General features: G+C 37.1%; 2 protein-coding genes and 1 non-coding gene across 7 annotated transcripts; 1 reads left to right on the top strand and 2 right to left on the bottom strand.

The window, feature by feature from the left end:
- Positions 1-23,363: 23,363 nt before the first annotated feature.
- On the top strand, positions 23,364-49,119 carry LOC114321676 (casein kinase 1-like protein HD16). Of its 2 annotated transcripts, none has more exons than XM_028268882.2 (16): positions 23,364-23,955; positions 24,673-24,810; positions 24,964-25,037; positions 25,129-25,198; positions 25,280-25,335; positions 28,599-28,670; positions 32,402-32,496; positions 32,595-32,658; positions 32,748-32,877; positions 32,999-33,217; positions 33,308-33,450; positions 34,980-35,154; positions 35,254-35,344; positions 37,134-37,291; positions 39,050-39,238; positions 48,752-49,119. In XM_028268882.2, the coding sequence occupies exons 1-16, from the start codon at positions 23,593-23,595 to the stop codon at positions 48,809-48,811; spliced, it is 2,097 nt and encodes a 698-aa protein (XP_028124683.2). In that variant the 5' UTR covers positions 23,364-23,592; the 3' UTR covers positions 48,812-49,119. The 2 variants fall into 2 exon arrangements, with proteins under 2 accessions (XP_028124683.2, XP_028124682.2); XM_028268881.2 differs by lacking the exon at positions 48,752-49,119 and adding an exon at positions 48,038-48,309 and having other exon boundaries at positions 23,370-23,955.
- Positions 49,120-50,921: 1,802 nt separating this feature from the next.
- On the bottom strand, positions 50,922-51,728 carry LOC114321722 (uncharacterized). Its single transcript, XR_014350774.1, has 2 exons — positions 51,504-51,728; positions 50,922-51,408 (listed from the first exon to the last, which is right to left on the bottom strand). It is a non-coding gene; the product is annotated as an uncharacterized LOC114321722 (transcript).
- Positions 51,729-56,154: 4,426 nt separating this feature from the next.
- LOC114321675 (metal tolerance protein 4-like) lies at positions 56,155-91,883 on the bottom strand. Of its 4 annotated transcripts, none has more exons than XR_014350944.1 (8): positions 91,458-91,872; positions 84,388-84,557; positions 83,264-83,462; positions 81,437-81,615; positions 81,203-81,353; positions 71,989-72,091; positions 56,767-56,897; positions 56,155-56,622 (listed from the first exon to the last, which is right to left on the bottom strand). XR_014350944.1 is itself a non-coding variant. In XM_082906262.1 (8 exons), the coding sequence occupies exons 1-8, from the start codon at positions 91,684-91,686 to the stop codon at positions 56,443-56,445; spliced, it is 1,290 nt and encodes a 429-aa protein (XP_082762388.1). In that variant the 5' UTR covers positions 91,687-91,872; the 3' UTR covers positions 56,155-56,442. The 4 variants fall into 4 exon arrangements, 3 of the variants coding, with proteins under 3 accessions (XP_082762388.1, XP_082762389.1, XP_082762387.1); XM_082906262.1 differs by having other exon boundaries at positions 72,041-72,091; XM_082906263.1 differs by lacking the exon at positions 71,989-72,091 and having other exon boundaries at positions 91,458-91,883.
- Positions 91,884-137,266: the final 45,383 nt, after the last annotated feature.

The raw sequence follows: 137,266 nt of genomic DNA on the forward strand, positions 1-137,266 counted from the left end.
GAATTACCAGAGCTGCCCCCAAAGTGAGAAGTAGACTTTACCATCGAACTACAACCTATACATCACCGATCTCAATAGCACTACATCATATGGCACCAGCTGAATTGAGAGAGCTAAAGACACAGTTGTAAGAATTATTGGACAAGGAATTTATAAGGCCAAGCATGTCCCCGTGGAGAACACCAACCTTATTCGCTAAGAAGAAAGATGGGACACTTAGGTTATGCAATGATTACCAACAACTTAATAGAGTCACCATTAAGAATCGGTATTTATTACCTAGGATTGATGACCTCGTCGATTAGCTTAGAGAGGCAAAGTGTTTCTCAAAGATAGACCTTAGGTCTGGGTATCACTAGTTGCGTATTCGGGAATAAGATATTACTAAGACTGCGTTTCGAACCCGTTACAGCCACTATGAGTTCGTAGTGATGCCATTCGGCCTAACCAATGCACCATGCTGGTTTATGAGCTTAATGAACAAAATATCAACACCTTAGATCAATTTGTGGTAGTTTTCATTGATAATATTTTGATGTATTCCAAGTCTGAAGGAAACCACGAACAACACTTGAGAATAGTACTTCAAACCTTGAAAGAGGACCAACTATATGCTAAGGCTAGTAAATGTTAGTTCTGGATGGATGAAGTAAAATTTTTAGGCCACGTGGTGTCTAAAAAGGGAATATCAGTGGACCTAACTAAAGTAGAAGCAATGACATAATAGAAGCAACCTAAGAACACATTCGAGATTCGTAGTTTCTTAGGATTGGCTTGTTACTATCAAAGATTCATTCAAGACTTCTCAAAATTGGCCAAACCAATGACACATTTGACTCAAAAAGGAGTTAAGTTTGAATGGAACGAGTCTTATGAAAATTCAATCCAAGAACTCAAGAAAAGATTGATGAGTGCCCCTATTCTCATAGTACCAGAACGTGACGTTGGATACAATGTGTATTGTGATGCTTCCAAAGAAGGTCTGGGGTGTGTATTGATGCAAAATGGCAAGGTGGTGGCATATGGATCAAGGCAATTAAAGAACCATGAGAAGAATTATCTCTCTCATGACTTGGAGTTAGCAGCCATAGTTCACGCACTCAATATTTAGAGACACTACCTGCATGGTGAAATGTTTGATATATTTACCGATCACAAAAGCTTGAAGTACTTGTTCACTCAAAAAGGCCTGAACATGCGTCAGAGACGTTGGATGGAGTATCTTGAGGATTACCAATTTACCCTTTCCTATCATCCCGGCAAGGCTAATGTGGTGGCAGATGTGCTAAGTCGCAAGAATAGAGGGATTGTTGCTAGTTTAGCACTTAGAGAATGGAATATAGTTGGAACACTCAATGAATTTGGGGTATAGATAGAGGTTCAAGATGAAAAGGCTTACCTTGGTACTCAGATTGCTATGCCTAAAATTTTGAGCGAGATATTAGAGTCACAAAAGTACAATCAGAAGGTAACATTCATCAAGGCACGAATGAAATCTAGTGAAACCCTGCCTGGTTAGGAAATTCACACAGATGGGAGTTTGAAATATCAAGTCGAATGTTCATGCCAAGTAACGACTCACTAAAAGAAAAGGTACTTAAGGAATTCCAGCATTCAGTATTCGCAATACATCCAGGAGTTACTAAGATGTACCAAGACTTAAAACGCCAATATTGGTGGGGCAGAATGAAAATGGATGTAGTGAAATTTGTGTCTCAGTGCTTGACATGTCAACAAGTAAAAGCTGAACACCAAAGACCGGCAATAACACTTCAACCCTTACTAATCTCGGAGTGGAAATGGGAACACATAACCATGGATTTCTTGACGGGTTTGCCTTGATTACCACAGGGACATGGCGATATGTGGGTAGTGTTAGATCGACTAACTAAGATAGCCTGATTCTTACCTGTCGGGCCATCAGATACATTAGATTCACTCAGCAGATTGTTCATCAAAGAAGTGATCAGATTACATGGAATACCAGTTAGCATCGTGTCTGATCGTGATCTGCGATTCACTTCTCAATTTTGGCAAAGCTTGCAGAAGGCAATGGGAACGAACCTATGCTTTAGTATGACATTTCATCCACAAATAGATGGATAATCTGAAATGACGATACAAATCTTGGAGGATATGCTTCGAGCTTGCATTTTGAATTTTAAAGTAAGTTGAGAGAAACACCTACCTTTAATTGAGTTTGCTTACAACAATAGTTTCCAGACCAATATTGGAATAGCACCATACGAAACACTTTATGGGTGACCTTGTTGATCACCGGTCTATTAGACTGAAGTAGGGGAAGCAACCTTGTTAGGACCAGACTTGGTTCAGGAGACCACTGAGAAGATAAAACTATTCAGACAGCGACTAATCACAGCTCATAGTCAACAAAAGAGCTATGCGGATCAAAGGAGATGACCCTTAACGTTTGAGATAGGGGATCATGTTTTCCTCAAAGTTCGACCTCGTCGAGGTACTACATGATTGGGGAAGAAAGGAAAACTTGTATCTTGTTTTGTGGGACCCTTTGAAATTCTAAGCAATGTAGGAGAGGTGGCATACCATTTTGCATTACCACCACAGCTCGCATCAGTGCACAATGTTTTTCACAATCTAATGTTATGGAAGTATGAGCCATACCCTTCCCATGTTATCTACTGGGGAGAGATTGATCTCAATGAAGATGCAAGCTTTAAGGAAAGGCCTATAAATATTATGAATCGATGAGAAAAGAACTTGAGAGGCAAAGTCATCCATTTGGTGTGAGTGTTGTGGCAGCATCGAGGAGTGGAGGAGTCTGCTTGGAAAAGAGAGGATGCAATACAAGCCAACTACGCTCAGTTATTTGAAGATAAAGGTACGCGTTAAAATTTTGAGGATGAAATTATTTAAGGGGGATAGGTTGTAAGAACCTAAATTTTTAGACAACTAATTAATTTGCTAATAAAATTAAGTCAGTTAATAGCAATTATTAAATTATAATGTTAATAGCATCATGATTAATACCAATATTAAAGTCCTTTAAATAAATTTAATTATCTTTTTGTGATTAAATTTCTATATCTAAGTACAATTGTGGAAACTAAATGAGTTAAAGAAATAACAACTAAGTTAGTCAGAGGATAGAAGGGAGCAAAACATCTAGTAACTAGGTTATATATACATTGATTTTATATTGTACACATACCAAAAAAAAAAATTTTTGAAATCAGATTTTGGCAAAGGATTTCAGCCACCTTCCTTCCCAAGGAGGCTGTAGTCTGCAAAGAGGCATGCTAAGGCATGCATCCAAACCCACTTACACACTCAAGGCCTATGCCTTATAGATAATGTTTCCCAAGTCAAAAAATAAAAATAAAATAAAAAAATCTGCCAAAAACAAAATAAATAAATAAAAATATGTTGCCTCCAAACTCTTACAAATAGAGCACTATTTCAACCCCTCTATTCCTACACACACGACTGAGTAAGGGAAAAAGAAAGAGGAGAAAGGAAAAAAAAAAAGAGGAAGAGAGGAGAGGGTTCTTGCTTGGTGGTCACTATTTTTAAGCTAATCTTGAGCATAGTTTGTAAAAGCTCTTGAGGTAGGAATACTTTACCTCTATCCTCCCTTAGATATTCTTAACTGAATTTATATTATATATATGCAAGAGCATGCATTATTAATACATATATAGCAAGTGCGATTAGAATAGCTCAATGCATGTTCACATTTCGATAGAATGAGAATTTCATGCCTATATGATTTCTATTCCATCTTTGCATGCATAGATTAGATGATTTAGCTACTTATTTATCTTCTTATGTGTTCAAATATTCTCTATTGTTTTGAAATAATATTGCATGAGGGTGAAATGAGATAAGGTTAGTTCACTTTTACTTAAAACTTATATTTTCTTCACTGTTTCAAATTTTATTGGTTGAAAAATGCTCTGATAAATTGAAAATAACTTTTAAAATATGTTTGTACTGGGAGTAGATATAGGCGTTCTATACACGTATAAATTTTTTTGGACTGTTCGGGAATTTTCAAAATTTATAGTTTAGTTTTTGGGTGTTTTCAAAACATTCCTTGTTTTTCTTTAGAAAACTTGAAAAACTTGGGGACTTTGTCCCACATTGGAAAAATAGGAAAACATGGAGCACGTGTTAAAGTGCTACGTGGAATATTCCTTTGAATATAGAATTGTGAAATTGATGCTAGTGTGCATGCCCTTACACCGTAAGCACCATCCGGACATGCAAATGCACGCGCACGTGGCGTGGGCAGTGGGCTGTGTGGCGTTTGATGGCGCACTTTGCACTTAGCACAGACGCATCAGCGCCATGAGGACGCTTTCCTATTTGCATCGGACAAGTTGGAGTGATAACGTGGAATACAGTCAGCTCCGTGTGGCAGTGATATGGCGTTCGTTAGTGATAAGTCAACCAACCGATCGAACGGTTGCGTGTCCGATCTGGAGCGGCTTGGTCATAGCCATTGATTGGAAATGCGTACGATCGTACGGATGAGATAGCACCTGACCGTGATTAGTTTGATCAGTCAAGTCATCTATTCAGTGTGAGAATGATCTACACCATAGATCATCGATCCAACGGTCAGATCTAATAAGGGCGCTTTCCTGTTTACATCAGACCGGTTAGAACGATGATGTGGAATATAATCTGCTCCGCGTGGCAGTGATGTGGCGTCCGCTGGCGATGGGTCAACCAATCGATCAAACAGTTGCGTGTTCGATCTGGAGCGGTTTGGTCATAGCTGTTGATTGGAAATGCACGCGATTGTACTGATGAGATGGCACCCGATTGTGATCAGGTATGATCAGTCAAGACATCTATTCAATGTGAGAATGATCTGCACCATAGATCGTCGATCTAACGGTCAGATCTGATCGAATGCGATAAAGGGACATATCCATTCGATCAAACATATCAAGGCCTATAAATAGGTGTAGCTCGACTTTTCGTGCTCCTTTCGGATATGACTAGCCCTATAGTTCGAACTCCCGCAGTTTTGAATCTGATCTCACAAGTGCAATGTGAAATAGATAAACACCAAAGAGTCCAAATTTGACAAATCTTTTGGAAAATTGATTTTGAATCAAAATGCCAAAAATGGACTACTTTGTCAGATACAGAGTCGCCACCTAAATATTTTTGAGAAATTTAGGAAACTCATGACTCGTGCTAAAGGCCACGTGTCCGTCATCACCAAGATTATCTCGGCTCGAGAACTTAGGTACGAGAAGGGAAGGTCATGAATTGAGCACCCCCGCTTGCCCGATCAAAGATCGGCCTCTAGTAATCATGATGTGATTCTTATTTACATTATATGCTCTCGTTCCGATTTATTAGGCTAGCATTACTATGTAATGCACCCAAATATAGACTAATTTGAACATTTGATTTCATGTTTATTTTTTTAAAAGAGTTTATGAATGTGCCACTTGAAAAAGTGAGCTCAAATTTACATTAATCAAACTATCCCAATTCAAGTAACTTGCCTTCATTCACAGGTATTCAAACAATTTATCACTTAATCACTTAGCCTCATGGTGAACATGCTTTGACATGGTAACATCCATACTCATGTGATATGCTAAAACAAATAAAAGCTCACCTAGTACTCAAAGCCAAAAAAGATTACAAAGTTAGAAAAATGTGTCATCCTAACTATGCAATGTACCTAATGCAACACATACGATATGCAATTACTAGGCTCAGCTACTAATATGGCATATGAATCAATCTGATAGCATGCGGTCTAAGCACGTATTCAAAGAAGTGTTTAACTAACAATGCGAGTTAGAATGAAGTGTCGAGCTCAATGCATGCAAGACAATGGATGTAAGGCATGAGAGATGCTAAACGAAACATGATGCCCTAAACTAATGTAACAACCCACATTTATGTCTTAGTCATGTTCATGAGCATTTGTATGCTTATGACCCATTAAGCTTGCATTTGTATGTTTATAACTTGTTTTGCCTAAGTAAGGTCCATGTCTTGTTTTGTGTTTATGTGATTTGCCTAAGTGTTGTGTGCATGCTTTGTCCCTTCCTTGGTGTCTCGAGCCTAAGTTATGTTAAGCCTAGATCATTCCAAGCCGAGGTCATCTTCAGTCTAGAAGTGTCTTGAAACCACTTTGTTTGACCTCCACATTCGCCTTGACATATTGGCCGAGATGTCACTATCTAGGTCGAGGTGTTCATCACCAAGGCCGAGATGTGTATTATCTAGGCCAAGATGTTACCTTTGCACCTAAGTGATTTTGTCCTGAAGTGGTATGACCTACACCGAGGTGTGGCACATCTAGGCCAAGGTGTGGCACAGCTTAGTCAAGTGTTGTCCTTCCTAGCCGAGGTCGTTGTCACCTTAGTTGTCGAAGCTTTACCCTTAGCCGAGATCATCACTTGCCGGAGTGCTCTTGCCGTCTAGCTTGTTAGATACACTTTGTCATAGTCTTGTCTTGTCAATCTATCACCTTTTTGAGGAGAACCAACCAGCCGTTGCCACGTGTCCAAACTGAGTGTTAAGTCAGCCGGCAGAGGGAGAAACCTATCATTTGTTATATCCTTGTTTTTGAAGAGGAGAGAGAAGCTCTAGGAGAGGAAGAGGAGTTCTTGAGGAAGAGTATATTTCCAAGCTTGATCCCTAGAGATCGAACCGTTAGATCCGTGTTCTAAGGTTAGATTCTTGATCCGCTCATGTTGTTCTTTATGTTCATGTTATTGCATTGCATGATTGAATATGATTGTAAGCCATGCATTGCTTTGAAGTTCGGTTTTAGAAAGAGAAAATAGCATTCATATGTTCTTCAAGAAAAGTCATGTTTTGATCTGAAAGCTCATGCCAAGATCCATGTTTTTGTGTTTGTTTCTATATGATTTCCAAGGATGGGTACCCAGGTCCATGTTTTCGAACTCATAGCATGAAATCCCAGATTTTGTAATAAAGAAGTTATGATTTTAGCATGCATGTTCTTCGTGATCTTCATGTTCATGTTCTTCCTACTCTTCACGGGTAGAAACCCAGATCTCCAGACCTCATTTCCCTAAGTGTAGTCGCCGAGATCACTCTTACCTAGACCTCACACTTAGGCCAAGCATCGTATCTCACCTTGGCCTACCTTACATGATCACTTACACATTTAGTTATCTTGTGCGCACCTCGGCATGCAGTCGCACGCCGAAGCTTAGGTAGCCGCACCTCGGCCAGGAGGTGTGGGACCTCGGCTTAGACCTGGTTGGTACCCAGCATGTCTTCCTGACATGTAAAACAGTGTTTTGACTTCCAGCATGTTTTCCGAGATCATTTGCATGCATGTAAGACTTGTTTTGAGAAGTGCATTCAGTAGACTTTGCCATGTGTTTGTAGGACTTGGACCTTTGCCTTGACCCCGACGTCCGAAGAGCTATGCGAGTGGTATTTTTAATAAAACTATGTTATAAAGTTTTGATAAAGCTTTGCCTTGTTTTGATAAAATTATTTGTTAAGCATGAATGATATCCCTATTTTATGTATCAAGTATAAGCTTTGTTTTGGATGACATTCTTGGAACCGTCCTTTCGTGTTAGGGGATGTTAAGCTTATGTAACACCGTCCTTTCGTGTTAGGGGACGTTAAGCCTATGTAACACCGTCCTTTCGTGTTAGGGGACGTTAAGCCTATGTAACATAGTCCTTTCGTGCTAGGGGACTTTAAGCCTATGTAGCATAGTCCTTTCGTGTTAGGGGACGTTAAGCCTATGTAACACCGTCCTTTCGTGTTAGGGGACGTTATACCTATGTAACACTGTCTTTTCGTGTTAGGGGACGTTAAGCCTATGTAACATAGTCCTTCCGTGCTAGGGGACTTTAAGCCTATGTAGCATAGTCCTTCCGTGCTAGGGGACTTTAAGCCTAGGTAGCACCGTCCTTTCATGCTAGGGGACGTTAAGCCTAAGTAGCACCCTTGTTAAGATATCGGCCACCGACGGACTATGAACGGGTGTGCTCGATGCCGAGGTTATGCTTTTGTTTTTGCCCGGAATGTCATCACCCCATGTTTTAAGTGACGTATGTTAAGTAAGTAAGTAAGTTTTGAAAGACCAAGATTCGATTGTTGTTTTATTTCAAGCCAAGCTAAGCTATGTATGTATGGTTTTGATAAAGATATACTATGTATGTTTTGCAAAGATCTCGGATATCATTCATTTAACCCCTTTATTACTTGTACCATTCACTGAATATCCAAGCTCACCCTCTCTATGTATATATGTAGGTAACAAGCAAGAAGTCGGCTACGCCGAGATGTGTGTTTTGTATGTATGTTGTGTCGGCGGCGAGGATGTCGGCAATCTTGTAGATTATGTTTCTTGACTTGTAGTTCATGTATTTTGTATATGTCGGCTTGAGAGGCCTTTGAACAAGATGTAATATGTATTTTGCTTACGTTGTATTCAAGGTGTAAGACCATGTTAAAGATATATGTCATTTCATTTGATCTATGCACTGCTCTTATGGACCACTTGTATTGTAAATTATTGCTTCCGTACTTGTTAGCCCCATATGTAATACTCTGATTGTGTGTGAATTTTGAAAGTTGGCCTTCGGTAATCTCGGATTACTGGCCATCACGGCACCATCCTACTAGGGGCGGTTTGGGGTTGTGACAACTAACCATCATAAGTAGATAAATAAAAAGGAGAAAGACGCGGGATTGAGAGACATACACATTATTACAATTGTGCCCTCGCACAGGAGGGTCCGAATAAATTAACTAGTTAAGCTAATTAACTAGCTATTACAAAACGAATTAACTAATTATTACAACAACAAATAAACTAACTATGCTAGCTAGTTATTACAAAACCAATTAATTAATTAACTAGTCTACGGAACTAACTAATTAATTACACTAATTAATTAATTACAAATTAGAATTAGCTAATTAATTACAACATAAATACAACATGAAATAAAGAACTAAGCTAACTAATCAGCCCTGGGAAGCGAGGAATGCTCATGCATGCATGGATTGCCACCTGAAAAGCCCACTATTCTGCTGCCAGAATGCCTCTATTGCACAGTAGAACATCTTTTCACCTCAGCCTCTACTTTATTCTGTTCCAAAAAGTTACTGTTCAATTTGACAAAAGTGGTCGGCAGGCCAGAAGTAGTGGCCTGCCGGCCACAAAAGGTAGCCTGTCGTCCAGAAGTAGTGACCTCCCGGCCACAAAAAGTGGGTTGCCGTCCAGAAGAAGTAGTCTATCGGCTACTAATGTTGATATTTTTCTGCAGTAATATAGGACAAACAGAGCACAAACCAGAGCATTCTTAGGGGATATCTGTCCACCTTACCTCTCCTTATCAGCAAACAGGTCAAAGGAGGGGGAGGTTTGATTCACAAATCATAAATCGGCGTAATTTCATTGCGTGCTGACTTAGGAATCAAGGGACACAGTTCAATAAATGCACAATTTAAAGACTCTCAAAACCCCCTCCCTATCATGGATTGATCAAGGGAAGTGGTTGACATTGACTCTTGAACCATTTACATCACTAACAAGTATAAAACGACTCAAGACTCAATAGGTTCAATTAACATCCGATTGAACCCAAGTTGATGTTATCTTGTATCACTTTTAATTCAATTTTATTACTTCATTTTAATTACCATTTATTCCTTAATAAATTAAGTCCAATAATGAGCTTTAAGTCCTCTAATGGAAAGGAGTACCAAACCAAGTGTTGTTTTAGGCATGAGAAAAGTGTCATGCCGTTGGTAATGAACCTCCAAAAGGATTAAACCATTAAGCAGAATAACTCTATCTGAAGATTAAACAAACAACTAGTTTAAAACAACTTTCAAAGAAAAGAAAAAGCCAAGAAAGGAAGGAGGTTACAGGTGATTAGAGATGAAAACAAGTATGGTAAGTAAGAAATAAACACTATCAACTCAAATAGGTTGATGGCTAAGGCCTAAACCACCAAACCTATGAGAACCATTACACTACAAGCATGCTATACAAAGCTCAAATGCAATGAATAATTAAAAAATGTCCTAAAACAGTGCAAAAATGTGCTGGAATGAAAAGAAAAATAGCTAAAACAATAAGCTAAAATATTGAAGAATTAATACTAGCACACAAGCACAAGGAGGGGAGGGGAGGCTAACCCCTCCACTTTTGGGACTTCAAAACATGATTTTTAGCCTCTGAAAACCTCTAAAAATCAGTGGTAAAAAGCTCAAAAAAAGATGATGAGAAGGTGGGAAACACAAGGGCAAAAGGTTCAAAGAAGGGCTATCAACCCCTCTACCTTTAATGGCCTTAAACCACAAGTTTCAGCCCAAAAATACAGATAATAAATAGCTTAAAAATAGCAAGAAATAATAGCAAACAAGTAGTGTAAAGATGGTACAAAAGGACTAGAAGGTATACCCCTTGAAGATGAATGCTTCTTTGAGTTACAAACCACTAATTTCACACTTTCAAGTGCCTTAAGAGTTCAAATTCAAGCTCAAATCACCTTAAAAAGAAGCTCTCTAGGTTTGGTTTAGAGTGTTTAGGCAAAGACTATGTAAGTTGCAAGAGAGGGAGATAATTGTAGAGAGAGAGAATTTTGCTCTTCCAAAAATGTTTCCTCACTCCTAAATTTTTCCAATCTTGAAGCAAGAGGGGAGGTCCTCTATATATAGAAAACATATGTCTCAGTCGAAAATTTCTATGTCCAAACAACTGGCGTAGTGGGGAAACAACTTGCAAAAAATATTTGCAAAAAAAACTGCTTTCGGCCACTTTTTTTTGGTCGGCAGGCCACTTTCCACTAAAAGTGGCTGGCCACAAAAAACTGTTTCCAGGCCTGATTTCAAATGAGTATATCTCCCTCATTCAGACCCGGTTTTAGGTCATTCTTGAGTCTAAATTAAAGCCCGGAAAGTCTAATTTCCAATGGCGGAAGCCTCACATGTAAATTCTAAGTGTGCATAGAGATATTCCTATTTTATTAAAGGCTGCTCAGTTTCTTTCCTAACGGATTGATGCCTAACTTTCTCCCCAACTAGTTTTCTTCCCTTCCCTCATATTTCCTTTAACTCCAAACCTATAAATAAGATATTTTTAAAGATTTTTCAAAGAGTTCACCTCTCTTCCATTTATGTCCACTTTGTCCTTGCTCGATTTATCGAAAAATGTAATATTTTCAACGAAATGCGAGCCTCGGAACATCGTAGAAACATTTTCAAAAATATTTTGAAAGAGAGGGTTTTAGCGTCTAAAATAATTTTTGTCAAAAATAGAGTGTAAGGTTGGGATTTAGAAGCTCTTCTTACTGAAGAAATCGAACATTTGTACAGCACATCATCGAGTGATCAACCTGAGGTGCCCAAGTCTTAAAGGCGGTAAAAAAATGGGGTGTTTACAATAGGCTATGAAATCAGCCATTTCAATCCATCCAAAAATCCAGAAAGCATTCCTGCAATTCTCTCTCTCTCTCTCTCTCTCTCTCTCTCTCTCTCTCTTTTTCTCTCTCTCTCTCCTGATTTAGAGTTTTCGATCAAAAGTTTCTTAAACAAGTTTATTTTTTTCTTACTGGTAATCAAATTTTGCAGACTTGATTATTAGTGTCTTGGTTTTCTTGATTATATCAAGAGTATTTTGATCTACTGTCATCAATGCAGAGGCCGGTAAACTTGATTTTTAGATTAGGCTTCATTGTATCTTGGAGGCGAATTTGCTGTAACCCCCTGCACACCTTTTGGTGGGTGCAAAATTGTCACAAGTGGTGGTGGTAGTGGTGGTAGCGGTGGTAGCGGTTGTGGTAGTGGTAGTGGTAATGATAATGGTGATGGTGGTAGTGGTGGTGGTAGTGGTAGTAGTCGTAGCATTTGTGACACCCCAAATTTGAGGACATCTTTAAAATCACTATTCTTAATTAAGAGCTTCTAATCATTGTTGCCACCATGTTTGCCATCATCTATTAATTAACAAAACAGAAATTAAAAGTTCTTAAATTATAACTCCAAATCAAACTTAAAGCTTGGTCTTAGTGTATTCATGACAGAAAAACACCAATATAAAAAAAAAACTAGAGAACTCAGGAAAGGGGTTCATGGAACTTGGGCACACTTCAAGCTAATCAAGGTTGGACGTCGCCTTTCAAGACCTTGGTGTTTCCTTTGATTTCTTCGGTACCTAGCATAAAATGCTAGGGCAACGGGAATGCCAATAAGCGACGAGCTCAATAAGATACTACAACCCGAAAATACCCACCCCAAAAATAATACTTACAAATAATAAATACTGTGCAGTAACAAAGTAATAAGCATAACATGAATGCTAGCAGTTGAAATAATAACAATAGATAATAAGAATAGTGGCAAGCGAAAGCAATGATTCATCATAAGGAAAATGTCAAACTTTTCTTTTGAATTCTCATGTGTTTAGTTTACCAGGTAAGTCTAAGTAACTCCTCGCAGAGCACCTGTGACAACCACCTCCTTAATTAATTAAGCTAATTATATGATTAGCCTTGATTATGTGATTAATGTTGATCATGTGATTGTGTGTTAAATATGGTGCCATGTGTTATAACCATGTGTTATATGCATTGTAATGTTATTGTGAACAAATATGTATAGATATGAATGAACCTGTCTGATTCAGTAATTTTCACAAGTTAGAAGTAATTACTTAGAGCCTAATTCGTATTAGTAAAAATTAAGTTTAGTCTAATTTAGTTATTTTATATTGAGACTTAATTTAATTTGAGTGAAATCATTATAGTTTAAATTAACTTAATAAATAATTCAAGAATAATTAGACCATTTATTATAATTCTAATTTTCACTCATCAAGTTGAACACAAACAAAAGAAACCTAGGAGAGAGACTAAGTGTGTATTATAGAGACAGTTGAGAAGAGTCCTGGAGAGGGAGAGAAAGAGCTCAAGAAGAAGAGAATTAGAGAACTAGGCAAATCTTAACAATTCAAGCAATCAAGGTAGGAGTTCTTCTCTAATTTCATGAATTTGAGACATTACACTCATAATCCTTTAGACCTTGAGTTGAATTAATAAGAGATCATGCATAATAATGAGTTTAGTGGTGTAAATTTATGTTAGGATCTCATATGAGCAAATAAAGAAGAATTGTAGGAATTTAGCTCAAAGATCAACATGCATAGCATGAATTCATGACATTTTGTTTATTTCTTGCATGATCTTTATGAATTCTACAAGTTTTAAAGAGCTTTCCTCATAAATTTTGGAATTGGACATTTGAAACACTTGGTTTATGGTTTTATAATGTATTTGAAGTCTTTGACCAACTAATTGGAAGAATTAGCTTAAATCATGGACATGCACGGTTTTATTCTTGTTCATACACATCATTTCTTAAAGGATTTTTCAAAATTGTAGAGGAAACTTCAAAGATCTTGGATTGGAACCCATGAATATATATGTTTTGGTGATGTTATGCCTTAATTCAAGATTTTGTTGTTTCATTGGAAAATTTGGTTTTTGATTTAAGATTTAATTCATGTTTGATGCTGGAAAATCTAAATTCAAGGTTATTATGATGGAATTTAGAGTTGAAATATATGAGATTGAATTTTTAATTTCAAAACCTTGAGTTCCAAAACTTGGAAAAGATTTTGGACTGCTTCAACCTAGACTGCTCGAGTGGCTAGCTCTCTTTTGCAACATGTATACTGTACGCTCAAGTGGCTTGGACCACCGCTCGGGCGGCTAGCCCTCTGTTCTAGCATGCATTTTGCTCGCTCGTGCAACCTAGGCCACTGCACGTGCGGTCAATAGGGCAGGCTCGATTTTATTTACACTTCATTTTTCCTACCTTCCAGGCCTCTGTTTACATGGTGTTTACATGTTTTCATGTGCATTTGCATTTCATGGAAAAAGAAAATATAAGAACAGAAAGTTATAACCGAGCGAATAAGCAATGAATATAAACTGAATAAGTATAAGTACCGAATCAAATAGAACCAACTGAATGAATTGAATGTAATTGAGTTGTTGTGCTTGAATTTGTTTATTTAAGTCGAACACTGCATCTTAAGCATGTATTTTGAGGAGCCCACTGTGAGTAACAATGTTGTAAAACTATGTTTAATTGGGATTATTTTCTGATCGATGAAATGCATTATTTTCTAGAATGTGTTTACTGAATGAATGATTGTCCTATTTTATGAACTGTACTTGTGGCATCTGTAGACACCCCATTTTTGACTGTCCTCAAGACTTGGACGTCACCATTGAAACACTTGGTGATTACCCTTGTTTGTGTTGGTCTTGAGTTCCCGGAGGTCTCGGTTGCGCGCCTTACCTCAGGATCTCTCGACTCGACTGTGTTGTGTCTGGTTTTGCACCAAACACTTGTGTTTTGCCTTGGAGGGGCAGAGAATGCCTTGAGAGGCATCCCCACACATCACCGGCCATGGCTTGAGGCCACCAGCCAGTGATTTTATGCCATCGGCAATGTATATTGCCGATCGGCACTCTTTGTTGCCGGTTGGCCATTTATTTTGCCAAAATGGCAATTTTGAATGGCCGATCACTGTTCATCTACTTTTAGTACATATTTTGTGCCAGCTGTGATAGCTGGCACCCACTCTGTCCCCCTCCATACACGTGTATGGAGGGATTTCCCTCTTGGATGGCTTGTTTTGGAAGCCTTACAAGAGGGAGTTGCCTATAAGAAGAGGGATCCTCTCTTGGCATTAGGGTTACAAAAAATTTCAAAGGGAGCTCTGGATTAGGGTTAGGGTTGATACATATTTCCTATCTCTGTATCTCTCTCTTGTGTGTGTCTAGTGTGTGTTTGTCCATACTATTGCACACAAACACATAGTGTTACACCTTCTCTTGGTTGTTGAGGGACCAGAGGGTTGTTGTTGGTGTTCTTGACTGGATTTGAGCTCAAGGAGGCAACAAGATCATCATTTGTGAAGGAGGACTTCAAGGGTAAGAAACTAGTCCTTTTTTACCCCATTTTTGCACACTACTTTTACCTATCTTGCAACTGTTTTTTGGCTTTGCATATAATACATAAAAGTTCTGTTTTTAAGGCCTCTAAATAGTTTGTTAAGAGTGTTTTAAGCTTTGGGGTTGTTTGACCCCTCTTAAGCCTTGTTTGGCCCTTGTTTTGTGCTATTTTGTGTGAGCTCTAGGACTTTGGTGTTTGGGCCTCCTCACCACTGAAATCTTGAGAGATTTCAGTGGTAAGGATGGTGCCTTGAGGTCCCAAGAAGGAGAGGGCCACCCCCTATCCTTGTTGTCCTTGAAAAGGACCATTTTTGCCTCTTGAGAGAGCACCTAGCTTAGGCTCTTGTTGACCATGCCTTAGCTTTTATTTATGCTTATTTTGCCACGAAATAGCATTGTTTTAAGTTGGTTTTGGTACACCATGCTTGCTTAGCATACATGCCTTGTAATGTCACTTTGTTGCCTTAACATGCCTTAGGTTGTAAACCATTGTTCTAGCATGTTTTAGGCTTGGCTTTGTGAAGCTTTCATGTTTATTTTGCCATGATTAAGGTCTGTCCTTAGTTGTTTGGGTCGACTTTGGCATGCATTGTATAGCCCCTTTGCATTTTGGCTTGTTGGCCTTAAGGATGTGAGTGTATAGAATGCATTACTTGCTTTGATTTAGTGGGTTGGGACCATTTTCCATGTCATTTCAGTCCACTTAGTATGCTTGTATGCTTGCATTTCATGGCCCCTTTGATGTGTCAAAGGCTTGTGTTGCATGCTCTATGTTTTGGTCATTGTGCATGCTTTTGAATTCAAGTTATTTAGATGCCATCTAAGTAATCTTTTGGGCTTTGTTTTAGGTGCTAAAACTCTGTTTTGGGTCATTGGATTCATGCCATGTTTGGTCTTATTAAGTGTGGTTCAATACCCCTTTAACTTCCTTTGAATCTTGGACTTTGCTTGCATACCTTGATTGCATTGTTTGGGTTGGTTTGGCACAATGTTCTTGCATGATTTTCAAGGCTTAATTTGCATGTTATATGTCCATGTTTGCATCCTCTTGAGTGTGCTTGAGAATTGCTCTTTAATGCTTGAAGTGTTGGATATCATTTGCATACATGTTTATGTGCCTATTAGTCCTTCATTTTTGAGCACCTTGGCCACTGTTTTAGGCCTAATGAGGGCTGCCTAAACCATGCTTAAGTCCATCATTTGCTTGTTTGCATGCTTGCCTTGCATATTTGCTTGCATACTTGCATAAATGCATTGCATTGCCATGTTGCATCCTTAGCTCGCATGCCTAGGTTGCATTGCATTGTGCATGCATTGCCTCACCTCTTGAAGTGAGTCATGATAGAGGTAGAAGCCCCTTGGTTTGACTATGTGCATTGCATTACATTTGAAATCAACATGCATAACTTGGTCTCTTGGTTCATCACGCATTGAAATGCGCGATTGATGGTCCGAGAACCAAGGACCATGTCCCTTTGAGTCATAAACATGATAAGGGATATGGTTGGTGCATACATTGCTTGAATTGCATTGCCATGCAAAGCTCTGTCCTCTGCTGCTGTCAAACAGATTCTGCAGGAACTTTTTGCCGATCGACTGCACATAGTGCCGACCGGCAATCCATCCGTGGCCGATAGCTTCATCAACAGCCGATGATCACATCTTACTGCCGGTGGCCATTCTCCTCAGCCGGTGGTGTCTCCCAATGTCCAGGGAAGCAATTCTCAGACTTTGGAAGTTTTCAGAGGGGCAAAGCAGGGAAAACAGAGGCAGCTTGCGCATGGCAGTGGACTTCCGAGCAAGACCCGAGCACGCGTGCATTGAGCCCTTTTCCCGAGGCCCTTTTTCTTGCTTTCTTAAGTTGATTAATTTTTTTAATTAATTTAGTTGGTCTGTAATAATTAATTAGCTAGGTTAGTTAATTCATTATTCGAATTGTATCATTCTTTTGGTCCCTCCGAGCGAGGGCGAATTTGTAACAAGTGTGGGTGAGTGTGTGCATGTCTTCCAACCCCCACTTCTTTCTCCCTTTTACTTACCTGCTTTGATGGTTAGTAATAGGACATGTTTAATTTAGCATACCTTATGCTATGCATGCGTGCATCATTCATCAGTATTGCATGCACCAGGCTCGGCGCATCATGCTAACTGCATTAGTATTTCAAATCTAACTTGAATACATGCTACTTGTGCATTTTCACATGTCATTCATAGAATAGCCGAGCCTACTCTAGTGACATTCCGTATGCGTTGCATTAGACATTTAAACATGGACTTGGATCATGCATTGATTGCTAATGAGTTCTTTGTTTTGGCACAGAGTACGATGTAAGTATTTATGCTTTAGCATCCTTGCATGCGTGTGAGTGTTGCCATGATAGCATGATTACCATGAGGCTAGCTGCTTATGTGATATAACTGCTTAAATGTCTGTGGGTGAAGGTTGGATTGTCTGAGTTGGAATAGCTCATTGAAATCCGTGTTTTAGCCTACTTGCGAGTAGCAAATTCCAAAACATTTTTTTTCAAAACAAACGGATAGGCAATGCTTATTTCCAAATTAGGCGATCTAGTCTATACTTTTGTGCTGTGCGCATAACATAGTAATTCTAGACTAATAATCGGGATAAGAACACATAACGTTTTCAAAAACGGATATCATGGTTAGTAGAGGCCGATCTTCGGATCGGGCGAGAGGGGGTGCTCATAGCTGACCTTCCCCAATCGTACCCAAGTTCCCGAGCTGAGGCAACTTTGGTGATGACGGACACGTGGCCTTTGGCACCGAGTCAGGGTTTCCTAAATTCCCCCAAAAATAAAATATTTAGGTGGCGACTCTGTATCTGGCAAAGCAGTCCATGTTTGGCACTTCTTTTCAAAAATCTGTTTCTCAAAACGATTTGCCGGATTTGGACTCTTTGGTTCAGATTAAGAACCGTGACACAAATTGAGTCTGAACTGTAGTGAGGCCCACGGGCGCGTCTACAGCATCCATAACAACTATTACTGTTACTATTACTACTACTGTTACAGAGATCTCTATCAGTTTCAACTTTTAGAACTACTATTTACTGTATTGATGGCCATCAAATGACTATTCGGTCTTTAAGACCTACTGTACTATTTTTCTATTAGTATGGCTGCTATGATTTCATATGACTTTGAAATGCATGAAATACTACTGTGTAAACTGATTCACTACTGAAATTGACTGTTTTGAATCGCTATAAGGACATCATTCATAAACCCCTTTACACATTTGTTATTCACTAGGCTCTAACTCACTATTTATTATATGTATGTAGGTGATCAAGCACCGAAACGAACTTAACGGCGTCAACCCGAATCCCATTTTGTCAAGCTAACTACTGTGCCTCACCATGAAGTTCTGAACCGTTAAGTGTCAAGGGTTTTTGGGTGGTTCTAAGTTCACCCTTTTGAACTTGTGTATAAGTGACATGAATGTTCTTTGACATTTGTTGCTACTGTTTTTGATAATGGGATTTAATTCCCTAACTTATGTTTTCATTTTGTACATAAGTGTATTATGGACTTAAGTGTTTATGTATATATACATCAAAGTTGTTTGTTCATTTAAGTCCTCACAGCTCATTGGACGAAAATACTTTATTATTTACAAGCTTCCGCCGGCCCCTATTATTGTATTACTGTTATGCAGGCCTTTGGTAATCACGGATTACTAGCCAGTTATGACGCTAAACCTATAGGGACGGGTTTGGGTCGTGATAGCACAATTTCCACTCAACCGCTAAGCAATGACCACGGGCAATTTTGACTCCCCCTTGGTCAAATATTTAAATTTTATTTGATGTAACTACCAATGATGTCCACGCATCAGGGTTACGTACCCAAGTCGTGACATCACGGTCTGTCCCAAGTGAACGGTCTATGTTATGATGCTCGCACCAGCAACCTTATATCACCTATACCGATAAGAGCCAAAATACCTTCCTGTGCCATGTTAGGGTGTATAACTCATTCGCACAGGATTCTAAACCGGGCTCACCCCATCACTTTTAACTTTTAATGCATCGGTTCAAATTCGTATTTCTTTACTTCGTCAAATTCTCATTTTGATACATGCACAAATTTTAGTTTGAAAACCACAGTGACATAAGGTTTATATAGCACGACACAACCACAATAGGAGTCATCACAAAATTTCTTAGAATTTTCCACACTTCTTGTTTTTAGCACTGAATTATTAAACTAAAAATAATGAAACCCATACCAAACGAAGTTCAATTATTACAATATTTTAACTAGTACTAGTTCATTGAGTTAGGAAAATATTTCAAGCAGAATGCCAGGGCTAAAAATGATTTTAAAATGGAGAAATAAAATTTGAAAGAAAATTGGTTTCTGGGACAGTGAACTACAACAACTTTCAGCACAGGTAATCTATGTTTGAAAAATAAAAAGCGGCCCCAAACGATGTCAAAAAGAGGTAAGGTTAGAATGTTATGCTAGATATTTGAGTTAAGAACACATTTGCAGAGAGCTCGAAAACTGAAAACTAATGGAAGATAGTCAATTAATTTTGCTAAGAAAATTGGACAGATTTTGTCGCATTTTATTAAAACTGCAATTTCTCCTCTTAGACTTATCCATTTTTTGTGAAATCGGTGAAAAATGAAAGATAACTCATATATCTAACTATTCCAAGTGGTCGTGCAGAAATATACCATTTGTAGAGAAAATGGAACCTGTTTGAATTCGCTGTATCTACTGTGTTGTAAGCAACACTTGGGACAAATGTTTTTTTAGGTAAAAAAATGGTGTCCAATGATCTTATAAAATTTTTACATATGTATAGAACACCTATATCTACTCCCAATACAAACAGATTTGAAACAAAAGTTATTTTCAATTTATTAGAGCATTTTTCAATACATAAAATATGAAATAGTGAAGAAAATATAAGTTTCAAGTAAAAGTGAACCAACCTTATCTTATTTCACCCTCATGCAAGATTATTTCAAAATAATGGAGAATATTTGAATACATAAGAAGATAAAATCAGTAGCTAAATCATCTAATCTATGCATGCAAATAAGGAATAGAAATCATATAGTCATAAAATTCTCATTCTATCAAAATGTGAACATGCATTGAGCTATTCTAATCACACTTGCTATGTATATATTAATATTGCATGCTCTTGCACATATATAATATATAAATTCAGTGAAGAATATCTAAGAGAGGATAGAGGTAATGTATTCTTACCTCAAGAACTTTTACAAACTATGCTCAAGACTAGCTTAAAAATAGCGACCACCAAGCAAACACCCTCTCATTTCTCCCTCTTTTTTTCTTTTCTTTTTTCCTCTTTCTTTTTCCCTTACTCAGCCGTGTGTATAGGAATAGAGGGGTTGAAATAGTGCTCTATTTGTAGGGGTTTGGTGGCAACATATTTTTATTTATTTATTTATTTTTGGCATTTTATTTTATTTTATTTTATTTTATTTGTTTTTGACTTGGGAAACATTATCTATAAGGCATAGGCCTTGAGTGTGTAAGTGGGTTTGGATGCGTGCCTTAGCATGCCTCTCTGCAGCCTCCTTGGGAAGGAAGGTGGCCGAAATCCTTTGCCGAAATTTGATTTCATTTTTTTTTTTTTTTTTGGTGTACAAAATAAAAGCAATGTTTTTTGTTAGACTTATTTATTTTGATGATTTATTTAATTATGTTTTAATTTATTTGAAAGAGAAAAATAGAATCCAAAATATATTTTGATGATTTATTTAATTATATTTTAATAGAATCAAAATTTATTTTGATGATTTATTTGAAAGAGAAAAATAGAATCAAAATTTATTTTGATGATTTATTTGAAAGTGAAAAATAGATTCAAAATTTATTTTGTCCCATTATTTCTTACCTAAACCTTTATCCTAAATGTTATTAGAATGTATTTAATATTTGATTAAATCAGGAGTTCAAACAACCCAAAACAGAGGTTCAAACAACCCAGCACAGCAGCAGTTGGAAAGGTTCAAAAGGTTCAAGTTAAAGTTATTCAAATTTGTAATGATGGAGTGGAAGATATTCAAATTAGTAATGATGGAGTACGACGGCTATAAATTCAAATGAATACAACGACTATAAACGGCTATAAATTCAAATGAATATAACGGCTATAAGTTTCATTATATATACCAAAGCCTCTAATGTAAACAAGTTACAAAAAATCAGAAAATATTCTTTGATCTATAATCACTCACATCTATTCTCTGAAAAATTCTCTAAGAAGTGTTCTTCAATTTTTGTTTACATCGTCTCTCGGAAATTATACACTGAGCTTTATAGCATTAAGCTCATCTTTCCTGTGTGAGATTTATAGAAAAATCAAAGCTTCATTTTATATATCTATCTTTGAAAGATATTTATTGTGAACTTTCTTTTAAAGCAAAAATACCATTTCATCTTGTAAAAGTGTTGCAAACACTGTGTTCTTAAAATTTTGAGAGTGATTGTGAATCACTTAAGATTTGCAAGGGTTTTGGCTTGTGAAGTCTATGTAAAATCCGTAGATGATTACTCCATTTGTAAAGAGGTTACTAGCACCCCTGTGAAGCTAGAAGATAGTGAAAAATCTCAAGTGAAGCTTGAGGAGTGGATGTAGGCTTGGTTAAAGCTGAACCACTATAAATCTGTTTCTCACCTTTTCCCTAATCTCTTTACTTTGCTACTACTGCTATAGCTATCTAATATTCATGTGTTAATCATTTGATTTACCCTGTATGTTAGTTATACTTCATTATTATTTTGCTTGATCATTTACTGCTAAGTTCATCATTGTGCTAGTTAATAATTTGTTGTACTAGTAGTTAATTTTATTGGGATATTATTAATTTTAATTTGTAGAAACATAATTCACCCCCCTCTTAGGTTGCTTTTTGGGTAACATTTTTATAACCTATCCGTAGATGTTTTGCTCCTTACTATTCCTTGACTAAGTCAGTTATTATTTATTTAACTCATTTAGTTTTCATAACTGTATTTAGATACAAAAATTTAATCACATAAATATAATTAAATTTATTTAAATGAGTTTAATATTAGTATTAATCATGATACTATTAACATTATAATTTAATAATTTAATAATCGCTATTAATTGACTTAATTTAATTATTAACAAATTAATTAGTTATCTAAAAATTCAGATTCTTATACCGCTACCACCATCATTACTATTACCACTATCATAACCACTACCACCGCCCCATACCCTCACCACCACAACAACCACCACCATTACAATATAAAAATCAAAATATCAAATTTCAAAATAATAAATTTTAAATTTGATTTCATATATATCAAACAACTTATTTTTAATTCAGTACTTAAATTTTTTTCAAACAGTTTTTCGGCTTAAAAAATTTAGCATTCAATTTTCAATACTTAATTTCAGACTTCAGTTTTCAGCTTTTTCAAATGCTACCTTACTTTCCATAGGAATAGATTAAAGTACCTCTTGTATTTCCAGAATACAACTTTCGAAGTTCCATAACATTGCTCAATTAATCAATTACATTTTTCTGTCTAGTTTCTTCATCCCATTTTGCTTCGAATTCTAGTTCTATTGCATTGGTTCTTACCAAAACACAACCAGTAAAGTCTTCTTCATTGAGGCTAAAAAAAAGCTAATCACATAATCTCTTGATAAGTGAATTGACTTATAAAATTCTGTAAGAACTTTTCAGATGCTTACTAGCACGCAATAAATTATATTTTTCACTTTCAAAGTGTCAATATAGCCCACAGACGCATAAGAGTAGAGGTAGTGATGATGGGTGAGATCATAATCACCTTGTTTGGTCTACATTAAATTGGTGAAAATTGAATTTTTTATTTTTCGTATTTTGTTATATTTAGTGAATTTTTTTTGATAATTTAAGTAATTTTTTTACTTTTTGGAAACACTTAAGCCTCGTTTGGCAAGTGGCAGTCACTAAAAAAACTAAAAAGCCAACAACTCATATTAAAAAGTCAAAAATTTTATTTTCTCTCTATTTTTTGTACATCTTTTCGTAAAAAGTTAAAAAATCATCCTAAACATATTACTTTTTCTTACATCACATTTTAGCTAAAAAATTAAAAAGTTACTAAAAAAGCCAATTTCAAAACGAGACCTTAATTTAGATTACCTTAAAAAGTATAATATTGAATTAACAAAAAAAAAAATCAATTTTTTAATCTAGATACAAAAATAATTTTAATTTTCAGAAAATCAATAAAAAAAAATTCAATTGAAAAAGTTCGTCGGACCGTCTAGTTTTGGCGGGAATCTGACCGGGTCAGGCCGGGCCGGACCGTTTATATTCTACGTGTAAGGTAGAGCAATATACATATACAGATAGACAAATATGTGTATTCATTTTTAAAAACCCTAGACCCGATCTCATGCAAAAATTGCTTTCCAATCGCACCCACTTTCCACAAATACATACGTAACAATTGGTTAGGGTTTGAGAGCGAATCGAATCGAATTGATTAGAGTGATGTTTAGGGTTTCATAGGAGGACGATAATGGTCAATTCAGTTGTGGTTTGTTTGTGTTGTATGGGCGAAGAATGCCGGATTTGCGGAGAGGAGTAGGTGTAGCCCCCCGCACACAGAAGAAATCGGAGGTAGTAGTTGGGAATTACATCAAGACTCGGGCAGCGGTAGCAAAAGCCAAGGCCAAGGCCAAGGCCAGGGCGGCACTAGCAGCAGGAGCAGCAGCAGCGGCAAAGAAGCGGAAGGAGGTGCAGTTGGCTCTGATTTCGGAGGAGGATAACAAGGTTGCTGAAGAGGGTGGGTCTTTTCCTAGGAGTGGAGGCAGAGTAAGAGGAGGTGGTGGTGCTGAGACCATGGGGGATGAAAGTGGTGGTTTAAGTGCTAATAAAGTTACTGGCCAGGAAGAAGAGGGTAGCACAGCTCCTTTCCCCGAGACGGTATGTAATGCGTATATATATGGATTGTGTTTATATATATATATATATATATATATTAGATTTGATTCGTATAAGATGTTACAATGAAACCCAATAAATTATAATCATAAAAAAACTCCCAAACTCCCAAAGTGGGAAAGAAATTTCCAATTAATATACGGGGAATACGACCCATATGCAGGTAGGGATATTCGAACTATTGTACTGACCTTCTAGTGTGTTTATATATATATATATATATTTTAGATTTGATTCATATAAGATATTACAATGAAGCCCAATGAATTATAATCATAAAAAAAACTCCCAATCTCCCAAAGTGGGAAAGAAATTCCTAATTAATATATGGGGAATAAGACCCCCATGCAGGTAGGGATATTCGAACTACTGTACTGACCTTCTAGTGAGTTGCAGAAGTTTTGGTCTATCAGACTAACCCCGTTGGTTGTGTTTGTTTATATATGGGAGTTTATTTATGTAGGAGGAGTACATGTTTACGAATGAATGACTGCTTGTTTTGTTTATATATGGGAATATACAGTTTGTGTATTTTGTTGTTTTATCTCAGGTATTGTCATTGTTGACTAAAAAATTTGGTTTGGATATTTGTTGCTTTTAATATTGCTTGAAAATGAATGTCTTCCCAGTTATATAACGTTTCAAATATCCAATGATGCATTTACGAGAATTTTGTTTATGTATTTTTGCTTTTTGTAGGTTCAAGTGGGCGGGTCACCATTATACAAGATTGAGAGGAAGTTGGGTAAAGGTGGGTTTGGTCAGGTATTTGTTGGTCGCCGTCTTTCAGTCATTTCGGGTGGAAATGACCGCACTACGGGTCCTGGGGCTACGGAGGTAAGGTTATTTAAAGTTCTCATTATGTGAGCAATTAAATTTTATGGTTTTTTCTCCCTTGTTTATTTTATTATTTTTTTTTGGGAGGGGTAATTGTTGTCTTTTTGTGTAATGAGGCTATGAATTTCTTTTGGTGTGTTGTTCTTATATTAGGTAGCTCTGAAATTTGAGCATAGAAATAGCAAAGGCTGTAACTATGGTCCTCCATATGAGTGGCAAGTGTACAAGTAAGGATAACTATTTATTTTGTATAGATGTATGCGATATTAGGATTCTATTTCTGTTGTTTTGAAACTTGTTCTTTTTGTGGATGAACAGCACTCTTGGTGGTAGTCATGGAGTGCCTAGAGTACACTATAAAGGAAAACAAGGAGACTATTATGTAATGGTATGTTAAACAACTTCATGCCCCTTTATACATTGGTTACCATGTAAAAGGTATAAATTTAACTTGTGCATATATTTGTAGGTTATGGACATGCTAGGGCCTAGCTTATGGGATGTATGGAATTCTTCAGGACAGTCGTGAGTATCCCATACTTGATAATTTTCAATAGGCTTTGTTTTTTTGACCTATGCATATTCAATAGGTTTTGAATCTTTATCTCTTATGGTGGATAGAATGTTTCGCATTTTGGTAAATTATTATTTTTTTTAATCTGTCATAGACTGCTGGTTAGAGGGAATAATATTGCAATCAGTAGATCTATCCCTTCCTTTGACATGGTAGGATGGAAAAATACGATTGATGTAGCAGACCCAAAGAATTGGGATAAGACTTTATAAAGTTGAGGATTACTCCTGTGCTTGCAGGAGATTAAAACTCAAAAACTGACTTAAGGGGCAATTACAAGTTAAGGTTGAACAAAACAAACATAGTTGATGCCCCAAAATTCACCAGTGGGACAGGGAAGAAGGCTGATATGGTGTATATATTGCCTGTGTATTATGAGGCTGTGGCCCAATTCTCACAATTCCACTTTATGTCTAAAATGTGCACCTTAAAAACATGGGTAAACTACCAATAGATCCTAATAGTTGGACTTAATTCCTATAAATTCTTATTGAAAATAAGTCTTGGTAAAATTGTCGCTAAAAATAATTTTTTTGTGACAATTTTTTATATATGTCGCTAAAAATTGACAATTAGTGATTTTTTTTTGTCATGATTTTTATAAATTGTCGCTAAAATTTACAATTGGTGACTTTTTTTATGACAAATTTTTTCCATAGGACCTATTAGACAATAAGTCCACTTATTAGGACCTACTAGACAATAAGTCCACTTATTAGGACCTACACGTGAGTACCCCTAAAAACTTGTATGAGATCCTTACAGAGAATTGAAAGTTATGAGTATGGAATTTCCCCTTTCATGTTTATGAAAATGGTTTCACTTTGGGTTATAGCAACTCATTTTAATAATTTTATACATCAAAAAGGGTTATAGTATGTGAATCAACATTCATAACTCCAAGTGTTTACTGCCCTAGCTTCGGCAGTGCAGTGCCCTCTAGTTACAGAGCTGGTTTTGTTTATTCACAATGCAAGCTGCTATGTTTTTATGTATTTTACAGGATGGGTTTGATTTCATTATCTTCTTAATATAAATTTTCACTAAAAATTATCTTCTCGCTATCTTAACATGTTTAATTAGTTGTTTACGTTTGTATATTTTTCTTTTTCCTTGGGGTAGGATTTGGTGGGATAAGTCATGTATCTTGTGTTCACTAGTAAAGGAAGCATGTGTGTTGCATGTGAGAGATGGAAAAAAATGTATGCCAAAAATGAAATATATGTTTGAAATAGAAAGTAAGAAACAAAATATGTTTGAAATATAAAGTAAGAAATGGAAATGTACATAAAGAAAATGTTAGAAATACAACGAAATTATTACTGTAAAGTAACTACAAATTGGAATTTTTAAGATGGCATATAAATTAATTAATTACGACATAATCCTTACATGTTGCCTTCTCAACTTAATTATTATATTGAGGCAATTCTTATGCTAATATATTAGATATTTTAGGAAATGCTTCTAAAATATTTCATGTGTGCATTATAATGGAACAATTTTAAGAAAAACAAATAAAGAACGAAAACTTAATCATTTAAGTACTCTTTCTTTCAGTAGAATGATTGGTGAAACTATCTATAACCATATCAAAGGGCATTGCCTCATTTATGTATTTTAATTATGGTGAAATGATAAGTGCCTAAATCATTGCAGTTTGAATGATGTTATTAAGCATCTCAACCAAAGGTTAGTTTAATAAAATAAAATAAAAAATGAAAACAACACGGATACAAAAGATAACTTGAATATTATGTGAATATAAAATTGTTGGAGAATTTTAGTTATAAAGATAGAAAAATAGTTAAAAATGGGAAAAAATCAACGAAACATTTTATAAGGATAATGATTTGACCCAAATATTTGTTTTAAAAGGTACAATTTACAATAATTTGTGTATGGTTTTTAAATTTATAGAAAAAAAGTGTAAAAAAATTGATTAAATATAAGTTAAATTTTTCACCACCACCACCACTGCTTACCACACCACAAATATTGCTCTCTCCAAACAGTAAATTAAAAACCCATTAAATCTCGCCCAAAAAAAAAAAAAAATGGCAATAATACCACACATATTTATACAAAATGACATTTATTAAAGGTTGTTTGGTAGCGTTGAAGCATTACTCCATGCTTAGACTTGTCAGATTGTCTTTCCAAAAAGAGAGACAAAAGTGGTGGGTTACGTTATTTTAGCGAATATAATTCTAGTGTTGGCACCACATAAATTTACCATTAAAGCAAAATATAATTTTTCCATATTTATCAGTTAGAGAAAAATGTTTAGATTTGCAAAAATTCCTCCCACCTTTCATTGGTATATTCATTTCACCCTTCAGTAGTCACTATGATTCATGATCTCTGTTTTACATTCTCTCATCCTCTCTCTCTACTATTCTCTTTCTTGAATCTTTCTCTCTTTATAGACCACCACTCTCGTATATATTTTTCTTCTACTTTCTCTACTCTTCTTTCCTTGCACACTCTCTTTACGGACCATCACTCATCTCTCTGTTTTTCTTCTACTCTCTACTCTCTCTTCCACACATCTCTAAAATTCACCATTCATATGAATTAACCCCTAGAGTCAAAATTATTGTAAGGCAATGCAACCCCCCCCCCCCCCAACACACACACACACACACAAAAAAAAAAAAAAAAAAAAAGACCAAGAGAGAAAAAGAATTACAGTGAAAGGAAGGGAGAAGAAGGTGGTGCGGGTTGGACTGGCCATTATTTTCAAAGATGGCCTCACCGTAGGAACTCAAAGTTTGACTAGGGTTAAAAGAAGTGATCTAGGTTTGTATTGAGAGAACGGGGGATTGTTTAAGATTGTTTGTAAATACTTGTATTGGTGTGGTGCAAGTTCACGGTTTTTAAAACCCATTTGGCAATGCCTTTATGCCTTCTTTTTGCTTTCACGTATCTGGCAGTGTATCTTATTGAATTCCAACCAATGTATCACTTGGAGTTGGGGTTGTTTTTGGAATTATAAAAATGTAGAAAACACTATTGGACTCTTCACTCTTTTTATAGTAGTAGAGATAGATACATAGTGGCATGCCTTTCTATGACTCAGACACACTACTGAATCTTTTGCTGCTCGCACCAGTGTATCGCATATAAGATGGCTTGTTATAATCATTTTGATAGAAAATAGACTTGTTGGCTGGGTATCTTAATCTTTTGCATTAACTTGTCATCTGCACAGGATGTCCTCTGAAATGGTAGCATGTATCGCAGTTGAGTCTTTATCGATCCTAGAGAAGATGCACTCAAGGGGGTATGATTCTATAATTTTGAAGTCTTTTTTTCACTGTATAATTTTACTAGTCAATATCCTAAATTTGTTCCATAAATTATTGTAAGATTTATGTATTATTGATTGATTGATTGATATTGTATTGTTGATATTCTGTCTATTACAAATGGTTCCTTATATAGATGTAGGTGTAGTGGATGGTGTGTAGTGGATGGTGATAGTGGTGTAGTTGGTTAGGTTTAGTGGAGTAGGTGAGGTGGTAGTGGTGGTAGGTGATGGTAAAGTAGTGGTGGTAGGTGATGGTAAATTCTAACAGCCCCCGCAAACTCAAGGAGGATAGAAACTAACCAACTTGAGTTTGAAGTGAGGAACAAAACAAGAAAATACATAAAAATAAAAAAGGATAGGAGACACTGTATGGTCGTGTCAGACCATTGGTGAAGACACTGTATGGGGGTGTCAGACCGATGTAGAAGACAGTTTATGGGGTCATGTCGGACCGTTGTAGAAGACAGTTTATGGGGTCATGTCGGACCGTTGTAGCAGACAATGTTGTGACAGTTGTTGTGACAGTTTACGAAGTCTTGCTGGACCCTTGTAGAAACTAACCGGAATCTATGTCGGGACAGTTTACAAAGTCTTGTCGGACCCTTGTAGAAACTAACCGGAATCAATGCCGGGACAGTTGACAGAGGCTTGTCGGACCCTTGTAGAAACTAACCGGAATCTATGTCGGGACAGTTTACAGAGTCTTGTCGGACCCATAAAGGAGCTAACCGGAATCAATGTCGGGACAGTTTACAGAGTCTTGTCGGACCCATGAAGGAGCTAACCGGAATCAATGTCGGGACAGTTTACAGAGTCTTGTCGGACCCATAAAGGAGCTAACCGGAATCAATGTCGGGACAGTTTACAGAGTCTTGTCGGACCCCTAAAAAGTCGCACCCTCAAAAGGTGTGCCCAATCTTTCAAAAGGCGTGCCATAAAAAGGCGTGCCCAATCCATAAAAAGGCGTGCCAGATATGATGGCGAGGCACGTGAGTGCCTTGGCTGGCGTGCCCGTTTGTCGTCAAGTGGCGCGCGATACGCGTGGCTGCCTTGGCTATTTAACCAAGGTTGATGCCGAGGCTGAGGCTGACAAAAAAACTTCTGAAAATCCTCTGAAAAAAAAAAACACTCTTCCTTTGCTGAGAGAGAAACTCTGTAATACGTTGTATTCTGAGAGAGATTTCTGAGAGAGACACTCTGTAACCAACCCTGCTCTGAAAAAACTCAGCAACCCATAACATGGCCTCATCTTCCCGTCCAGCTAACCAGAACATGGCCTCCTCTTCCCGTGGGCTGCTTACGCTCTTTCCAGAACTGAATGAGTCCACAAGAGAAATAACTGGTGTGGGGGCCAGTGAACCTCAACCAAACACCTCTGGTTTTGCTCCGTTGAACTTTCCGATGCGGTCGGTGGAGCAAAAAATGGCGGTGCAAACTGATATTGAGGCCAATCAGTATACTCTGAAGTCATGCGTGGAAACCATGACTGCGGTCACAAATTTGTCGCACCGGCTGCAGAGCAGGACAAATGAGGTGCAACAGTTAAACTCCCAGCTGGCTCTGCTCCAACGCATGTATAAGGATGCGCGAGCAGAGATAAGTGTGCTGAAGTCAGAAAATAAGGAGCTGAAGCGGAAGGCCACCGTGATGTTCCGATTTGGAGGGCCACCATATGCTGCAGTGGAGGAGCAGGGAGTAGTGATCGTGCCCAGTGGAGGGGGAAACACGGAGGCAGCACCGTCAAGGGCCGCCCAGGACGGAGGCAAAAAGAAAAGACCGGCGGCAGAGTAGAGAAGAAAAATCCCACTGTGGGTGTGGTGGTCTTATTTGTGTGTGTGTGTGTGTTTTTTTTTTTTTTTTTTTTTTTTTTTTTTTTTGATGTAAAATGGTGAACGGGGGAGCCCCGACATGAATAAAAGGAGTGTGGTGTGCAAGTTCGTCTTCTGCCTGGTTGTTTTTTTTTTTTTTTTTTTTTTTTGGTTGTGCAAAAATTAAAAAAGAAACAAAAAAAAAATAAAAATAATAATAATAATAAGAAGAATAATACTAATAAGAATGGTCTGTGCAATAGATGAAAAGAAACATAGATATATAGATATAGAGATAGATTAAAATAAGAGAAAGTGGAGTGAGGTTGATTAAATAAAAAAAGAAAAGGGGCTCTTTATGCAGTGCATGTCGGCTGAGAATGCATTACGGAATTCAAAGAGAATAAAAAAAAAAATAAAGGGTTTGAAAGTGGAAAATAAAGAAAAGAAAAGAAATGGAAAACATGTGGGTTGATTATTAGAGAGAGAGAATGGGTACATCATGATGATGTTGATAAAATGAATAAAAAAAAAAATTGAGTTGTGTAATGGTGTGGCTTTATTCAAAAAGTGAACTTTGTCCCTGAGTTTGAGGTTGTGCTAGGAGAATATTGTATTTCCTCATGCGCAACTGATGCAGAGCATTGGAGAAGTCTCGATCACCAGAAATTAACAAATAATTATCGGGCGCAGAATTGTCCACCGCCCAGAATAACATGTCCAACAGAATCTTCTTGTCGCTCGCATCTTTAACACCTGCAGGGATGTGATTTAAGGAGATGCCGGTGCTGTTGAGGGCTTGCTTGGACAGAGGAGGGAATACCAGTGGTGTCGCCGTAGGCGGAGATGGAGACGGGGCCACAGTAGTTCATCTTGACGAGTGCGGAGCTTATGTTCTGAGCGATCGCGTGTGGATCGCAGCCTTTCGGGACTTGGCAGTTCTCTATGTCCTACCACACCGATATCTTCGCCTTCTCGTACTGCGACTCCGCCATCTCCGCCGCCGCTATTCCACCGTTGCTGCCACCAGCGCCGCTCATTACAGAGAGAGAGAATATTTTCAACACTCAAAACAGCCGAGAGAGAAGAGGGTGAAGTCATTGCGCCCCTCTGCTGACCATCCACAAAAAGACCAGCATCACTGACGGAGGAGGTGATTAGGATACGCTGAATGCGAGAAGTGAAACAGGAGGCAGTTCTTCTTGCACTGTGCTCCAAGACTTTCACATCCAGAGTGATAATTTGCAGTGGAACAAAGCAGGCTGCACATAGGCCAAGCCCAGCGTCTTGATGCTTTGGAACTTTTCAGGAAGCAGCAAGTAGATTTTCTTATTGCAACTGATGTTGCTGCTCGTGGACTTGACATCATTGGTGAAGAGCCGGATTGTTGCAGAGCAATCAACAACTAAATGGTCTCAGATCATTGACCGAATGGAGGATCAAGTGGCTGCAATTCTCCAAGAAGAGAGGGAAGAGATGGAGTGAAGGCATGTATAGAGGTCCGGCGGGCGGCCAAGGCGAGGCTGCCGCCCGCCGGTGAAGCAAAATTATTAGCTTCTTAACCTTGCTCTGATACCATGTAAGATTTATGTATTATTGATTGATTGATTGATATTGTATTGTTGATATTCTGTCTATTACAAATGGTTCCTTATATAGATGTAGGTGTAGTGGATGGTGTGTAGTGGATGGTGATAGTGGTGTAGTTGGTTAGGTTTAGTGGAGTAGGTGAGGTGGTAGTGGTGGTAGGTGATGGTAAAGTAGTGGTGGTAGGTGATGGTAAATTCTAACAATTATTGATAGGCTTCTTGATGATTTTTTTCTCAAGTACTTCCTAGTTTTGTTTTGCTTTTTTGTTTGTCATATGTTTCCCAACGTAATTGTTGTTCGTATTAGCTATGTGCATGGAGACGTAAAGCCAGAAAACTTTTTACTTGGTCGGCCATCTTCACCGCAAGAGAAGAAGTTGTTTCTTGTTGATTTGGGATTAGGTGCGTGAATTTTTTTCACTATTTAATGTATCATTTTATTTATATACTTTTGTAGTGAGTAGTCTATTTTAACTTATTTTTCAACTAATGAATTGCAGCAACAAAGTGGAGAGATAGCTCCAATAAGCATGTTGACTATGATCAACGTCCTGATATGTTCAGGTATAGTATTACTTGTCATCGTGGGTTATTGCTTTGCAAATTTAAGTATTCATCTATCATCTTTATATCTTTATTGCGTGATTTTTCAGAGGAACTGTTCGATATGCTAGCGCTCATGCTCACTTGGGTAGAACTGCCAGTAGAAGAGATGATCTAGAATCTCTTGCGTATACACTCATTTTTCTTCACCGAGGCAGGCTTCCATGGCAAGGGTATCAGGTATGCTGGAGTCCCCATTAGCTACTTCATATCTTTCTGGGAGAGTTTAACCATTGCCAGACTTGCTGTATAGATGTAATATTTTTTCTCTCTTATGCCCACATTGCTTTTTCTCTGTTAGGGTGATAATAAATCATTCCTAGTTTGCAAGAAGAAGATGGCAACGTCTCCTGAAATGATGTGCTGCTTTTGCCCTGCACCACTAAAACAATTTCTTGAAATTGTGATTAACATGAAATTTGATGAAGAGCCTAACTATTCCAAGCTAATCTCCCTGTTTGAGGGACTGATTGGACCAAATCCTGCTATAAGGCCAATAAACACTGATGGTGCTCAAAAGGTGATTCTGGTGATCTTTGAATTTATGACTATGATTCCTTTTCTTGTGCACCTTGCTATTAACAAATCCTGTTTGTGTAATCATTGGTAGATTATATATCAAGTTGGTCAAAAACGAAGTAGATTGAATATTGAGGAGGATGAGGATGGGCTCCCTAAGAAGAAGGTTCGTCTAGGAGTTCCTGCCACACAGTGGATTTCAATTTACAATGCAAGGCAACCTATGAAACAGAGGTAGAATTGTGTTTTATTGTTTATTTTGTATTACTATCACTTACTAGGAAGTTGTTTAAATCTTATTTTTTATTTTCACAATATCAATTTAGTACACTAATGGATGCTATGGCTTGGATAGATTAGAACAAGTTGCTGCTATTCATGTTGCTGGACTAAAGTGGTGGCCTTCAAATTATATGGTTATTATATTGTGAATGTTTTCATGAGGTCCTTTTCTGTGAAATTATTTTTCTATTGCTGTGTTGTCAGTTGTCACTTACCAGAATTCAAATTTCTCTAAGTGGCTTGAATATATATCTCACTAATCCTAGTAGAATTAACATTACTTTATTTTGTGATTGATTATGAGGAGCTGTTGGGATGCTGTCTTTGGTTGAGAACTTGAGAGGCTTCACATGGAAGGATTTTCACCATTGATAATCTCATTAGGAGGAAAAAAGTCTGATCTTTTTGTATTACATTTGTAAAGAAGCAGGGGAGTCTGTTTCAACTTGGTATGTTTTTGTATTGCTAGCCATCTGTGGGCCTTGATTTTGGGGCTTTATGGGGGTTGTCCAGAATGTTAACAGAAGTTATTAGTGGGTGAAAAGGGGGTTTTTTGGTAAGCTAAGCAACAAGAATTGGAATGTTGCTCCTCTTTGATTGATGTGGTGCATTTGGGGACAGAAGCTGATCAAAAAAAAAAAAAATGTGGTGTATTTGGGGACAGAAAGGGCACTCTTTTGAAGGCATGGATTATGTGGTTGTGTTAAATAGTTATCATTAAAGATTTTGTTTGATTAGGTTAAAGAGAGGGAGGACCTTTATCTGGAGAGTTCATATATATATACACACACATTTAGTATATACAGGTGACACTTCCTTGATGCCTTTTTGTTTGGTTCATTTGGAAATTTCCTGGAAAGCTAATCTTAGGTTTTTTTTCTCCATTAGAACAATAGGGCCGTTACGCTCATCACTAAACTTGTTGGTGAGTTGAAATATAAGGTTGAATTGATCATCAAAAGAAGAATTAGGCCAAAAATTAGAATACACTCCGCTAAAATAAAACTTCCATGTTACTTATTAAAAATATATGTATTGAACCCAATTCTGGTTGGATTTTGCTTTGTCATGGAAGTCTGTGAAGTCATTGTAGCTTTTACGGTGGTTGTGAAGTTTGCAAGAAGCTGTTTGGCAGTTTTGATGGAATGAATGTCTATTTGAGAAAAGGTGTTTGCAATGCATAGAATTTAGTCCACCCGATAGTGTAGTTTCAGAACTGATATACTATGAATTTGTTAGTGAGGCTGTTTATTTTGTTGGGCCCGATTATTTTGGTGTGGGTTGCTAGCTTGAGTGCTTCTCTTTGGTTTCTTTGACTTTAGATGATAATTTCAATGATGTTTAATCAGTTGAATGCAGTAGGGGCTTGCTGTTGTTTGGATAAACTCAACAAGCACATTGGCCTTGCTAATTACTAGTTATTCGCTGTGATCTGTTTAAGTGTTACGTTACCTACTTACTGACTTTTGTTCTGTTATTAGGTACCACTATAATGTGGCAGATGGAAGACTGGCCCAACATGTGGAGAGAGGAAATGCAGATGGTCTACTCATCAGTTGTGTGGCATCCTGTTCCAATTTATGGGCACTTATTATGGATGCTCGAACTGGTTTCACAAGCCAAGTATATGAGTTATCACCTAACTTCTTACACAAGGTGAATTTTTGTGTTTCGTATTTGTTTTTTGTTTATTGTCTACATACATTGATATCAGAGCTCATTTAACAAGTAGCATATTTGATTTTCTAATTGTAGGAATGGATCATGGAACAATGGGAGAAGAATTATTACATTAGTTCCATTGCTGGCGCTAACAACGGAAGTTCTCTGGTGGTGATGTCCAAAGGTATGTTTGCTTTATATTGTGGTAGTAGTTCTTATTGATGGATGATTCAACTCCATTTTGATGGAAAGATGTGCAACTTGAGTTATGTTTGCCAAATTTTGTTGGGTTCATTTGCCCTTAGTGCTTTAGTGATAGTTGAATGTTGGGTTCTCCAATCGAAGGATAGCCTAGATAATGTTTTAAGTTTTTACACCCTATGCTTATCTATACTTGCATGCTTTAAATCTGTATGTCTCATCTTGTTTATCACTCCATAAAATGTCTTGGTACATGATGTAAGCAACAAATGCTTTCAAGAGAACTGTTGTACATGGAAATGAAGTTTGGGATGTTTCTTACGTGTGAGATGTAAATCAGCCCAACTTAGGTGGGTGGCTGTATGAGAGGTCGATTAGGTGGATTCTTGGTCATGTTTGTTTAGTTTTAGTAAGCCTCAAGCTTTGCCTGAACTTCAAAAAGTGAAGTTTAGATGCTGATGTGTTTGGTGTTCATTGTTTATTGAGAGATTGACTCTTTTGTCATTGTGATAATAAGGAGAGGGCATTAATGTTTTAAGGTTTTATGGTACCCAAATATTATATTCGTGATACATTGACCTGCCAAATCATTTTAAATACAGCAGCCATTGCACAAAGAGTACTGAAATAATGAGCTGAAGAAAATTTATATTGAGTGCAAAAGGTTCTCATGTTTTGATCTTGGATTTTATGCAGATTATGCCAGATACACAATATTTTGAGTATTGACATGTAAGACGTAGCTATATGTGATGCGGAACATGTGCGCTAGAAGTTTGGCATAGAGATTTTTATTTATTTTATAATTTTATGTTTTAATATTTACGTTTATTTATTTTTAATTGTAGTTTAGTTAGGAGGATCTTATTAATAGTTGGTTCTTATTTTTATTAGAGTGTAGTTTCAGATTTTAATTAGGGTTTTAGGGTTCAGGGCTACGGTGCAAAGGTTACTAGAAGAGGGATGAATGAAAAGCTGACGGAAAACTTGTCAGGAATATGGTCTCGTAACATAGGAAATTCATTTGGGACTTGCCGACGTAGTGGATAGATCAAAGAGAAATCTATATCAGTTAGGTCTTCATAAGAAGGGAGAGATTGAAACAAATGGCTGTCATATAAGAGACAAATATTAGTATGAGGATGATGATAATGGCTGTCAGTTGTGTTTGTGGTTTTTAGAAGGTTGAATTGAATGTTATGTTTATGGATTTTTCTCTACCTGAATGTTACTTTTGTGATCTTTGGAATTCTAGAAATATTTGTTTATGTTGAAAACTTTGCCTATATATTTATTTTATCTTATTTTTGCTTATCTTGTACAACTTGTGCCACAATTAGGCTCCAGGAGACATTAGCACCTCAATGCGCAGCTAGAGCTTTTTAAAACATTGTTTGTTCCTATTTTTAGTTGCAAAACTAGGTTTACAGTCAATATGTTGATATATCTATTTGCTGAAATGGTTCTTGTCCATTTAAGCACATGTGCATGTAAAACCCCTGTTTAGGTGGAGTTTCTTATGTTGATTGTTGTGCATTAATAAGATGCAGATATTTGATATTAACTGCTGGATGGAACCCTGGGTCTTCCCATAGTTTCTTTGCGTGTGTATGCATTTTTCTTGTGTTGTTCTTTTTGTCTTTGATTTCAAGCTAGTCTTTCAGTTCTGGTTGTTTCAATAATCACTTGCATACGCACTGGTTTCCATCTGTCTTGGCCAAATTTTTTTGGTTTCATTTACTAAGCTTTGAGGTTACGATCATATTTTGCAGGCATGCAATATACTCAACAGTCTTATAAAGTAAGTGACTCCTTTCCCTTCAAGTGGATAAACAAGAAGTGGAGAGAAGGGTTTCATGTGACCTCCATGGCAACTGCTGGTAGCCGATGGGCTGTTGTCATGTCTCGCAATACTGGCTTCAGTGATCAGGTTGAGTTCTTGCCTTCACTTATTCCCATCTTTGTTATCTCCTTGCAAAAAACTAGCCTGTTTGGTATTTTTTTTGAAACTTCTCTGTTTTTGAAAAATAAGAAAAATAATACAATGAGAAAACCACATTTAGCATTGTTGAAATCTATTTCTGAAAATATCCTGAAGACAGATTGTTTCTGGAAAACTCCATAAAATCAATTGTGTGGATGATATCAAGGGGTCCTAAGCTCTGTTAACACTTCCAATTCTGTCTTTAACTACAAGGGCCTCCTGCTAGTTTTGTATTTTCTGGGAAAAGAATGAGGCCTTTCACCTTTATTTATTTTTATTTTTATTTTGAGTGTGTTAGGTAGGTCTTTTAGTTTTGATTGGGAGTGCATATGTCCTTTTATTTCTTTTTAAGTTCACTTAATGTTTTTTTCCTTGGTTGTTCACTCTCAATTTGAATTATTTAACTGGCTGGGTATGTGGTGGTTCGAGGAGGTTTTTGTGGTCTGTTGAATGTTCAAATGGAGGTTGAAGTAGTAATTTTGAGAGGTTTCTTCAAATATTAGATGGAGGTAGAAGTAAAAAGATTGAAGGTCTTCCTTAAGTTCCTGGTTTATTGTCAATCCTTATGGGAGTTTGCAGAACCAATGACCTCTTGGCAAGTAGCATGGGGGTTTGGTTTAGAGACGCCTAATTTTCAGAGGTTGGAATTTCAAAGCTTATTGGGTCATCTCTAGCTCTTGTTTGGATGTTGCACATTCTCTGCAAGGAGTAGCACCTATTCTGTTGTGGTACTTTCATAGAAAATGAAATCAGGACTTGGTAATAGGTCTTAGTGTCTTGGTGAAGTACATATCTTTGTGGTTGAGTTCTGCTGTATCTGTTGTGGCCAACTTTAATCAATCTTCTATTGCCATAGGATTGACTGGGCCCTTGCTGTTAGTTCATCCACGTGATCTGTTAGAGACTTGCCCCATACCACTTTTCTAAGTCCTAAGCTTGGTCTATACGTGGCCCTCCACTTATTGCCAATTGGTTTTGGGTTGTATGCCAAAAACAATTCTAACATGGTATTGGAGTTAGGTTTTGGGGGTCCCTTGGGGGCAAAGTATTTGCTTGGGGTCTTCTCTTGTTTTCATCTCTCTATCCTACTATCACCTCCACATGCAGGCCACATGTGCAAGGTAAGTGTTAGAGACTTGTCCCACATTATTTTTGTAAGTCACCGAAGGTTGGTCTATGTAGTCTAGAAGCTCCTCCACCTATTGCCAATTGGTTTTGGGTTGAATGCATTGATAATTCAAACATTGTAATAGAGTTGGGTCTTGGGTGGTCTCTTGAGGCAAGTCTTCACTTCAGGTCTATTTCTCTCTCTCTCTCTCTCTCTCTCTCCGCATGAGACTGGGCTGCTTGTGCAGGGCGAGTGTTGAAGACTTGTACCACATTGAGTGAAACTTAATGTCAGTTGTTTTGTGTCAGTTGTTCAAACTCCACTGTCTGCTTGATGATTATAATATTTGCACATGTTTTACCCATGAAATTGAGTGTAGCCACACGTGACAGACCGTGTTGGGTAGAAATAATAAACTTGCCTCTCTAACAACTTCAGCCTTTAGATTAGTTGGTGCTCGACAAGTCAACATGATCAAATCTTAAACATTGGTTTCATGGTGCATTTTAATATTGGCTAGATTTTTTGTTATATTTAAGTTTCATTTGTATGTATTTTCTCGGTGACTCCCTATCTGATATATTACTGCCTCATAGGTTGTGGAGCTTGATTTTCTTTATCCGAGTGAGGGGATCCACAAACGTTGGGATAATGGTTATCGTATTACATCAACAGCTGCTACTTGTGATCAAGCTGCTCTTATCTTGAGTGTGCCCAGGCGCAAACCCACAGATGAAACTCAGGAGACTTTGCGTACATCTCAATTTCCAAGCACACATGTTAAGGTAAAAATGTTGTAGGCTTTATGACTTGTGGGAATTGTTGATCTCATGAAGTGTATTCATTTTAAAAAATTCGAAGGGAATTGATTTGTAGAGTAGTATGATCACAAAAAAGAAGTATCGAATTCCATGTCCATAGAAGAAATGGGAAAACACTCAGCTAGTCTTGGAGGCTTGAATCTTGTCACCCAATGAATAAAGTAAGAATGTAATGAAAGATTGTTGAGGACAAAAAATTTGACCCCAAAAAAAAAAGGAAGGATAAATATACTCATTTAACCTTGATAGCAACTTAGTCTTGTAGAACTTGAATATCATGTTGTGTAATTCTACGTTAGTATGCTGATTGTTTGTATTATGAACTTATATTTTTAATATTAAATATACTTCATTATTTGTTTTCTTAACAAATAGAAAGTTATCCATAAGTACGATCAGTAAAGTAAAGAAAATTAAATACATGCAACAAACTATAGACAGCGACTTAAAGCTAGTGTAAAAATTAGTACATATATTAGATCATATTTGCCTCAAATTTAAATCTTTATGAGAAAACCAGTACTTTAGGCTCTTATGATTTGTGAATATCTCATGTCTCTCAATATAGGTAATGCCTCTAGATTTTTAGTGCAAATGTCACTACAGCCAACTCTTAAGTCATGGATAGGTTAATTTTGCTTGTAAGGCTTGAGTTGCCATGAAGCATAAGCTATTACCTACACATGATGCATCAAAATACATCTCAGTCCCTTTCGAGGAACATCACTATACACAATAAATCCCCCATTGCCTGATGGAACAGTAAGAATTGGGGCAGTCACTAACCTATTTTCAATTCCTAAAAATTGTCAGTCATTAGGCCACTCGATTAACTTAACCTTCTTTTTTGTCAATCTAGTTACCAAAGTATTCTCTTTTGAGAATCATTTAATAAATGTCCTATAGTGTCCAATGAGGCCCAAAAAGCACTGGAGCTCCTCATGAAGACACACTAGGGCGAATAAAGCCCTTATCAAGCAATACTGGCAATTGAGTCTTTAACTCCTTTAGTTCAACTAACACTAATCGGGTTGGGTCGGGTGGCATCTCATCCCATATCCGTCCAAAATTGGGCAGATTAAAAAAAATCAATCCGCATCCATCTACCGGTTTGGCGGATGTAGATTGAGTGGGCCGTGCGAATTGGCGGATAGATGCGATCGGTTTAGCATTTTGGACTTTACAAAATTGAGTATTTTTTTGAATTATAATTCATAACTTTTACAATCTCCAATAACTAGTAATCTGAAAAAATATGTATTATTTGTCTATAATAGGCCATGGCACCACATATGTATATTTTTAAGGTATTGTTTTCCATTTTCATAAAAATATGTATTTTATTATTTCTACTTTATGTTGTTACTTGTTAGTAGTTTCTTTTCTTCTTTTTTTTAAACTTCATCTATGGGCGGATCGGGTTCATGCGGGTGCAAGATGGTTGATCCGCTCCAAAATCAATCAGGTTTGGTCGGGTTGGACGGATTGGATGGATCCATCTCTAAGTGACACCATTTGGTATGGAGTTTTAGAAATAGGGCCAACACAAGAGGTGAGATCAATGGAAAATTCGATATCCCTATCGGGCGAGGAAGTCCTCGAAGCTCTAACCAAACCAAATCAAACCAAACTAAACCAAACTAAGTCTTAAGTCTCATCAAATGAGGTCAGCTACATGAATCTTTCTTCTCTACTCAACTCTAGCAATGGCCATTTGGTTAGTCAAATTAAGGACATTCATGTCTCTATTTACTACACTAGCTCCGTCAATCTAGGTCTGTTGTCCCTTCCCCTAACACATTCATCTGTCGTCACTGTATCACATCTTTTCACTCGTCTCTATTGGCCTCCGTTGTATATAATCAAATCATCTCAATCTATTCTCTCTCTACCTCTGTTATCAGAATCTTACGATTTGCGATTCGATTCGTAATTTTTGCAAAATTGATACAAATCTATGGGTGAATCTATTTTGGAAGTGAATCTCTAGTGAATCACATGATTCAGAATCGATTCACGATTTGATTTACTTTTTATGATTCATGCAATTTTTAAAATTATTGCGTATTTTCGACTTTTTTTTCTCCTTAGTGAAAATGATATAATATAACTTCTAATAGCATTTAATATCAAGATAACCAATATATATACATGATTTATTGTTATTTTAGTGATCATGGAGTTTTTAATAGAATCCAATCAGATTCCGTCAAATCCAACATATTTTTAACTTTCTTATCATTTTTTGCCCCTAAAAAACATAATATATCGTCTAAAGATATTTAAGATTAAAGTTACACTATGAATTATCTGTTGCTATTTTATTAAATTGAATATAATTGAATATTACATGTGTGAAGTCAGTTATACCTTTTAAAATGTTTTAGGCTTTAAAATAAAAGATTCTAAATAATTATTTCTTATTATTTGCTCACTGTTACTTAGAAAAGTATGTATGTTTATTATCTAAATATCAATATCATTGTTAATTATTGTTACCTTGAAAATTCATAATTTGTCTATTTGGTTATTATCTTTATTAAGAATGGTTGATAAGAAATATCTTAAAAAGAAAAAAGGTAAAATAGTGATCTTACATAGTAACCTTTGTTAACTTCTTACCTATTAAACTACGTGATTATCATTCAAAATAACATTTTCATTGATTTAAGTCTAATTATTTCATATTCATTAGCTATATTTAACATCTAAATGTGTAGATATATGTTTTTAAGTAATTTTAAAAAAGTGATCGAATCTTTACGATTCACGATTCGATTTGGTTTGCGATTTGCTATGAAGCATGGACACGTCGCTGGAGGCAGCGTATGGGTGTCGGACACGGACACGCGTCGGACACGCGGTAGACACGTGTCCGACATTCGACCTAACATGTCCCTGTTTTTTTTTTTGAATTTTTGCAGGTGGACACTCTTTCGGACACGCTTGACACGTCGTGGACACGTTGTAAACAGAAACCCTAACCAGAGACCTAACCCATTGAAGATAGAGAGAAAGAGAAAGAGAGAGAGAGAAAGAACCTGTCGAGGCTAGATCGAGGAAGAACTTGTTCGTCTCTTATCGTCTTCATCTCCTCTCTCTCTGTCCATCTCTCTCTGGTGTCGCCTCTCCCTCTCTGATCGTGTCTACCTCTCGCTCTCGCTCTCTGATCGCCTCTCGCTCTCGCCTCACTCTCGCCTCTCACTTTCTTTCCCTCTTCCTTATACCGTGTTTGTCTCTTCCTCTTTATTCTTTTTTTGTCTTTTTTATGCCTTTCTTTTGTAAATAAATAATATAAATAAATACAAATAATATATTTATTTTTTAATTTTACATATAATAAATAAAATAAATAAATAAAATTAGTATATATTTTTTAATTTTACATATAATATATAAAAAAAAATTATATATATTGAACGTGTCCCCAACGTGTCGTGTCCCTTATTTTTTGAAAATTTGCGTTTTTGCGTATCCGTGTCGTGTCGCGTCGCGTGTCCGTGTCCGTGCTTCATAGGCGATTTGGTATGAGACCATTTCGATTCACGATACGAGTCTCGATTTGACAATTATGCTCTCAACTTATCTTCTATCGGTATTACTCCTACCCACTCACGAATATATACATTCCTATCTTTGTCTTTTTTAGTTTTGCCATATATCTACCTTAGCATCCTCATCTCAGCAACACATCTTATTTACATGTTGTTTCTTTGTTGCTCAACATTCCGTTCCATATAATATCGCTGGTCTAATAGTCGTTTTATAGAACTTTCCTTTTGATTTAGTGGGTACTCATTTATTGCACAGTATACCAGATGCACTCCTCCAATTAAGTCACTCCGCCTTAATTCTATGGACTACATTTGCTCCAATCTCCCCAATTGTTGTGATAGTCGATTATAAATAACGAAAATGTTCACTCTTAGGTAGTTCTTGGTTTCAAATCTTCACTTCTCCTTTGCTACAATTGTTACTGTTACTCAAATTACATTTCATACTATCTTAGTTTTGCTTATCCTAAATCTTTTAGAGTCAAGTGCTTCTCTCAAAGTCTCCAACTTAGTGTTAACTTTTTCTCTAGTCTCATCCACTAACATGATATCATCTGCAAAAAGTATACACCATGGCACATCATCCTAAATATTTTTTGTCAACTCATCTATAACTAAAGCAAAAAGATAAGGATTGTAACACCCCAATTTTTATACCCAAATGATAATACAATAATCATGGCTCTTCAAGGTAAATTTGAAAATAAATCTTCACACTTGCATTACATGATACAAATAGTCTTCATGCGATAACACATTCGCTTCAAATCAAATAATATAAACAAATAAATACCCTCATGGGTTCACAAGTTCCCAAGGCTTAGGCCCGGTTACACAAATCGGTTATTCAAACCATACAAATATAATCCTTGACTTACAAAACAGAGTCACGCAAAATGAGAGCATTGTGCTCCCAACACATACTTCCACGCCCTTAGTTGGGCGGAATCACCATGTCCTTTCTTGTACAAAAATCCCGTAGGGTGATCTTAAAGCCTAGTAGAAGATCCTTAGCAAAGTATATACATTTTATATAAGTCTCAAGATGATGAATGCACATGCCATGCTATGTTTTTTTAAAAGTAAGACGCATCTACATCTTTTGAAAATCATTATGTTCAATGATATCATGCAACTCCAACTGTTCAAAATTAACCAATTTAACTCAAGTGGCGGTAAATACGACTTTGGTAATCCCTAGGTCGGTGTCTGCAAGTAGACTATGCAAGTACTACCAATTGTCATTTTTACCGGTATTAATCGGAATGCTCGACACCTATCCGCGACTTTCTAGTTTTTCACCAAGGACACTCAGGCCAACTTAATCAATTTCATCTACACCACCTATCAAGACTTACTACCGTATTTACTCCAAAACCATTTCATGAAAACCCGTTTCTCAACATTCTTTTCTCAATGGAAAGTTTTCAAACCAACGTTCAAAGCTCAACATAATCAAATGAATTGGTATGCCCGTGAAATGAGTAAATGCAATACAACATTTCTTCCATTCTCAATATTTTTGCACAATAATTCCATTGTGAACAAATCTCCCATTTCTCTTTTCAAAACAATAATATCACAAGATGAATATAAACTTTGATTTCCAATTCCCCCAAGGAACAACACATTTCCCACATTTCGAGCATTCTTTACAAATTAGCCATTTCAAGACTAAAACAACATTTTGAATAACAATTTCCAAAATGAACAACAATTCTCATATTTTACAAATTTCATCATTTATATATATAAATAAACAATTTTCAAAACATCCATTTATTTTGACCCCCAAAATAAATATGTCAACATTATTCAAGTATTTTCAACATCTTTCAAAAATCCCTATTTCTAGGTTTTCTCACCAAAACCACTCATCTCCAAAATATTTAGAAGGATCTCACCAAAATCATCTTTCTACAATTAATATAATTCAAAGCCCGCAATTTTCATTTTAAAAGGAAAAGAAAGTAAATCCACTTTCAAAATTACTCTTCTTCTTGAATCAACAATTAATTTTCAAAACTAATCAAAGGATGATTTTGAAAATCATTTGGATCTTGCAAAAACATATATATAACTCAAAGGAAATCCCTACCTCAAGTTTGAAGAAGAATAGAGTTGAAACCCCAAAATCAACGATGCCTAAACTTGATCTCCACCGCACACAACGTAGCTTTCGCCTAGATAACCAACTTTGATGAAGAACTTGGATCTAAATCCCAATGGATTTGGAAGAATCAAAGATCTTGTGAGGTTTTTGGTAGGAAATGTAGAGAGAAGGAAGAAGAAATGTTTTTAGAGAGAGAGAGAGAGAGGTATACAAAAGTGATACAACTTCAGCCCAAATAGAGAGGAAAAAGAAAGAAAATTCGAATCTCACCTACTCTCGTACGTGCGGCGCATGCTCCCGCACGTGCGGCCCTTCTCTTCTGCACCTCACTCTCGCACCTGTCTTTTTAGCAGTGTGCTTCACCCCTCCCTTGTTTCCCGCACGTGTGGCCTTGGTCCTCAGCCCGAAATTCTCTCGGTTCAACTCCCGACACTCCAAATCGACCCGTCAACCCCGCTAGGGCACTGCCCTTGGACTCGACAAGGGGCGCTGCCCCCTGGACCCCCGCAAACTGACCGGGCAGCTCGACCCCCTACATACTCAAGCGAAGTGGCAAAACTGGGATCGCTACAAGGATTTAAAGTTGATTCTTGGTGTAATCCCACAACAATTAAAAATTCACCTGTCTCTCTAATAGGCAATCTAATAGTGGTCATCATACCTTCATATATGTCTCTAATCATATTAATGTAACCTTTTGTCATCCCTTTCTTCTTTAACACTTATCAGATTATATCCTGAGGCACTCTATCATATTCTTTCTTAAGATGATAAAAATCATATGAATGTCTCTTTTCTTTTCTCTGTACTTTTCTATTACTCTCTTCAAAAGATAGATCGCTTTCATTGTTGACCTACTTGGCATAAATTCAAATTGATTCTCTGACACCTCTGTTATATTACGCAATCGACGTTCAATCACTATCTCCCACAGTTTCATTATATGACACATCAGCTTGATTCCTCTATAGTTGTTGCAATTCTAGGCTTCTCCTTTATTCTTATAGATTGACACTAAAATACTCTTCCAACACTTCTATCCAAACATTTCCAAGCTTCAATAGGGATATCATCGAAGCTCTATTGGAAAAATATTAGAATAATCTTGAACAATGGGAATATCACACAAGTTTTGACTTCCTTTTTAATTGTCTAGGACAGAAGCAAGGTAACCCACACATCCCTCGCTAAGCGTTTCGCTAGTTCTCATGGCTAGAATAATACAAGGAAGAAAAACATCTCTAGACCCTTCCCAAATGAACTCTGGTTAGCAAAGAAATCAACTGTAGCATGATAGGCAGCTAGCCAATGCATATCCAAAATTATATGAAAATCATGAATGCCCAAAAGAATCAACTCAATAGACAACTCCTTGTGTCCTACTCGAATCCCACAAGACTTGAGAGGAATATAGAGTACCCAATAGGTGTGACAACAGATAAATCATGCACTTCAGGGTGCAGGTAAAATAGTCAAACTAGTAGGAAAACGATGACAAACAAACGAGTAGTGCCCGAGTCAATCAAAACTTGTGCGAATTGAGAATGAATGAACAAAGTGCGTTACACCACAGTATTGGATGCTTGTGCATCCTCCTTAGTCTAAGAAGCATGGACACTCGACACGACATTGACACTACAATTTTGAAAAAATGCCAAACACGAAACATCGGGGAAGCGCACATGATTGGTCTTGCTCCCAGTGCCAACCTAATTGGGATTTGGTGTTTTGACAATGATGCAATCTTTCCTTATGTTCCCTTGTTGAATGTATTGCTATTTTTCTAATCTTAATAATACTTTTTCTTTGTTTTGCTGATCAAAATATATACTCACTCCGTCCTAAAATACTAGTCCCTTTTGTGGAATTCAATTCTTTTGGGTAGTACAATTATTACACTTCAAAAATATTAACTTTCCAAAACTATCATTTTGGAAAATTTAACTTTTTTTTGGGTAGTACAATTGTCATCATTATACTTTTGTTTTTTTTGGTATGCTAATGTTAATAAATTTAAAAGAATGGCAAAATAGGAAATTCGAATATTTTAGTCATTGATTTTTGAAAAGACACTAATATTTTGGGACAATGGAAAATAGAATAAGGGACTAATATTTTGGGACGGATGGAGTGTATATATATATATATATGAATATATATTCGAAGATTTAAAAAAAAATTTGCAACATAACACTAATTATTATAAATTTATATTATTTTGTTTTATCATTGTATCATACCTTATTTTGATCAGACTTATAATTAGTTTCATGGGTGTCTAAACAATACACATGTCCTCCAAGTATTCGAAGAGTATCTGAGTCTAGAAATGTTTTTAAAAAATAGGGGCAGCTACGAGCTAGTCTTGTGAACTGGATCAATAACTAACTTTCAATGATAAATTTCATCACTGTAAAAATATTTTTAGAAAAATACAATTCACTTACGTACACATCTCACATCATATTTCAATTCAAGCTAACACAAATAAACTAAATATAAATCAAAACTCATAAACAAAAGTCAAATTGTCCTAGACATTTATCACTCTGATAAATTTCCCAGTATTATTACTAGTACCAAATGATAATTTGACGAGTACACAACACATCTAAAAAGTCTAAAAATTCTCTCATTATTAGAATGAAGGGAAAATACTTTAAAAAAAAAAAAATAAAAAAAAATTTAGGATTTATAAGTGAATAAATTCAATAGATAGGACCTGTTGGTAATTATTCCTAAGAGGAATAAGACACGCTTGGATGCGCATCAGACACGTGTTGGGAAGTGTCTGACATGGACACATCACTTTCTTAGAAGTGTTTGTGCTTCTAGAGCTTAGTAGCAAATACTCGCCCTGGAACCTTCTGCTTTTGACCATATATATTTTCTTTGTTCGCCTTGAATCCCTTTGGTTAAGGACAATCGTTGACCATATGACCCACCTTGCCACATCTAAAACATGCACCATTTTTTTTAAACAGGGCTTGGTATTGTTATTATTCCCACATTTCTGTAAGTAGTACCAGTCCTTCTGGGGTGCACTCTTACTCCCAAACTGAGTGGATTTTTTCTTCTCCTTGTTTGTATTTCCAGCCTTGTCTCCTGAGAACTATCCTATCTACACATTTTGTTCCTTTTCTCCTTGGGTTTCTGGTATTCCTCACTATTCCTCTCAGCGATAAGAGCTTGATCTACCATGCCTCGGTTGATAACTTGGTCTTGATGTGGAGCCCTCATGACTTTAAAATCCCTCTACACAACACTTGGCTTTGCATAGCCCTTTGCTCCTGCTCATTGGATTCAAGAGGTGGCTTATATAGATTTTAAAGGCGGCTCCCACCATGTATGATCCGCACAGGTGAAGGTACCCGCTCTGATAACAAATTGTAATGCATCCATGCCAATCCTTTACAATATTGTCGCTTTGGGCTAAAGCCCTCATTGCTTTAAAATGTGTTGTTACTAGGAAGGGATGTGAATTGACAATATATAGTCTAGAAATTTTTCCGACCAAGCTGATGTGGGCACGTCACAAATGCTAAAATTTCGTGAGGTTTGTCATAGTTTTTATATTTTTAAAAATTTATTTTAGTTCCAATTTGTCTGAATTAAAAATCGAGGTAACCCTCATGTTGAATTAATTGTTGTCTTCAAAAACTAAGCAGTGAACAATAGCATATTGTGAATCTACTGAACATATAATTGGGTCTGTTTATTTATTTGTTTATTATTATTCATAAAAATTGATTTGATGTATATTGTTATTTTGGAGGAATGTTTCCTTAAGTTACGAATTTTGATGTGCAGGAAAAATGGGCAAAAAATCTGTATCTAGCTTGTGTGTGCTATGGACGAACTGTATCTTGATTGCTGTTTACAATGGGGGTAGGAAGGAAGGAGATTGATTGATCTTTCTTTCTTTCTTTCTTTCCTTTTGGTTTTTTTTGTGTGGAAAGTAAAAAAATTCCATAAGTCAAGCCATCAATGTCATCAGTGTTTCTTCTATCTCCTTATTAGATTCCTTTTTTTTTTTTTTTTCCTTCTAATTTGGTCCCTATTTTGTAATTGTAAAAGTAGAGATGGTGTAGGAGTTTATGAGCTGGAACATTTATGAACATTTTGTGCATATTTATATCAGAGCTGTTGTATTCTTGGCTTGGCGCTATTCCTCACAACACACTTTCAGCATATTCCAATTCAATTTTGTGTAGTTGGAGAACATGTTTGCGGAGATATTTGCAAGGGATATTACTCGACTGGACCTCTTTGGCTTTCAAGCTTTGATGGGGCTTATGTTTGTTTAGAAGAAGACTATTAGCTAGCTACTTGTTGCTGTATTTTTATTTATATATATATATATATACTTGTGGGTGGGTGTGGACCTGATGAGTGTTCTGTTAAACCTATAAAATATAAATTTTGATTTTAAATTAAAAATATGTAGTGCATATTGTTCAAGTGGTAAAAGTGTTTACCAAATCAATGGTTGGAAGTTCGAGTCTCTTTCACCACTGTAATATTTTATTTTTTATTTTTGATAGAGAAATAAGTGGCACATGCCATAAGGAGAATATGTGGACACTAATAAATTTAGTGTTTATTTAATATAATAGTATAGATAAGGGTTAATTACAAATTTTTTTTTTCAAGGTTTTGCGTATTTTTCATTTTAAATTTTAGTATTTCAATTTTGGCAAATTAAATTTTGGAAGAGTTTTATCCGTGTTTTAATGTGCTCTTTTTGTCCATCTTTGTCTATGTAAGGTAATGAAGAATCTTTTTGGGGTTTAAATTGAAAAATGTATAAAACCTTTGGGTGTCTTTTTTTGGGTAATGAACCATTTTTTTTTTTTTTTAGAAGTTAAAAAAAAAAACCACTAAAAGAAAAACAACACCAAGTAGATAAAAAAAAACATTATAAACCCAAGGTTTAAATTATAAATAAGTCAGATAAGTTACAAAATAAAAAATAAAAAATTATAAATAAGTCAGATCAGTTATACCAAATAACATCAAAAAGTTTGTTTGTTTGTTTGTTTGTTTGTTTTTTTTTTTTTTGAAGTTATTTTTATCTCATAAATTGTTAACAAAAACTACATTAAACACTCTAATGCAGACTTAAATTAAGAGTGTTAATTACATTTCAAGTAGCTCTTCTTACATAGCCATTGAAATTAGAGATGAAATCAAAATTTTATCACTGGAAGAATCAAAATTTGAATAAAACAATTTCACTATATATACAAGCACACATGTATATATATAATAAAATATGTAAGTTTATATATACACAAAAAAAAAATAAAAAATTTAAATATTAGAATTAATTACAAAAAAAATCTCAAGATTTTACATGTTTTTCATTTTAAATCTCAGTATTTTTCACTTTAAATTTCAAAATAATTCTCCGTTACCTTACGCACACGAAGATGTATGGAAGGAGCACATTAAAATACAGATGGAACTCCAAGATTTAAGTTTTAGAAATTGAAAAATTGAAATTTTTTAAAGTAAAAAAATACATGAAGCCTTAATATATTTTTTGTAATTAATTCTATTTTTAATTCTTAGTTCGTCACTCATTCAAATTTATGATTTGGGTTTGATCCAGAGGCCTTGTGATCAATGTTTTTTTTTTTTTTTATTGTTTTTGGATTAGATATGATCTCTAAGCTGTTATACGATATCTCTTCAAAAAGTTCAAACTCACATCCTAACAACAAATTACTCAGCCTCATAATTTGTAAAATAAAAAGAAAAGCACAAAAACAAAGCAATTGAAGCAAAAAATAAAAATAATTAAGTAGAATTTAACTATGTTGCCAAAATAAGCCAAAATACTTGAAACCCCCAAAAATATTCTACCCCATATTTCCGTGGGGTGCATGCGATAGCAATAACCTAACAAAATGAATATTCGTGGATTGAACTTAATTAAGCAATTTTACTAAAACCAAGAAGAAAAGGACAAAACACATAAAGACCCAAAATACCAATAGAGGAACTTAAATTAATCACAATAATTATTCAGTAGTACAGGAGAGAGGTTACCTAAATCTACATAGAGCTCTTAAAGAAAACTTTATCATCCAATGTAGGGGAAACAAATGCTTGGAACACTTTATCAGGTTCAAGTTTTGCCAACTCATCCCTTCTCATACTCATCACTGCTTGCATGGCCTCCCCTGATACATTGGCCACAGGAATGGGCATTAGACCAACAACATTCCCAACAGTTTGTGCAGCCATTGTCACCCACACAGGTCTCCCCCACCCAAAATCAGCCTCATACATTAAATGCAATTCCTTTCCATCCCTCTATTTCTTTAGCCACCACATCAAAATCTCCTTTAAATTTCTTGACATAATCACCATCAATTTTCCTTGTTGCTTCACCAACCCATACCCATCTTCCTCACTTCTCTCCATTGATGGCACTGCTTTTGCAAATTGGCTCAAATTACCTATCAATGTAACAACCAAAAATATATAGATAATGGAGTTAAAATTAAATATTGGGTAAGAATCATCACCGTGAGAAGACAGTCACCAACATTACCAAAACTAAGTTTAGGCAAAGGCAGGTTTGCCCTCGGACTCAAATTCACAGCCTGAACAACTCTGTACCGCTTTCCAACCTCACTAGGAGGGAAGAGCATAGCAAGATTGAATTTGGGTGAGACTGTTTTGGTATGACTGTTTCGAGAATGAGCAGCCCAACTCTTGAAGGAGGTCCATCCATGAACTCGTGAGAAAAAGGATGCAGCGATAGCTATGCTGTTGCAGTCGAAGACGTTGACTTGGATAGCTAAGAGGATGTTGGCGTCTCTGTCGGGATACCATGTCAGTCTGGCAAAATAAGTACAAATTTTATGATAAAATTGATAGAACAAAAAAAATAAATAAATAAAAAATTAAGGGTAAATTACACTTTGCACCCCTGCACTTTACACAAAATCTTACTTTAGTTCCTACATATCAAATTGTGACGCTTAATCCCCTACACTTTTGGTCAAGTGTCACATTGGTCCTTTTGTTAATAGTGAGACTAACAAAAGTTATCCTTTAGGGAGCTAAGTGTCACAATTTTGATGTGTAGGGATTAAAGTGAGATTTTGTATAAAATGTAGGGGTGTAAAGTGTAATTTATCCTCACATGTTTTTCATGTGACTAACCTCTGTTAACAATAAGGCTAACAAAACGGCCAAAGTGACACTTGAACAAAAGTGCAGGGGGTTAAGTGCCACAATTTGATGTTTAGGGGCCAAAATGAGATTTGATATAAAGTAAAAAAGTGCAAAGTGTAATTTATCCAAAAATTAATTAACACACAATTTAAGAATTTGTAAAGTTAAATAGAATTTATAAAGGTAGCCTGTGAGCAGGGACGAATTAATAATATACTTTATTAATATTAAAGTGTAAGGTATAAAATTTTTCGTTAATTAGTCAATAATTTTTTGAAAAGACCACTGCAGGGTAGTTTCCCTCAATAAAACCAACAACATACTCCGTTTGGGAAGTGGGTTGGCTTTTTGGCTTTTTTGGCTATTTTAGCCTGGGCTAAAAAGCTTGGTTTGGGAATGGCTTTTTGGCTTTTTGGCTTTTTTTTGTGAGAGAAGAGTGTAATGATTATGGGTTGGATGTGATGTTTTGTTTGTTGTGACTAAAATAGCCTGTTTTGTCTTTTGTGGCTATTTTAGCCCCAACCCACTTGCCAAACACCATATAATATTAGGATTTTTAATTAGAAAGATTTTAAAATCAACTCATTTGATCAGAGATCATATTTATTTATTTTAAGTTTAGATCAAATAGGAAGACGCATGCCTTTCATATCACTTTTAGTCCTTTAAATTTTAATTTTATTTTATTTTTCCTTTAAATTACCAAATTAGTCTAATTTTAAACTACTGTTTAAATTGTTAGTAAAATAATTATAAATTTTAAATATGATCACTAAAGTATATATGTCATGTGTTAGTTTGGTCCTTAAGGTTCTAATATTGCTAATTTCATCTTTCAATATTATAAGTCATGTTTTATTTTTCTCATCAATGTTTCAAGAATAAATTAACAAAATTAAAAAACTTTACGAACCAAAGTCATATGTATATTTTATTATTATTCCATTAACTATTTAAGTTATGAGTTTAAATAAGACCAAATTAATATAAATTAAAATTTTAATTAACGAAATTGACAAAATTAAAATTCACAAAATGCATACTTAAAGACCATAAATATAATTTATCATGAGTGCTGCTATTAGCACCTCATCAATTATTTTGGATCCTCTAATTTTTAGCTTTTTTTATTACAATAATAATCTCAAATGAAATTACTACAAAGGACATCATTAATTTTGGGACATCTCATCTCACAATTAATCCTACACATCCATTACATCATGAATTAGGGTTTATGAGAGCACCACTTCCATTACCACTCATCCATCTTTCCCAAATCTCATCTTCAAAACCTTGAAAACCCTTTGGTGGCAATATTCCAACAATAACGGTGGCAACATTTGATTACCTATACTTCTTCGACAATGACAATGAGTAGAAGTTTTTCTGGCAACCACAAGTCCATAAGATGAGAGGAGTACAACAATAAAAGCTTAGAGGAGTTTCATAACTTTGATGTTGTTCTTAACTTAGAGGAGATTGGCCTTGTGAGGGTAAGTTTCTTGAAAAAAATAGCAAAAATAATAAAATCTATTCGTCATTTTTTTGGGGTTGAGCTTCCGAACATATGACTGAAATTCAGGAACATAGGCTTGAACATTGTTTATTTGTTCGGGAACCGGTAACTGAACATTTATTATTTGTTCGGAAATAGGTAACCGAACATTATTCATAGGTTCAGACCTGTTTTATTGAGAAAACTAAACCAATTATTATAATTTTTTTCTGCAAGAGAAGATATTATTATGAGTAAACTAAGAAATTATGCATATATATATATGGGGTGTAGAGAGAGAGAGAGAGAGAGAGAGAGTATACCAACTGTGACGATGGTGGATGAGACAGTAGAGACAGTAATTACATTGCCTCTTCTTCTTCTTCGTCGTGGGCTTTGTTAGGGTTTTTTTGGAAGTGGGGTTTTTTTTTTGGGTGTGGGGGTGGGGGGGGGGGTGTGCATTCAATGAGTGAAATGTTTTCACAAGGATAATTTTGATTTTATTTGGAGGGAGAAAAGAAATTTCAAGGGTTTCAAAATTTATAAGTGGGGGTCCAAAATAATAAATGGGGTGCTAATAATGAGTAGTGCTATTAGCACCATTTTTTTTATTATTTTGGACCCCCACTTATAAATTTTTAAACCCTTAAAGTTTCTTTTCCCCCCCCCAAATAATACCAAAATTATCCTTGTGAAAATATTCTATCCATTCAATTGAATGCACACCCCTCACACCCTAAAAAAACATCTTTTCCAAAAATCCTAACAAAACACACGAAGAAGAAGAAGAAGAAGAAGAAGAACCGAGTTTGATTACTGTCTTTGCTCTCTCTCTCTCTCTCTCTCTCTCTCTACCGCCTCATCTTTTTCTTCGATGATTATGTTCGATTACCGATTCCGAACAAATAATAAATGTTCGGTTACCGGTTCCTGAACAAATAAATAATGTTCGAGCCTGTGTTCTCGAATTTCGGTCATATATTCGGGAGTTCAGTCCTGAAAAAATGACGAATAAATTTTATTATTTTTGCTATTTTTTTAAAGAAACTTACTCTTACAAGATCAATCTCTTCTGAGTTAAGAACACCATCAAAACTATGAACTTCTTCTGAACTTTTATTGTTACTCCTCCCGTCTCATAGAATTGTGATTTTCGAAAAAACTTCCACTCATTATCATTGCTGGAGAAGTGTCAGTAATCAAATGGTTGCTGCCGTTATTGCCAGAATATTGCCACTAAAAGGTTTTCAAGATTTTGAAGATGGATAAGTTTTGAAAGTGAAATTTGGAGAAGATAGATGGGTAGTGATGGATGTGAGTAATCTCATAAACTCTAATTCATAATATAATGGTGTGTGGGTTTAATTTAATTGTGAGATGGGATGTTCCAAAATTAATGATGTCTTTTTTAGTAATTTTATTTGAGGTTGCTATTGTAATAAAAAAAAGCTAAAAATTAAGGGGTCCAAAATAATTCATTGGGTGTTAATAGCAGCACTCTTAATAATACAATTGCTATTCAAGATAAAAAAATTATACTCATTTTTTCAAATCTAATGATGTGTCAATCAATTAAGATATTAAAGGTAACACACACTCCCATATGTTCTTTAATTTTTAACGAATCACATCACTTACATATCACTAAGTTTAGAAAATGAATTTAGAAATTGAGCCTGTATATAATTTTCTTATTTTAAATATAAAAATAGAAAAATAATTTGTAGGGATAAAGTTATAATAACTAGTGTGAAGATAGACCTTAGATATAATGAACCTAAGCAATACCCAATGATTGATGTCACCGTCATGGGCTGTAGGCCAAAAGTCATCCTAATAGGCCGTGCTCTAAAATATAACATTAATTCAGTCTTAATTAATATATACATCAAAATATTACAAATTTAATTTTTTAATACATATTAAATAAATTATCAATCAAAATAGCTCTCGAGCACTCTTCATGTGAACTATCCATTTTTTTCTCTCTCTTTTTCTAAATTCTGAACATGGGACTAATTGAACATGACACAAATGTCACATGTGCACGAGATTTACTATTTTGTGTCTAGGAATAAAAGAAAGATATCAGAAATTAGATTGCTTATGGAACTTAACGGTCACGGGTCAAGTTTAGGGAGGGTTTACAAAAATATGTCCTCTCCTTGTATCATCTCGGGGGCGGGACAAATCGGAGGTTGACGAAAGGGAGGCGAGTTAATTTTGCAAGTTGAAAAATTAAAATATTAATAAAAATTATAGATGTTGATGAGTGGCAAATACGTGAAATTGAGCGAAAATACTCATTCATTACTGCTCAGTTAACAAGTCAAATGATACTCCCACCCTTGTCATTTCAACTCCAAGTAATGCATAATATCATTCAACAGCGATATTTAAAATTGTTTAACCACTGTTTGATAACAATTTTTTTTTTCTTTTCAAAAAATAAGATATAAAAAAGATAAAGAAGGGGAAAAAAACAAAAACAAAAACAAAACTAGTAGTACTTAAAAATAAGGTATCACTGAAAATTGCCTTTACTAATTTATTGAAGACTGAAAGCAGCCGAATAAATCGCCTCATTTGCTAGTATTTCAGAAGACTCATTATACAGTTTTCTCCATACAACAGGCACATGAAAGTGACTTATATATAACAATTAGATCCGAAATATGGAAGCAGATTCAAAGTCCACTCATGCTCAAACCAGAAAAGTCGTTTACTATCCCAAACATTCCTATCAAGTAAATTTCCAGAAGGCCAAATTTTGAAGCATGTAAGTAGTAACTGACATGAACTGAAAGAAAAATCAATCCTCTCTGTTGGGCAGCCTACTGAGAACAGAGTGCTCTGGTTTGTGTTGACACTCATAATCAAGATGAACAAATGCCCTTTCAACTTCAGGAAGTTTCTCTATCTTCATCTGCAGGGTCTCTCCTATGAGATGTGCTTCTTTCAACGGTAACTCTTCTGGAAGTTCAATGTCAACCTGTGTTTTCAACAAAGATATAAGAAATAACATGATCGTGACTATACTCTCTCACTAGCAAAGCATTCAAGAAAAAGGAGTGCTTGGAGCCAATTCTCCATTAATAAACCATTAACGGAAAACTCTACTATTTCAACTACTAACCTCTACAAAATACAGAACACCAAAAGTGTAAGCGCGGACTGTGTCAATATGCTTGACTTGGGGATGCCTTATGACGAGATAAGTCATCTTCTGCAAGACATCAGGGGGAGCTGATTGTCCCACAAGTGACACTGCATCAACAAGCCCATCTTCAATTTAAGTCTCCCAAGAAATGGATAGTTAGCGCAAGTAAACGGTACAAGCATTGTAAAATATGCCACCAAATATACTCCAAAAGTTTATAAAAGAAAATACGAGCTCTTTAACACAATTAAAGCTTTCTACCTTCATTTTCAAAATCAACATTTTTATCTACAACTTACCCCCAAGTTAAATCCTCACCAAAAGTGGATTAAACCAATTGTATCTTCTTAGACCCTACTTTTCTTAGATTTTGACACCAACTAGCATTCAAATTTTGCATCAGCTTAAACATTGGGTCTTCATATACAGAATATTTGGTCCACCCCATAGCTCACTAGGTGGAATGTGCATGTTCCCTACGTGAACACTGAGGCACTTAATGTCCTTCGTTGAATCAATCAGTTGGTTTAAGTTCATCCGTGATGATATGGGTGAAAACCTTCAGGAATTCATTTCAAAAATAAAAACAAAGCTCATAAAAATTGCTTTTGGGCTTTATTATTGAGAAGCTCTTTCTCATAGATGGGGTTATCCATCCAAGATGGTTGATAACTTTTCTCCATCATAATTGTCCCAAAGAACTATACTGTCAACTCATTTCAGCACCTTGTTTTTCTTTTCCTCGCCGCAGCTTGCTTTTGTTCACTCGTCTCGAGAATTTTGAATCATATTTTGAACTTCCAATTGAACTTGATGTCCAAAGAAGGATTAATCAAAACCCAAGACAAGAATTTTACATTCAGATTGTGACACCAACTAGCATTCAGATATTCAGCTTATGCATTAGGTCATAATATAGAATATCTGGTCCACTCCTGCAGCCAATGAGGCAGAAAGTGAACATCCCTTGGCTCAATTGCAAGTTCATTAGATATTCTTTCCTGAAGAAGATTAACCAACCTACAATTCTTCTTCTATTCTCAATTTTGAAGTACAATAGTTAGCAGACTAAGTATTCACCAATCTTCCACTTTATGGTAAATTCTGTTAGATAATTTTTAATAAAAAATAATTGTTCAATTCTTTGCTGTTATAATTTTTACTGTGGTTTAAACATTTTGGTTATAATATTTATACTCATTATTACATTTATTATACCAAAATTTAATGATTTAAATGTAATCATAAATTCTCTAACATTTTGCTTTTATTAGTATTTGGGTAAATTACACTTTGCCCCCCTAAACGTTCACCCATTTCCCACTTTGGCCCTTTAAGTTTGATTTTTTCCACTTTGGCCCTTCATGTTTGCAATCCTTCTCATTTTATTCCTAGACTAACTCCCATAACAGAATCTGCCACATCACCAACACATCAGCTCCATGTGTGATGTAAAAAATTCACTAAAGATGCAAAAAATAAAAAATATAAAATAAAAAAATTGAATTTATTTTTTTAGTCTTTAGTGAACCTTTTTTTTCAAAAATAATTGTTCAATTCTTTGTCCAACCCTTTAGTCCCAAAATGTAATTGTATCCTACAGGCTACAACCAAGAGGGCTAACATGAGAGGTCAACCTAACTGGAATCAACAAAGAGTGGCCTAACACTTTTAAGTGTGGTTAAGTGAGGAACAGAATGGAAGATTTCTAAAAGGATAGTGTTTATGGTAAAGGGTTTTTCGTGGACTGTGAAGTCTACATCGACAAGCAGTGGATGCTGAGCAAGACCCTCCGTTTGATTTGATACTGTCAATGACAGTCATAAGGAGTTCGTGCAAGGTAATGAGGTTCACTTACTGGTAGTTCGGAATAACATCCTTCAATCTACCTGCACTATTGTGGCAAGGTGTGGAGTTGCTATTGATTCAGGAAATTGCAATAATGTAGTTTCAGGGAAGTTGTCCCAAAATTGGGGTTGGCAATAGAAACGCATTTGAATCCTTACAAATTGTCTTGGATTTAAGAGGGAGTTGAAATGTAAAGTGCTAGAGATTAGGGTCAGGGTTAGAAAAGAGAAAGTGTAACATTCGTACTCTTTAAGTCATTTGAACTACATCTAACTCCTTTATTGTTAGAAATGAAACCCTTTTAATTGATCTTATAACTTTAATTAGCGTATCGTCTTAGTGTAGGACTACAACCTTTGGACTGCTTGTTGTTGGGGCTTCATTCTAGACCCTTGGTTTACTTTAAACAGGGTTCGGACGAGAGAGTTATGTCCGTTGGTGGCTTGGTCACCTAGACAACTTAGACTGTTCACTCGAGCGCAAGTTTCACCGCTCAAGCGGTCTTTTGACCCTTCCAGTATTGAATTTCGAAACCTCAGATATTGAGAGCATTCATTCTTCACTCGAGCGCATGATTGGTCGCTGAAGCGGTCTATTTCGCAGAAGTCTGAGATACTGCTGTAAGATTTCTTAATAAAGTCTACATATTCAATTGTTTGTAATATAGTAATACATCGGTTTATATAACAATCTAACCCTAAGACTGAAAAGGAAACTAGAATAATTACTCAATCCCTAAAATATACCAAAAATATATACTACTATATATACATAAAACCTAATATTCTCACACCTCCACTCAACCTCAAGGTGTTTTAGCAGAAAATACTGAGAGTTTGTTAAGAAGAAACTGAAATAGAGTAATAATGTTAGTCTCTTGGTAAAGAAGTCAGCAAATTGCAGAGCTGAAGAGATGAAAGGAAGGGAGATAGAGCTAGATTGTAGATGTTGACGGACAAGTGACAATCAATCTCAATGTGCTTCGTCCACTCATGGAAGACTGTGTTATAGGCAATCTGAATAGCACTGCGATTGTCACAATAGAGAGAGATCGGAGAAGACTAAGGGACACCCAAATCAGACAAGAGACAGCAAAGCCAAACAATCTCAGCAGAGCGAGTAACAACAGTTTGTTTCTTACTTTTCCAAGAGATCAAGGAATCGCTAAGAAATATACATAAACCAAATGTGGACTTTCGATCAATAACATCACCACCCAATCAGAATCAACATAAGGCACCAAGTCCAAAGAAAAAGTAGCAGACAACAGTAAGCCCTGAAATATAGTATTCCGGAGATAGCGAAGAATCTGAACCAAAGCAGCCCAATGTGTAGAATGAGGAGCAAAAACGAATTGGCTAATCACATGAATAGCATAGACAAGATCAGGGCAAGTAACTGTCAAATAGACTAAGCAACCCATAAACTCTCAATATAAAGTGGGATTATCCCGAGGGACACCATTAGTAGTATTAAGCTTTACATAAAGCTCAATTGGGATATCAAAAATCTTAGTGTCAATAAGACCGGCATGGTGAATAACCTCATTTGCATACTTGGCCTGAGACAGAAAATAACTCTTGGAAAAAGAAGCTACTTTAATACTAAGAAATACCGCAATGGGTCCAGATCCTTCATTTCAAAGGTGCGGAAGAAATGCTGCTTGACCTCAGAGATAGCTAAAGAGTCAGAGCCCGTGATCATCATATCACCTACATAATGTAACAGGGCAACGAAACTAGCAGTGGTGTGAAGGAGAAACAAAGTAAAATCCTGGGCACAAGGGTGAAAACAGTCATACCAAGCACGACGAAGACGAGATGGCAAGGGGGCGGACGCATGTAGACCTTCTGATGATCATAGAAAGAAGAAAAAGAACAAATCTAGAATTTCACATGAAGCAAATATAAGAACATCTCCAATGCACTAGGCATATGATACTTGTTAGTTAAAATGCCTAGTGTGATTCACTTTTTTCAATTCCAATGCACTAGGCATATGATTAGGCATTTTGGCTCAACTCATATTCACTAACTACATGTAGCTAGCCTTCAACGCTAGGCAAAATGTATTCAATCATTAGGATTATTTCCCTCCATCTTTGTTGTTGACGTGGTATTCTATAAAATTAATAGTATTTGGATAAATAGATAAAATAAAGAGCATGGTTGGAGTAAAAACATAAAACAGTTGATAGGCAAAATAAAATATATACTTTATAGTCATATTTAGCTAGGTAAAATGCCTACTACCGTTGGAGATGCTCTAAGGCATCAAAAATTAAAGATTTGGAATAATTTTGAGTCTTCATGTCATTATAGTAGGTTTTAGTCATTAAGGGTATAATGGTAATTCTAATAATTGTTGGACATGGGTTGTAAGGGTCGCCCACAGATTTTATTTTGGGTCAAGTTATTAAATGGGTCATTATATATGGATTTTTATTATGTCTAAAATAATTTTAGTGGTCAAAAGTCTAAGTTTCCTATTTTGATATTGAAGTAGAATTAGAAGTCATTAAAGTTTTCAATTATGATTGAAGTAGAATTGGAAGTTATAGTTGGTCTAGAATATTAGTAGTTGTTAAATATTTTTAGTTTCTAAATTTGAGTTATAGTCCTCATAGAATTAGGAGCCTTTAGCCTATAAATATGTGTAATCTCAATGATTAAGGTGAACAGTTATTATTATGAAAATTTGATATTGTATTTGTGTGATTAGCCTATCCCTTGTGAGGGTGAAGCATCTCTCTCTCTCTCTCTAGCAAGGTTACTGTTCACTTCACTATTTATAGTGCTTAGAACAGCCATCCAACATCCCCTAAACATTTGCGTTTTCATTTCCAAAATCCTACCCTTTTACAAACCTTTAAACTCTTTTTTTTTTTTTTTTTAAATACTTTTGCAGCCACAAAATCCTACCAAATCCAGCCTTATAAGTCTATTGTTGCTGCTGCCAATATACTTAAACCGGGCCCATAACTTGTAGGAAAGTAATCTCTACTTGTCCTACATCAGTTTGGTATCAGAGCTTCAAGATCATACCTTGTTCCTTACCAATCTTTTGATGAAATTGCTTTCTTTATTACAATGTTGACAAGCATTGAATTAAATTGAAAGTTTGAAACATTGTTAACAAATTATAGAGCTACTAGCAAAGATGTTGCAATGTTAAAGGAGGATTTTGCGATAATTAAGGAGGATGTTGCAACAATAAAGAGTGATGTGCATACTATCAAGGCAACTTTGAATGAATTGAAAGCTTCCATGGAAGGATTGTTGGTTGCTGTTTTACAAAAGACTAATATCCAGAAGCAAAAGGTTGATAGTGTAAAAGATTTTGAAGAAACTATGAACGAGCAAGATGAACAAGTTGCTAATATTGAGGATATTGAAGAAACGAAGGCAAAAATTAACTGCTTACTAAAGAAAGCATGAAAGATCGTCAAGATCAAGGTTCTAAAGCCAAGGAAGCCAAAGAAAATGATGTGAATGCAATTGAACCTTTTGCTCTTCACAAGAAAAATGAAGTTCACATTAAGTTTATGATTCCTAATAAGTTCGATGTGGACAACGGAGTGATGACAACATTGAACATTTTGATTTTCTAATCATTTATTCAAAACAATCAATTTGAATGGTTGCAAGTGCAAGATTTCATAATCCTTATACTCTAAGAAGCACGGACACGGACACGCGACACGACACGGACACGCAAAAACGCAAATTTTCAAAAAATAGGGGACGCGACACGCCGGGGACATGTTCAATATATATAATTAATTTTATTTATTATATGTCATAAAATTATTTAAAAAAATCAAATAAAGGTAATAAAATATACAAAATAACACTATTAAAATTATAAAAAATAAACATTTAATTGATTTAACATCATATATATCGTTCACAATTAATATAAAATAGCATTCCATCAATACATAACATGTCATTCGAAGCTACCAACCATCATTTGTTACAAAATGCATGAAAATCAAACCACAAAATATAAAATTATCCAATGTACCAACAACTATTACAAAATCTATAAATATCAACCTAAGTAGAGGAAACTATTACAACATCTTCACCACCACCTCCATCTTCTCCTTCATCTGTAAATAGGACCGCCTCCATAGCCGGTTCATCAAGTGAGAGGTTAGCTATCCCAAGCATTCCAATATCATCAAGTGAGTCAAAGTTATCTCCGGCAATATCCCACATTTTTGTCTCTCCTTGCAAGTATTGGGAGCTCCTCCTTGATAAAAGACGAAGATTGCTATGAATGAACACCAAATCCTCCGCGCGTTGAGGGACCATCTTGTTCCTTCTCACTGAGTGAATAAAGGAGTAAGTACTCCAATTTCTCTCACAACAAGATGAAGAGGCAGGTTGCACAAGCAATCTCAAAGCTAGTTTTTGAAGAGATGGTGCATATGCACCATATGCACACCACCAAGTATAAGGATCCATGTGCCACCTATTATGAATGGAATCATACTCTGAGAATGTTTCAACATAACCCGAAAATTTTCCAAACTCAGTTATCACCTTAGTTCGCTCCGTAATATCTTCAAAATACCTCTTAAAACACTTGCTCCTCTCACGTGTCACCTCTTCATCCCTATGTGGAGGAACTCTATTTTGATCCTCATGGAGCCACTCATCACTATAATACCTACAATCCAAAATAGGAAAAATAATTATTTCAAGAAAGACTAGATAAGTCCATTAAAATGAAATATGTAAAACAAATTTAAATGTGGTACTTACTTTGAATTCAATGAATGTGCCATACAATGGAGAGGAGTATTGTTTTTATTCCAACGATCCACGAGAATTTGATGCACCACATTGTAAAATGTAGATTCCTCATCTATTCTTTTCCCTTCATGCCTATAAATTGACATCTTCACTTTCTCTATCATTGAGTCCCACATATCATATACTAAGTGAAGGCAAGGTTTGTCCGTATCACAAGCCCTAAGCATGTCATATATAGGACCCATGAAGGAAAGAATATAATCAATGTAATCCCACCACACATCATCCAAAATCTTTTCTTTCACAAATTTTGCATTCCCAACATCATCCTCTCTATAGCAATTCCACTTGTCACTAATTACTATTGCTTGAAGACCACGTTTTATAAGCTTTAACCTCTTGAGCATAACAATTGTAGAGGCAAATCGTGTTTCGGCAACCGAAAGCAACTTCAATGACACAAATTCATTGTACATAGCCAATCGCGTTGAGTGATTAGAGATAAAATTCTTAATCATCAAACCATCTCCGGCAATATCAGTAATCCAACTACATTCTTCATATGTGACTTCATTCCTCTCAATATTCTTTGCAGCACAAATATTTTTCAAAGCTAGATTTAATGTGTGCACCACACAAGGAGTCCATAGAATATGAGGGAATTGAGCTTCAATGAGTTGTCCGGCTGCCTTACAATTAGGAGCATTAGCCGTGATGACTTGAACCACATTACTTGGCCCAACCTCATTAATCACTTCTTTCATCAAATTTGCAATGAAATATTTGTCTTTAGTTTCTCCAGAACAATCAACTGCTTTAATGAACATAGGCCCACTTTCACTCACTGCCATAAAATTAATCAAAGGCCTCCTTTGAGAATCACTCCAACAATCACTAACAATGCTCACCCCTTTTTCCTTCCATGTGCCCCTAATTGGTTGCAACAATTTATCAATGTTTGCCCTCTCTTTTTGAAGTAATGTGGTTCGTAACAAATTATAACCGGGAGGCAAATATCCAGGAATATTATGATTTGCAGCAAATGTGTAAGAGCTAACATAGTAAGGATTTCTTGCAAGATTAAAAGGTACCCCCCCCCCCCCCCCCGGCGAGTAGAACATCCTAGCAATTTCAAAATGCAATTGCTCTCTATCCTTCAAGTTGAATGCTTTCTCAATAGCACTCCCACTCCCACTCTCACATGTTCTCCCTCTTCTTTGATTCATAAGCATAACTACTACCCACTGATACAGTGGAAGGAGGCAATGGTACATTTTTGGGAGGAGCATTTTTAATTCTCAGCTCAGCAGCATCATTCTCATTTTGTAGTTGTGAAAGTTTTTGACTTGTCACTTTCTTACAAGCACCAATTCCCTTTCCTGGGAGTTTTAACAAGTGTGCCCTTACTCTTGTATATGAACCTTTGAAAGTATTATTACAAAATTTACATTGTAATTGGCAATTTCTTCCTCCTTCCCCAGGTTTTGCTAATTTAGTTATATACTTCCACAATGGTTTATTCTCATCAAAATCATCATCAGGTATATCATTAGAACTACCACCCGTAGCCATTGTTTCAGAATTAATAATTGGTCCCTATAATAAAATTAATAAACATACATTATTAACATTATATCCTCAAATAATAGAAAAGAAAAAATAAAATCAGAATATAAAAAAAATAAAAGAAAAGAAAAGAAAAAATAAAATAAAACAAAATCAGAATCAGAATCAGAATTAAAGAAAAAGAAAAGAAAAAATTAAATTAATAAAAGAAAAAAAATAAAATCAAAATCAAAATAAAAGGAAAAAAAAAATGAAATAAAAGAAAGAAAGAAGAGGCTGAGACAAAGAGAGAGAGAGAGAGAGAGAGAGAGAGAGCTATCGAAGAGAAAAATAAAAGAAAGAAGAGGCTGAGACAGAGAGAGAGAGCTATCGAAGAGAGAGGGAGCGATCGAAGAAGATCGAAGAGTCGTACCTTCCTTAACGAAGCAGCAAATCGACTGAAGATCGCACGAAGAAGGTCGCCGACTGATGACAGACGGCCGACGACAGACGACCGACGAGGAGCAACGATCGACGAGAGACGACGTACGACGAAGTCAGGTCCTCTCTCTTTCTCTCTTTCTCAACTGTTTATCTTCTATTCCATAGTCGATTCGAAGAGATTAGGGCGAATAGAGATTAGGGCAAATTTAATCTGTTTTTGGTTATTTTCAAATTGACCCCAAAAAATTTTAGTAAACTGTGAAATTGCCCTCGCGCGTGTCCCAAACGTGTCTATAACGTGTCCAAAACGTGTCCGGATGTAAAAAAATTAAAAAAAATTGGGACACTCTCCCATGCGTGTCGGACACGTGTCCACCGCGTATCCGACGCGTGTTCGTGTCCGACACGTGTCTGACATTGGTACGGAGCCCTCGGAGAGGTGTCCGTGCTTCATAGCTTATACTTCAACATTATAAAACTCGAGGTCGAGTTTTTTCAAATGCAAGGGAGAATGATGAAGATCATGGAAAGAAGAAAAAGAGCAAATTTAAAATTTTACATGAAGCAAATTTAGGACATCAAGAATTTGGAATGATTTTGAGTCTTCATGTCATTATAGTAGGTTTTAGTCATTAAGGGTATAATGGTAATTCTAATAATTGTTGGACATGAGTTGTGCGGATCGCCCATGGGTTTTATTTTGGGTCAAGTTATTAAATGAGTCATTATATATGGGTTTTATCATGTCTAAAATAATTTTAGTAGTCAAAAGTCTAAATTTCCTATTTTGATATTGAAGTAGAATTAGAAGGGATTAAAATTTCCTATTATGATTGAAGTAGAATTGGAAGTCATAGTTGGTCTAAAATATTAGTAGTTGCTAAATATTTTTAGTTTCTAAATTTGAGTTATAATCCTTATAGTAGGAGAGTCTTTAGCCTATAAATATGAGAGTTATTATTATGAAAATTTGAGTTTGTGTTTGTGTGATTGGCCTATCCCTTGTGATGAAGCATCTCTCTCTCTCTCTCTCTCTAGCCAGGTTAGTGTTCACTTCACTGTTCACAGTACTTAGAACAGCCACCCAACACCTCTAAACATTTGTGTTTTCATTTCTAAAATCCTACCCTTATACAAACCATTAAACTCTTATTTTTTTAAATACTTTTGTAGCCACAAAATCTCATAAAATCTAACCCTACAAGTCTATTCTTGCTGCTGCCAATATACTTAAAACGGGCTCACTACTTGTAGAAAAGTAATCCCTACTCGTCTTCATCACCTTCTCAACGAGATGGCCATTAAGAAAATCATTCTTAACATCCATTTGATAGAGAGGCCAATGACAAATAGCAGCAACAGAGATCAAATACAAACAGTAGTCATCTTGGCAACAAGGACAAGGGTCTCCTTGTAATCAATACCATACTCTTATGAGAAACCTTTGGCAACCAAGTGAGCTTTGTAGCGCTTGAGAGAACCATCAGAATGAATCTTGACTTTATAGACCCATTTGTAACCAATCAAATTCTTGCCAGCAGGAAAAAAAATAAGCTCCCAAGTAGCAGTCTTCTACAATGCAGACAACTCATCCTCCATAGCTCGAACCTAATTAAGATCCTGACAGGTCTCCTTGTAAGACTAGGGTTCTGAAAAAAGAGTGAATAGCAGACAAAAAGGTGCAGTATGAAGGAGAAAAACATGCTTTAGTAAAACCAAGTTTAACTACCTGTTTACGATTGCGAAGGGGATACTTACGGTTAGTAAGATCAGAATCATCAAAAGTAGGAGGATCAACAACAGTGGCAGAAAGGGAACAAACTGATGGGGGACAATAGAGAGGGACTCAGCAGGAGGGGTGGTAGGAGGAGAAGATGGAACAAGCTCACAGGAAACAGTAGAGATATACTCATCAAGAGAGACTTCAGAAGGAAATGGATCAATGTGAACTAAATCCTCTTTGAAAAACAGAGCAGTGATAGGAAAAAGCTGAAAGTAAGACAGGCGTTCGAGAAAAGAAACATGGCAGGAGACATAAAGGCAACAGAAAATAAGGTCGTGACAACGACAGCCTTTCTGAATAAGACTGTAACCTAAAAAGACACACAGGATGGACCGGACACTAAGTTTGGTCCAATCTTTATAGAGAAGAAGGACAAAACAAGCAGACTTAAAAACACGAAGGAGTAAGTAATTGGGAAGTTGAAAAAACAAAGCCTCATAAGGAGAACGATAAGAGAGAAGGGGAGTAGGTATACAGTTGAGAAGAAAAGCAGCAGTAAGAGCTACCTCTCCCCAAAACTGAGCCAGAATAGAGACAAAAAAAAAGACCTAGCTGTCTCAAGGAGATGACGGTATTTATACGTAGCTCGACCATTTTAGGTGGATGTATCAGTACATAAAGTTTGATGAATGGTACCCAAATTGGCCAAATACTCACAGAACTCAGTTTTAAAATATTCCCCACCCAAGTTTGACGGTAACAATTTAATAATAGACCCAAGCTGTGTAGAGATCATAGACTGAAAAGTGTGGTATATCTGGTAGAAGTCGGACTTATGAGTCATAAGATAAACCCAAGGGTAACGGGTGCTGTCATCAACAAATAACACATAGTATACAGAACCCTCTTTGGTGAGAATAGGAGAATGGCTCCAAACATCAGTATAAACTAAAGAAAACGGTGTATTAGAGATAAAAGTACTTTTATGAAAAGGAAAGGCTATCATTTTGGCAGGTTTACATCCCCGACACTCGATAAATTGACTAGGAGAAACTTTACCCAATATATCTGACTGAACTAAAGACCGTAAGCGGTCAACAGACAAATGACCTAATCTAGAATGCCACAAATAAAAATGCCTCGATAGAGAATCTAACTGAAAAGAGGAAAAAACAATCAGACAAGTAGCCATAGGCAAATGCAAGCTCTCCACTATATAGAGGTCTTCAACTCTACAGCTGGTCCTAATCTGTTGCTTGGACATCCGATCCTACACAAAACAGATAGAAGAAGAAAAGATAACATCAAAACCGGAGGCATCAAGCTGACTGATAGATAATAAACTGACAGATAACTAAGGAACATAAAGGACAGATGTAATAAAGACAACAGACATATCAGACGGTAAGACAGGCCCAACAGATATAACAGACATACCAGACCCATTAACAATATTAACAATAATAGGAAATGGAGAGACAGTACAATTTTGAAGTAAAGAGAGATGATGAGTCATATGATGAGAGACACCAAAGTCAAAAAGCTAGATAGACAGAGAGATACCTGAAGAAGACCCAAACAAACCTGATTGAAGAGAGGAAATAGTAGAGGCAGACAGGGATGTTTGGGAAGTAGACTGTATACTGAAGCTGACCAATCTGAGCACTCAAGGAAACCAAGTCAGGATCGGGAGACGGAACAGATGCAGTATAAATGGTTGGAGTCTAAAAAGTACTTTGAGGAGGAGCTCGGAAGTGTGGCTGAGACTGTAAAGCAAATAAACATCCCTCTTTGGGACAATGGTACTTCTAATGGCCCCTCTGATGGCAGAAGGCACACTCATCAAAAGCCAAAGACATTGTAATAACTAAAAAATTGAGGGTCAAACTGTAAATAACCAAAACTTGTTTGGTCTAAACAAGAATAAAAGAAAATTGTGGTCAGCTAAAGAGCAACACCCAGGCCACGTGACTCAGAACAAGAGAGATAACCAGAACCAAATCACGACTCAAAGAGATCAAGAGAGAGACAGAGATGTCGTAATCAGGTCGCGAACTGGCAAGGACCAAAGAGAAGCTTTCCGAAATCGATAGCACCGAGAGAGAGAGAGATTGAACCAGAAGTCGAAGTCAAGCGAGAGTCGTGTGAACCAGAGGTGGAGGGTGAGCTCATGATCGCCGCTATTCCAGAGAGAGAGGGAGACTTTGAACTCAACCAGAAGAAGACTTCTGATGATCATGAACCAAAGAAAGCCAAAGAAAGGTCACGTCAAACTTGACCTAGAGAGACAAGGCCAATGCGACACTTCTTCAACTAGTGAAGACGAAGCACGAAGTCCATCTCTCAAAGCAGATAAGGAACCAAATAAGTCAAGCTAGACACTCGTGCCCTTCAATTGAATCAAACGAACACAAAAGGAGTCACAACCTGGGACTCAGAGAGATAAAACCAAAGGACTATTTTCCAAGAGATAATCGCGTCCAAGGATGACCTATGATCACGACTCAGTGAGAATCTGATGAGGAAGACGATTCAGGGACAACATCTAAGGTTTGGGCTCAGAGATGGCTCTGATACCATGTAAGATTTCTGAATAAAGGCTATATATTCAATTGTTTGTAATACAAGAGTACATCGGTTTATATAACAATCCAACCCTAAGACTGAAAAGGAAACAAGAATAATTACTCAATCACTATAATATGCAAAAAATATATACTACCATATATATATAAAACCTAATATTCTCACAACTCCAAGCCTTCATTCACTGCTCAAGCACAGTTTTAACCACTCGAGTGGTCTGTTCGAAACTCAGCGCATGAAAGCTACTTTTTATCAGATTTGTGGAACCAAAAACCTCCTTTTTGTACTTACAATATAAATAGACTCACTCTTTCTCTCTCTCTCTCTCTCTCTCTCTCTCTCATTTTCTCATTACTCTATCTCTCTACTCTTTTTTCTCTCTCCCTTATCTCTAAAACTCTCCTAAGTCACACGAACCTCTCCATCCTACAAAATCTGTAGAGATTTAGGTACTAGTTCTTAAGACCAAAACGATGAGCGCATCGAGAGCTACGTTTTGACCGGAGTGGATCAAAATCTGACAACATTGAAAATTTGGGGTTTTGCTTCTCTTCTTTTCTAATTTTGAGTTAGGGATTTCCTTAACGTTCTGTATGTATTTTAACTCTATTATTTACAATTTTGATAGTTAGAGCTAATTGGAAGATTAGGGTTTTATCTAATGCAAAAAAGGAGGAAGTTCTTAAATATTGTCTAAGTTTTCAATTAGTTTACTCATAGTAATTGTGAAATACTTGAATTTGAGAAATTCGCTTTCAAAATGAGAAATCTCTCATTTTTCCTAAACCCTAGAGTGTTAAGATTGAGAAATTAATTGTGTATTATGAAATCTATGAAATTCTTGGAAGATTATAAGCATTGGATATATTGTGAATGAGGAGACTACGATTTTTGGACAATCACTTCTATTTTAGAATTGTTGAGGAAATGTTGAGTTATACTTTATATATTGCCTATATTGGAATATTGAATTAGAGATCTATGTTTTGGCAACCGATGGAGGGTTGTATTGACAAGTTGTAGAAATTACATGTAAACTAGGTAAATTGAAACATTTACAAAGTCATGCATATCATTGAATATTCCATGATTTCATGAATTTAACTTGTTCGCATGTTGAGAAACGCATTATGATTCAATGCATTGTGAACCTTTGAAATTGTTGAGAATGATGGAAATGTATTGAGAAAATGGGGTAAATACCTTGGTGAATCCAGTTAGGGGGTGTAGATTGTTGAGAATTAAGTTGGCTTTAGGTCCATGGTGAAAGTCCTAAAACATGCGTGGAGTAGGATTCAATTTCCTTTCAGTTAAGAGCTGGTAAAGTGGTTTTGGTAGTGCTCAATGAAACTACTTGTAGACACGTATCTACAGATTGCTAGAGTTGTATTTACCGTCCTTTGTTTTATCAAAATAGTGATTGCTTGGTTTTGGTTTTGAACAAGTGCATGGCATGAGGTTTTCGAAATGAAAACTTATATTTTGGCATAACATCTCATTTGCATTCACCTTATGATATTATTAACCTTCATGCACTTCATTAAGATTATCTCTGCTGGGCGTCAATGCTCATCCCTGTTGTGGAACCATTTCAGGTGCTAACGGTGTGCCTCTGCCGAGGTGAACGGTGTGGAGGATTTTTGGAAGCATCAAGCTCATACTTGTCTTCTTTTGTATAGCCAAGGGCTTTAGTTGTGCCGGGTTGAAACTCCTTTTGATGTAACTGGGTAAAACCTTGGGAATTTGCAACCTTTTTGGGAATGTATTTGGTGTTGTTTAGTTTTAAACGTTTGTAAATCACATGCTATAGATTCATATCTTACGGATGGTGAATGTATTACCACATGTGATCCTATTTTGTAAATTTCTAAACAAAATTCATGAATGAATTACAAGGATTTAGTATGAATCGATTCCATAAATTGTTGAGATTAACTATAGCTTCCGCATGTGTAATGGTATTGATGAGTGAATATGGATAATATCCGATGATTCGGGTTTCAATTATTTTGGGGGCATTAAAGAGAGAGAGAGAGAGAGAGGAGGGAAGAGAATAGATTAATAGGTCTTGGGTGTGTAACAAATCCTCCATCTTAGCGCATATTTATATTAGACAATAGAATGTGACAATGTAACAAATAATACCCTAAATAAAAAATTTAAAAAAACATAAAAAAAAAAAAACACCACTATTCTAACAAAGTGCAATGAGGTAATTGTGTCAAATCAATCCTTACTCTTCTACACTAGTCCTAAGCACAAGGATAGCATGTGGTGAGATGTGATTACCATAGATGCATTGTGTCATCTCTTATTGGGAAGATGCTGGCAGAAGATTTACCTCGTGCCCATATCCAATTTTCCAAATCACCCTGATGCAGAATATAAGAAGCTAAAGGAAGATTAAATTCAAACAAGTGGTGACATTTGAAAATTTGCATGATTTCAAAGAAAAATCCATAGAAACCATTCATAACCATGTTTCTAGTATTATTAGAGTCCTATGAAGCACGGACACCTCTCCGAGGGCTCCGTACCAGTGTCAGACACGTGTCGGACACGGACACGCGTCGGACACGCGGTGGACACGTGTCCGACACGCATGGGAGAGTGTCCCATTTTTTTTTAATTTTTTTACATCCGGACACGTTTTGGACACGTTATAGACATGCTTGGGACACGCGCGGGGGCAATTTCACAGTTTACTAAAATTTTTTGGGGTCAATTTGAAAATAACCAAAAACTGATCAAATTTGCCCTAATCTCTATTCGCCCTAATCTCTTCGAATCGACCATGGAATAGAAGATAAACAGCTGAGAAAGAGAGAAAGAGAGAGGACCTGACTTCGTCGTACGTCGTCTCTCGTCGATCGTTGCTCCTCGTCGGTCGTCGGTCGTCTGTCGTCAGTCGGCGATCTTCTTCATGCGATCTTCAGTCGATTTGCTGCTTCGTTAAGGAAGGTACGACTCTTCGATCTTCTTCGATCGCTCCCTCTCTCTTCGATAGCTCTCTCTCTCTCTGTCTCAGCCTCTTCTTCTTTTATTTCTCTCTCTTCGATAGCTCTCTCTCTCTCTCTCTGTCTCAGCCTCTTCTTTCTTTCTTTTATTTCATTTTTTTTTTCCTTTTATTTTGATTTTGATTTTGATTTTTTTTTCTTTTATTAATTTAATTTTTTCTTTTCTTTTTCTTTAATTCTGATTCTGATTTTGTTTTATTTTATTTTTTCTTTTCTTTTATTTTTTTTATATTCTGATTTTATTTTTTCTTTTCTATTATTTGAGGATATAATTTTAATAATGTATGTTTATTAATTTTATTATAGGGACCAATTATAATTCTGAAACAATGGCTACGGGTGGTAGTTCTAATGATATACCTGATGATGATTTTGATGAGAATAAACCATTGTGGAAGTATATAACTAAATTAGCAAAACCTGGGAAAGGAGGAGGAAATTGCCAATTACAATGTAAATTTTGTAATAATACTTTCAAAGGTTCATATACAAGAGTAAGGGCACACTTGTTAAAACTCCCAAGAAAGGGAATTGGTGCTTGTAAGAAAGTGACAAGTCAAAAACTTTCACAACTACAAAATGAGAATGATGCTGCTGAGCTGAGAATTAAAAATGCTCTTCTCAAAAATGTACCATTGCCTCCTTGCACTGTATCAGTGGGTAGTAGTTATCCTTATGAATCAAAGAAGAGGAGAACATGTGAGAGTGGGAGTGGAAGTGCACCTGGGAGTGGGAGTGGGAGTGGGAGTGGAAGTGCACCTGGGAGTGGGAGTGGGAGTGGGAGTGGAAGTGGAAGTGCTATTGAGAAAGCATTCAACTTGAAGGATAGAGAGCAATTGCATTTTGAAATTGCTAGGATGTTCTACTCGCCGGGGGGGGGGGGGGGGGTACCTTTTAATCTTGCAAGAAATCCTTACTATGTTAGCTCTTACACATTTGCTGCAAATCATAATATTCCTGGATATTTGCCTCCCGGTTATAATTTGTTACGAACCACATTACTTCAAAAAGAGAGGGCAAACATTGATAAATTGTTGCAACCAATTAGGGGCACATGGAAGGAAAAAGGGGTGAGCATTGTTAGTGATGGTCGGAGTGATTCTCAAAGGAGGCCTTTGATTAATTTTATGGCAGTGAGTGAAAGTGGGCCTATGTTCATTAAAGCAGTTGATTGTTCTGGAGAAACTAAAGACAAATATTTCATTGCAAATTTGATGAAAGAAGTGATTAATGAGGTTGGGCCAAGTAATGTGGTTCAAGTCATCACGGATAATGCTCCTAATTGTAAGGCAGCCGGACAACTCATCGAAGCTCAATTCCCTCATATTCTATGGACTCCTTGTGTGGTGCACACATTAAATCTAGCTTTGAAAAATATTTGTGCCGCAAAGAATATTGAGAGGAATGAAGTCACATATGAAGAATGTAGTTGGATTACTGATATTGCCGGAGATGGTTTGATGATTAAGAATTTTATCTCTAATCACTCAATGCGATTGGCTATGTACAATGAATTTGTGTCATTGAAGTTGCTTTCGGTTGCCGAAACACGATTTGCCTCCACAATTGTTATGCTCAAGAGGTTAAAGCTTATAAAACGTGGTCTTCAAGCAATGGTAATTAGTGACAAGTGGAATTGCTATAGAGAGGATGATGTTGGGAAGGCAAAATTTGTGAAAGAAAAGATTTTGGATGATGTGTGGTGGGATTACATTGATTATATTCTTTCCTTCACGGGTCCTATATATGACATGCTTAGGGCTTGTGATACGGACAAACCTTGCCTTCACTTAGTATATGATATGTGGGACTCAATGATAGAGAAAGTGAAGATGTCAATTTATAGGCATGAAGGGAAAAGAATAGATGAGGAATCTACATTTTACAATGTGGTGCATCAAATTCTCGTGGATCGTTGGAATAAAAACAATACTCCTCTCTATTGTATGGCACATTCATTGAATCCAAAGTAAGTACCACATTTAAATTTGTTTTACATATTTCATTTTAATGGACTTATCTAGTCTTTCTTGAAATAATTATTTTTCCTATTTTGGATTGTAGGTATTATAGTGATGAGTGGCTCCATGAGGATCAAAATAGAGTTCCTCCACATAGTGATGAAGAGGTGACATGTGAGAGGAACAAGTGTTTTAAGAGGTATTTTGAAGATATCACGGAGCGAACTAAGGTGATAACTGAGTTTGGAAAATTTTCGGGTTATGTTGAAGCATTCTCAGAGTATGATTCCATTCATAATAGGTGGCACATGGATCCTTATACTTGGTGGTGTGCATATGGTGCATATGCACCATCTCTTCAAAAACTGGCTTTGAGATTGCTTGTGCAACCTGCCTCTTCATCTTGTTGTGAGAGAAATTGGAGTACTTACTCCTTTATTCACTCAGTGAGAAGGAACAAGATGGTCCCTCAACGCGCGGAGGATTTGGTGTTCATTCATAGCAATCTTCGTCTTTTATCAAGGAGGAGCTCCCAATACTTGCAAGGAGAGACAAAAATGTGGGATATTGCCGGAGATAACTTTGACTCACTTGATGATATTGGAATGCTTGGGATAACTAACCTCTCACTTGATGAACCGGCTATGGAGGCGGTCCTATTTACAGATGAAGGAGAAGATGGAGGCGGTGGTGAAGATGTTGTAATAGTTTCCTCTACTTAGGTTGATATTTATGGATTTTGTAATAGTTGTTGGTACATTGGATAATTTTATATTTTGTGGTTTGATTTTCATGCATTTTGTAACAAATGATGGTTGGTAGCTTCGAATGACATGTTATGTATTGATGGAATGCTATTTTATGTTAATTGTGAACGATATATATAATGTTAAATCAATTAAATGTTTATTTTTTATAATTTTAATAGTGTTATTTTGTATATTTTATTACCTTTATTTGATTTTTTTAAATAATTTTATGACATATAATAAATAAAATTAATTATATATATTGAACGTGTCCCCGGCGTGTCGTGTCCCCTATTTTTTGAAAATTTGCGTTTTTGCGTGTCCATGTCGTGTCCGTGTCGTGTCGCGTGTCCGTGTCCGTGCTTCTTAGTTAGAGTCTTATTTTATGATTAATTTATATTTTTTAGGATTTTTAGGTCCAGGTTTTTTTTTGTAATTTTCATATTTGCTGACATGGGCTGTAGGGGTCACCCACGGGTCGTCTTGTGAATCAAGTTATTTAATTGGGTTTTATTTACGTTTCTTATTTGGTCTTAAATTGGTTTTGAAAGTCAAAAATATTGTTGTAATTTCCTTTTTTAGTTCCAATTGGTTTAAGAAATCTCCTAATTATATATAAAACCACGTAACACTTGTAATTCAATAGAATTAATATTTTAGAGAATTTCAAGGGTTTTTAAAGCTTCTTTATGGATTGTATGATGCAATCAAACCCTAGGTGTGATGCCTAAGGAATTCTAGTAGTGATTCCTAGATCTATTTTCTTCTTTCTTTTTCTTTTCCATTTCAATTTACTATTCTCGGATTACTATTCACAGCCCTCTAAAAGTGCACTTTTCAACCTCAAAACCCCATCCAATCACCCCCATATCAACCCTAATCCCTTCTCCTACCTATTAGCCTTCAATTTAACCCTTAAAACCCTAAATTGCTCACTGTTTAGGCCGTCAAATAACCTCTGTTTTCAAAATCTAGCGTTGCCCTGCATCACACCCGCACTATTGAATGAGTCCAAAGGAACATGAGGAGCTTAGGTGTCAAGTGGATGCATCACTATCCAAGGGCCATGTATGAGAAAGTCCCAGTCCATGTGTTGCACCTACTCTACTCACTCCCAATGGATCATGGTGAATGTGTTAATAACCTCACAATTAACAAAATAATAATACAAAACAGATTTCTTATTCCCCGGTTAGATGACTTGTTAGACCAGTTAAACAGTGCAACACTGTTTACAAAGCTTGATTTGAAAAGCGGCCGTGATCAGATCTGCAAGATTTCCTTCAATACCCACTAAGGGTGACATGAAAGGTTAAATCATGCCATTCAGGCTCTCCATTGCCCCAACTACATTCATGCAGATTATGAACAAGATTTTTTTGCCCCTTCATTGGCAGGTTTGTCTATTTTAACAATATATTAATTTAAAGTGCTAATGTTGATTTCCATCTTTAGCATCTTCAGGAGGCTCTCATAGTTTTGAGAAGAAAAAAATTCTTTGCCACGATGTCCAAATTTTCCTTCATGACTGACAGTGTCTTGTTTTGGATTATGTAGTATCAGAAGATGGGTTGTCAGTGGATGAATCTAATGTCAAAGTTATCAAACAGTGGCCATTACCAAAGACTGTTCATGAGGTTCGAAGTTTCCATGGTCTAGAACGTTTCTACTGATGATCTATTCCTAATTCCAACACTATCATGGTGCCAATAACAAACAGTATGAAGGCTGGGAAACTTTCTTGATAGATGCAGTGACAGGCTTTTCACTAGATTAAGAAGAAATTGATTTTGTTTGGCCTAGAAACAATCTATTATTGCTCGTTCTACTACTATTAAGGCTGGTTGAGTATCGTGTTAAGGCTGGTTGAGTATTGTGTTATGGCTCATGCCACCAAGACAGTTTGGCTTTGTTGGCTCCCTCTCTAATTTGGGTGTTTTATTGTCATCTCTTATTACTTTCTACTATTATCATAAGAGTTCTATTTGGATAGCTCACAACTTTGTCTTCCGTGAAGCACAGAGAAATTGACTGTCACTTTGTTCCATCAGTCTTCAGTTACTATTGAGCTTTCTTTTGTCTCTTCTTTTTTGCAGCTTATAGACTTCTTCACCAAGACTCAACTTCTGCTTATTTTCAGTTTTTACTTGGCGAATTCTCAATGACCAGTGGGCTCGCATCTTGAGAGAGAGAAGGGAGGTGAAATGCATTGTGTATTTTGGTTAGTTTATATTTGCTATATAGGAATTTTAGTCTTCATGGTTAATTATATTTTTCTCTTTATTCATTTTGTATAAACTATGTAAGAGGTTAATGAAATAATATACAATTTTCTCCATCCTATTTTGAATCAGATAACAAGAGAATCCAGCAAAAAACCTGACCAAGCCAGTGGCGATATTGTTGGTATTAGCTAAAATAATGGAAAGACCACTTACAACCTAAGAAGCATGGACATGGACATTCGCCACAACACCAACACCTAAATTTTCAAAAAATATAGGACAAAACATGTGAGGAAAAATATATAATTTTATAATATATATTATATGTCATATATAAGTATAAATAATTATTATTGTTCATGTATATCAATATTTAATTCAAAGATAATAATTTTTAAAGTCTAAATGAGAAAAATAGATATAGATTTACATTGTTTTTGTTTTTTCATTGTATTCCAAGTTATTTTATTCAAATTTGTACTATGTTTTTTGTATTCTTAGGCCTCGTTTGGCAAATGGCCTTTTTAGCCAAAAAGCCAAAAAGTCACTAAAAAAATCAAAAAGCCAACAATCCATACTAAAAAGTCAAAGATTCTCTTTTCTCTCTACTTTTTGCACAACTTTTCATAAAAAGTCAAAAAATCATCCCAAAGATACTAGTTTTTTTTAGCTCATATTTTAGCTAAATAGCCAAAAACTTACTAAATTAGCCTGTTCCCAAACGAGGCCTAAGTGTGAGGAAGAGACCGAGTCGTGTCGTGTTAGTGTCAAACACAGTGTCGGCAAGGTTGTTAAATCGGGATCCTACGTTGGATCGTTGGAGGTGTTTATAGAATCGGATCGTAGAATCGGATTGAGGATCGTAAGATCCTACCGAAAAAGACAAATTACATAATTATTTAATTTAAATAAATATTTCCTAAAAAGTATACACAAAATGAGCATATATTCTATTAAAAAAAAGCGAAGATATTGTGAAAAATATAAAACTCCATATAAAATGTACATATAATATTATATAATAGACAACTCGATGGTAAAAGTTTTGTATTTCATCAAAAAAGAAGGTGAAGAAGAAGAATTCTATAACAAAATACTTTACAATCTACAATAATGCATAAAAAGTGATGAAAAATATTTAACAAAGTTGGATATGAAAATAGATTAAGAATTAAAAAGAGCAACTTAACCGAATGATAAGGTTTATCGTTAGCATCCCTGGTAGAGCGGATTCGAATAACAAAAATAATCTCTCCAAAAATTAGGATAAAGTTGCAATCATCTTACCCTCCTTAAACTCAGCTAAAACTAAGTTCGTTTTTCTGACTAGTTAATTTTCTTAAATTACCACAATATTTGAATGTTTGTTTCCTAGTTTTTTTTTTTTTGTCTATTTGATTCAATACTACTTAATTTTTATTATTTATTTTGACCACATAAATGGGTATTTAGACAATAAACATAAAATTTATAATAAAATATGTCATACAATACAAAACAAGGCTTGTAAATAGGATCGGATTCGAATCGGGATTCCAAGATCCTATAAGATCCCATTACCAGGATCGAAAGATCCTACCTATAAGGATTTTTTTACACGATCCGGATCGATTATACTCAAATGGATCGTAGGATCGTAAGATCCGGATCGGGATTTTGATAACCATGAGTGTCGGACACAACACGTTACCTTCTTAGACGTGTCAAGTGTATCATTTATACTTATATATGACATATAACCTTCTTAGAGCCATCGGCACTTGGAATGACTTTATTGTTGTATTATCGCTATAATAATAAGTAAAATGCCTTTTTGACACTGCATATTATATAACACAATTTTATCTCACATAATAGATTGGAAATATGAGAATACAACCCATTTTATCCACCTTAAATTTCAAGTTTGATGGGTCTGACCTCTAAATATGCATCGACAACTGCCCCCAACACGCGTACCCAATCCCATGTAACATAATATAACAATGCTTAACCATGTTTTCAAGGAAACTAATTGATGTCACAGCCCTTCACTGGATGGAGCCCCAATATCTGCTTTGGAAGCCTAGAGTGAAGCTCATAGGTCCTTTGCGTGCGCTAAAAACTTTTTGGTCCAAGAAATGTAGTTGGTAGATTTTTATTTCTATTATTAATATTGTTTAAGTAATTATTAGTTAGATTATTTTTATGTGTCTCCAAATCAAATTAGGGTTTAGTTTCTTATTTTAAATAGGGTTTTTTGGCCTATAAATAATGGGTTTCGCTTTGTTTTACTCAAAGTTGCCTAAAAAAATATTGTGAGGATTAGGTTGTGGCCATTTTGAGTGTCCCTCTTTTTCTCCTACTATGTTCTACATCACTAATGCTTGTTTGCTAGCAAAAAAGCAACTCTAGAGACCAAGACGCTATGAAGCACTGACGCTTCAGAACAAATGTTGTAGCCGTGTCAGACATAGGGACACGATGTGGACACAAATGGGACACGCCACGTGGTATGTCTCTTTATTTAATTAATTCTTTTTCAAGGGTCACCTCAGGGACACCAATTAGTTTTTTTTTTCCCTATTCTTTAGTGTTTTTGATGGATGTTAAATGATTATTATTTTTTTATTAGATTTAAATTATGAATAGATCATTCATAAAAAAGACATAAACGATAAGAGTAAACTTAAGAGTGAGGTTATATATATTGAATTAGTGTTAAATTTTGTTAATTTTGATTATTTGTGAATGTTATATTAAACTACATAGCAAATAAATAAAGGGGTAATTACTCACAGGTCCTGTTATAAGGACCTATGCACTATGAAGTCCCACTTTGTATAGATCACAAAAGTCTACAAGTGTTAGCGACGTTTTTCTAAATTTGTTGCTAAAAACGGACAATTAGTGACATTTTTCTATGACGATTTTCTATATTTGTCACCAAAAAATGACAAATAGTGACGTTTTCAGTGACGAAATTTTCAACTGTCGCTAAAAACTAACAATTAGTGACATTTTCCTATAACGAATTTTTCAACTATCGTTAAAAACTAACAATTAGTGACACTTTTTTATGAAACGCCACTAAAAAAATAACAAAATAAGACTCTGGTAACAATTAAAAGTGAACATGACTTTTTGATGCACCAGAAAGTCATCAAAAAGTCGAGAGGACTTATTGGTGCATCCATCTTCCTAATATAATTTTTCAGTCAATTCCTATATATAATTTATTGACGTGTCCCCGCCATGTCCATGTCTCCATTTTTTTTTAAATCACCATGTCCATGCGTCTTAGCCATGTTTTCTTTCGATCTATTCTGCCATATTGTTGTTCAGTTCTATGATGATGCAGAGGGAATCAAAATCGCATACTTTCTAGCTCCATTTAGTCATTTCTGAATGGTCCTTTATTAAAAAAAAAATATAAATAAATAAAAAAAAAACATCTAGAGCCAAAACAAGCAATGTCTCAGATGTTTAATTCGGGACTCTTTTTGATCTATACGGAAATTTAAGCAACAAGCAGATCCAGAGAAAATTAAGATGAGGGCAGCAGGAGCTACCTGCATTTTCAAGAACAGTTCCAGACCAATTTGTGATTGTATAAATTGCAAGAGCAATAGCACCAACAGGGTCAATCCACCAGTAGAACTCATCACCAAGAACAGCTGCAACTAACCCGACTATATTGGTTACCACATCAAAATAGTGATCCTGGCAATCAACATAAAAAAGAAGTTATACAACTAAAAAATTGGGAACAGAAAGGTTGAGAGCAAGAGCAATGTGGGATATACCTTTGCGTAAGCACGGACAATTGTGCTTCCTGAGCTTCTGCAGTAAAACCACAGTGCAAGTTTTATCACCGTAGCAGATAACATGATTGCGTACAACCATACCAATTGATCAGTGGTCATCTTTTCAGAAGCTTTATCTTCAACTAGTTGTTCTACAGCCTGGACCAATACCTGAAAGCCTATAAAAATGCATGGATATAACAACCTTATTTATTTGTTTATTTTTTATGTATGTTGTATTCCAATAGGTTTGTTTTTTTCTCTTGTGGTGCTCAAAATGCTGTGCAGCATTAACTCATTCCTTGAGACTTGGACATTGTGAGAACTGGATGCACAGCTTTTTACATGTTACTTACAGCATAGACACCGACAACACCACTACAAAATGGAAGGAAAGAAAGGAAAGGAAAAGATAAAAGAGAAAGAAAGAGCATGCAAAAGCCAATGTGGTGAAGAAACACATATAAGCTTTTTGATGACAACTCACTCTACCATATCAGAAGATCAGATGGTTGCTATTACACCCAAAATAGAGAAAAATAATAATAATGTTTGAAGCATATTACATAAGAGTGCTTTAATTTTTAACAAATAATGTAATAAGTAACCACCTGACAGGTAAACAAATGAATGCATTATTACTTCTTATTTCTCAAATGGTCAGTAGTTAAACATTTCTTGCTAAGCTGCTATGCATAGTGGAATAATTAGACTTCATGTTAAGAAATTACTATGATAAAATCAATCCAAAGTGAAAACACAACAAATAAGAAAAGATGCCTTGATTTTTAAATCAAGCACAAAGTAAATCCAAAAAAATTATAATATTTGTCCAACCAAGAATGACAGTTCAGCAGTAGGGAGAGTTAAAAGCACTAAAAACTCAACTTCACAATAGCCTAGAACAACTGAGGAAGATCATGGAAAGACAAAAAAGAGCAAATCTGGAATTTCACACGAACCACATTTAGGGCATCAAGAATTAAAAATTTGGAATTATTTTGAGTTTTCATGTCATTATAGTAGGTTTTAGTAATTAAGGGTGCAATGGTAATTCCAATAATTGTGGGACATGGGTTGTAGGGGTTGCCCATGGGTTTAATTTTGGGTCAAGTTATTAAATGGGTCATTATATATGGACCTTGTTATGTCTAAAATAATCTCAGTGGTCAAAAGTCCAAATTTCCTATTTTGATATTGAAGTAGAATTAGAAGTCATTAAAGTTTCCTACTATGATTGAAGAAGAATTGGAAGTCATAGTTGATCTAAAATATTAGTAGTTGCTAAATATTTTAAGTTTCTAAATTTGAGTTATAGTCCATATAGAATTAGAAAAGTTAATATTATGAGAATTTGAGATTGTGTGTGTGATTGGCCTATCCCTTCTCAGGGTGAAGCACCTCTTTCTCTCTCTCTACTTCTATCCAACAAGATTACTGTTCACGTCACTGTTTACGGTGCTCAAAACAGCCACCCGACAGCCCCTGAACACTCGTGTTTTCATTCCCAAAACCCTACCCTTTTACAAACCCCCTTAAACTCCTATTTTTTGAATACTTATGCAGCTACAAAATCCCAAAAAATCCTGCCCTATAAGTCTATTATTGCTGCTGCCAGTACACTTAAACCGGGCTCACTACTTGTAGGAAAGTAATCCCTACTCATCCTACATCAACAACTATAACCAGCAACAACAACAAATATTTTAATGTTAATGTTAACCAACATGCACGATGCATTAGTTCATTTTGAAAAGATGATGTACTATTTAAATGAATAACCACCCTTCCGGGAAACTAATGGCAGGTTAAAACACAATTACATACCGAGTGTGGCCATGATAGCAGCAAAGATAATTATGCCTATTGGTTGCACCCTCAATTTCCCAATAGGATACTTATAGATGTTAATGTTTTTCATTGACAAGTGAGTGAACCAAAGTATGCCACCAGCCATGAGATCAAGTAAGGAATCCAGTGTTGATGCAGCAATGGCTATTGATCCAGTCTCTATTGTAGCATAAATCTGCAAGACATGATGCATATATATCATTGGTATGAAATAACAAATACAGCTATATATTCTCTCCATCAACTTATCAACCAAAGTCATACAAAGAGTGTTTATTTTTCATACAAAGAGTGTCTCTACGTCAACTTATCACCCAAAGAGTGTTTATTTTTCAGCTATATATTCTCTATGTCAACTTACCACCCAAAGTCATACAAAGGCTTCGTTTGGGAAGTTGCTATTTTAGTAGGCTGTTTTAGTTTTTGGCTATTTTAGTAGGCTAAAATTTTTGTGTTTGGGAAGATGATTGGATTTTTTTATGGTTGGATGTGATGTTTGTGAGAGAAAAAGTGAAATGATTATGGGTTTGATGTGATATTTTGTCTTATTAGCTATTTTAGCCTATTTTGTCTTTTTGTGAATTTTAGCCTAAATTAGGCTATTTTTTTTCTTCCCAAACACCCCCAAAGAGCGTTTATTTTTCATGCTTTCTATGTAGTCCAAAGCAAAAAGTGTGGCATACATGGCAAGATATTATTTGTTTTCATTAATTGCTTAATAACTATCTCCAAACAAGGGAATCAATCACGAGTATCTATGTAGGAGGTGATATAAAATGGACACAACAAACCGGGGACATAGCATTTCTCATTAATGTAACCTCTTTAAGTACCTTAACATAACATCTTCTTCAAAACATTTGTTTTGTTGAACAAGACAACTGAAAACAGGCATATCTCAAAGACGCAGAACACTTTCAGAAAAATGAAACATCACTTTGTAACAAAAAATAAAAAGGAAAAAGAGTAAATCTACAAAGTGAAACTGTTAACTTCCTAACTCATATCATGTATTAGACTGTCAAAATGTACCATGTCAGGATAACTTCCAGAAGTCAAACCCAGAAATTTTGATTAAACTTCAAGTGATTACAACTCACCTTAAATGCCAGTAGGATAATATTTGCATAATTAGATATCTTCATTGCTCTTTCTTGTTGGGCTTGTTCTTTGAAATCTTCCTCATCAATGCTGTCAGATGTCATCAAAGAATCAACTTCCTCAAACGATTTCAAGGTTGCAATCTGTCTTTCATAGTATTCTTTTTCTCCTATAAACAAGGAAATGTCAGATTATGAGAAAGAGAACAAACGAGGAGAGAGAGAGAGAGAGAGAGTTTGGCCATCATTTTTTAACATATGCATTATGTCATGTGCAATGCGGTCTAACATACAATTTACAAGTGCTTATGTGCTTATATGCTTATATGCAGACGCTTGCAATAAGCTATGTCCTAAAGTATGGATTTAGGTAGTTAACAACTAAGTGGAAACCTTTAGCGAAACCCAAATAAACATAAATCCAAAGAATTTTTTATAATATTTTGGGTGCCTGACCCCAAATACAGTGAAATAAACCAAATGAAACTAAACCAAACAAAGCTTTGTGTTCCAATCAAGTGGGCTCGGATACGTGAATCCTTTTTTCGTCATTTTGTACTATTAAAAGGTATATGCTCGGTTAAATTAAATAAATTCGTTTAATTTTTTTACTATCGCATCCCAAGTCAATTTACGTCTTCCCCTAACATTTCCTTTTACGGTGATCCTATCACATTCTTCTTTACCATTTCATCTGCTAGTCTTCATTGTACATACCAAACCATCTTAGTTTGTTCTCTCTCAACATATTTTCAATTGTTGCTACTCCTACCATTTAATGTATATTCATTTCTATTTCTCTCTGTCCAAAACTTACCAACCACCCACCTAAGCATCCTCATCTTAACTACACTCAATTTATGAGCGTGTTGTTTCTTAATGGTCTAATATTATGTAGACTGCAAAGTATCACTGGTCTTATAATTGTTTTATAAATTTTTCTTTTCAATTTTGTTAGCATCATTGATCACATAATATGCCAAAGGCACTCCACTTGAACCTACTTTGATTCTATTACAGGTGGGAATTTCTAACACAACATGAATCGTACACGAAGTTAGGGGTTAGGGTTGAACATTTTCAACACAAACACAATTATGACACGATACAATAACATGATTAAATAAATAGGGTTATGTTAAACTTGCATAATATGAAGTTGACACAGATAACTCATTTAATAGATAATTAAATACAAATTTTAATGTTATTTTCATTAAAGGATGCCAGACTTGTTTAAATCTCTTATGTAACCTACACAATTAAATAAAGAAAATACGTAAAATAGTATTTTGAGGTTAATATAGTCATTTTGTCTTTTATTTGAGAGAACATGATCTTTTCATTAATTATTTTGAAGTCAATAAAAATATTTTTTTTGAATAAAATAGAGTCAAAATTATTATTATTTTTTTTTGAATAATTTCATTTAGTAAAGATTAGTTTCATGAAATTTAACTTATGAAAAAACATTCAATGTGTTTGGTTTGAGTTTTTTGAATTAAGCTTTTTAAAAATTGAGTTATTTGGTTTTCGTATTTTTTTTTTTTAGTGAATATTTTTAAAATTTTAAACATTTTTTTTACTTTTTTAGATGCACCTTACTTAGATGTATCTAAAAAGTAAAAAATTTGTGAAAAAATATTTTTAAAAATTAATAAATACAAAAAAATATAAAAAAATGTACCGAATTCTCGTTTTTTTTTTTTTTTTGTATTTTTGGTATTTAGTGAATTTTTAAAAGGTCTTTTTCAAATTTATTTTATTTTTTAGATATATTTATGTTAGGTATGTCTAAAAATTAAAAAAATTGCTCAAAATATTAAAAAAATTCAGTAAAAACAAAAAAACACGAAAAATAAGAAAGTAGAATTTTCTGAAAAGTGCTTTTGAAAAATGATAATCAAACATAGTGATTAATCTTTCCATACACTTAGTATTTTTAATTACGATGATTTTTTAGCATGATACGTTAATATGGCACGAATCAGACATGAATCCAAATAACATGACACAATAACACAAAATAATAATAATAATATTGTGTTAGTGTTAAGAGAATTTTGACACGAATCTGAGATGACATGACACAACACAAACACGATGCCCATCCTTAGATTCTATGGTCACTTCTTTGTTATTTTTACTTACATTGTTACTAAAGTTACATATTCAATTCAGCTACTAATTTTAAACCCTTTTGACTCAAATGATTATCTCCAGATTTCTAATTTAGTGTAAATTCCTCCCTTAGTTTCATCCACTAGAACAATATCATTTGCGAACAACATACACCATGGGACATCATCCTGGTTGTGGTTACTTAATTCATCCATGACTAAGGCAAATAGGTAAGGACTCAAAGCTTTCCTTTGGTATAGTCCTACAATGATTGAAAATTCACTAGCTTCTCCAACAAGTGAACTAATTGTAGTCACAACCTCATTATACATATTTTTATCACATCAATATACTCCTTGGTTACACTTTTTTTTTCCTCTAACACCCACTATATTATATCTCCAAGCAACCTATCGTAAGGTTTTTTCTAAATCTATAAAAACTAAATGAAAACCCCTCCTCTTCTCTTTTCACTTTTTCATTAATCCACTTAGTAAATATATGGTTTCCAAAATTGATTGGCCTAGTATAAATCCAAACTAATTAACTAACAATTACCCTCTATCACAATCATTTTATGAATCATCAACACATCTATAATTGTTGCAATTTTAGATATTTCCTTTATTTTTATATATAGGTACAAATATACTTTTTCTCCACTCATCATACATTTTCTTAATCATTAGAATCTTATCAAATAATTTTGTTAACCAAGAGCTAAGCATTTTCAATGCCAACAACAAGAATACAATCCAATCCCAATGCTTTACCTAATTTCATCCTCTTCAATATAAATTTCACTTCAAACTCCTTTATTGGATGACAAAACTTATACTCTCTAGTTTTATCAATGCTACCTGTGATGACTGGGCTCGTGAATCACCTCACTTTTCCTTAGTTGTGTGGATTTGTATTTTTTGAAAACTCTTGTTAAAAGTTTCGTTCTTATTTGTTTCTTTTCCGAAATTTCATTTGTTCCTAAAGGTACGAGATTGGATCCGGAGGGTTTCGAACCTAACTGGAAAATTCTGGGCTGGGAAATTGGGCCACACGTGCAGGGGCATGGGCCGCACGTGCAGGATGGGCGCCGCACGTGCGGGAGGCCAGGCCGCACATGCGGGAAACAGGGGAGGCTTGGGGTGCATACTGGAATAAATGCAGGTACGGGAAGGAGGTGCGGGACGGTGCCGCACATGCGAGGGTGAGAGCCACACGTGCAGGAGGCACACGCCGCACGTGCGAGAGTGGGCTCCGCAAGTGCGAGAAAAGCCCAGATCCAAGAACTCTGTTTTTTTTTCTCTTTTTGGCTGGGAATATCTCATATTTTTCTTATATCTCTCTCTAAAAATACCGTATTCTCTCCCTTCTCTCTAAAAACCCTCACCTAGCACACCAAACAATTGGTCCTTCTCAATCCATTGAGATTGTGAATCAAATTCTTCTCAAAACTTGAAGAGCTAATCAAGGGCTACCATTGGAGTGGTGGAGATCTTATTTCAACACCTTCAAATTTTTAGGGTTTTCATCTCATCTTTCATCAACAAACTTGAGGTAGAGAGATTTCTTTGAGTTATATATATATATATATATATATATATTTATGCTAGATTTTGTTGATTTAAAAGTTTCTTTAATGATATTGAAAGTTTGGTTTTGTCTCATAAATGTTGAGGGTTTTAAAAGTGGGTTCAACCTATCTCTCTCTCTCTCTCTCTCTCTCTCTCTCTCTCTCTAAACTATTTTCTTGAGGGTTTTAAATCGCATGGTAAGAGAGGTGATGTTTTGAGGAGAAACCTTTTCGAAAGATGAGAGAATGTTGATTTTGGAGAAAAACCCTAGAAATTTGGGGTTAAAGAATATGTTGAGGATCCATGAAATATTATTACTACCAACGTTATTATTGTTTTTCTTGTGTGTCTAATGTAATGAAAAAAGGGGACTTTCTTAAAATGTTGATGAAGGAGAAATGGTAAGGAATATGTGGAATAATTATTTTTATTTATTATTGTTAAAATGTAGTTATTCTTGATGAATCTAAATGGATGCATGGTCATCTTGTGAATCTTACATTTGGAATGAGAAGTGGAAATTACGACCACTAATGGGATGGTGTATGGAAAATGCTGAGAATTGGAAAGGTGTGCCTTGCATTGATAGTTGTTGCATTGGCATTTAATTTCGGTTGATCATTGTAAATCCTTGAATAGAGAAATTGAAAGCTCACATTGAAAAGAAATATTTGTGAAAATGAGAATTTATTGAATTGTTTGGGGTAAATATGTTAGTAAGTCCGGATAGGGGGTGTAGATGACATTGATTAAGTTAGCCTGAGTGTTCAGGGTGAAAGATTGAAAACACGTGCGGAGTAGATACCACGTGCCTTCTGGTTAGCTACCGGTAAAGTGGGGTTTTGGTAGAGCTTGCTATGCCTACTTGCAGACACCAACCTAGGGATTACCTGAGTTGTATTTACCGCCCCGTGAATTTGATATAAAACATTTGAACTGTTGGAACTTCCACATTTTTATGGTGCATGACGATTTTCAAAAGAAAAAGATATGATTTCCTTTTAATGGCATACCGTGGCATGAGCATTTTCATTTCATGGGAATTGCATAAATATATATACTTTGTTAAGAATTTCGTATTGGGCTTTGTGCTCACCCCTATGGAATTTTGGTGCAGGAAAAGACGTGGTGATCCCACCAAGTTGAGGGCGTGGATATGTTGTGAAGAGTAATAATTCTGTTTTGTTATGATTTAATTGCTAGCCAAGGGCTATTCATGTATGGGTCTGAGAGGTCATTTTTGTATAGCCGGGCTTAAGCCTTGGAAATTGTAAGCCCATGAGGGCAAATTTTATTATTTTTGGAACACGATACTCTACATGCTATAGATTCAGGTATTTCTATATCATTGAATATATAATACGAAAGTGGAACTTTTGTATAAATCTTGTTGATTGATGCTGTAATGATTGGAGTATTATTATTATTGTTTAGTGGACGTGGGTTGATGTATTAGATTTATGTTGGATTATTTCGAGGCGTTACAATACCATATTTCTCTCCTAAAGTTTCTAAATGTTTTTCATTTAACATTTTCTCAAAATAACATTTTCACCTTTACATAATATCCCCATCCTTCACTAATACCCTCGAATCCTCACTTTTTATACACTTGACTTTTTCAGAATCTTTTGTTTTTCTTCCTCTCAATTCAACAAAGTTTGTAAATATTTTCTCTTTTTAATATATAATTAGGGATAGTCATTTTCTCTCGGCTTGCACCCGCACCCGCATCTCCAGAAATGGATTTCATTAGAGAGAAAAAATCCCAAAATGGGTACAAGAGCTCTCAAGCTCTGAAATATTCAATATCAAAATATCAACTGAATACTAAAGGGGGGCTAACCACCTATTTACAGGATAAAAAACCAAACTAATTCTAACTAACTCTAATGGTACTAAAACATAACAACCATACTAATTCTAACTACATCAAACTTCTCCTCTGAAGAAAACAACTTGTCCTCAAGTTGGGCCTACAACAAAATGACTCAAGACAACGCCATCAACAGAATCACTCAAAACAATGATTTAGGGAAGCATAATTAACATGCAACAGTGAACAAGACTAAGTAGTTGCAAGTCCTCATTCAAGATCATTCTAGCAAATATCCTTCCATCAAAACAAGTTATCATTTATGCATATCAACCGAAGCCATGTTGAGGTGTGAATAGGCCACTCATGTAGCATGCCGTTTTGGAAGCAAGATGCCATCAAAATCATGCTTCTCACATGGTCCCAAAATAAACTCATCCTTCCTCCAAAAGTCGATCCGGGGTACCAAATCAACACAAAGCGGAACAAATGGCTTTGAAGATAGCATAAGAGGCATTTCTCAAAAGCAAAGATCATTCAACACCCATGAAACTTCAACGTCATGACACTCCACCATAATAACCCGACAACAACAATCTCAACCAACATAAGAAAGACCTCAAACAAATACAAGGGACACGTAGGAGGACAAATTCGAACTTCTAACCTCCTAGTGAGGTGCATGAACTCTTGGCCAATGGGCTAACTTCGTAAACATTCAAAAATTAAAAAAGAAAAAAAAAGTTTGGAAATTAATAAGAAAACAAAACTTGGAGTGGGCTAGTCATAGAAAGATTGTTCAAAATTTTGATGCAGTAAGCTCAAAGAACCAACAACTCATTGTAAAAAAAAAAAAAAAAGTCCAAGTAACAGTGGCACCAAGGAGTGCAAAACAAATTTTGAGAGACGACAAGTGGTGCGTAATGTATTCAAAAAAGTTTTAGATGGGACACATGTCATCCAAAATATAAACTATTACACTTGTATTAATATATATATATACACAAATATTCAAGATATCCAAGCGAATACCCACAACTCTTAGTGGCGCCTCCCCTGGTTTTTTCAAACAGTATCTTAACTCTCAATTAAATGCTGAAAACGCTATGTGAAAGTCGTTTTCATTTAATCTCAGCAGCAAATGTATCTTGAAACTTTCAAATTTAACAACTCCATACTTGAATATCTCATACTACAAATTTTCAATAATTAATCTCAGTTTTATCAAACAGACACACAATAACTATGCATTATCAACTAACAAAAATATAGACTACATATAAAGTATACATTTAAAGTGCCTATTTTTGTTAGGAGCCGAAGAAGACTCGTATCTGCTAGTCAATTTGCTAGCAGAGAGACGGAACAAGAAGGAAACAAACAACAGGAAATTTAGACTATCTTTCTGACCCTATTTTCTACTCAACCAAACAGAGCAATCATGAAAAAAGAATTGTATCACCTTTTTTTAGATCGAAATTATCTTACAGAGTTCACGGAAAAAATTGGAACAATCAAAACGACAGAGAGAGAGAGAGAGAGAGAGAGAGAGAGAGAGGAACCTTGAGTTAAGGCAGTGGTTTTGGAGAAATCAATGAGAGAAGCAGACTCGAGGTCGAGGCCAGGTCGGAGCTTATCAGGGAGTCTGGACACGAAGTCTTGTCTGAACGAGTTTACCGAATTCCGGCGACTGAGTCGTAAGCGGCGGCTGCTACTACTCAGCCTCCGACCATCGGTTGGCGCCGCCACCAACAGCGGCGCTTTCGCTTCCGACTCCCCCTCCATATTCATTCCAATCCTAACTCACAAACCTTCTTCACAACCCCAACCCAACACCACCCAGCCACGAGGCTTTTCCCAAAATAAGCCAACCTACTGACTTATTTCCAAACTAATTTTGGATGAAACTCCCAGAATAAGCTGAAACAGGTTTCCAAAGCATGTTTTCAGCCTGTTTGTGGCCCGGCACACAAAATTAAGAAAATCATAAAAGTGTGCTTACAAAATACATTTTTAATTAAGAAAGTGTGGTTAAAAATTATACTTTTAAAAAAAAATTGTTTTGTAAAGAAAACGTAATTAAAAATCACGTTTTTAAAGAAAATTTAGTTTTAAAAGAAAGTGTGATTCATAATTACGCTTTTAAAAGTTATATAAAATGGCCCACCCCCTTCATTTGCAACCACGCTTTTTATACTTCATTTTTTTCCCTGAACCAGTCTCCCTATGTTCTCCCTCTGGTCTCACTCTCTCTCTTTGTGATTTCTCTGCTCTCACTCTCTCTCTGTGGGTTCTCTGCTCTCTCTCTCTGTGGGTCGCTCTCCGCTCTCTCTCTCTCACTGGTATGACTGTCTGTCTCTCTCTCTCAATTTGAATTTTATATGTGTTTATTTTGTTTGTGAAAATGTGAATGTGGGTACAATGTGGGTAGAATATACTTTGTGAAGGTGAAAATGTTGTGAATTGATGAAAATGTTAGTAGAATAGAATTTGTGAATGTGAAAATGTTGTGAATTGAAATTTATATCAATATGGGTAAAATAGGCTTTGTAAATTGAAATTGTGATTTTGAATTCACAGAATAAGGCCAAGTTTGGCTACAAAGGAAAAAGTGCACTTATTTCATCTTTTTATCTTTTTTGGGTCACATCAATCAACATCTCCTCTCTACTTTTTCTACACATAATACAAAAAAAGTCAAAAAGTGTACTTATTTAGTCTTTCCAAACTAGGCCTAAATCGTAGCCCTAGCCCTAGCCCTAGCCCTAACCCAAATCTAGGGTTTGAAATTGAACCCTAGCCCTAACCCAAAGTTTGTAATGCAAATTGAACCCTAGCCTAACCCAATTCTAGGGTTTTCAATTGAATTTGAAATCAGAAATTAGGGTTAGGGCTAACCCAAAGTTTTTGCTTGAATTTGTCTGACAATTATAGGGTTAGGGTTTCAAATTGAACCCTAGCCCTAATCCAAAGTTTTTTGTTTTTTGTTTTTTAATTCACAATTGAACTCTAGGGTTTTTATTTTTTGATTGTCAGACAAATGTTCACAAAAATAATGAAAAATAAAAAATTTAAACTCTCTTAAAACAGATAATAAGAATCTTATAAAAATTATAAATTCTATATAAAAATGAGTGCAAGAGAGAATGAATAATTTTTTTAAACTCTCTTAAAGGCTTTTTTTTTTTTTGTTTTTTTATATATTTATTAGTATTGTTTGAACATAATTACTAAAATTTGCTTATACAGATTAAGCTATTAAGGAATTATTTCAAGAATTGAAAAAGATAAAAATAAATAAATAAATGATTTTGTTACTTCATAGTTTACCAAAATTCAGTACACAATTTTAAAAAATATAAAATTATATGAAAACAATAATTTAAATGCAACAAAATTTCACTTAAATGTTACTCTTCTTATATTTTTAATTGCAAATGTACTAATTAAACTTGCATAATGAAGCTTATCTATTATATCATTTTCAATGGATAATATAATAAACTGCAAAATTACTAATTAAACATTACTCTTTTTATTTATTTTTTGTTTGGTTTCTAGCTGAATTAAAAATAATAATTTTGGACCTTTTGGATTTGGACTCCATTTGAGTGAGACTTATTATAAATATTTTAATTTTGAACTTAATATAAAATGTATAAATTTTTTGGATCCCAATTTTTACATAATTTTGAATTTAAACTTTTTGTTTTAAAATGATAAACTCAAAATTAAAAATGATAGTGGGGCAGGCCAATGTAAGGATCCACTGATATCAGATTGAGAGAGATAAATACGGATGAGGTAATTTTATAATCTTAAGGATGGCGGTATTAATAAAAATGAGAGATGATATAGTATATTATAGATAATAATTTATAGGTCATGCTAAGGGTTGTTAATAAGTACCCATAACAAGATCAAAAAAATTATAATCCCAATACATTTTCCCATATATTCCAGAATATTTTTACAAATTTCAATACACTTTTAATATACATGTTACACACTTTTTCAACACTATCAATAAGTGTTAGGGCTTATCTATATGAATAATAATAATAATAATAAGCCTTAGGGCTTTTATTAGCATTTTTCATAAATTATAAAAAATGAGACTTAAAAAATGTAAAATGAAAAATAAAGAAATGAAAATGATTGTTTTAAAGTATAATATTTAAGTGTTTAAGTCTTATTATATTTAAAAAAATAAATTATATATATATTATATAAAACTATATTTGATTAGTATAATGGAGATGGGAGTGAGAATAGGAAAATGCGTCCCCACAGGTAATATATATTAAGGGGTTGTTTGGGATGTCCTAAATAAGTGCACTTTTTGTCTTTTAGGACTAAAAAATTGAGAGGAAAAATATAGATGTTTGGGTTAACTTTTTGACTTTTTATGAAAAAATGTGTATTAAAAAATTGTAAAAATTGGTTTGTAGGGAAAAATTAAGATTGGGAGTTGTGCAGCCGTAATTGTTGACTTTTGGTGAATAGTGTTAACTTTTTAACTTTTTAAGTAACTTTTTGACCTTTTAACTTTTTCTCAATATCCCAAACTTAGCCTAAACATCCTTACTTATTTTAGTACTAGTGCATAACCCGTACCTAAAGGCACTCCCATATAACCTTTTTTTTTTTTTTTTTTTTTTTTTTGGGGATCGAACCCATATAACCACTTAAATAGTGGATTTTGTTCCTTGTACCAAAAAAACAAAAACAAAAAAAACTATCACTCAAACGATTTATGGAGCTTTAGACTTGGAAGTCATAGATATATGTCAATTTAATGTTACATTACCTCATCAATTTAATAGCATACATTCAAACCTAGGTTAAGTAAATCCATTTTTAATCCAACTTACCAAAATCAACCGTCAAGAAAAATCATTGCGGCCATATAATGCCAAGGTTGTTAAAATTGGGATCCTACATAGTTGTTGTAACATGCACAAATTCAAAATGGAGATGAATGCAGGTATTCATGTCTTATAAACTCTAAACTCACATGCCGACAATGAAGTACTGATACTTCAGGAAGTTCACATGGTAGCTGTATGTTTCAAATTACTGTAAAAGAATTGTCACATTAACCTTTATGACCTGAACAACTATGCATCAACTTTATAGGAGTTGTCACTTCGACTTTTATTTACTATTCAGTGCATATCTGAAGGTTTTAAGCAAAGTTCAAATCTGCTTAGAATTTTAATTTCATTTTTCTGCTTACAAATATAATTCAATTTATTTTCCATTATACAATAGTTTAATTTCACTTTTTACCTTACATATTTAATTTAATTTAATTGGAGAAATTTAACCAATTTAATTTCAAGTTAACTATGTGTTGATTTAAGTCGGTGTTGTTCTTGTCTGCATACTAAGCTAGCTTTTATCTGTAACACTTTCAAGTTCTATACATCGAAAAACCCATCTATAAGTACTCTACTACAAATTAATCTTCAATACATTCCAACTCTATTATATTTTCTCTTCAAGGTTTATGAATCTATTTGAAGCTGCATAGGGTGGCCTTTTAAACACAAAGGGTCTAATTGCTTTGTTGTTTTGTTCTAACACCTCCTCATCCCATTATGAATTGCTGAAGTTCACATGGGCACAGTAGCTATGGTACGACCTCTTGCTTTTTTCATACAGTGAGTAGTCTTGTCAAAGTCAGAATAAATTAAGTCGGAATAATCGGAATAATCTACGTCGGAATAATCTACGACCTCTTGCTTTATCTCGTCAAAGTCGGAATAATCTTCAATACAGTGATATTGTTATACGTCCAATATTTCTTAGTCATGCAGTGATGCAGTGACTTTAACAGACAGAATAAATTAAAAGACTCAATGAAATGGCCAAATTCACATGGCCACAGTAAATAGCGTACAGATGATTGGTCTTTTTTGAAAAAGTGAGTAGTCACATTTGAGTGACGATTGAAGTACTGATTGTGTAGAGCGTGTTTAGCATTGATTGTTTATTACTCATAAATATGTGGGCTTTTAATGGCATGTGACTTTGTGCAGCGCAACTTAGATGCTTTGTTTTTTCCTCACATTTCATATTTGAATTATTAATCACATTAATACGACCACATGGCAATAGTGTTGACAAACAACTATATAAAGGATTGAAGGAGTGATGGTAAACACACAATCTTTCCACGTAGTTCTCCCTAGGAAACTATCATTCATTTATTAAGTAAAAATCAAATGGAGTATACATTCATGGCAGGGGGTAGGAATCGCAGAGGTGAGAGTTCACGATGAGGAAGAGGAACGGGAAGGGGACTCGTAGGGGGTAAGAACTTCGAAAGAGGTGAGAGTTCACATCGAAGAAAAGGAACGGGAAGGGGAAGTGGCGATGCTAAAGTTGAAACACCGTTTGCTTTGTTAGATGCCTCTTGTGCTTATCATGATAGGTTTGGGAAGCGACATTTTGTCATGTCCAAGTACTATCGAGATCCATGTGGTTTTGTGGAGGATCCATCTGTTAATCAAACAAGATATGGTTTAGCAAACGCTACACTTCTAAAGTGGCCCGCACTATTTATAGAGCGTGTGCAAATGGAAAGATTATGTCGGGAAAATCGACTGAAGGTGCCGAAAGCACATTCAGTTGAGATCCAAAAGGAAGATCCAAATAATGTTGATCGACTATATGAAAGACTTTGACATGAGATTTCTCAAATGCGCCATAGATCAGCCCGCGATATGAAACTATCTATACTTAAGTCGGATGCCAAGAAGAACGGAACATCACCAAATGATGAGGCTATCAAGGCTGTCAATGAGGATTCTGCACTTCTCTTTGACCCTGAGCTCGCAGATTGTTCGAACTCTGAGATTATTGATTTGAGTGAGGATTAGGCGTCTATCTGTCTACTAAATTATATTAGGTTATCCATAATTATGTATTGTGTGTGTTAAAATAACTCTTTCGACAATGAGTTTGTGAAATGTTTGTCTAATATTTGTCTATATAACTGTTAAGTATTATACTCGTCACTTTATTTTATGTACTGTGTTATGTTGAATGTTTCCACAAATTATTTTTGTGGGATACTCATGTTTGAACTAGCTACGTCGTTCTGAAGTGTTATAAATGTTATAGTTATACCTTTATTTTGTTTTCCTGTTCGCAGTAGTAATTAGCAAATTAGATACTTTGTAAATGCTGTGTGAAGTTTTATTTAAATATTTCTTGGCAACAAATATTTAAGGGAACAACAAATATTTAGTTTTGAAAATTCCGCGAAAGTAGGCTTAGTTTGGGAAATAAATTAGTATAGGGGTTTAGTTTGGGAAAAGCCCCAGCAAAATCTCTCCGAAATTGCGCAAAATGTTCTATGGGGAGGGTGTGTGTCTTGAGGCCATTATTTTCTTCTTCTTTTTTAATTTTTAATTTTTTATTTGTTGTTTTTATTTTTGTCCATCATCGATCTTTTTTAAATTATATTTGAATTATATAACAAAATAAAAATTTAATTTAAAAATTTATATTTAAATAAAAATTTAAAAAAACAAAATAATCAGTTCAATTAAGCAAATATTTAATTTATATTTTTTCATATTTTTTTTTAATTTTTATATTTTTAAAGTCATAATCGGTGATCATTGATTCAATAGTAAAATCTTAATTTAATAATCTTTGATATGATGTTTATCTTTGCTTGTTTGTGGTTTTCTTTTTATTTTGGGAAAAGGCATCATTACAGCTTAAATCAGAACTCTAGTTTTAGAAATAATGGATGAGAAACATAATTTTATCATTTTATCTTTTTTTTTTAATCTGATAATCTTATATATAATTTTATCATTTTTTTTATCATTTGATCTGATAATCGTATATATAATTTTATCATTTAAAAAAAAAATAGATGAGAAACATAATTTCAAAATTACATAATTTATTTTTAAATATTAAAATAATAAAATTTGGTAGCTAAGATTGTTTATCAATACGATATTTTATATGAATAATTTATGATAGTACTGCTAATCGCAAGCCCACGCTTCCAACGTCGTTCCCTGATCACTGAGCCCACCGGAGTACCTGCACAAAAGCCCAACAAGGAACGGAAGTCCCCCAGCGGACCCTTCGACGGACAAGTTAGAAGAGAGAGGAGTTTATGGCGAATGACAGGAGAATAACAGTAGGGCACCCAACCTTTTTGTGTCTTGGAAGCCTTCTTATATTCTTCGTTCATCATTTCCTTGTCCACTCCGACTTGTCACGTTGGCCGAAAGTCTACGCTCTAGCTTACCTTGTTCATTGTGAGGCTGCTTGCTCTGACGTGAAGGGATTATCGCATTTAATGCTGCGAGGGCTTCATTAATGACTGATGTGTGGTGCAATAGCTCTGTAGGATCTTTGTCTACATACGTGGCTGGTTCTCCTCTAGACAAGTATTTAGATGTCATTGGTTCTTGGTGTAACGTTGGGTTCTAGTAATGTTGGGCTTTAGTGTTTGAACCGTGTGTTGGGCTCTAAGTGGTGGACCAAAAACCTCTATGGGCCCACCTATGTCAGTAGTCCCCCATTTTCCAAGTACAGCTTCAGTCCAATGAAGGGAATAGGGAAGAAGACAGGAATTGTGGGTGGATGAGTGAAAGAAGGTCGACGGCAAAGGGCGACTGGAAAAGAAGGCCGACCGAGAGGAGGGCCGACTGGAAAGGGGAATCGAGGGGTAAGACCGACCGAGAGGAGGCCGACCACAAAAAGGGACCGAGCGAGAAGATCAACTATGAGGAGGGTCGACTACAAAGGGTTTTTAAGCGAGAAGACCGACTGTGATGAGGGCCGACCGCAAAGGGTTTCCTAGCGAGAAGACCGACTGGCTGGAAGGAAGACCGACCAGGAGGAAGGTCGACTGCAAAGGGTTACCGGGCGAGAAGACCGACCAAGAGGGGGTAAGACCAACCGAGAGGGAGCTGAGAGAGAAAGTGGCGGTGCGCGGGGCTCGAGGGGCAGCAGGGCACGTGGTGATATGAAGTGGAATAGATTGGGAAGGGGAAGAGGGTAGTGAATCGTGGTCATACACGTGGCATGATCCCGTAATAAGGGAGGTGATGCGTTGGCAGGAAATGAAGGGGTAGGATTAATATAGGGTGTGGAAAAGGCGAGGGCGGAAGCTTTCGAAAATTTTCAAACTGGCGAAATTTAATATCGATCTTGGAATATAGGCAAACCATGGGCATTTAGAGTTATTCGGTTTACTTATCTTTTCGCGAATAACCAACACATCCCAGAGTTGAACTCATTTGTTTCGTGTGACACGCCTCTGCAACACTTTGCGAACTTCTTTGTGCCAGCGTCCGAAGTGATACGCAGACACATAAGAGGGATGGTTTGAGATGAAGTGTCAGCCATGAGGTTAGAGGCATTGGGAGAGGACAACGCAGTGAAGTTGGTTGAACAATACAGAGCAGAGAGGAGGGAGGAGAGAGGGGCTGGGCAAGCGGCACGGGCTTGCCCGGTGACAATGATCGTAGCTGCTAAGTCAATTAGCCAAGTGGAACTGGACCACTGGCACACCAAGGCTGACAAGTCTACGTTCATGGTGAAGGAGTTGAAGGAGGTACGAAGAAAGTACCAAATTCCAGCGGAGATAGAGCAGACATTGTCCACGTCTAAGGAGAGGGCGTCCAATACACGGCCGTCAAAATTTACGTTGTATGAGGAGGCATTACGGAGGGGCTAAGGCTGCCGCTCCCCCAAATAGTGGTGGACGTACATTACCGGCTGGAGGTGGCACTAGGGCAACTGATGCCCAACACCTGGAAAATACTAATGGCCTGTGCGATCGCATGACCACAGGTGACCGGGGGGGCGACTATGACAATGGAGGAATTTTTCTCTTGCTACAAGAGGCCAACAAGAAATGTGGGTGACCTTACAGGCGGTAGTGGGCCGAGGTCTAGTGGCAGGCTTACCATCTTCGGTAAAGGAGTGTAGGCCGAGATGGTTCTATGTATCGGCAAACGGTGGGAGGGGGGCTCACACAACGTGGAAAGTCCTCACAGAGTCAGTGGAACCAAAGCTAGACGCAGAGGCTGAGAACAGGGTGAAGTGGGTGAAGGAGTGGAGGGAGAAGGAGGGTGCGAAGTGGGACAACCTGATCCGACCTTCAACCCTGTTTGCCTTGAGTTTGGGGCTGCAGCCGATGGAGGAAGATCCTGAGCGGAAGGAATTGGAGGCAAGAAAGAAGGCGGAAGAGCGAAGAGCATTCGCCAAGGCGGACAGGTATAAGGAAACACAATTGGGGCCTGCGCCTAAACTAGCGATGAGGGAGCGGGTCCGACCACGGCCCAAACCGTTAGGGGACAACGACCTAACTAACTTTGCTTTACTGCCGCCCTCAATAAACCCGCTAAAGGAAGGGGGCAAACAGGAGGTAGATGCGGTGTTAAAGAAGATGAAGAAAAAAAGGGCGACAGCAGAGGGGAGTAAGGGCGCCCATGTTTTAAAGAAGATGAAGGAGGGGAGGGCGGAGGAAGCTCCAGAAAAGGAGGATACCCAAGTGGTGAAAAAAGACATGGGCCCAAGTGCCCAAGTGCCGAAAGAAGGCATGGGCTCAAGTGCCCAAGTGGTAACGACGGTGGGGCCTACGCCAGAAGTATCCCCCAATCCTGGTGAAGGGAAAGATGGAGTTAGCAAACCAGAGACGAGTGCCTCGTTGAAGACCGCTATGTATCACGCGCGTGCGCTGGCAGGTCGATCAGTAGAAGAAGGAAGGGAAGCCAAGGTCACTGCCAACCGTCTCGTTGGAGTAGTGGAGGATGCGGCCGTGCGATCAATGGCGCAATTAATAGAGGCCGACCTCCTAAGAGGGTTCTGCTCAGCGCAGATGGAGGCAATGTACCCTGGTGGCTGCCTTGATGAATAAGGCAACGCACGCGAGGATGGAGGGAGAGCCTCTAAGGGCCCAGCTGGAAGGGGTAAAGGCGCAGCTGCAAAATTTAAGGGCGGAGACAGCGGGCTGGAAGAAAGCCGCGCAGAGTGCGTATGCCAAAGGGCTGGAGTATACTCAGAGGGCAAGGAAGATGAAGGTACTGGCGGTAGTGCAGAACTACTTAGCAGATCATGCTACCGCTGAGCTCGCCCAGACCAAATCAGAGCTGGAAGTGGTGCGCCACAAGGCGATATCGTTGGAGTTTGAATTGACGGACGAGCAGAAGAAGGTAGGCAAAATCCAAGAGGACTGCACCACTGCCAAGGAAATGTTGGAGGAAGCCCTGGTTAACAACGAAGAGCTGTGGGATCAGATGATTAAAGAAAAAGGAAGAAGCAAAGGGGCGAATTGCAGACTTGGAGAAGGCCTTGGCAGAAGAGAGGGCCAAATTGGCATCTGAGAAGGCGGCGTACCCTGATTTATGTGTGGCTGCTGTGGAGTAATTTAAGGGGTCCACCGAATTCCAAATGGCCATTGACGCCGCGGTCGCGCGGAGCCTGGCGAAGGAGGGGGAAGGGGGTACTAGGCCGTCGGGGGTGGTCGCTGAAGATAGGAGTGAAGAAGAAGTGATCCAAAGCTTTTAGCGGTCAGACTTCTACAAGCACGAGATGAGCCAGTACTGGGACAGCGGCTGGATGAGCTTCAAGTACAAGGCACAAGAGCTATTCCCAAACGTGGATTTCATTCGTGTGAAAGTAGTGGTAGACGACGTTGCCCAGACTCCCTTGGATGAGGGGATTGAAGAGGAAGATCTCGCATCCAGTGAGGGATTTTAATCGTTGTAAATTTTTTTTTTTTTTTTGGTGCATGTAATTTTTGTAATGAATTGTATAAAAGTGCAAGTGTATTAATAAAATGACGAGTTCTTGTATTGTTGTTATTTTTGTTATTGCTTGGATTTGTAAAGTTTTAATGGAAAAAATGGCTGAGTAAAATTGGACAAAAATGGGTAAAAAAAATTTTGGAATATGAAATTTGATAAATTTGGTAAAAATAGACAAGCAAGCTATCTTGTATAAATAGTACAAATCAGTAAAAGTGGATAATTATGGACTGATTTTAACCAAGTCTGGCAATGACTGATTGTAATTGCATACTTGGTCTGGATGAGTTCTTCATGCTCAGTATGGCTGAGGCTTGAAGGGCTCAGTCGGGCTAAGGCTTTAGTTATCTCAGTCTGGCTGAGTTTATAATGCTCAGTCTGGCTGAGGCTTGAACGGCTTAGTCAGGCTAAGGCTTTAGTTATCTCAGTCTGGCTAAGTTCGTAATGCTTAGTTTGGTTGAGGCTTGAAGGGCTCAGTTGGGCTGAGGCTTTAGTTATCTCATTCAGGCTAAGTTCTTCATGTCCAGCCTGGCTGAGGCTCGGTCAAAAAGTTGTCATTGAAATGCAACACAGATAATGGAGATGCCAGATTGTTGTTATTTAAGGCACAGCCTGTTGATCACAAGTTTACACCATGTGTGGAAAGGGCGTAAATGAAGAAGTGTGCAAATCAGGAAAAGAACACATACAACAATTGAAAAATACAAAAATAGGAGACGCTGTTTCACTGGAAGTAGCGCTTTAAATGCTCGACATTCTATGGATGGGGGAGGTCTCTGCCTTCAATATCTTGGAGACGTAAGTGCCCGGGCGAGGTCTGGCTTTGACAACATAGGGTCCTTCCCGTAAGACTAGGTCGCCCACAACGAACACTCGAGGTCGGACCTTGCGGTTATAATGTGTTCTCATTTTCTGCTGATATGACGCCCGTTTGACAACAGTTGTCTCTCAAAGTTCTTCAATCAGGTCCAAGTCAGCTCGACGCAACTCTTCGTTTAGTTCTGGATTCGGGTGTAAAACCCAGGGGGTCGGCAGGCCGATTTCCACTGGGATTCGGCCTCAGCACCGTATGTTAGGCGGAAAGGGGTCTTCCTAGTAGGGGTTTCGGGCGGTCGTCCGATAAACCCAGAGCACGTTCGGTAGTTCCTTAGCCCAGAGCCCTTTAACGGCTTCTAGTTTAGTTTTGATGATCTTCAGAAGGGAGCGATTGGTGACTTCGACTTGCCCATTAGCTTAGGGATGCCCTAGGGAAGAGAAACATGGCCTGATGTGGAGCTCTGCACAGAATTTCGTGAACTTGGCATTGTCGAATTGCTTGCCATTGTTTGAAACGATGGCTTGGGGGATTCCAAATCGGCAAACGATCGACTGCCAGATGAATCTGGTGGTGTTTCATTCAGTGATTGTAGCGAGGGGTTCGGCTTCCACCTATTTGGTGAAGTAGTCAATGGCAACCACGGCGAACTTGGTTTGGCCCCTCCCAGTGGGCAGAGGACCAACCAAGTCAATGCCCTACTTGGCGAAGGGGTAAGAACTGCTAACTGTGATAAACTCTGTTGGTGGAGCATGGGTGATGTTGGCAAAGCGCTGACATTTATCACACTTGAGCACAAATTCGGCAGTATCCTGATTGAGAGTAGGCCAGCAGTAACCGGTGCGGAGGATTTTGTGGGCCAGAGACCTTGCACCCGAATGATTACCACAAATGCCTTCGTGGACTTCCCTCATCACATAAATCGCTTGAGCAGGACTGAGACACCTGAGGTATGAGCGTGAGAATCCCTACTTGTATAGTAGGCCGTCGATGAGAATGTAATTAGATGACCGGGCTCTGACTTTAGCGGCCCGCTGTTTATCATCTGGCAACTCCCCTCGCATAAAAAATAGAAGGATGTCTATAGCCCATGGAATAGGTTCGTTTTGGAGGAAGTGAACCTCCTGCTAGTTTGGCGAAGTAGCCGGATGGGTTAGGTATTCAATGTGAATGCCGTGGTCGAGGTCTGACTGGTCGGCCGAGGCTAATTGGGCCATTTTGTCTACCTTGGAGTTTTCTGACCTATGGATGTGTTTGATCTAGAAAGTATTGAAAATGTGAACAAGAGGGGGTGCAATGTCCCTGTAGACCCGCATTGTGTCTTTCTTTGCATCGAATTCCCCGGTAAATTGCCCAACGATCAGTTGGGAATCATTGAACACATGAAGATGGCTTACACTAATGTCTCTGGCCAGACGAAGACCCGCTATCAAGGCCTCGTATTCGGCTTCATTGTTGCTCGCGTCGAATAGGAAGCGGAGGGCGCACTTGAAATACCCGCTCTCGGGGGTGGTGAGGATGAGACTGGCCTCACTTCCTTCTTTGCGGGATGACCTATCAACATAAAGGGTCTAGGAATGGGGGTCTTCTACCTAGGAGTTGAATTGCGTTAGCGGAGGGGGCACGTTCGGTGTGAGATTGGTGAATTCCAAGATAAAATCGGTGACGGCCAATCCTTTGATTGTCGTTCGAGGTCGGTAAGAGATTTCAAATTGATTGAGCTCGACGAACCACTGCATCAGTTTGCCTGACAACTCTGGCTATTGCATGACCTTTTTTAAAGACTGGTCAGTGAGAACCACTATGGAGCGAGCTTGGAAGTAAGGCCGGAGGCGCCTTGAGGCTATGATCAAGGCGAGGGCCATTTTCTCCAACAAAGGATAATTTTGTTCCGCCCCCTTGAAAGCGTGACTGATATAGTAGACTGGACGTTGTATTGAGCTATCTTCCTTGATGAGGGCGACCCTGACTGTAGTGTTTGATATGGCTAAGTAGAGAAAGAGAGTTTCGCCTGGGAGTGCTTGAGAGAGGAGGGGGGTTGGCCATGCACTGCTTAAGTTGTTGAAAAGCTTTCTCAGATTCGGTGTTCTACTCAAAAGCCTGTCGAAGGACTTTAAAAAATGGGAGTCATTTGTCTGTTGCTTGAGAAATGAAGCGGTTGAGGGCGACGACTCTGTCTGTGAGCCGTTAAACCTTCTTGACCGTTCTGGGAGACCGCATTTCTATCAGGGTCTTGATCTTTTCAGGGTTGGCCTCGATGCCCTGTTGGTTGACCATGAAGCCGAAGAATTTTTCAAATCCTACGCCGAAGGCGCACTTCTCCGGATTCAGCTTTATCTGATGTTTGCGTAAGGTTTCGAAGGTTTTTCACAAGTCTGCCAAATGATCAGAGGAGAGTTTACTCTTGACTAGCATGTCGTTAACGTAGACTTCCATGTTTCGGCCTATCTGGTGTTGGAAGACAACATTGACCAGACGTTGGTAAGTTGCTCCGGTATTTTTCAGTCCGAACGGCATAACACGATAGTGATAAGTTCCTCTGTCTATGATGAAAGAGGTATGTTCCTGATCGGCCGGGTGCATCAGAATTTGATTGTAGCCAGAGAAGGCATCCATGAAACTAAGCATCTGGTGTCCAACAGTGGCATCGACCAACAGATCTATCTAGAGAAGGGGATAACTATCTTTGGGGCAAGCTCGATTAAGATCGGAGTAGTCGACGCAGAGTTACCATTTACCATTGTTTTTGCGGACCAGGACTACATTCGACAACCATCTGGGGTAATCCACATTTTGGATGAACTGCACCTTCAGTAGTTTGTCTACCTCAGAGGCAATGAGAGCATTACGTTTTGGGTGAAAGATACACTGTCTCTGGTTGAAAGGTCAGAAGTAGGGCTCGATACTAAGACGGTGAGTGATGAAAGAGGGATCGATGCATGGCATGTTGGAATGGGTCCAGGCGAACACATCATTGTGCTCGGTCAAAAGAGCTGTAAGGTCGACCTTGGCCTGCAAGGATAGTTGGCTGCCGATCTTGGCTGTTTTCACTGAGTTCCTGGGGTTGATGGGGACTTCGACAAGTTCTTCTACTAGTTTCCCTCTGACTAACTCTTCTTCGTCTCTGACATCGAGTCCTTCGATGATCATAGCTTCCTTTAGCTTGACCTCTTTTAGTGAGGTGACATAATATTCTCTGGCCATCGTCTGCTCGCCCCTCACGGTCCCTATTCCAAGGTCAGTGGGGAATTTCATGGCTAAATGGTATGTGGAGGTGACAACTTGGAAATCGTTAACAGTTGTTCGGCCGAGGATTATGTTATAGGCAGAAGGACAGTCGACGACAAAGAAAGTGAGTAACTTGGTGGTCTGCCGTGGGTACTCTCCGATGGTGATGGGAAGATTGATGGAACCTATGGAGGTCACCCGATCCCCCGTGAAGCCGACTAACGGGGTCTGGAGAGGGGATAATTTTCTTCGCCGACTTTGAGCTGGCGATAGACGTTCAGGAAGATAATGTTGGAAGAACTGCTGTTGTCAACAAGTACCCGTCTGACTTTGTAATTGGATAAGAGAGCAAAGATGACGATGGGGTCGTCGTGGGGGTAATGGATGCTTGTGCAGTCGGCCTCCGTAAAGGTGATGGGTTCAGTCCACTGTTTGGGGTGTTTGAAGGGGCGATCCAACGTGGCGACTTCCTTATCGGAGCCTTGTCTGATTTTTCTGAGTTCGGCTCGTTGGGTCGAACGGGATGGTCCTCCGCATGCAAGCCCGCCAACGATGACTCTAATCTCTCCGACTGAGGGAGTAGGGTTGCCTTGGGGTCGGGGTCGGGGTCGTAATGGGGCCGATCATTGTCTCGGTTAGGTTGTGGGGGTTGTCGGGGAGGAGTTTGTCGGTGGTGGCCTCCGGTGGGTTCGGTCCTTGGCCACTGTTGGGGACAGGTCGCCGTGAATCGACTGAGGCGACCCTAACATATCAGATTCTCTACCTGGTCTTCAAGGTTAACATATTCCTCAGTGTTGTGACCGTAGTCTTGATGGAAACGACAATACTTAGATTGATCTTGCCGGTTGGAAGGAGACTGTGATGGTTGGGGCCATTTCAAGTTGTAATCTCGCTGGATCTGGTTCAAGACTTGCTCCATAGGGGAATTGAGGGGAGTGTACCGCTCGAACCGACCGGACAGTCGGGTAGGTGCCGATCAATTGGGGTGAGCGGGTTGGCCGGTATACTGAGGGGTTTGTTGTGTATATTGGGTGGTTCTGGTTTCAGATTCCTTTCTTTTCTCCTTGGAGGTTGGGTTTTTAGTTGTAGTATCCTAGCGGTCTGTTAGAGAGTCTTCGGCGTTCATATATTTTTGGGCTTTGGAAAGGAGGGTGGCCATGGAGGTTGGAGGGTTTTTGGAGAGGGAGAAGAGGAAGTCAGATGATCGTAAATTGGCCATGAAAGCCGTGAGGATGACCTTGTCGTCGTTTTCCGCCACCTGTAGGGCTTCGGTGTTAAAATGGGTGAGAAAGCTACGTAGCGACTCCCCCTCCGTCTGGCGGATGTTAAGAAGCTATGTTGCCGGATGCCACTGGCGTTGAGCGCCAATGAAATGGATCAGGAAGGAATCACTTAAGTGTTGGAAAGTAGAAACGGAGTTCGGTAGTAGCTGACTAAACTATAGTCGAGCCGACCCCTAAGTGTCACGGGGAAAGCCCGACACATGATCTCATCAGGAAAAACATGAAGGATCATTAGGGTTCTGTAAATCTCCAAATGGTCAACTGGTTCCGTTGTACCATTGAAAGAGTCGATCGAGTGCATTTTGAACTTGAGAGGTAAGGGTTTGTCTCTGATGGAGGTGACAAATGAGGAGTTGGCTGTTGTGGAGGGTTTATTCTGTATGTTCTGCATAAATTCTTGAAGCTGGAGTTTCATGGCTCGAAGTTCCACATCCCAGATAGGGACATTGTCGCCCCCTGAGGGCAGTGGGGGCTGAACACTATTAGTCTCTCCTTTAGGGGCAAGTGTTTGACCGGACGGATGTAAACCTCGAGGCGGCGGGTTTATGTCTTGGAGTGGAGCTTGCCGACCCTCTAAGTTGGAGAGGTGGGCTTGCTGGAAAGAATGGCTCAAGGTTTGTTCTCGATTAGGAGGAATATCTTGTGGCGGTGGAGGAGGTATATGGAGGTTTCGCTGGAGCAAATCGTTGATCAAGGCATGGTTTTGCTCGCCCAAGCGGTTGATGCTGTTGGTGAGTTCTGTGAAGTACTGAGGTGGATTTTGGATTGGTAAGGTCGGCTTGGGGGTTGACGACGTTGTGTTGAGAAGCTATGGATCTCGTTGTGACCACCTACCTTGATGGCCAACGATGAGAGATTATCGGGAACGGGTCTTCGGTAACAATTAGCACAATTGTCACACGGAATGGTGTTTTCCACAGACGACGCCAACTGATAGTGCTGCTAATCGTAAGCCCATGCTTCCAACCTCGTTCCCTGATCACTGAGCCCATCGGGGTACCTGCACAAAAGCCCAGCGAGGAACAGAGTCCCCTAGCGGACCCTCTGACGGACAAAGTAGAAGAGAGAGGAGTTTATGGCGAATGATAGGAGAATAATGGTAGGGGGCCTAATCTTTTTGTCTCTTGGAAGTCTTCTTATATTCTTCGTTCATCATTTCCTTGTCCACTCCAATCTCTCACGTTGGTTGAAAGTCTACGCTCTAGCTTGCCTTGTTCATGGTGAGGCTGCCTGCTCCGACGTGAAGGGATTATCGCATTTAATGCTGCAGGGGCTTCATTAATGGCTGATGTGTGGTGCAATAACTCTACAAGATCTTTGTCTGCTTATGTAGCTGGTTCTCTTCTTGACAAGTGTTTAGATGCCATTGGTTCTTGGTGTAACGTTGAGTTCTAGTAATGTTGGGCTTTAGTATTTGAACCATGTGTTGGGCTCTAAGTGGTGGGCCAAAAACCTCTATGGGCCCACCTATGTCAATTTATATATAGAAATCTAAAAGATGACTGAGTGAATTATAGAATGTAGATTGAAGAGAAATCAATCAAAATAATTATAATAATAAATAGTTTTTTACTAATTTTAGGGGCTTTTAAAAGCGTGATTAAGAATCACGCGTTCTTTTAAAACCAAATTTTCTTTAAAAGCGTGGTTTCTAACCACGTTTTCTTTACAAAATAGATTTCTTTAAAAACGTGGTTTCTAACCACGTTTTCTTAATTAAAAGCATATTTTATAATTACGCTTTTATGATTTTATTGATTTTATATGCCTAAACCAAAAATATGCTAAAAATATATTTTAAAAACATGCTTCAACTTATACTGAAAATTTTGTCCAAATATAGTTTGATAAATAAGTTACTAGGTTGATTTTATTTTGAGAAAAAACCCCCCGCCACTACATATAGATAGATCTAGAGAGATAGGCCCGTACCATGCCGGTGTAGACTATATTTTTTTCTTTTTTGAACGCGTCATGCGAAAAGGTTGTTTCAATTCCATCCCGCCTTTTTCAGCACCAATAATGTCAAGTGAAAGATACCATTTAAAATATAAAAAAAATTATAATTAATGAGCTCAAAATAATATCATAATTAAAAAAATAATTATAATTATAAAAAAGATGATATATATATATATATATGATATAGAGTATGTTTAATAGAATATTGGGATAAGTTTCTTCCCATGCCTTTATCTCTCAATATCTCTTTTGTAGGTGTATTAAAAAAAAAAATGTCATTTTGTAGGTTTTAATTTGAACCCGCATCGATAATTCAAACTGTCTATCTCGTAAATTTCGTAATAAAGGTTATTCATACAAAAAATGAGTTTTATTGAAAAAATATAAATTTTAAAAAAAATATTACATTTTATTTTATAAAATGAATGATGAGTGTGAGCATAAAGTTAAACCATTTATTTTATAAAATAAAATATTTCTTATTCTTGTATTTATAATTTTTTGATAAAATTCATTTTTTATATAGATGGCTTATTATAAAACTTACGAGATAGACGGCTTGAATCATTAGGACGAATCCAAATTAAAACCTAAAAAAAAAAAAATAGTATAAAAAAATATAAAAAGATGAAGGTATGAAAGACGGTCTATCCCATGCTCTTAATGTTAATGTTAAGGGTAACGTTGTTATTATGGAGGTTTTTCTTCTAAAAAATGTCCCACATGTTAGTTGCAAAATTTATGGAATCGTTTGATCTAGTTTAACAAATAAATAAACAAATGAAGTTTGTTCTCCATTATTGATTAATAACATTAAAAAAATTAAAGTATGAAGTCATTTTATAGCAATTTGTCTTTTTTAAATTGCCTTTGAAATTTTAAATTTATAGAATAATTTATGAAAAAAAAATTCTTTATGTTCTAAAGTCAAACCTATTGTCTAAAAAACAATGATTTTATTAATTTCTTACAAAAAATAATTAACACATTTCATTTATTTATTTACTTTTACTTTGTTAATTCAAACAGTAAAAATATGGTACATACAATTCTACTTTTTTTTTTGTATATTGTTGACCATAAGAGATTTGTGACCAACTTTTTTCAACGAGTCTGGATCCTCTCCTTATTTACCCTTGTTAGGCTGTTATTCTTGGCGATTCCGTTTGACAAAACTCCTTTCAGTTGTACTTATTTTCGCACTTTTTATTTCAGTGAGGCTTTGAGTGTTTAGATGCGAATCCAACCCGAATTGTGCCTTGTAGAGAAGTTTGTGATGTTAATACTTTCAAGATTGCCACTTTGCTGATTATGATGGGGATCGAACTACCCGGTCAGCACGCGGGGGTCGAGGGGGCAGCGCCCCTTGGCGGGTCCGGGGTAGTGCCACGGCGGGGTCGAGGGGCAGCGCCCCCGAAGCAAAATGCAAAATTACATTCGAAGTTGCATGTCCGCCCTTGCTTGCTCGAGCGAAGGAGTCCTCGCTCAAGCGAAGACTGCGTCTGGCAAAAAACCTAAAAGAGATGAATGTGCGCTCGAGCGAAACCACTTATGGAAAAACACACGTTTTTGTTCCTCGCTCGAGCGAGAAAGTCTTCGCTCGAGCGAGCCTCGCAGTTCCAGATTTCTATAAGTACGGGTTTCTGTCAAAATTTAGGATTACTGCTCCAGATCTACTTTTTGGATATTAAGGTTTCTATCTGGGGATATTTTGCTAGTTTTCTTTGATGTTTTGATTGAGTATTCAACTCATGGTTTAAAGAGTATACATCAAAGGATTATTTGTTTGTTCTACACAAAAGAGAGAGTTGTTCTTCGGTGGATTCTGAAGAATTTGAGCTTGAAACTTTGATGGATTCTGGAGTGGCTCATTGCCAAGACAATTCCGAATTGAAACGGGGTTGGAAGAGACACATAGGGGTTGGTTCAATTCGGGCGTGGATTCGCTAGGTAATTGAGAGTATACTTGTGTAATTCCTTTATATCTTCTTAGTGGATTGTTTTGTGGCTGTTGCCCGTGATTTTTTATCACAATTGGAGGTGTCCAATTGTGGTTTTTCCACGTAAAATCGTTGTGTCGATTTGTCTTGATTGTTTGATTGGGATTGTTATATATTGCTTAAAATTAATACATAATCACAAATCAATATCTAGGAGATTTCTAGATTTTTCAACCCTACTTCACTTCCTACTGGGAACGACTCAGATTGGGCCAAGGGAGATGGGCGGCTGAGATCACTTCATTAAAAAAATAAAAAATTAAAACCAAATTTTTGCTGAAAGCGTGAAAGAGAAGAGAGAGAGAGAGAGAGAGAGAGAGAGAGTTCAGCAATCGAAAAGAGATAGAGGGAGAGAGATACGCATCGTTGTTTGTCCACTGGCGACCACCGTCCACAATTTTTCATCGGTAACCACCGTTCATCAGCCATTGTTGTCCGCCGGCGACCACTGTCCATCGGCCATTGTTGTTGCTTTTATGCCTCCCCATAGCTTGGAGTCATTGAAGGGAAAGGATAAAAAAAACATCAAACCCAGATTTCTAGAGTTTTGATCAATAGCCAAACAATAATTCAAATTTCCCAAAAATAACAAATCAAAATCTAAGAAAACAAAATTAACAAAATCTGATTTCTTCATTTCCCTCCTCTCTATCTCTACATAATACACACATATACATTTGTGTATATATATACAAATCTATATTTGTCACTTTCTTGATCTCTCCGTTTTATGAGATATGTGAAATCAAGCAGTTGAAACTAGCTTTGGTGTATAATATGGAAAAAAATCTTGATAGGTTCTTGGTCTCTTTGTTCAATTTATTGTTATATTTTATATATATATATACACACATTGGCAATCTAGTTGTGGGAAACTTTGGAAGGCATTGAAAGATCTTTTCCTTGAGGCCCTTGTTTCAGGAGATAGAGTGGCCATCAGGGTCGCCGTTGGGAGTAGGTCATCGTCGACAGAGTAGCTGCTGAGATGGGTTGGGTGAGGTAGAGGAGAAGAGGGTGAGGTGAGGGTGAGGCGTGCTAGTCTTTCTCCTCCTTCACACTTCAGTAAAAAGATAATAACCCGTAAATTCCATTGCTTGCATCTTGAGTTGAACCATAGAGAGATTAGGAAGAGAATGAGAACAATCGCAGCTCCAAAGACTAATTTTGAAGGGTCGAATTGTTGTTGTTGTTGCATCTTGAGGTGAACCCGTATATTCCATTGCTTGAACCTACAAGAAAGTTGAATATTCAATCATAGATCTTGAAATCCATGGAGATTTCCAATTCTTGCTTTCTCTCTCTAAAAATACAAACTTTCTCTCTCTTTATATATCTATGTATCTGTGTTAATTCTTTGGTAAATTGAATATTCAACCATAGATCTTGAAATCCATGGGGATTTCTGATTCTTGCTCTCTTAAAAAATACAAAACCTTCTCTCTCTGTATGTATGTATATGTGTTGATTCTTTGGTAAATTTCTCTCTCTTTGCTCTGTATGTTCTTTATAGTCTACTGTTGTTTAACATTTGACTCTTTGGTCAATATTTATTACTATATTTTTGGTGGAATGTGAACTGTGCATTCAAGGGTACGTCTGGGTGACCGTCGGGATTGGTCGTCGGTTCGCCGGTGAGGGTGGGTTCGGTGGACGAGCGGCTGAGTGAAATTGAGAGTGAGAGTGAATGTATAGCCTCACAGAGCTGTGTTTTGTTTGGGCGGGAATGGACCAAAATTTCAATTTCTTTGTTTTTATTTTTTTATTTTTTTTATCTCAGCCGTTGGATGTGCAACGGTTGATCTCAACCGTTGCAAGTAGAATGTGGAGGAGGCTTCTCAAGGAGGGGATTCGAACTCTTTTTCAACATATCATTGAACTGATGTCTCCCATTGACTTAAACAAAACGAAAAAAAAGGCAAAATTTCTGATTAGATAAGTTAAGTTTTGGATTGAAATTACGCTATTACTATACTGAAAATAAATAAATCAATCATTTAAAAAACATAATGTCCTTATCAATCTTGCACCATTAGAATTTTTATTTTTATTTTTTAATGAAAAAACTAAAACATACACAAAGAAATATATTGTTTGTTTTCTTGAACAAATCACGATAAAATAAAAAATATTCAATGTGTTTGGTTATAGTTCTCTGAATTCAGTTTTTTATAAGTTGAGTTTTTCATTTTTTTGTGTTTTTTTGTTTTTAGTGAATATTTTTAAAATTTTAATTAATTGTTTTTACTTTTTTAGATATATCTTACTTAGATGTATCCAAATAGTAAAATATTTGTGAAAAAATATTTTAAAAAATCAATAAATATACAAAAATATGAAAAATATACTGAATTTCTTTTTTTTTTTTTGTATTTTTAATATTTAGTGAATTTTTTTAAAAAAAATTCACAAATATTATATTTTTTAGTGTATTTATATTAGGTGTGTCTAAAAATTTTAAAATATTAAAAAAATTCATTGAAAACAAAAAAAATACGAAGCATAAAAAAGTAAAATTTTCTGAAAAGTATTTTATGAAAATCAAAATCAAACAAACTAATTATAATTATCCAATCAATTTAATTTTTGAAAAAGAGAGAAAGAGTGAAAATATCTAAAGATATTATTGATTAACAGAGAAGTGAAATCAACATAACAAGTCTTTGACTGGTGTAACTATATGTACACCACACGCATTGGTCTAACTAACTTCGTTACAAGAGAGTTAATCTCATACAGCTATCCTACACCCTTATGATGATCCAGCAGTCCAACATTAGATGATATCTCAGCTCTTGTCATACTAGCAGCCTTTGTTACTCTAGCTGAAGCTGCTGTGTCCTCAATTTCTTTAGTTGTGTTTGTAGCCTTGATTTCCTTTGGACTATTCTTTGAACCAATAAATTACACATACCAGTCCCTCTCAAGCTGAAAGGTGGGACACCAACTACAAGCTTGGCCTGCTAAAAGAGGAATCAACCACCTAATCTAAAGAGGCAATATGTAGCATAAGTAATTGCTTGGTAGGGTGTGGATCCGGTGTCTTTTTGAGTATAAGATGTGTTTCACATTCATATTATACCAACTTACTTTCCCACATTGATAGAGTCACTTAGTTTTAAAAGAATTAACAATGACAATTAAATAAAAAACTTGATCCGTCACAACCAAATAATCCAAATTCAGAATTAAGGCACGAAAAGGAAAGGTCTTTGAATGATGCATCCATTTTTGTTCAATCCGAAAATTGGCCGCTACTAATATTCTATTTTATGAGGTTAGAGATTAATTATTTCACAACCTTCATTATTAATCCTAAAACATTTACTAACCCTAAAACTAAGTGATATAAATGAATAAATGTCACTCAATTTAGATTCATTGAATAAAGCCATATTTTTCACCAAAAATCACATTCTTCATTAAAAATCATATTTTCAAAACATGATGGCCATAAACATGAACTAAATCAAGCAATATTTATGAAAATATCCAAAATAACCAATTTTGCATGAAAAAGCACCTAGCTTGGATTATTGAAAACAACACACCAAAACAAGCATATGCCATGAAAAGATAGGAAACTCCCCAAATTCCACCATCACGCATCCAACATGCATGATAAGAATAAAATAATATGCGTATGCCCTAAACATGCTACTATACATACAAGATGCAATCTAGGTTCGGTTTAAGGGTTCTAACATGATTATAATACACAAAAAGCAACTAACAAGTGAAAGAATGCTATACTAATATACATGATACTTAAACCGGGTCATATGCATGAGAATATGAAACCTAAACTACCCTAAACATGCAGCAACTATAACCTAAACAAAGCATGTAAAAATAAACTAAAAACATGCAAGATAACTACCCTACATGATGAACATGCTATGCTAACATCCTAGCATGATTAGGTATTGAAATAATGAATTAGAAGCTACTAAAAATAAGTAAAAACAGTAATTTGCTGGTTTAAAGATTAAACCAAAGAAAGAGAGAAATGCCTTGAAATCCTTACTTGCAAGCATCCTTCAAGCTTGGACTTGCTTTGATTGCTTTTTTTCAACCTTAGATACACTTTTGGAAGTTGAAAATCTACTTCTAGGGTTTGAATATCTTAGATTTGAGGGTGTTAGGTGAAGGGAAGAGGTGTTTCTCTCTCAAGGCTCACTAATACACTTCAAAAATCAATCCTTTGTAAATGGGAAGGGGAGGAGGGTAGGGTCCTATTTATAGGCATAGGGAAAGCTTGGGGAACACCCTTGGTTGTCCTAGGGTTGCCTCTTTGCTTTTTCCTTGCGCCTCTTAAAGAAATAGCAACTTAAAACCATAGACTGGATTGATAGGATGTGCGGCTGCACAGCCCATCAAAGTGGTATGTGTGGGCACACACACCATGTGTGGCTGCATGTGCGACCAAACCTCTATGTGCGGACGCACGTGCCCTCAATGCATGCAAGCCATGCATAAGTGCATGATTTTAAGCTTTTGAACCCTCCTTTTACCTAAGTAGGTCCAGTCGATTACCAATTGACGTTTTTGCATAAGATCAGTCCATGTTCTGAAAATATTCATCAATTCAAACTCAATCAAAAAGTTGGGTTTTGGATAAAAACCAGTTCAAGGGTAAAATGATCATTTTTACAAAATTATGATTTTGTGCCAAAACGAGGTTATACAGCAACTCCTAACAACCTTAAGCATCTCTAAGGATGAAGTAATTACCTTTTCATCATCGGGAATGTAGTGTCACGGGTCTTAGACCCGAATTGTTTATGTTAAGTGGTAATCGTTACCTTATATTTACAAATTTTTTTTTTGGACTTTTGAAAAGTTGTGGGTTGCATTTAAACTTTTAGTTATTATAATTGAGACCTTCTCCTCATTGTTTAGAGTCTTGATTGATGAGTTAACATGTTGGCTGGGCAAGATTAGACCAAGAATGCCAAATTAAAATTTTTATTTTGAGTGTTCACTCTTTTGTCTTTTTCTTTCTCCACATTTTGAATCTTGATGAGAGGTTAAAATCGTTGGAAAGCTTATTTTTGGAGCTTCAATTTAGATACAAAATTGACCATATTTCGTGTGACGACCCTGACCTCCGTACTATTATATTATATTGATTCAATAAGTTTAATTGCATGATTGTGTGTTTAATTGTGTGGTTACATGCTTAATTCTATAGTTATCTGTTATTACTTGGAATATCTGTTCACTTATCGACTTAGAATCAGAAATTGAAAGCCCCAAACGACTTTAGAAGCTAAAATTGACTAGCCCAATAGGCTAATTGGAATATTTAGAATTTTATGGTAACTTTCATCAAAATTTGATTCGGACCAAAATAATTAGAATAAACTGATTGAACTTAGTTAGAGTTGACTATAATTAACCAACCTTAATCATATATGATTAGGCTAAGCTAATCACATTTATATATAAGTGATATAATCCTTACTTGGCCTCAAATACGTAATTTGGCTGAGATTTTAAGAGAGGGAGAAGAAGAACTCAACTTAGAGAGAGAGAGAGAGCAAAGAGAAATTCAAGGGAATTGGTAGAGAACTTGAAGGATCAAACTGGGATACACTTGAATTCACATCCTAGGTATGGAATTCCTCCTTAAATCTTGAAAATAAAACATGTAGGTCATGAATTCAAGAAGTTATGAGTCTATTTGCATGTAAGTAGAAAGAATTGACTTGATTATGGAAGAATTGAGTATAATAGCATACATGCATGCATAATCCTTCATCTTTGAGTTCAATTTTCTATGAATTCTTACATGCATGGAACTTTTACACATTCATTTAAAGAGTTCTTCATATTTTTACACTTGTCATGCCATTTGATAAAGTTTTGAAAAGATTTGGAAAGAAATGAGGGCAATACATGTCATGCATGGTTCTAACGTCATGATTTAAGTTTGATTTTGAGAATTGGGTCCATGATTTGAGCAATTGGTTTCAAATTGACTATATTTTCAAGTTCTAAAATGTTTTTCCAAGTTTTTGTACCAAAAATACAAGTTTTGAACCTCTGAATATCAAATTTGAACTTCAAACACAGTTCTGGAAATTCCAGAATTCGGCCTGTCCGCTCGAGCAAAAAAAGTGTCGCTTGAGCGTAAAAATCGAGCTCCCAGTAGTTTTGCAAAATTTTGCAGACCGCTCGAGAGCCTAAAGTTGTGCTCGAGCGAGGACCCAAGACCCTATTTACTCAGTCTTCCGCTCAAGCAACTGTCGAGCGTCTATCGAGCGAAAAATTCTTGCAATCAATACTTTTGCAGAGTTTACAGACTACTCGAGTGACCGAAGTTGCGCTCGAGCGACCACCCTTATTTTTGAACCCCCGCTCGAGCGAGGACCTTGTTTTCAATAAATTTTGACTAACTCTTTTAAGTGCATGCTTACATTTTCATGTCATTTCAAGTACTCTTAGGCACCAATTGAGCTCATATAAACATGGAATGCGTTAGAAACACATGAGGAAAATTTAATTAAAGCGGAATGGTTATTGAACGGTACTCAAATTGTATTTTTGTTATGTGTTTTGTATAGATAGAAGTCCGGGGCCTAGTGACAACATAACCCACTGTGAGTAATAACTTTATAAAGATATGTTACTTTCAAAAATAGTATTAGTTATCGAAATTGATATATGAATGATTGAATGATTTATTGAAGTACTACTTATCCTTAATGAATGAAGTTCTATTTGAATTTGTAATCGTGGAATCCTTTAGTGAGGCCCCTGCCTGGAGGAGATTAACATCATGGCCCATTGGCCCTTGCCCAGAGGAAACAATACCGTGGCCCATTGGATAATTGAAACACAAAGATCTCTAATGTTAGACCTTCATGGTCACATTGAATATTGAACATTGATTGACCCTCACGGTCCCATTGTTATTAAAGCATTATTACTCTACTTGATGTGCCACATGATTTGAATCAAATGGTTATCGATACAAGGTTGACTAGATATGTGAAAATGACATTTGTAATGATATTGAACTTCATTCATATAACCTCTTTATTCTGTTATTACTCATTGAGCATTAGCTCACTATTTATGTATATATATGTAGGTGAGCAAGTTGAGCATCAAGGATAGAGAGTGCCTCGAAGTCATCCAATAGTCAGCCTTTCGTGGAGCTCCTGAGAATTAGCTAACTTGGACTCGTGTGGAGCCAAGCATAGACTAAACCCCTTTTTGGTTATGAACTCTTAGCTTGGTTTTTGGTATAGGGGTTTTGTGTATGTAAGACTTGACAAGTTTGAAATTGTAGGTTGAATGTTGCTTTAAAGACTTTTGTGATGTATGCACTTACCTAATGAATGGATGTACAGTGTTAATGCGAACTCTTTTCATATATGCACAACTCAATGGACTACTTGTATATTTTAATTTGCTTCCGCTAAGCCTCATAATTCATGTTAAATCAATTTTGTTACTAGAGGCCATAGGTAATCTTAGATTACTGGCCGGTCATGACGCTAAACCTATAGGGGCATGTTTGGGTTGTGACATTCCGTTTTCGAACGAGGAGATACACCTATTAGAAATCAGTTGTTTGGTCAAATCCGCATGAGCGGAAATTTGAATTCCGCACGAGTGAATTTTGCGAGAAAGCCATTTTTCCCCGAGTTGATCCGCACGAGTGGTTTCAAAATTTGCACAAGTGGATTTTGCGTGTCCAGACATCGATTTTTGTGCCCTTTTCACTCAAATTAGATCCCTCTACCTTTTTGACCATTTTTTACCACTCTCTCTCTCTCTCTAAGTTCTCTTTTCTCTCCATTCTCTCTAAATTCTCACCAAATTTCACATTTTCTTCGATCTACAAAGATCAAGTGAGATTTTGATATTAGTTCCTTATACAAAAATGACGAACGTCTCGAGGGTTATGTTTTGATCGGTGGAGATTAAATTCTAGCGAAGTTGATTTTTTTGAGTTTTCTCCTTTTCTTTCCTTGAGGCGGGGATTTCTTTTCTCCTTTTCAATACCTCGTTATAGATAGACATGTGATAGTTTTTATTGCATTAAAAACTTGATTTGTTAGGTATTTTTGAAAAGCATGTGATGAGGGTTAGGATTTTATGATCTAGAGTTAAATTTTGTGTTTTATTGTTAATATATGAGATTATATGTTTGAGGAAAATGTTTAAAAGGATTAGAGTAAAAAGCCGTAATTAATTGTTTATGGGTTATGAAAAAGAGGAAAAAATTGATGATTTAATTTTATTTGAACCATATGGGGAATTGTGTATTACAAATGTGAAAATGGATGTGTAAGAAAATAAAGAAAGTCGTCATGAAATTCAATTTGTGTTAATTGTTATCTATGGTTTTATAATTGTTAATGGATTGAACTTAATTAAGCAATTTTACTATAAAAACCAAGAAGAAAAGGACAAAACACATAAAGACCCAAAATACCAATAAAGAAACTTAAATTAATCATAATAATTATTCAGTAGTACAAGAGAGAGGCTACCTAAATCTACATAGAGCTCTTAAAGAGAACTTTATCATCCAAGGTAGGGGAAAGAAATGCTTGGAACACTTTATCAGCTTCAAGTTTTGCCAATTCATCCCTTCTCATACTCATCACTGCTTGCATGGCCTCCTCTGATACATTGGCCATAGGAATGGGCATTAGAGCAACCACATTCCCAACAGTTTGTGCAGCCATTGTCACCCACACAGGTCACCCAAAATCAGCCTCATACATTGAAAACTTTGACAAACTAGTAAAAGTAAATGCAATTCCTTTCCATCCCTCTATCTCTTTAGCCACCACATCAAAATCTCCTTCTTTAAATTTCTTGACATAATCACCATCAATTTTTCTTATTGCTTCCCTCATTTGGGTCCCTAACCCATACCCATCTTCTTCACTTCCTTCCATTGATGGCATTGCTTTTGCAAATCGGCTCAAATTACCAATCAATATAATAATAAAAAATAAATAGATAATTGAGTTAAAATTAAATTTGGGTAAGAATCATTATTACATAGACCATTTTGGTAATGTGCTGCTAAGATGCTGGTGCCATGACTTTTAGAGAGAGAGAGAGAGGAGAGAAAGAAATGTGAGTTTGGACAAAGAGAAACAGAGTGCTGAGCTGGGTTCTCTCTCTCTCTCTCTCTCGCCATCGCGATTCATTCTAGCCAAGGGTTTTCAGATCTTCGTCAGCGGCGGAGAAGGGCGGTACGAGTTGCAGTGAGGAGAGGTGACCTAGGGTGAGGTGGTTGACGAAGGAGTGACGGCAAGGGTGTGAAGTCTGAGATCAACTGGGTTCTTCACAAATCTGATCTGAGGGCGGCGATGGAGAGGATGAAGCAGTGGCGGGAAGGGGAGAAGGCTTGGAGGGGTGGCAGCTGTGGAAGGTTGAGAGAGGTTGAGAAGGGCACGGCGCCGGTGGGAGACGGTGGTTACCGACAATGGTTAGGGTTAGGATTTATTAGAGAAGATAAGGGTAGTTTAGTATTATCTGAAAATTATTGATGTGTATTGAGACAAAATTAAAAGTTTTAATTTGTGTATGGTGTAAATTGAGTAAATGGTGTATACTAAGATAAGTAAGGATGTGTAAATAGAATTACCCCAAAACTAAGTTTAGGTAAAAGCGGGTTTGCCCTCAGACGCAAATTCATACCTTGAACAACTTTGTACCTCTTTCCAACCTCACTAACCTTGTCTCCTTGAGTAGAAACCATAAATTTGCTCCAAATGAAAGCCGAAACAAACTTAGCTTGACTTGGCGAATTTAGATATTGGTGTTGTAGACGTCACCGAACGTCCCGGGGGGAAATCCCCGTTCTGTTCAATTTGGGCTCACTTCAGTTCGGACTCAAATTGTCACGGTTCTTAATTTGAACCAAAGAGTCCAAATCCGGCAAATCGTTTTGAGAAAAACAGATTTTTAGAAAAGAAGTGCCAAACATGGACTGCTTTGCCAGATACAGAGTCGCCACCTAAATATTTTATTTTGGGAGAATTTAAGAAACCATGACTCGTGCCTAAGGCCACGTGTCCGTCATCACCAAAGTTGCCTCAGCTCGGGAACTTGGGTACGATTGAGGAAGGTCAACTATGAGCACCTCCGCTCGCCCGATCAAAGATCGGCCTCTATTAACCATGATATCTAGTTTTGAAAACATTATGTGCTCTTATTCCAGTTATTAGCCTAGAATTACTATGTGATGCGCACAGCAAAACAAGTATAGACTAGATCTCCTAATTTGGAGCAAAGCATTGCATATCCGTTTGTTTGGAAAATGGTTTGAAGTTTGCTACTCGCAAGTAGGCTAAAATGCAGATTTCAATGAATTGTCCCAATTCAAGCAATCCAACCTTCACCCACAGGCATTCAGGCAGTTATATCACATAAACAATTAGCCTCATGGCAAGCATGCTGTCATGGCAACACTCACATGCATGCAAGAATGCTAAAGCATAAGCACTTACCGAGTACTCCGAGCCAAAACAGAAACTAGTTAGTAATCAAATGCATGATCCTAGTTCATGTTAAGATGGCTAATGCAACACATGCAAAGATGCAACTAGAATAGGCTCGACTACCCTAAGAATGGCATATGAGATGCGACAGTTCAATACATGTATTTAACTTGGAATTGAAATACAATGCAGTTAGTATGATGCGCCGAGCCCGGTACATGCAATACAGAAGAATGATGCAAACATGTGAGCATAAGGATGCTAATTGAAATATGCCCTAGTACTAACCATCAAAAGCAGGTAAGTAAAAGGGAGAAAGAAGTGGGGATTAGAAGACATGCATCACACACACGCACACTTACTACAGTTGTGCCCTCACTCGGAGGGTCCGAATAAGTAATACAGACCGAATAAATAATTAACTACTCTAGCTAATTAAATATTACAAACCCTTAACCAATTAATCAACTTAATTAAGCTAATAAAGTAGTGAAACAGTCCCGGGAAGAGAGATGAATGCATGCTCGGATTGGCTTCGCTCAGAAACCCAATGCCATGCCACTGTTGCGTCTGTTTACATTGTTTTACACCTCTGAAAACTGCATAAGTCTCCAGGATGCTTCTGTACCACCTTCTGAGCACTGTGGAAGGTCACCGGCCAAGAGTAAAGGCCACCGGCCATCCATCGACCATGGATATTGATATTGGCCACAAATGTTTGGTCGATCGGCACTGTAGATGGCCGACCGGCCATGTCTTCCTGCAGAAACCTATTTTGACAGCAGCAGAGGACAGACAAGGCATGGCAATGCATTTCAAAGCAAATGTTTGCACAACCACACTCCATATCATGTTTAAGACTCAAGGGAGTATGGTGCTCGACCCTCGGACCACCAATCGCGCATCTCCATGCATGATGGCCCAAGAGGCCAAGTTGTGCATTTTGATTTCAAATGACATGCAAACCAAATAAACACATAAAGCCCAACCTCTATGATACTCAATTCAAGAGGCAAAGCATGCATGCTCTATGCAATGCAACCTAGGCATGGAGGCTAAGTATGCAACATGAACATGAGGGCAAGTATGCAAGTTAGCAAACATGCAAAGTGTAATCTTAACCATGCAAGCATGCAAGATGCAACATGGACAACATGTTAAGTACAATTCATGCCAAATGCATTACAACCTAAACATGCAAAGGTGCAATGTATCAAACATGCAAAATGCAATGTAACAAGCATGGAACGAGGCCAAATATGTAACAACACATAGGGCAAGCATGCAACAACATGCTAGAATGGTCTTAAACTAATTTGGGCAGCTCTCAACTAGGCCCAAAATAGTGGCCAAATGCTAAGGAAATGGGGGCCAAGTACACATACAATCATGCATGCAAATGGACCAACACTAAGCATAAAGGAGGGACTCTTAAGCACACTTAAAAGAGATGGACATGGACACATGGCATGCATACTAAGCTCTGAAATTATGTTAGAAAAGGTGCCAAACTAACTAAACAAATCAAGCAAAACATGCTCATGGCTTTACACACTCAAGGCCTATAAGCTAGAATGCAAAGAGACTATACAGAACATGTTGAGCATGACCAAAGCAATTGAAAACAGAGCTAAAGTATACTAAAACATGCATAAAAGCTTCACAAAGCTTGGCCAAAATCATGCTAGAACAAGGGTCAAAGCCTAAAGCATGTTAAGGAAAATTCATGGCATTACAAGACAAGTATGCAAGGCATGCATGGTGTGTCTAAACCAAGTAAAAATAGTGCTATATCATGGCAAAATAAGCACAAATAACACTTAAGACATGGCCAACATGAACTTAAAAATGGTGCTCACACATGAGACTAAAATGGCACTTTTTGAAGACAACAAGGAGAAGGGATGACCCTCTCCTTCTTAGGACCTTAAGACACCATCCCCACCACTGAAATCCCTCAAGGTTTCAGTGGTGAGGAGGCCCAAACAAGGTGGTCCCGGAGCTCACCAAAATAGCACAAAATGGGGGCTAAACAAGGCCTAAGAGGGGTCAAACAATCCTAAACAACAAAGTGACCTCAAACAACTATTTAAAGCACTCAAAAACAAGACTTTTTTCAGTTTATGACAAAGCCCAAAATAGTATGCAAGACAGGCTAAAAGTGTGTGCAAAAATGAGAAATAAAGAGGGTAAGGAGTGTCACCCTTGTAGCCAAGAAGCTCCAGCAGCTTATGGACCAAAAATGTAGGCCTTCAACCTTTGAAAACCAGCTCCAAGAACGTTAGAGTGATGGAGGAAGCGTGTGGTTGTGAGGTGGTGTGTAAAGGGGTCAAGAACCAACAATTATGGAGCTTGGATGTAGAGATATAGAGAGATACAACTCTTGTATGCCTTAGACCAATTGTTGGAATCCTTGCAATGGAAGAGGAGCTCTTCTTTTATAGAGGAAGAAGGGTCCAAGCTTCTAAGAAGCTTGGAGCCAAAAGGGCCAAAAGGGCCAAGCTTCTTGGAGAAGCTAGACAAAAGGGTTCAAGCTTCTTGGAGAAGCTAGACAAAGGGTTCAAGAGGTTCAAGCTTCCTCAAGAAGCTAAAACCAAGGGTTCAAAAGGTTCAAGCTTCCTCAAGAAGCTAAAACCAAGGGTTCAAAAGGTTCAAACCCCCTCAAGAAAAGGTCTCGGCTAGAAAAAGAGGCCGATTGACCAAAATCAGTGGCCGACCGACCAAACACAATGCTGACCGACCATCAATAGTGCCGACCGGCCATCACCAATGGCCGGTGGCAAGGAAACAAGGCCGGTGGCCTCAAGCCATGGCCGGTGAGGTGTGTGGATGGCCTACAAGCTATTTCCCAACCTCAGAAGCAAAACAACAAGTGTTTGATGCAGAACCAAACACAAAACAAACAAGTCGAGAGGTCTTGAGGTAAGGTGCGTAGCCGAAACCTCCGAGAACTCAAGATGAACACAAACAAGGGTAATCATCGAGTGTTCAAACGATGACGTCCAAGTCTTAAGGACGGTCAAAAATGGGGTGTCTACAGTTGCCCCTCTTTGACGAACTTGAAAGTCATAAAAATAACGGGAGTAAATGTCAAAGCCCAGAGACGACCCATTTTTGACAAGGCCGAAGACTTAGGCAAAGCATACAAGCAGCAGACAAAGATATGCGCCCGAGGGTAGGGGCAAAATGCAAGACAATGCACAAAGCCGAGCATAACTTATGATCATGCAAGAAACATAAGGACGTATCCCGGTGTTTCAGAAAGGTATAAGCATTGGAACGTATTCCAAATGCTCTTAACCAAAGAGGGAGAAACATAGGGACATATCCCGGTGTTTCGAAACGAAGGAGAAACATAGGGACGTATCCCAGTGTTTCAGAGTGGTTCAAGCACTGGAACGTATTCCAAATGCTCTTAACCAAAGAGGAAGAAACATAGGGACGTATCCCGGTGTTCAGGGACGTATCCCGATGTTCAGAGTGGTTCAAGCACCGGAACGTATTCCAAATGCTCTTAACCAAAGAAGGAGAAACATAGGGACGTATCCCGGTGTTTCGGAAAGAGAGAGAAACATAGGGACGTATCCCGGTGTTTCAAAACGAAGGAGAAACATAGGGACGTATCCTGGTATTTCGGAAAGGAATGAGAAACATAGGGACGTATCCTGGTGTTTCAGAAGGAAGGAGAAACATAGAGACGTATCCCTGTGTTTCAAAATGGAAGGAGAAACATAGGGACGTATCCCTGTGTTTCGAAAGGAAGGAGAAACATAGGGACGTGTCCCGGTGTTTCGGAAAGGAAGAGATCGTGCAAAACGATACAATTGAAATGGTGCCTAACAATGCGAGTGAAACGTGCATAACAATGCAGGTGGAACGATGCATAACAATGCAAGCGAATCAGTGCATAACAATGCAAGAGGAATAGGTGCATAACAATGCAAGCAACGTGCGTGACTGCGCGGGTTAAAGAGGTGTGCAAGACAATGCAATACGGGTACACAAGACAGTGCGATGTAGATTAAATGCACAAAACAGTGTGATGCAATGCACTAACAAGTACAGGTAAGGTGCGCTAACAAGTGCAGGTAAGATGCACAAGAAAGCACGAACAATGCAATGCACTAACAAGTGCAGGTAAAGTGCGCAAGACAGTGCGAGTGAGGTGCACAAAAGAAGTGCGATAAAATGTATTTTCTATGCAAGTATGGGAGCATTTTCTATGCAACATGGAAAGCATATTCTGTGCATGAGACAAGCATATTTTATGCAACATTGAAAGCAAAGCATATTCTATGCGGAATCAAAAGGAAACATATTCTATGCGGAATCGAAAGCAAGCATATTCTATGCATGAATCATAACGATGTGTGGCACGCATGTAACAAAAGTGTATATGAAAGTGCACATCCTATGCAATAGAGGCGCATCAAACATGTACTCCGGTGCCTCCGATTTGCCTCTCAGAGAACTTTGCAACACACGCAGCTTGAAAAGGGCACACCCTATTCATATTGGCAAGAGATGACATCTGCATGTGAAGACCACATGTGCTGCTTGGACTGCCATTCTGACTTGAAGCAGGCTTACACTTGAGGTAGAGGCGCACTCATACTTCGGTAGCATTAACAAGGCCTGAGGAGGTGCATCCAGAATACAATCATGGAATTTGAAACAAACTCAGATGCTCCGATTTTCCCTCTTTTCTTTTGCTTTGTAGTCTGAAACCTATATAGCTTCAGATAGGTCCTGGTTTTACTGTTCTCACATGACCTGGGTTGAACCATACGGTTTTTATGAAAGAACAAATCTTGTTTTGCACAAATGTGGAGAATGGCACAGCACTCTGAGCACAAAACGATTCATTTTTGAAATTGAGAATGAGTTCTCGACCGAGTATTGAGCCTACAACTGACCACAGCCAAAACGACTCAAAAATGGAAGACAAAGGTAAAATAACCTAAACACAACGAGACACGCTCGGAACGACTCAAAACAAGATTTGAGACAAACAAAACAAAAGGCACGACATACAGACGTGCACAGGGAGCCTGTTTCTTCGGGTATTGTTTCCCACCCTTTCTCATTTGTGATTCTCACATCACTCGGCCCTAAGCTCTGTTTTTCTTAAAAAAAAAGCCCTTTTCTCACTTTTTCTCTCAACGCACATCTCTCTATTCTTCAATCTCTCATTTTTAATCCCTCCCCTGGGTGGTTGATGGATAAATAGATAGTTGCGGGTCTTGCCCCTAGCATTCCGCTAGATTCTTCTTCTTGTTCACAACAGTGAGTTTCTCCCATAGAGGGGCTGTGCTATAACTAGGCGTGTAGCAAATCTGCAGCTGGCATTGGTTGACGATGCTCTGTTGGGGAGTTTGGGCGTGATCAGATCTGTCTAGATTAGGGAATGGAATATCTTGATCCATTCCAATTCGTGCTTCGCACTTAGCTTGATACCTCGCTGATTGGAGGATGAGAGAGCTTTTAGCCCTTTGTTGTTATCTTCAATTGTGCCCTTTTTGGCGAATACGGTGCCCTTTCCGGCAAGTAGAGTGCCCTTTCTAGCAAGTGCATTGACAACGAGGAAAAGACAAGAAGCCTGACTCAACTGTGTCCCTAGTTCATCATTTTGACCAATTTTTTTGTTTTGGCTTTCTAAAACAATTTTGATTAATATGAGAGTTAGATTAACATGCTTGTTCGATTTTCTGATTTAAAATCATGTAAGTTAGGTTATGAGCACTAAAAATTTTCCTTTTTTGGTCCAAGAAATGGTCCAATTTTGGAAAAGTGAAATAATTTTCGAGAAAATTAGTCAACCTCAGTAAAAATTCTCAAAAACTATTTTTGCAAACGGCCACTGCTCTACGAGCACGGAACCTACTCTTGAGATGTACAACCTCAGATCCAAAACAATGGAAAATTGCCCCTTGTCTGAACGGCATCGCAGCACACTGAATGGCAACGGAAAGTTGCCCCTTGTTTGAATGGTATTGCGGCGCATTGTATGGCAACGGAAAGTTTCCCCTTGTTTGGATAGCACCGCTGCGCATTGTAATCAGCCTTCAGAGTGATGATCACAACCAAACTCTCGGATACAGAGAAAACAAAGATGAGCAAAACCATTACATGGACACAATCCATTTGGCAGTGTTTGTGGCTGGACAGGATGAAGTTGCCTACGTATCCCAAACATGGGAATCAAGCCTTATGTAGTTCGGGGTTAAAGTACACTCGGGTATTGAACCTCTCATTTTGCGCTCTCATTTTTGCTAAGGTCACCCTTTTTGGGTTTTCAACATTGCGAGCTATGTTTTTTTTTTTTTCATTTCTTTTTTTCTTTTTTCATCTTTTTGCATTTTTTTCATTTTTCAGAATTTTTTTTTTCTTTTCTTCTTTTTTTTGCATTTTTCTTTTTTTTTTTTTGTTCTTTTTGTTCTTTTTCTTGCTCTAACTTGTGCCTGGGTCGCCCTTCCGGGTTTTCGGCCCAACGAGCCTCTCAAGGGTAAAAGTGTAGCTTTGTCCATGCGTCCATGCCAAATGGTTTTGAGATCCTGAATTCATCTGAATCCAGGAGAATGGCTGATGTTCACTGATGATGTAAGAGTCCATCCAATGGGGGCTAAATTTGCCCCTAGTGCTGTGGATAGGAACTCAGTTATTCTTCAGCAGAAACTGTCTTCTTTCCTCATTTCTGGGATTTGGCTTTGTTGCCGACCTTCTTTGATTTGTGGAATGATCCATCTTTGGCTCTTCGAGCACATTTGAAATTCTTTGTCCCTAGTTCCATGGATGCTTCTGATCTAGCTTTGCAAGCTTCTTTTGATGACAACTGATCTTCTTGATCTGACTTTGGTGCCTCTTGTTCGAGGGCTGCTTTAAATCTGGCCACACGGGCCTCACATTGATGGTTGACCATTGATCATTCTGATCCCAAGTTCAAGGTTTTGAGAGCAAAGGGGTTGAATCTTGAGGTTGAGAGCGATCCTAGGCAGCATAATCTCAAGAGCGATTCCACACAAGTCTTCGCAGGACCACGCAAAATATATTTTTTTGAATTTTTTTTTTAAGAAAGCGACAAATCGCTCGTGCTGAAAACAGTGTAGAACCAATCTGGATCAAGCTAGGATCTTTCTCAGTACTCACTTTAACAAGCATGATCTCATTCATTAAGGGCTTAGCACTCCTCTCTTTCGCTCAATTGATCAAATTTTGCAAAACCCGAGGAATTCCTTTCTCTTTGTTTTTATCACTATGTTTCGAAAAAAAGTTTTGGAAAACTTAGGCCGATGCAATGAATTCAAGGCACAGAAAAGACACAACTTCTAGTCAAATACTGCCATCGCATTTAGAATTTCTGGCACAACTGGCACACGGCAGAAGCAAACACAAGAGTGTGAAAATCACTTTTGTTTCATTCAGATCTTCTGGGCGTAACTGGCTCCAAGGCAGGAACAGATGCAAAAGAAAGAGTGCAAAAGACAAACACAAAATAGGAAAGTGATGTCTGAGGTAACACCCCCGAAATCACCCGACTCAAACACGACAAGACAGACTTGATACAATAAGACAGACTCAACAGGACTGACTCGGTACAACGAGACAGACTTAACAGGACTGACTTGATACGACAAGACAGACTCAACAGGACTGACTCGATACAACAAGACAGACTTAACAGGACCGACTCGATATAACAAGACAGACTCAACAGGACTGACTTAATACAATAAGACAGACTCAATACCCAAGTCCGAAAGTAAAATAAACAGCATTCGCAAATACTCAAAATAGTGCGTGCCATCCATCACATCTGGAGTAAACTGAGCACCGACAGCAAGTGGTTCATCCCCCGATTACATAACAACACAGGTCTAGAGTACCCGAGGGATATTAGACCCTTTTGGAGCTATGGTTCCAAGACTTCTTAGAAAAAGAGAAAACAGACAGCATCTCAGCCTGATTTCACCAGAACATATTTGAGCATAGCTGAATAACTAAGGTCCCTACAAAATTCTGCCCAAATTTCTACCTGTAAATCGATACCCTCAGGTAAAACTAATTCCCCAAATACTGATGCCCACAGGCCTGATACCCAGACTTGCAACTAATACATGCATTCTCTGTAAAGATACACTCTAGAGCACATAGCAAACAAGTAAGAGCCAAAACACCCCTATGTTAGGGTAGGGTTTCCTTGTCCTATTTTGTGAGGAGCTAGGGTTTCACTACGCACGCAGCGGTTTCAAACAACCTACAATCGGGTAAGCAACCTGACTTAGTTTGGAATGGTCACTATGGATTCCGAATATGCACTAGGTCGAATGGTCAAAAAGGGTGCCCCGGTAAAAATTGGGGTTTGTGTTCCCATCATGGCAGAGCCCATAACCAGTTAGCCTTATGGCACGCTTCTCAAAGCGAGCCTCCGGCAAACCGTTCAGGAATAGCAGACAGCAAACACTGTGTCCTAGGCGCACTGATGCAAATGCAATGCAAAGAAACACATAAGTGTAGTCAAAACAAGATATCATGAGTTCGAGTCAAGTTCTCTAAATCCCCAGCAGAGTCGCCAGAAACTGTAGACGTCTCCGAACGTCCCGGGAGGAAATCCCCGTTCTGTTTAAATTGGGCTCACTACAGTTCGGACTCAAATTGTCACGGTTCTTAATCTGAACCAAAGAGTCCAAATCCGGCAAATCGTTTTGAGAAAAATAGATTTTTAGAAAAGAAGTGCCAAACATGGACTACTTTGCCAGATACAGAGTCGCCACCTAAATATTTTATTTTGGGAGAATTTAGAAAATCCTGACTCGTGCCTAAGGCCACGTGTCCGTCATCACCAAAGTTACCTCGGCTCGGAAACTTGGGTACGATTGGGGAAGGTCAGCTATGAGCACCCCCGCTCGCCCGATCAAAGATCGGCCTCTACTAACCATGATATCTAGTTTTGAAAACATTATGTGCTCTTATTCCGGTTATTAGCCTAGAATTACTATGTGATGCGCGCAGCAAAACAAGTATAGCTGACCTTCAGATTTCAATAAATTGTCCCAATTCAAGCAATCCAATCTTCACCCACAGGCATTCAGGCAGTTATATCACATAAACAATTAGCCTCATAGCAAGCATGCTGTCATGGCAACACTCACATGCATGCAAGGATGCTAAAGTATAAGCACTTACCGAGTACTCCGAGCCAAAATAGAAACTAGTTAGTAATCAAATGCATGATCCTAGTTCATGTTAAGATGGCTAATGCAACACATGCAAAGATGCAACTAGAATAGGCTCGGCTACCCTAAGAATGGCATATGAGATGCGACGGTTCAATACATGTATTCAACTTGGAATTGAAATACAATGCAGTTAGTATGATGCGTCGAGCCCGGTACATGCAATACAGATGAATGATGCAAACATGCGAGCATAAGGATGCTAATTGAAATATACCCTAGTACTAACCATCAAAAGCAGGTAAGTAAAAGGGAGAAAGAAGTGGGGATTGGAAGACATGCATCACACACACGCACGCTTATTATAGTTGTGCCCTCACTCGGAGGGTCCGAATAAATAATACAGACCGAATAAATAATTAACTACTCTAGCTAATTAAATATTACAAACCCTTAACCAATTAATCAACTTAATTAAGCTAATAAAGCAGTAAAAGAGCCCCGAGAAGAGGGATGAATGCATGCTCGGATTGGCTTCGCTCAGAAACCCAATGCCATGCCACTGCTGCCTCTGTTTACACTGTTTTGCACCTCTGAAAACTGCACAAGTTTCCAAGATGCTTCTGTACCACCTTCTGAGCACTGTGGAAGGTCACCGGCCAAGAGTAAAGGCCACCGGCCATCCATCGACCATGGATGTTGATATCGGCCACAAATGTTTGGTTGATCGGCACTGTAGATGGCCGACCGGCCATGTCTTCTTGCAGAAACTTGTTTTGACAGCAGCAGAGGACAGACAAGGCATGGCAATGCATTTCAAAGCAAATGTTTGCACAACCACACTCCATATCATGTTTAAGACACAAGGGAGTATGGTGCTCGACCCTCGGACCACCAATCGCGCATTTCCATGCATGATGGCCCAAGAGGCCAAGTTGTGCATTTTGATTTCAAATGACATGCAAACCAAATAAACACATAAAGTCCAACCTCTATGATACTCAATTCAAGAGGCAAAGCATGCATGCTCTATGCAATGCAACCTAGGCATGGAGGCTAAGTATGCAACATGAACATGAGGGCAAGTATGCAAGTTAGCAAACATGCAAAGTGTAATCTTAACCATGCAAGCATGCAAGATGCAACATGGACAACATGTTAAGTACAATTCATGCCAAATGCATTACAACCTAAGCATGCAAAGGTGCAATGTATCAAACATGCAAAATGCAATGTAACAAGCATGGAACGAGGCCAAATATGCAACAACACATAGGGCAAGCATGCAACAACATGCTAGAATGGTCTTAAACTAATTTGGGCAGCTCTCAACTAGGCCCAAAACAGTGGCCAAATGCTAAGGAAATGGGGGCCAAGTACACATACAATCATGCATGCGAATGGACCAACACTTAAGCATAAAGAAGGGACTCTTAAGCACACTTAAAAGAGATGAACATGGACACATGGCATGCATACTAAGCTCTGAAATTATGTTAGAAAAGGTGCCAAACCAACTAAACAAATCAAGCAAAACATGCTCATGGCTTTACACACTCAAGGCCTATAAGCTAGAATGCAAAGAGACTATACAAAACATGTTGAGCATGACCAAAGCAATTGAAAATAGAGCTAAAGTATACTAAAACATGCATAAAAGCTTCACAAAGCTTGGCCAAAATCATGCTAGAACAAGGGTCAAAGCCTAAAGCATGTTAAGGCAAACTCATGGTGTGTCTAAACCAAGTAAAAACAGTGCTATATCATGGCAAAATAAGCACAAATAACACTTAAGACATGGCCAACATGAACTTAAAAATGGTGCTCACACATGAGACTAAAATGGCACTTTTTGAAGACAACAAGGAGAAGGGATGGCCCTCTCCTTCTTAGGACTTTAAGACACCATCCCCACCACTGAAATCCCTCAAGATTTCAGTGGTGAGGAGGCCCAAACAAGGTGGTCCCGGAGCTCACCAAAATAGCATAAAATAGGAGCCAAACAAGGCCTAAGAGGGGTCAAACAACCCCAAACAACAAAGTGACCTCAAACAACTATTTAAAGCACTCAAAAATAAGACTTTTATGACAAAGCCCAAAATAGCATGCAAGACAGGCTAAAAGTATGTGCAAAAACGGGAAATAAAGAGGGTAAGGAGTGTCACCCTTGTAGCCAGAAGCTCCAGCAGCTTATGGACCAAAAATGTAGGCCTTCAACCTCTGAAAACCAGCTCCAAGAACCTTAGAGTGATGGAGGAAGCGTGTGGTTGTGAGGTGGTGTGTAAAGGGGTCAAGAACCAACATTTATGGAGCTTGGATGTAAAGATATAGAGAGATACAACTCTTGTATGACTTAGAGCAATTGTTGGAACCCTTGCAATGGAAGAGGAGCTCTTCTTTTATAGAGGAAGAAGGGTCCAAGCTTCTCTTAGAAGCTTGGAGCAAAAAGGGCCAAGCTTCTTGGAGAAGCTAGACAAAAGGGTTCAAGCTTCTTGGAGAAGCTAGACAAAGGGTTCAAGAGGTTCAAGCTTCCTCAAGAAGCTGAAACCAAGGGTTTAAAAGGTTCAAGCTTCCTCAAGAAGCTAAAACCAAGGGTTCAAAAGGTTCAAGCTTCCTCAAGAAGCTAGAACCAAGGGTTTAAAAGGTTCAAACCCCCTCAAGAAAAGGTCTCGGCCAGAAAAAGTGGCTGATTGACCAAAATCAGTGGCCGGCCGACCAAACACAATGCCGACCGACCATCAATAGTGCCGCCGGTGGCAAGGAAACAAGGCCGGTGGCCTCAAGCCATGGCCGGTGAGGTGTGGGGATGGCCTACAAGCTATTTTCCATCCTCAGAAGCAAAACAACAAGTGTTTGATGCAAAACCAAACACAAAACAAACAAGTCGAGAGGTCTTAAGGTAAGGCGCATAGCCGAAACCTTCGAGAACTCAAGATGATCACAAACAAGAGTAATCATCGAGTGTTCAAACGATGATGCCAAGTCTTAAGGACGGTCAAAAATGGGGTGTCTACAGGTGTGTTGCACCAAATTTGGATTTTAGAGTAGACACAGAATAAGGACAAAATACAAATTTATTTGTGGCATAAGTAGAAATGTTCTTGTCTTGGGGAGTGATAGTAATGAGTTGGTAATGAGTATTGTTTGACCATGACTAGGCATGTCTCTAGGAGGGAAGAGCATAGCAAGATTGAATTTGGGTGAGACTGTTTTGGTATGATTGTTTCGAGAATGAGGAGCCCAACTCTTGAAGAAGGTCAACATTGAGAGTCCATCCATGAACTTGAGAGAAGAGGATGTAGGGAAATTCTATTTCCACACACTTGATTAACTCAGTGCATATCTTTTCTCTAAATTTTTTTTATTACATTTCTATCTTTCAATCAAATTACCAACACACACCTCCATTTCTCTCTCTCAACTTAACCCTAACCTTTGCCATTTCCAACTATCGGCAGTCACCTCCTTCCCTTCCGATCATCACCACCTTCATAGCATTTCTCTCTTCTTTCCTGGCATCCATTACATAGACTGTTTTGGAGTTGTGTTGCTTAGATGTTGGTGCCATGACTTTTAGAGAGAGAGAGAGGAAAGAGAAAGAATTGAGAGTTTGGACAGAGAGAAACAGAGTGGTGAGCTGGGTTCTCTTTTTCTCTATCTCTCTAGCCGTCGCGATTCATTTCCCATCATTGCGATTCATTCTAGCCAAGGGTTTTCATATCTCTGTCGGCGGCGAAGAAGGGTGGCACGAGTTGCAGCGAAAAGAGGCGACCTGGGGTGAGGTGGTCGACGAAGGAGTGGCGGCGAAGGTGTGAAGTCTGAGATCAACTGGGTTCTTCACAGATCCGATCTGAGAGCGGCGATGGAGAGGAGGAAGCAATAACGGAATGGGGAGAAGGCTGGGAAGGGGCGGCGGCCGTGGGAGGTTGAGAGAGGCTGAGAAGGGAAAAACGTCGGTAGGAGGCGGTGGTTGCTGACAATGGTTAGGGTTAGGATTTGTTGGAGAAGATGAGGATAGTTTAGTATTATTTGAAAATTATTGATGTGCAATGAGACAAAATTAAAAGTTTTAATTTGTGTATGGTGTATACTAAGATAAGTAAGAATGTGTAAATAGAATTACCCGAGGATATACCGATGGTTATGTTGCCGCAGTCGAAGACGTTGACTTGGATAGCTAAGAGGATTAAGAATGGCAACGGGCCGGGGATCACATTTCTCATCCTCGATCCCCGATAGTGGAAATTCTCCCGTCCCTGGCCCAGATCCTCGACGGGAATCCTATCACCACCCCCGCCCTTTAATGGGGATCGGCTTTTACCGACCCATAAAATTTCCTAGCCAAAAAAAAAAAAATTAGCTCTAGAAAATACAAGAATTCATCAACAACAACAACATCAACATCAATATCATCATCAACAACAACAACAACATCATCATCATCAAATCATGTCTGTTCATCATCACCATCACCATCATCATCATCATCAACAACAACATCACAACTATACACTAGAATTCACATATATATTCAACAGATCAAACAGATCTGAGCTCAAATGTAAAAAATAAAAAATCTAACACATTAAATAGATCATCATTTTCTTCATCTTCATCAACAACAGATCTGAGCTCAAATAAAAAAACATCTTCATCATTTTCATCAACAACAAATCTTCATCAACAACAAAATCTTCATCTTCATCTTCATCTTCATCATTTTCTAGTTTTGAAGAACAAAAGCAAAAAACAAAGAAAGAGAGAGAGAGTAACTAGAGAGAAGGAGATATAGTGAGAGAGAGAGGAGGAGATATTGTGAGAGGAAGAGGAGGAGTCGCCGCTAATGAGAGAGAGATGAGAAGTTGCCGCCGTAACGTCGTGAGGGAGCCAGTGAGAAAAAGAGAAGGAGTCGCCACTGCCGATGCCGTGAACACTTGCAGCAGATAGAAAGAGGGAGAAAGGCTGAGAGAAAAGAAGTGAGTGTGAGTGGGAGTGAGAGAGGTTGAAAATTGCCATCTCTAAAGAGGATCTGGGCGTCTCTATTGGGATACCATGTTAGTCTGGAAAAATAAGTAGAAATTTTATGATAAAATTGAGAGAAAAAAAATTTAATTAACATGCAATTTAAGAATTTGTAAAGTCAAATAAAATTTAGAAAGGTAGCCTGTGAGTAGGGACGAATTGGGAATTTCTTATTTAGGGTGCCAAAAATAGGTCTATAAAAACTATAATGAGGGAATTTCTAATTTCGATGCCAATAATAGGTCTATAAAACTATTCAAGATAAAAAAAAATTATACTCACTTTTCAAATTTAATGTGTCAATCAATTAAAATATTAAAGATAACACTATCTCTCATATATTCTCTAATTATCAACAAATCATATTTTGGGATGACCTAAATAAGTGTACTTTTTGTCTTTTTACGAAAAGATGTGCAAAAAAGTAGAGAGGTGATGTGATGGAAAAAAGATAAAAAGATAAATTATTTTGATATTGCCAAACTTGGCTTAAGTTTAGAAAATGAGTCTAAACAATGAACTAGTATATAATTTTCTTATTTTAAATAGAAAAATAGAAAAATAATTTGTAGGGACATTTTCCAAAGTTATAATAACTAGTGTGAAGATAGGAGTCTGGATCCTCGGCCGCCTCACCCAGCGGCCCTTTCTCGCAGCGCCCCAAAACGACGTCGTTTTGGGGCCAATTATCCCCAAAAAAAAAAAAAAAAAAAATGGGGTCTGCTAAGAAGAGAAGAAAGATGAAGAAGGAGCTGCTGGGTTCATCATCAACAAAAAAAAAAAAAAATTTCTCTACCTTTTTTTTTTTTTTTTTAGTTGATTTGGATCTGGATCTAAAGGGGGAAAAAAACCTCTGTGTTTTTTTTTTGACCACCGATCAGTTTTTTTATGCATTCAATATCTATAGAAGAAAAAGAAGAAGAAGAGAAGAAAGATGAAGAAGGAGCTGCTGGGTTCATCCTCAACAAAAAAAAAAAAAAAAAAAAATTGTTCAAAATCTGGATTTGTTTGTGTGTATGTGATTGTTGATGAAGATGATGAAGCTGATGATGATGTTGAAGATGATGATGATGTTCAAAAAAAATTTTGCCGATGGCCTCTGCTTTCTCTACTTTTTTTTTTTTTTTTTTTAGTTGATTTGGATCTGGATCTAAAAGGGGAAAAAAAATTGATTCCTGTGTTGAAGACCTCTGTGTTTTTTTTTTGACCACCGATCAGTTTTTTTATGCATTCAAAAATTGATTTGGTCACCGATCTGTTTTTTTTTTTGATCTGAAAATGATGAAGACCTCTGTGTTGTTGTTGATGAAGGTGTGTTTTTGATGATGAAGATGAACTGAATGTTGGTAGATTATGAAGACCTCGAGTCTGTCACATAATTGATTTGGTCACCGATCTGTTTTTTTTTTTTTTGACCACCGATCATTCTTCATCATCTACCAAAATTCAGTTTTTTTTTTTCAAAATTTCCAAGAATGCTTCCCAGATTTGGATCATTCTGTGCTCTTTTTTTTTTTTTTTTTTTTTGGAAAATTGGCCCCAAAACGACGTCGTTTTGGGGCGCTGCTGGAATGGGCCGCTGGGTAGGGCGGCCGGGGATCCGGACTCGTGAAGATAGA

This window comes from Camellia sinensis, chromosome 14 (genome assembly GCF_055761805.1).
Source record: "Camellia sinensis isolate YWXY chromosome 14, ASM5576180v1, whole genome shotgun sequence".
NCBI classification, from domain to species: domain Eukaryota; kingdom Viridiplantae; phylum Streptophyta; class Magnoliopsida; order Ericales; family Theaceae; genus Camellia; species Camellia sinensis.

Excerpts from the sequence above, each read along its gene's own strand:
- LOC114321676 (XM_028268881.2), top strand. The coding sequence starts at position 23,593 with ATGCCGGATTTGCGGAGAGGAGTAGGTGTAGCCCCCCGCACACAGAAG. Across the intron at positions 32,659-32,747 it reads CAACGTCCTGATATGTTCAG|AGGAACTGTTCGATATGCTA; the intron begins GTATAGTATTAC and ends GTGATTTTTCAG. Across the intron at positions 35,155-35,253 it reads CACCTAACTTCTTACACAAG|GAATGGATCATGGAACAATG; the intron begins GTGAATTTTTGT and ends TTCTAATTGTAG.
- LOC114321675 (XM_082906261.1), bottom strand. The coding sequence starts at position 91,686 with ATGAATATGGAGGGGGAGTCGGAAGCGAAAGCGCCGCTGTTGGTGGCG. Across the intron at positions 83,463-84,387 it reads TTATCCTACTGGCATTTAAG|ATTTATGCTACAATAGAGAC; the intron begins GTGAGTTGTAAT and ends CATGTCTTGCAG. Across the intron at positions 72,092-81,202 it reads AACTGTTCTTGAAAATGCAG|CTTCTTATATTCTGCATCAG; the intron begins GTAGCTCCTGCT and ends ATCTTCCTTTAG.